Here is a 142269-nt window from a genome sequence, read left to right as displayed (position 1 = left end):
AGCGGGTTTAGCGGATCGGCCCGACGGGCTCGACCCGTTTTGCCACCCCTACTTGTATCTTCAGTCATGTCCTGTCACCTATTTTTATTTATCTCACTAATCATATATTCTTTTTGCTAATTAGATAGAATCAATTACATTTTTATTAAGGTTTTGTTCATCATCACGTACATATAGTCATGATTTAAGTTTAATCTTTTTTAATTAAACTTTTAAATGTATAAAAGATGGATAACTCATCTTGGAAGATATAATTAGTAGATTTATTTGTCCATGTATAAACAAGATGCAGTATAAGACACAGACAAATTGTACAATGTACATTGCTTTATGGTGTTGTAAAAGTTGTTGTATTATTTGTTATACATCACAGAAGTACAATAATGATAGAATAGTAGACAATATGTTATATAAAATGAAACAATAATAAATATATTCTAACTTTTTTTTTTACCAAAGATAAGAGATTCGAATTCGCAACCTCTTAATTGAGTATGGAAAAATTATGCCATTTGAGCTATAACTCATTGGCAATAGATTCTAACTTTTTAATTTAATGATAAATAAATTTTTAACTAATTGAAAATATAAAAATTTCTCTCACTTTTTATGACGAAAGACATCTAAATTCTTTTAAATAATCTATTTATTCTTATAAAGTGACGAATATTTTTATATTTTCAATTAATCAGATACTTATATATTTTTGAATTAAAAAGTTAAAAATTTATTTATTTATTTATTTTAAATGAAGTTAACGAGGGTGATAGAACTTCTCTTATACCACTGATTGACGATGATGTCGTTCACATACAACTTAATTAGTTTGTTTAATTAAGTGTAAAAAATTTTGGCCAGCAATTTTTTAAGTTCTGTATGATATGTAAGTTTTTTTTTTTCTTTTTATTCATTGGTAAGATTGCTTTATTAGCGATAGAGTAAACTACCATTTGTACCCACGAAAGTTGAAAACGCTGACATATCTACCCATAGAAAAAAGAAATTACCATTTGTACCCATAAAACATGAGTTTCGCACCAAACACTAAAAAATTATCTAAAAACCCCAAAATACCCTTATCATTACCACTGCTACCATCATCCCCCATCTCTCTCTTTGGTTACATGAACACTCTCTGATCTAACCTCCATTTCTCTGCCACAAACCACTTCATTGTCACTCCTTCATCACCATAACCTTCATCTTTGGAGGAATCAAAATCAACCCAGAGAAGAATTTGAAATGGATGACGATGGGTGAGAGTCAAAATTGGATCTTGGTTTCAGCTGAATCTGAAGCTGTTTGAGAGAACAAAACATTGAAAAGGGTGTCATGGAGAAAGCTAATAGAAATAGGACAAACAAGAACACAGATCCAAGGTGAGAAGAGAGTGAGGAGAGAGGATCAAATCTGAACAATCAAACACAGAAGTCTCATGTATTAATTTGGATTCACTTTTTCTGGGGGAAAAGAAAAATGGTGAAAGAGACAGAAAGAGAGAGAGAGAGAGCTCACCGCGATTTTGGTTCGCAAAGGGGACCGCGGTGGCGGCGGCTGGCGCAGTGGCCCATCAGGGGCACTGGTTCGGTGATGAGGAAAAGGTAGCCCCGGTAGGTGAGGGTGGTCGGCGGTGAAAAGAGGAGGAGGGGGCACTGCGGCTCTAGGGTTGCTAGCGACGGCGAAACAGGGGCGGAGTGGGAGCGAAGGTCCTCTGGTCGGCAAGACCGAGACAGGGAAAGAGAGAAGGAGGGGTGGTCACTGACAAGGGTCTCTGACGCGGTAGGCTCTGATTTGAGGCCGATGGTGATGGTGGCGAGGAGAAGCTGGCGCGGTGCTCTTGGGCTGGCGGAGGTCCGCGACGTTGCTAGCGGAGAAGGGTGAACGATGATGAGGATGGTGAGACGGTAGTTTGTGGTTGATGCTGGGATTGAGTGGCTGTGAACATTGAGAGAGAGAGAGAGAGAGGAGGGAGGTGGCTATGAACATTGAGAGAGAGAGAGGAGGGAGGAAGGAGATGATAGTGTGGAGAGGATGGTAATTTAGGGATTTTAGATAATTTTTTAGGGTTTGGATAATTTTGCCTGTAAAAATAATTTTTTATGGGCACACATGGTAATTTCTTTTTTCTATGGGTAGATATGTCAGCGTTTTCAACTTTCGTGGGTACAAATGGTAGTTTACTCTTAGCGATATTATAAAGAGAATAAGTATTACAAGCTAAGAGTGTAACCGTGTAAGAGTGTCTCGAAAGATTACAACCAAATTAATAGCGATGGAAATTTTCCGAGTTGATAAACAACTCTAAAAAAAGAAGTTAAAGCTAAAAGAATTAGATAAATATACATTATTGTTAATAATTAAGAATGTAAAATATTTTAATACGTTTTATTAGATTTTCATCTAATAATTTTTAATTATAAATTTTACATGAAGGCAATTATACACAAAGTTTTACCTATTATAATGGGTTAATAATATTTAATAGTTAAATTAGTTCTTCAAAAATAAGACATTTTTTAAATTCATCTCTAAAAATTTTTTTCAATCAAGTTGATCTATTAAAAATTAAAAATTAATCTTATTTGTCATTCAATAACTCAATTAACAATTTCTGTCGATGATTGATATTGTAAAACGTTAATTGACAACATACATGACACTTGATATATATGTTTCATTGAACTTTGACTAAATATATTTATGAAAATCTATTAATTTAGTTTTTGTTTTCAATTACATAAATTATATTCCCAATATAATCTAACAATTAAATTTGTTCCTGCGTGGATATGGATGCTCCGAGATATAGCTCGTCCTACTAGAATTCAGACCGGCTTCCCTTGGGCAGAAGGGTGGAACGTCGTCTACTTACTGGCGAGGCGGTGTTGGGCACCTGCAAAGGGACTCCAACGCTCAAGTGAGTAAGAGTGTAAAGTAATTCAGAGTGAAAACTGAATGTATTGCATACCTCTAGACTAGTAGATTACTAGTATATATATTGAGCTGTTGTCGTTTGGTTTGTTACTCGTATCAGGTTTATTGGTATCTTTGTTGCTGGTTTGACGGAGTCTATCCGAATTTGTTGGGATAGTGATGGTTTGAATGGAGAGGTTGTTGGAGAAGGTATCTCTGCCAGTTATACCAAGTTCCGAGATATGTGTGGTTGTGGGCCAGGGTTTGAGTAACGGATCATAGCCCTGAAGTAAGCTGCGCGATGCTCTTGACTTGGTCAATTCGTTGCAAGAGAGGTTGACGACTTATGAGAATGCTGAAAAGGAATTAAAAGAGAAAAATGTGTCCCTTGAAGCTAAACTGGTGGTGCTTGGTGTAGAAAAGAAACAGGCTGAGACTGAGAAGGAAGATCACGGTTTGGAGATGTTTTCGGCTCGGTTTGAAAGGGCTGTTGATCAAGCGAGGCTTCTGGCGCCTGCTGCTGACTTGTCAAAGATGGATCCTTGTAAAGTTGTTGTTGGTGATGAGTTGGTTGAGGACGAGGGTGGTGTTGAGGGTGAGGGTGAAAACCCTGATGTTTAAATTGTAATGAATTTGTTTGTATATGTGGGTTTGGAACTTGTTTGACTTATAGCCGTTTGGCTTTTTTATTTTGAACTGCTGGCTTTTAGCCAAACATATTTGGTAATATTAGGATTTGGTTTCATATTCCTATTGCATGTTTGATTTGTTTGAAGGATATGTTTGTATGTGTCGGATCTTTAGTATTGTTTGTTTGTGATAGTCGGATGAGTAGAATATGAAGTAGGATACAAATGATTGTTTAGTGTTTGTATATAATGAAAAAATGCGGGGTGCTGTGCGTTATTAAAACCTCTCCAGCAAAACCCTCCTTAGGGATAAAATCTGGTAGTAGGAAAAAGAGTACATCACCTTGCCCGACTTATAGACTAACTGAAATATAGTTTTAAAGAAGATGTATTCCAAGTATTTGGTAGGATAGTTCCATCAAGCTTTTGTATTTTGTATGCTCCTTTGCCGATAACTCTTTGGATTCGGAATAGTCCTTCCCAGTTGGCGCTTAGTTTGCCATGTCCTTGTATTTTTCGTATATCTTCAACCCTTCAGAGAACGAGGTCTCCCTCTGAAAATGTCCTTGGTCTGAGCCTCTTGTTGTATTTCCAAGCTATAGCTCGTTTAGCGGCTAGTTGATGCAGTGCTGATTTGTCTCGGTTTTCTTCGACGAGGTCAAGCTCGGTTCTTCTGTTTTCGATGTTGTCGCTTTCGCTGACGTTTGTAGTTCTGGTGTTTTGTAGGGATACCTCAATGGGTATCATGGCATCACATCCGTAGACCAACCTAAAGGGGGTTTCCCTTGTTGATGATTGTTCAGTTGTGTTATACCTCCATAGTACTTCAGGGATAAGCTCGGCTCATTCTCCTTTTGAGTCTTCGAGCTTCTTTTTAAGGCCCAGCAAAATGATCTTATTGGCAGTTTCGGCTAAACCGTTAGTTTGTGGATGTTCGACAGAAGAGAATTGTTGAACTATTTTAAAATTTTGTAAGAAATTTGTGAACTTTTGATCTATAAATTGTCTACCGTTATCAGTAATAATGAATTGAGGAATACTGAATCAGCATAGGATGTTTTTCCATATAAAAAAAATCATTTTTTTGGAAGTGATTTTTGCCAATGGTATTGCCTCTATCCATTTTGTAAAGTAATCAATGGCGACAATTAAAAATTTAACCTGGCCTGGGACGGGAGGAAAAGGCCCGAGGATGTCTAGCCCTCATTTGTTGAAAGGCCAGCATATCTCGAATCGGTGTAACTGCTCGGTCGGGTTGTGGATGATTGGTGCATGACGTTGGCAATGATTGCAATGCTTAACTTTGTTCATGTAGTCTTGTTGTAACGTCGGCCAGTAGTAACCTGCTCGGAGGATTTTGGCAGCTAGGCTTCGGCCGCCTATGTGTGTGCCATAGACGCCTTCATGAACTTCATCTATTGCCAGCTTGGCTTCTGTCGTGTTTAGACATCTTAGGAGAGGTCTTGTAAATCCTCTTTTGTATAGTTCGGTTACGATTATTGTGTAGAAACTTGCTCTTCTTTTGAACTTTTGTGGATTTTGGATGTTGTTGGAGATGTTACCTGTTTGTAAGTAAGTTATAAAGGGTGATCTCCAGTCATCTTCCTGCGAAATACTCGAAATTGTTGTCAGCATAACACTAGGTTCTTCGAGTGTTAGTTGAGATAATATAGGTCGTAGTTTGACTTCTTGTTGTTACTAATTTTGAAAAGATATCTGCTCTATCATTTTGTTCCTGAGGTATGTGGGATATATTGAATCTTTAAAAATTACAGACGAGGTTATTGATGATGGTATTGTATTTTTCTAATAATGGGTCTTTTACCTGGAAGTTACCTGTTACCTGCTGTACCACAAGGAGAGAGTCGCATTTGACGTTTAACTGTGTTATGCCCATTGTGTGAGCCAATCGTAGTCCTGTTATTAGAGCTTCATACTCTACTTGGTTATTGCTTGCGTGGAAAGTAAATTGCAGGGATTGTTCTAGTGCTATTCCTTGTTCATCCTCGAGTAGTATTCCTGCTCCGAAACCCTTACTGTTTGAGGCTCCGTCGACATATAGTATCCATATGTTATCTTTAGGATCTTTTTATTCTAAAGTGAGTTCTGTAATGAAGTTGGCCAGTGCTTGTGATTTGATAGCTCCTCTGGACTGGTATTGGATGTCATATTCTGACAACTCGATCGACCATTTGATTAATCTTCTTGCTAGTTCAGGCTTCGTCAGTATTTGTCTTAAGGGTTGCTCGGTTCTAACCACAATGGTATGGCTTTGGAAGTAGTGTTGCAGGCGTCTGGCTGTTGTTACAAGAGCCAGAACCAGTTTTTCTAGCTTCGGGTATCGGACCTCGGCGTTCTGAAGGAATTTGCTTACGAAGTATACTGGGTGTTGTTGCTTCCCTGTTTCTGTTACCAAGACAGAACTGATGGCATGGTTAGTAATAGATAAATAGAGATAAAGTGGTTTACCAGCCTCTGGGGTTTGGAGGATTGGAGGTGCTGAAATTATGGCTTTGAGCTCGGTGAAAGCTGTTTCGCATTCTTCAGTCCAATGGAACTGTTCTTGTTTCCTTAGGCTATTGAAGAAATGGTGTGATCGGTGGGCTATACGGGGCAGAAAGCTGGCCAACGCTGCAAGTCGGCCAGTCACTTGTTGGACTTCCGTGACTGTCTTTGGGCTTCTCATGTTAAGGATTGCCTAGCATTTTTCGGGATTTGCTTCAATACCTCGGCAAGTTAGCATGCAGCCGAGGAATTTTCCACTCTGCACTCCGAAGGCGCATTTTTCTGGGTTGAGTTTCATGTTGTATTTTCGAAGTTGTTGGAATATCTCTGTTAGATCGTTGACGTGGTTTGCCGTATGTGTTGATTTTGCCACCATGTCGTCGACATAGACTTCTATGTTCCGGCCAATTTGATTTATGAAAATTCTGTCCATGAGTCTTTGGTAAGTATCACCTGCATTTTTGAGTCCAAATGGCATAACCTTATAGCAAAAATTTCCATTGTCAGTAATAAAAGCAGTTTTATCTTGGTCAGCCTCATGCATTAGGATTTGGTTCTAGCCAGAATAGGCATCCATGAAACTTAAACATTGAAAACCAGAGGAACTATCAACAAGTTTATCAATGCATGAGAGGGGTAATGCATCCTTTGGACATGCCTTGTTGAGGTCTGTATAATCCACACACATCCTCCACTTACCGTTGTTCTTTTTTACCATTACCACGTTGGCTAACCAAGTGGAGTATCTGAGCTCTTTGATGAAGTCAACGTTGAGTAGTTTTTGGGTTTCTTCCAGGGAGGCTGCCCTCTTGTCTGTGCCGAGGTGTCTTTTTTTCTGAGCTATAGGTCAGACTGATAGGTTGATGGCTAACTTATGACAGATGACGTTGGGATCCATCCCTGGCATGTCTACTGGGGTCCATGCGAATAGGTCGACGTTTTGTCTTAATAGCTCGGTTAATTGATCTTGTTCATCATTTTTTAGTGTGCTGCCGAGGTATGTATATTTTCCTTCCTCGGTTGTTAACTGAATCTTAGTAAGGTCGTCTGTTGGCATCGGTCATCCTTGATAGTTGGTTCTGGGATCCAGGTCGGCCAGGGGAGGTAATCGATCTGAGTTATATACTGCTTGGACATACTGTTGGTCGGGTTGCCTTGATTGTTCATTTTTTTAGGCTGGCATTATAGCACTGCCTGGCCTCCTTCTGATCTCCGTGGATAGTTACAACTTTATTATCCTGCAAGAGAAACTTGACACACAAATGCATAGTAGAAACAATAGCATTGAATGCATTTAACGAAGGTCTACCTAGAATGATATTATAGGGACTTTTGCAATCCACGACGAGATATTGTATTTCTAAGGTTTTGCTGTTAGGATATTCTCCGAAAGTAGTTTGTAACCAGATGTAACCTCGGATGGACACTCGCTCACCTGGGAAACCTACCAGTTCTCTGGATGAGGGTTGGAGGATCTTGTCGATGAGTTTCATTTTTTGGAATGCTGAATAGAACAGCACGTCCGCGCTGCTCCCTGGATCCATCAGGATCTTCTTTACTAGTGGTTCACCGACCTGTGCTGTAATGACGACTGGGTCGTCCAAGTTTCGATCGGTCGCCTTATAGTCTTTAGGGACGAATGAAATTTTCGGTTTGTCCTTGTTGATGGGTTGGGATGAAGTTGACTTTGTCATAGACATCATAGCTCGGTATGATCTCTTTCTTGCCGAGTTTGTGCATCCGCCACCTGCAAAACCACCAGAAATGCTATTTATTATTCTGCGAGGTGGATTGATATCATTGTCTACCTTTTTCCCTTTATCTCGAGAATTGTCAGTTGTTTTGGATTGCTGGCGGAGGTCTTCTGTGTTTCGCTTTCACCCGCGGCTGTCGATGTACTTGTCCAATAGTCCTTGGCGGGGAAGCTTCTCAAGGACATCTTTTGCTATTACGCAGTCATCTGTGGTGTGGCCATACTTCTGGTGGAAAGCGCAGTACTTGGATTTGTCTACATGTCGCTGGTCCTGATATGTACCGGCCCTGTTTTGGGTTTGATGAGTTTTGAGTGCAGTATGTCTTTTATAATGTCCTCCCTCTTTGCATTAAGGGGGGTGTAGCTGTTGAACTTGGGTGTTAGTCTGAACAATCTTTGGTCTGTTCTGCTGCTTGAGTGCCTGTTTTGTCTTTCCTCTTCTCTGTTTGAGGTGGGTTTTTCCGCTCTTCGCAGTGCTCAAAATTCTTCGATTTCGATTTAAGTTGTTGCTTTTTCTCGGAACTCGGCCAGGATCTTCAGTTTTGCTATGACTATAGACTCTTGGAATTTTCCTAGGTGGAGACCGCTCTTTAGGGCGTGGAGATGGACTTCGGGGTTTAGGTTGGGTATCTCATTGGTTGCTTCAGCGAACCTGGTGATGTAGTCTTTCAGGCTTTCATTCGGCCCTTGTTTAATGGTGCTCAGGTAATCAGAATTGTGGACATATATTTTGGATGCGACAAAGTGATTGACGAACTGGTCGGCCAGCTCATCAAAGTTTGAGATGGAACCTTCAGGGAGGTTGGAGAACCAAATTAAGGCAGCTCCATCCAGAAAGGTTGGGAAAGTGCGGCATAGGATCGGGTCGGATTCTTTGTTCATAAACATCATGGCATGAAATTTGGTGACCTGGACATTTGGGTCTCTTATTCCTTGGTAGGGTTTTAGAGTTGAAGGCAAGGTGAAGTTTTTGGGCATTTCAAAGCTCATAACTTCCTTTGTGAAGGGGTTTGTCCTTTTGGTGGTTGTCTTTGGGGGATTAGGTATAGTTTGTTTGGTCTCTGATGTATGCTCATCGTTGTTGTCCTTGTTTTCTGTATTTTTGTGTTCTCCCCCTTTGCTGTGGTCGTGATGCCTCTGGCGTAAGAGTTCAGCCATTCTTTGATTCTCGGCCCTGAGGGCCTCATTAATTGCCAGGAGCTCGGCCTGGTTAGTATTCGAAGGAGTATGGCTGTGCTCGTCCGCCATGTGCTGTGTCCTGCAAAGAAAAATAAAAAATGCGCAGAATGAAGAGTTGTGGGGTTAGAGATATCTTTGCCCCACGGTGGGCGCCAAATGTTCCTGTATGGATCTGGATGCTCCGAGGTATAGCTCGTCCTACTAGAACTCAGACCAGCTTCCCTTGGGCAGAAGGGTGGAACGTCGTCTGCTTACTGGGGAGGCGGCGTTGGGCACTTGCAAAGGGACTCCAACGCTCAAGTGAGCAAGAGTGTAAAGTAATTTAGAGTGAAAACTGAATGTATTGCGTACCTCTAGACTAGTAGCTTACTAGTATATATATTGAGCTGTTGTCATTTGGTTTGTTACTCGTATCAGGTTTATTGGTATCTCTGTTGCTGGTTTGACGGAGTCTATCCGAGTTTGTTGGGATAGTGATGGTTTGAATGGAGAGGTTGTTGGAGAAGGTATCTTTGCCAGTTATACCAGGTTCTGAGATATGTGCGGTTGTGGGCTAGGATTTGAGTAACGGATCAAAATTCAAAGATTTTCATAAACATATTTGATCAACATCAAATTGGATATGTTAGGTATTATATATGCTATCAATTAACATTTTACATCATTAATTGTTGACAAAAATTATTAATAAAGTAACTGAAAGACAAATATGATTAATTTGTAATTTTTAAATGATCAATTTAATTAATAAATTTTTTTAAAGACAAATTTAAAAAATATCTTATCTTTCAGAGACTAATTTAACTATTATCTGGTATTATAAGTCATGAAGCTTAACCATAAGCAGCTTATCCCAAGAGTCATAAAACGTTAGTTTGCTAAGACGTTTAGGGCTAGAAAGCTACTAGGATTCCATGTATAAAGATCTAAAATGACATGTGATGAATGTAATAGGTCCACTTGTTCCTTCTTTTATTTGCTTTCATATGTCCTTTTCAGTTTTCACACTTTTCTCTTCTTCATTATTCATAATAGTCCTGCTCCATTATTGTAACTTATTGTAACGTACTACTCCTTGCATTTCACGTTCACACAATACATCCATATCCATATTGTTATATTAATAATGTTAAATTAACACCTCAACCAGATAACCATTGTACAAAATCACAAAAACCTGGTGTTGTCTTTACATGGATTTATTGTAGTTATATTAGTTTTTAGTGTAACTATAACTTGATTATTTATTACAAAAATATCATTTAAAATTAACTACTAAAATCAATTACTAATATATTTGTATATAAATGGTGGTAAAAGTATACTTTTACAATTATTACGACAACTCAAAATCATGCGAGTAATATTAAGGTACAAAAGCCTAGCTACTATAAATAAACTAGCTAGAAGTATAATATACTACAATTTTGCTAGAAAAAAAAATATTTAATTAACAATAATCATATAACAATATAATAAATGAAAAAAAAAGTTAAAATTTATTTTGACTAATTATTGATTGAAAAATACGATTTTAAGAATTGCATGGTATTGGTTAGTTCAATTAGATTAACCAAAAATTAATTATTTTATCAGTCAAATTTAGATAAAAATTTCGATTACCAAAATCATTTAAAAAAAACTAGTGAATTAGTTAAATAGTCAAATTTGTTGAGAAAATTATTACTTAAAGATTTTATTTTTAAATTTAACCGGTAAAACTTTTTTTATTATTATTAAAAGTTTAAAGATCTAAGTGAGATTATAATTTTTTATTATTAAAAGTTTAAAACTTTTTTTAATTAATATATATATATATATATATAACACTTTTAAATACCTAATTTTACCGGTTAATTTTCAAAATCTTGCTAAAAATCAGTCTCAATCTTTTCTTACGATAAATTTTTAGGGACTAATAATTTTTATTATTATTTAATCAACATAAATATTAAATTATTTTTAATAAATAAATTTTATTAATTTATATGTATAAATTTTAAAAAATATAGATATAAATTATATTAATTTATGTATACAAAATTTTAATAAATATAAATGTAAATTATATATTTTTTATATGTAAAATTTTTATAACTATATATATAAGTTATTATTAGTTAAATACTGTTAAAATAATAATAATATTTACTGACTAACATGGTTCGATATTAACTATATCCATGTCAAAAAATAATAATATTACTGTCAATGAGGCACATGTAATTCTGATATATATCTCAAAGAGTTAAAAAAATAAAAAAGATTTTGGAGCCGAGTACAAGTCATCACTTTGGTGAAACATTTTTGTGCAATTTGGAATTAAAAAAGGGGCAGGGATTAATGAAAACAAAAAGGGTGCTACTCAAATGAAGATGCAAAAAACATCTTTTTATGAAGATGCTTTGTATAAAAGTGTGATTTATTGATTTGGCCATACTTTAAATAAAAACAACACTTTTATAACATATCAAAATCTAACCCTACAATCCATCATCTAAGGGTCAAAAAGAAAAATCATCACATGAAGACAATTATAATATCTTCATGGGAGTACCCACCAAACAAAAAAGGGTAACACAAATGTCCACAAATTCGGCAACTTGGATTAAGAAGCAATCGCCGACTCAAAACACAGCACGCGGAAATGCTTAGGCACACGGCAAAATCCTCATTGCACACAAACTTTAATTAATTGAACCATTGAGTTTTCAATCCACGGATTCTTCGGATTTTTTATTTTAATAAATAAAATAAATATAATATTTATCGAAATAAATATTTTTATGAAAATTTATCGATTTAAATTTTTTTTTCATATCTCATTTACACTGTAAATAAGATGTACAAATAAGATATGACAAGTCAAATTAATACGTATAAACGAAATACGTGACAAATCATCTCGTTTACACGATAAACGAGATATGACAAGAAAATTTAAATCGATATATTTTCGTAAAAATATTTATTTTAATAAATATTATATTTATTTTATTTATTAAAATAAAAAATCTCAGATACTTTATTTTTTTATTTGTTAAATATATGTAAAATATAGTTATATATGTATTTTTTATTTATTAAATTAAGTTTATGACATAATATACGAAAAATTATTATTATAAAATTTAGAGTCTAATTTTTATTATTTTTAAAATATTTTTTTAGGCAAAAAAAATTGTACGAAATTTCAACCATCAATAAAGAAACTCCCACAAAACAATATATTAAATAGGATATATAGTGGTTTATGCACTTATCCATAATTTTTATAAGAGGGCACACTCATTCCACACGCACATAAATTGAAGTTATTGTATTTGTAGGACCCTTCACCCTCGGCCTTCAGTTTTGAGCACTTCAAAGTCCAAACCTAAGTGGGCACTGCCCATGTTAGCTTTTCATCAACGCTTGGACCACCATCTATTTTTTCTAGTTTCAGTTCAAGAGGAGTGTATGTGGTTGTGTATTTCAAATTGCGGCTCACTACAAGAAATTATTAAAATAAAAATTGGTTGTTAATAGTGATTGATTTAACAATTAATATAGAATTTATAAAATTAAAAAAATATTAGTTGCTAAATTACATTCAGCGGTCGATTTTAGCGACCAACAAAATCGGTCACTAATAATAGTCGAATTAGCGATCGATAAATTTTTTATACAACTAGAATAAAGTTGGTTGGTAAATCGGTCGCTATTTTTTAATTTAACGACCGAATTAGCAACCAAAACAAGAGAAGTAACGTTTTTGGAATTCTTAGTCACAAAATCGGTAGCTATTTGTAATTTAGCGACCGATTTTACAACGGATAGAGAAAGGGTGAAAAATTATTTGGTTGCTAATTTAGCCACTAAGACAGTGGTCGCTAAATTGGTCGCTAATAGCAACCGAATTAGCGACTGATGGTTACTTTTTTATACAACCAGAATAAAGTTGGTCGTTAAAATCGGTGGCTATTTTTTAATTTAGCGACCGAATTAGCAACCAAAATAAAGAAGTAACGCCTTTGGGACTCTTGGTCACAAAATCAGTCACTATTTTTTAATTTAGTGACTAATTTTGCAACCAATAAAGATATATAATGAAAAATTAGTTAGTCGCTAATTCGGTCGTTATAAACTCATCGGTCACTAAATCGGTCGCTAATTTAAATAAAATAATATAGTTATTGAATTACCCTCACTAATCCTAACTCACCCACACCATTCTCATCTTCTCACTTCAGTTACGGAGTTATTCGCCTGAAGCAGCACCGTCTTCTTCGTCTTCTTAGTTACCCACACCATTGTCATCTTCTTCGTTGCAGGGCCGTCTTCATCATCTTCTGATTGCAGCGCCGTCTCCTGAGGCCTCGTCACTGTCGTCTTCTGAGGTTTCGGTGTCGTCGCTAAATCGGTCGCTATTCTGATAATTTCTTATAGTAACTTTTTTGTGTGATTTTTAAATTTTTTATATTTATTATTTTTTTCCAAAGAAATTTTTTTATTAAAAGTAATTTTGAAATAATTCATTATTTTATTTTCCAAAGGTAAATTTTGTATGAGAAGTAAATTTGAACTAATATATAATAGAAGGATGCTATTATTAATTGAAAGATGATAATATCTACTACCTTAATTTAACTATAATTTGTTGATATGTGGTTCAAATATTTATGATTTAAAAAGTACAAATATTATTTAATAGTTATTAGTTTATATTTTTAAGTATTAGAATGTTTAAATTTTATGTATTTTAATTTTTTTTATTTAATTAATAATTTGTTCTTTATGTTAGTAGATTTAGAATTGTTTTATTTTTAATCTAATTTAAAATATGTATAAATATCTTTTAAAATATTGTAGTCATCAGTTAGATATAGACATTAGAGGATTGAAAAATCAATTTTTCTAATTTGGTAATGAAATCATAGTATGAATAAATAAAGTTGAATGAATTTATTTTTTGTTATATCAAAAAATTAGATAAAAATAGAATAATTTTTATTGTATTTAATTTCAGTCTATGTATTTTATTTTTTATTTATTTTTTGCATTTAATTTCAATCTTTATCCTGTTATTTATCCTTAGTTTTTGTATTTTTCCATCTATTTAATTTATACTTATGTATGGAGACTATTAAAGTGTTAAAATAAGTCTCTCTAATTTCTCACTCACGTACTTAGTTAAGATCATTAACTATCATTTTAAACATTTACAATAACATAATAATAAAAATATTAATCCACCAGTTTTATATAATAATTTAACACATTTTTTCTATTATTAATAAGACGTAAAATTATCATTTTATAAAGTTTACAATTTATTTAAAAAAAATGAATCAATTTAATATATAACAAAGAATAAGAAAATATAACATTTATTTTAAAATAATTAGCTCCATTTTGAGCATGCATACAGCGTGTGTTTGTTTCCATCCATTCCTTTATGCTATTTTGCTCATGCCTACAAATCTTTTTTAAAAAAAATTATTTTATATATAATGCCATGATTATAGTCTATAGCATCCATAATAACACTGTTTTGCATATGAACAAGTTGCATTTTATTTAGACTTGTGACGTAATTAAATTAAATTTGGGGCATTATGATGAGTTTGGAATAGAGACAAAAATTGAGATATTGAAACTAGGAGATAAAGACTGAGAGATAGAAATAGAAATTAAGAGGTAGAAATTAAATTAAATTATTGTATTGTGTTTGGTATAAAATATACTTGACTAAGTTATGTTTTAGTATTATGTTTAATTTAAGATAAATATAGAGATTGAATGATAAATTTAGAATTTAAAAAGTTAAATAAAGATATTTTTAAAAAAATATCATTAAAGATTTAATCTCTCTCCCTAAATTTTATCTGAGACTTCACTTTCTCAAAATATTAAAGGGACTGAAATTTTGAAGAACTGAAATTTTAGGTAGCGTTTGTTTGCGAGACAGAGACAGAGACAGAGAGACAGAGACTAAGAGACAGAGACAGAAATAAGTATAGTATTGTGTTTGGTGTGATGGTGTACAAGACTGAGTTATGTCTCAGTATCGTATTTGGTTTGAAGTAAAAGATGAAGACTAAATTTATGAACTTACTAAAATGCCCCTTTAATTTCAGCAAAGAACCCTAACCCCCCCCCCCCAAAACAATTTCATTTTCGATAGTGGCAAACCCTCACCCCCTTTCTCCTCTCAGCCACCGTTCCTGCTGTCCTCTTCCGGCAACGTAGGCTGGAGCCTGACCCGCGGCCGCTTGGACCTCAGGTTTTCAGCCTTTTTTGGTCAGATCGACGAAGGCCCCTCGGCAGTGATCCCTGGTTCGACTTGGTGGACCCGCTAGTGACCCTTGTTTTGTGACGCCGCTGCAGAATCGATCTTTGTGGGTGTGCGTCGCGACGGTGCCGGATCTGTGCCTCAGTTCGTCGCCGTTTGTGAGGTAGCGTTTGTTTGCATTGTCGTCTTTTTTGTTTTGCTCCTTTCTCAAAAACCTTAATTAGTTCATCTTTAATTTCGGCTTCTCTGTTCAGACCTCTCAACCGTTTGCCGAACATATTATTGAATTTAGAATTTAAAATATTGAGTGAAGGCATTTCTCAGGAATTGCTGTCAATACTTGCTCATATTTGTCTTCCAATGGTATTTCGTTTATGTATGTTCTACTGTGAAATTGTAATTCTGCTGGCGAATATTTGCTCTGCTGAAAAGAGAAGTGAGCTTAATTAAGCAGGTATCTGTTCCAGCAACTATCTAAAATTTAACCTTTTATCAATTAAATAACCTGTTCAATTTGAGTTATCCATTTATTTGTCCACTTAACCATCTTTCTTCTTTAATCACTCATAATAAAGTGTTTATATGTACTCAAATTTTGTTATTTGAACTTTGCCAAGTAAGAGGTGACACAGTTAACACTTGATATGCAAGTTATCATAGAATTTTCCTGGTAATTGTTTGCGAGATGTTTGTCACGAAACTAGCTGTAAGGCCGTTTTGCTGTAGTTGAAAGATCCTCCTAAGATGTATCCTATAGTTGGTTCTCTAGGTTCATTTTATTATCTTGCAATTTAATGCAATTCAGATTAGGAGCTGTTTTGTGACCATACTCTACTGCTAAGTGTAGTAGCAACTAATTTAGCTAGCAAATGCACTAAGCACACTTGTTCCTAGCAAATGCACTAAGCACACTTGATTATCTAGCAAATGCACTAAGCACACTTGATTTTCTCTCTGCATCAACTAATTTGTGGTTTCAATGAATTTGTCCCTTTTGCTTCCTAACAATGGTTTGTAGTGCAGTTGTTAGAAATAGGCTTTTTGTGTCTGCCTGTGTATTAATTTGTTATTGTATATGGTTGAGAGGGTTTATGCAAACTATTGTATATACAAAATGTATATACGTTGTAATTGCGCAAAGTGGAAATCTTTTGGGGAATAATGATATATCCTCCTACACAGAAATTGTTCATTTCTTCTTATCTGATATTCATCCTAACTAGTTGACCATTTATAATATTGTTATAATGTAACCTCCTGTTTGTGAATGGCGAATGAGTTAACAATTTCTGAATCAGTGTAACCTGCAATACAAGTCTACAGCAGTCTTGATGATATACTTTGTCTAGATGCTCAAACTATTCTAAGAAACTTTCCTTTTGTTTTAAAAAAAATGAGAAGAACTGGTACAGAGACATGATTGCAACCAAAAATTTTTTTTACATTTCTGCATTTGTTTCGGTTGAATCATCATTGGTTGTTTCATATATGAATCCTCTTCTTCTTTTATGTGTTGTGTGTACTACATTAAAATTGTTTGAGTTACTGTTAAATTTGTAGGGTGGTTAACAATGGCTTCCTCAAGTCGAAGATCAACAAGTGGTACGTACGGCAGCAGGAACATAACGGGAGACCTTTTTGTGAGTGTGGGTTAAGAGCACCGTTACAAGTTTCGAATAGCGTGGCCAACCCGTGTAGAAAGTATTACGCGTGTCCAACAAGGCGATGTGGATGGTTTAGATGGGCATGCCCAAATATCCAGCCTTCTGACTCCGGAGATGATCAATCTTCTCAGCTTAACTTTAATGTTAAGACGAGCGAACGAGTGGAAAAACTTCATGCTGATGTTGTGTATCTGAAGTTTCTAATGTGCGGTCAACTTGTTGTCTCCGTTTTTTGTATTGTGTTGATCATTGTTGTGTTGTGTAAGTTGTAGTATGGTCTTTGAACAAGATGTGAATAACAGTAGCACATATTTGGTATAAAAGATGGAAGGAATTCATATTTTGAACCAATATTGTCTCAAGGCCATTTTTGCCTGTGAGAGAAATTTCACCTTTGTTTGTATAAGTGGATATGTATGTTTACACTCATGATGTCGTTCTGATGAAGTCATTTGACTGCCAAATGTATCAACATGTTGCCTTTGTGTGTGTTACAAAACACTATTTTTGTTAAAAAGAATTGAAACAGAATTATTAGACTTACTAGGAAGAAATCTTTGTAAGTTAAATCCTAATACAAATTAATATAACCAGAAAATGGAGGAACTTGTTAAGCTTGATAATCAACCACCAAAGTATTCATCCAAAAAATATCAAAACAAAGGAAATTCCATAGTTAAGGAACCAAAACATAGCAACACACAGAGGGTACCAAAGTTTTACCGTGTTAAACATAACAATGTTCTTAAATCCTAAGACCCAACCTCCAAAAAGTTAACACCCTTAACCAAGCTTAATACCAGAACCCAATGTTAATAAATTTAACTAGTCTTGAACTTCATATAATGGAACGCACAAGCGCAATCATTTGTGAATCTGACAAGCCCCAGAAATGTGCATACACATTAGGACTCTGGGCAAACTTCAGAATCGCCCTCACCACATCGTCATCACCGAATCCAAGCTGTGTGAGCTTCTCGCCAACCTTCCACTTCTCGTTCACACCAACAATGGCATCAGCTATCAGCTGGGCATTCTTTCGCTGGTCAGCCGATGATTGCTGAATCTGATTGGCCATCCTCTCGAGTACGTCAACTTGTTTTCTCTTCCTCCCGCATAGCCTTGTGCTTCCCGCGGTCGCACCGGCCTCAGAATGTGATGCTTGTCCTTGCATTGCTACAACTCCCTCTTGGTCTGGAGGTGGAGACATCTCAGACTGATCAAAACCAGCAGCAGTGTCGTCTGTCTCCTCGTTAACCCGTTCCTCCGCATCGAAGCCACTAACGGCCCCGGCTCCCGTGGCTCTATCTCTGCCAAAGATACCTTCCAGCCGGTGAAATAAAGGAAATGGCTTGCCAGGAGTGTAGAACTTGGTCGGATGTGCCTGCGAAACATGTACAACGAAATCAGTAATGTTCAGAAAATAACACAATTCCAGATAATCAAACTCGTCAAACAATACATGCGTAGTAATAACGAATCTGAATTAGTGGTGATTTGGGGTTCAATACATGAGTAGTTAGAATAAAAAAATCTGTATTAGTGGTCATTAGTGGTCTTTGCTTCATAACATATTTAGAGTTTTACTAGAACACAAAAGTGAATGGAACTGCATGTGTTTGTATACAAACTTTCAAATAGTAGTACAAGGTGGGAATTAGAGGCATGAAGTTTTATAAAGCTATGGTTAGTGATTAACCAACCACAAATTAAATAGATCAAGCTTTTCCAATATTTATATTAGAAATATCTGAAATGTCTTTGGTTAAATTTGTGCAGAATACAATAGTTAGCAAATAATAAAAGTCTGCTTAAACTTTTTATAGTTGGCAATGATTAGAATGAATTCACATCATTGACGAAATTGAATTTTTTTATTATTAGCATAAATAATTTCATACTGCCTATATTCTATTCGGAATGTAAGAAATATTGCTATATGCATAGCTTAAATGTAAAAAGTGAAATAGTAATCTCTTATTGAATATAATACTTCCTTAATTAATTATTTTGTAGTCAATGCTATTGCTCAAGAAGCATTTTTTAAAACATATTTATCAAGTAGCACAAAATGGCAACCACCCAATGAAATTCCTCAAACACATGCACCTTCAACCAAGCATCAAGGACGTCTTTGCTGTCAACCTCTACACATTCTTTCTCGTTGTTCCATCCGAATCCGCTACAAGCAAGCATATCAGCGGCGTACTGGTACTTCTCCTTGAGCCGCTTGTGCTTATTCTTGCAATACTTCGCGGTCAGTGTACAACCGAGGAAAGCCTCCAACATCTTCAAAGCCAGTTTCTCGAATGTTCCCGGTTTAAACTGCCCACAGTCAGCCCTCTAACCGTCAACGACAAACTCCTCCATGAAGCCAACAAAGGCCAGTGTCTCTTCATCACTCTACATTCGCTTGTTCTCCATTTCTTGCTACCAACATTAAGATAATAAAAACCCTACATTAATAATGTAAGTTACAATAACATGAATTAGCCAAGGTAATAAAGTAGGTCATCAAAAATTACGAATGGAGTAGCAAAGAATTACACTACAAACAAAATTAGTAAAACTGGTCTTTACCATAAGAGATGAAATAAGGAAAAAATAGTCAAGTAGTTCAATTGTTAAAACACTGGTCGTTGCCACGGCAAATGCAAATAAAACAGCAAACAATATCACAAATACGCAGTAGCCGAAAATTAAATGATGTGCTGTTACAATGTCTCGACACTCTACTATTCATACAAATTAACTTGCCGCCATTACAACATCCCTAAACCACACAACACTACTCCGTACGACTTGCACGCCACTCTTCATACATCTCATTTGCTATGTTGTCACGCCAGTGACTTCACTCGTTCGTGTTTTCGACCACCTCGATCAATCCATGTTGTTCCTCGTCTCCATCGGGCGTAAATTCATCCAATATGCTACCTTCCTCCTCCGGATCCATCTCCATACTCTTTCTAATGAAATTTTGCAGCAAACAACAGGCAATAATTATCTGAAATTGTGTCTTTACGGGATAAAAGCTAGGGCTCCTTAAGATGGACCACCTCTTCTTCAGCAAACCAAAGCATCACTCAATGATATTCCTTGCAGAAGAGTGTACCCGGTTAAAATATTCTTGGTAGTTGCGCGGTGCACGTGCTTCCTGCGCCCACTCTCTTACATGATATCGAGTCCCTCTATACGGTGCAAGAAACCCCGGACCATTTGTGTAGCCAGCATCAACTAAATAGTAATTACCTATGCACAAATAACGCAAACAACGTAAGACGATGGCTATCATGAACTCAATCTAGTTGTATATACTTAACTCTAGAGATGGCAGAATTACCGTGGGGTATCTTAAGACTATTACGACGAGTTATTGCATCTCGAAGTACCCGTGAATCAGATGCCGAATCCTCCCATCCACTGAGTACGTAGACAAAACCCATCTCCCGATTACACACTCCTAAGACATTCGTGCAGATTTTACCCTTTCTTGTGCGGTACCTTGCCTTCTCAGACTCGGAGACTGTCACCTCTATATAAGTGCCATCTAATGCTCCCAAGCAACCCTACCATCCATAGAAAGCTTGATATTCAGATAGAGAATCCATCAGATAAACATGAATCATAGAGAACATCGAATAAGCTCTACCTTAAACCTTCGCCATGTGGGGTCAACACAGTCCTCGGCAACTGGTGTAGCCTTCGCGAACAACATCCCTTGAGTCCGTATTACAGCCTTCAAAACTTTATTAAAATACTTACTAACTGTCTCGCCGGACCTACAAAATCTAACCTGTAGACTACGTTTTTTCTTGTGATGCGCTAAGATAATTAAGAAGGTCACAACCTGCTCCGGCAGGCTTACATGACCATCCTCTGTAAGTCCGCCCTGAACTTGGAGCAACTCACACAAGTTAGCAAAGGCATTTGTGTTCATTCTCAACTCCCAGATACAATTCCTATCACCCTCACCAACAATATGCTCTAAAGCCTCACGTCTAATTCTACTATTCATTTTTCCGCCTAACGATAGTTGGCCACTAGTTCTACCCCTAAAGTAAACAAACAGCGTAAGCACAAAGAACAACATTCTTTCTTCATGGTTGGATCTCATCTCTTCATAAAAAGACACGCATCGCTTAATAATTTCCGACCGCTCCATTTCTTTCTAGCAAAATCGTTTCAAAAAAAAAAAAACATAAACTTTCCAAAGAACTCTTACACAACTTCAGAATTTTCATTACAATTTATTTATTAATAACGTTATTTCATCCAAACAAATGCTTACCATATATTTTTATTAACTTAAAAAATATGAAACACACAAAACTTTAAAGGGAGTATGGAGTTTGGACTTTGGCATTTTTATGAAAACCAAGGTTAACAACAAAGCAGTGTCAGTCTCTAAATTAGGTTAACTCCCTTCTCCCTTTACCTTATGCTTATCCTTATACTTAGCTGTGACAAAAGAAAATTTTAGTTTGACATTTTCAAAAGTAAGGTTATCATTTAACAATGAGTCAAAGAGTAATTAAAGATGTGGTTATTTGATTTCCGGTAGCAAAGTATAACAAGACAAGAATGTTAACAGAAATATGCAAGCGTGCAATCCCTTTGCGGATTCAGAAATAAGGGAATCATCTAAATCTGTATGTATCAGTTACAAAACCTAAGCTCAATCTTAGTAACATTGTCAATTCAACAATTAATTTCATTTCGTACCAAACTACAAACATAGTATCAGATTCAGAAAAAATAAACACATTATAAACATAGACACAACTACAAACATTGTATCAGATTCAGTTACATCAACTGTCACAAACTATGAATACCTTAATTACAACATAAAAAATGGATTCTGTTTGTCACATAGAACTGTAACAAATTCACAAAGTAGACTATCTTTCAGCTGCATTCATGAATTAAATAAATAATCAACAAATGAATAAATTCGAATAGACCATGCAATTTGTCGTGGTTAACCTTCTACACATCTTGTTTGAATGTATAATCTTCTATGTTCAATTCTTAATCTGCTTTTTTCAGTACCCCTTAACAGTAACTAAAGCATACATTCCACTTCAACTTTCTTCTCCCACTTTCCAAACCCAGTAAACCAGAAATAGAGCATAATCCACAAAATAAATTACACCCAAACCTCTTCATCCAAACTGCATCCCACACCATATGAAGTCACAAGAACCCATATAAAAAAAAAGGAGCTTTACTAACCTGGATAACGGAAACTGTGCTCGCAACAACTCTCAGATGGCCTCCACACCGACATGGCAGGTTCTCTCCTGTAGCTTCGTCGGACCACAAAATCTGTGAGCAAGCGAGAAGACGTCAGAAATGGAGGCCTCGGAAGAGGAGGTTGGAAGTGCCAATCGCTTACCTTCAACTGGTTAGGCCGGCGAGGTGGACGGACCTTTGGCTATGGACGCCGAGCAGGACCTCCTTCAAGCAAGAAGGAGAAGATGTATCGAGGGGCTGTTATAAACTCAAGCCCTAATTTCAGATTGGGAAAGGGTAATGTTGGAATTAGATAATTACATTAGGGGTATTTTAGTGATAAAATAATTAGTTGAAGTTCTGTCTCTGTCCCAGTCTCTAGTGTCCCCAATTTTTTGAAGCACTGAAATACTCAAATTATTAAGACAGATACACAATTTTCAGTGCTAGTCTCTGCAAACAAACACTACCTTAGTTCCAGTCTCATAGCCAGAAGCAACGTTGTCTTCGACACCATCGCAATGGAAAAGGCAGAGGATGCAAACCAAGAACTAGTAGAGAAGAAGGTGATGCGACCACCACCAAAGGCACCACATATGAACTCGCACGCAGTGGTCTTAGCTGAACAGAAGAGCAAGAGCCAAGAAAGAAGAAGCAACAGATCTGACCATATATGTAGCGGTCTTTGCAAAAAGAGAACAAATACTCGCATCGATGGCACTTTTGACGGTGGAACTCGTGACGACCAGCGTGCTTTATGTTCGGTGACCGTTGTGAGAGACACAAGGAAGAAGGAGGTGCATGTGGGTACGACTAGAAACCATGGAATTAGTAATGAAAGGAGAAGTAATAGGTATTGTCTGTTTTAGGGTTTATGAATGTGGAGATGGAAGAAAATGAGATTGTATTTTTGGTACAGATTGCCGAAAAAAAGGGGAGAGAAAATATCTGAAATAGAAGAAAAAAAAGAAAAATAATTTTTTTAAAATTTATTATGATTTTTTTTAATTCGTGTTCTATTAATATAAATTACATAGGATAATATTAAATCAATTTTTAAATATTATACATATAAATAAAATGATTTAAACGTTAAAAATAATTTTAAAATTTATTCTAAACATTGAGAACAAAAATAATACTTTATTCTAAAAAAAATTTATTTTGCTAGTTTAGGTTTTTATTTTATTAATATGTCAAAATAATAATAAACTTATAGTGACGTGAAAGACAATTAATTAATCATAACAAAATTACTGAATTGCGCTCAAATACCTAAAAAGTTTTTCTAATAAAAACAGTTTAATTTAAGCAGCAATGTTGAAAGCATGCAAAATCGAAATTAAACGTGGGAGGCAGATTTGATTGGTTCACAAGGTTTTGTCTACTCAATTGCCCTCAAAATCAAATGGGGATATTACACCATAACCACATGCCCAAATTAATTATTAATTATGGATTTTATAATATCATATAGTATTATTAATTAAATATCAAATTGCAGGATGATGTTATGGGTTTGTATCCTTGTATTGGTAAGTTCAATTTTTTTTTCTAATAAAAAAAAAAAAACACAATGTGTGCTTAGATGCATTTCTCACATCTGTCATTAACACTATTAAAGAAGAAAAGTTTTGAATCTTGATGACAGAGTAACCTATATTAGAAGAGATATATTTTTCTTTGTAATTATCTAAGTTTAACGATAAAAGATACTTTGAAAAGAGATAAATTCTTAAAAATATTAAATAAAAAATGAAGGTGGATACTTTAATAATAATGTTTCACATAAAAACCATATTATTAATTATTTAATAGTTAATTTAATCAAATATATTCAATCAAATATGTATCAATCTATATAATGATTTATAATATAATTTTTATATGAAAATTATTTACCATAAAAAATAATATATATATACCATACATTTATAAAAGTACACTCCATATGTCTGGAAACCTCTGTCAATGCATGTTCAGTGGAATGAGGACACAACCCTTCTTTACTTAAAAAAATTGTGTCGATAAAACATTTTACATAGATATTAAATTTAACATCATTATAAATAGGTTTAGGATTGTAACACACTAAAGAAAAAAGTATATTTTTTATTTTTAAAATTTATTTAAAATTTTAAAAATATCTCTTAAATTTTATTTTATTTTGATTTTGTCCTAAAATTTTTTTATTTACATTAAATATATTTTTATCAATTAATTTTTAAAAAATTTAAGACCAATTTATTAATATTTTTACAAAAATAACCTTTAACATAAACAAACTAGATATAATAATTATGTATTATTGTTAGATTGAATCTAAATTTTCTGAAAATTAAGTTAGTAGAGATATATCTGATACAAATTAAAATTTTAAAAATAAATTTAAAACAAAATAAAACTTAAAAAATATTTTTAAAAATTTTAACAAATTTTAAGAACAAAAAACATATTTTATTTTAAACTAAAATTTCATAACTAAATTGAGTTTTAGGACTTTTGTCTTAACAAAGCGGAACTAATTAATATTTGACATAAATAAGCTGGCAAATTAATGAAATTATAAATAGAAAAGTACAGGTAGATAATAAAAATACGGAAATGGATCCTCTCCATTTTTTTTATTAGAGAGAATAAAGTGTGATCTCTCATCTTTAATTTTATAAGTGGGACCAGAAATTAATAAGAGAGAAAGAACAATGAATGGTAAAATCAAACACTGGATACTATCCAATTTTTTTTTTTACCGGAGAGGATCCACTACCTAAAAATACTAAATAATGTGAACAATGAATATATCGAATGTTCATTTTACTAGGTGTGCGGATGGTTATTCTAATATTAAGATTTAAGTGCATAATTTGGAGGTGTATAACCGAAAGCATATTGTTTATAAGTTATAACAAATTGGAGACAGAAGAGTGAACCCAAAATCAAGACACAACAAAAATCTCTTAATTAATAACAACTTAACCAACAAAAATCTCTTAATTATCAAACCACAAATATTATGAAATTATATATGAACTGTAAAGTAAGCAACATTTTAGCTATTGCTTCAACCACAAAATCGATGTTTTTGGAATGCAATTCAAAAGTTTGAAAAAAGACATTGTATTTTGTTGTCGGCTTTTGCATGAGCACCGGCCATGTGATCTTAGTCGGCTCATCTTTTTCTTCCCATTTATATTTTAATTATTTATTTATTTTTTTCATTGAGTTGGGCAGATAAGGATAAATGATAAACAATGATATGGCTCACCAATTCTTGTTGGGGCATCATTTTTTTTTTTTTTTATTTTGGTGTGACAAGTACATTTACGTTAAATGTACTTCATTTAAGTATTTAATATCACACGTCTTTTTAACTAACAATGATTGATTTCACTAAAACGTATTAAGACTCTAACAACACTACTACAGCTCTGAATCATGCAATCATTCATTCTGTAAGTCACAACCATAAACAAAGAAAGAAAAAATTATACATATATACTAAAAAATTAACTATTAAATCAACTAAGTATATAGAATACGTATTAAAATATATAATATATAGTAACTATTTTTTTTATATTCACATGACAATTTTAAAATTATATATACATATGAGGGAAAAATAAACACCTAGTGTTCTATCTTAGTTTATATTTGAATCTCTTTTTATGTCAAACTAGAGAGAGTTCCTAGTTAAGGAGAATGGAGATTGTTAGATATAGCGGCATGATTGAAGGGATTACATTAACATTGTATTTGTCCAAAACTAATCTTGTTGCAAGTGTCATAAAGGTTTACAGCTAATCTTATTGTTAGAGTCTACTATGAATGGTTTTTTGGTTGTATAATTTCCTTTAATAGTTTCCTCATATTTAAGAATAGTTTCTCCAATTGATTTTAATGGTTAAGTAGAGTAAGCTGCACTTTCAAGTGAAATAAGTGGTTGGGCTTACTTTTGTAGCCCTACCTAATTATTTTTCCAACTTGATACATTAAGGTTTCATAAAAAAAAAATTAAATGCCAGTTTAATAGGGTCAAGTTGTTGGCTATTATTATTATCATATCATTGAGAAATGTCAGAGTTAAATGCTGGACTGTGAAATTGACGTTGTGCACAGATTTCAATGGCATCGATTATGTTCTTGAGATTGACAAAAGTACACCATATTAATTCCTAACCTATTTTTTATTAACGACGTGATGACATGACTTGATGACGTGGACTGTTAGTGACACGTGTCACTCTATAATTTAGCTACGTGTAATGGAATGATAATGTGGTGACCAGTAACACGTGGCATACTGATGTGGATGGTTATTTCATGTGTCACAATGCTATTTGGCCACATGTCTATTTGTGCCACATGTCGCAACAGTATTCGTTCACGTGTCGTCCATTGTGTTATCATTGTAGATGTACCAAATTAGTCACTCAATTTGCATTAAGTGACTCATTTTAGTCACTAAAATTGAAAGTCGAGTACCAAACTAGTCCTTCATAAGTTTTTTCTCCTTTTTTACTATAAATTCAAAATTCTCAATATTTTTCAATGTATTAATTTCGATTCTATTTTTTTACATGTTATTCAAATACAAGTGCTTTTATAAAATTTTTTTTTTCTTGTGGATACCCCTAACCGCTATCTTGGAGTTGACGTGAAGGTATTTCAAGCACTTTCACTATCATCTCCAACCTCTTTCAATGCTTTTATAAATATTTTTTCTTGCGGATATCCCTAACCGCCGTCTTGGAGTTGATGTGAAGGCATTTCAAGCGCCCTCACTACCATCTCCGACCTCTTTCGTCTAGACTGAAGAAGTCAGAAATAGTAGTGAGAGTGCTTGAAGTGGTCTAGCCCATTTACACACAACGGAAACGTGTATTTCATAAGAACAAAAAAAAATATTTATTTTAATTATTGATTTCTTGTTAAAAATACATTTTTTGATGAAAAAATGTGTCTAATTAATCATATAATTCGTTTTTTATATATTACAAAATTTACCAATGTTAAATTATTATAGAAAAAAATTATATAATTAAAACTAAAATCTTAAAATTTTTTATGAAAACACTTGTATTTAAACGATATATGAAAAAATAAAATTGAAATTAGAGCATTTAAGATATTAAAAATTTTAAATTTTAAAAAATGAGAAAAAATTGGTGAATGTACTAGTTTAGTGCATGACATTCAATTCCAGAGACTAAAATGAATGAATGACTAATTTGGTGCATCTACAATGATGACATAATGGACGAAACGTGGACGAATACGGTCGCGACACACGTGACCAAATAGTATTGTGACACGTGACACAACCATCTACATCAGCATGCCACGTGTCACTGTTAACCACATTATCATACCATTACATGTGGCTAAACCATGGAGTGACACGTGTCACTAACAGCCCACATCATGACGTCGTTAATAGAAAATGAGTTAAGGACTAATATGGTGCACTTTTGTCAATCTTAGCGACGTAATTAGTGCAATTGGAATTTCAAGAACGATTTTAGTGCAGGACACCTAGGAGTGTCAAAAATCCCCAGGAGGCGGGGATCTCCGTGGAGACAGCCCCGAATAGGGCCCAATAGTGGGAAATTTTTCCCGTGGGGATGGGGAGCGAAATTCTCCCGAGACAGGCGTGGGACCCAAACAGGGATCCCTGTCCCATCTTCAATAATTCTCCGAATTTTTTAACTTACTTAATAACCCTTACTTTATTTCTAATATAGGAGTTTTTTAGTAATTTCACTCATTGAAAAATCCTAATCCTATTGTTTAAGATTTTATTTTATAGATTATGATTTGCTATGTTATATTTCTGGACTTATAATCTTGGATAAGATATGTTTGTGTGTTTGTAATAACATTTTGTAGTTTGTTTTTTATTCTTTTGATATTTTTTATTATAATTTCCATATGAATGTTAAACATAGGGAGATAGGAAATGGAGCCCCGCAAGAAATGCGGGAAACGGGAATGAAAACAATTATTCCCCATGGCGAGAAACGGGGCGAGGACGGGGATTAATTCTGGAGGCGGGTCGAGGAGCATGGAGGCATCCCCCACCCCCACCCCGCCCAATTGACATCCCTGAGGACACCAATCACAGGTACCACTTTAGAGTTTATCCTACATTCAAATTAGAAAATAACCTTATTCATATGTAATACTAAACTAAAAACTGATTTAATTTCAAATTAATTCTTTTTACCTACATGAACCCCAACCTCCAAAATTCATCCTCAGAAGTAGGAAAAAGTTTTAGAATGTACAATATCTCTTTCTTTTCTTACTTACATATTTATGAGTAAAGCAAATTGAAAGCTATATTCCCTTCAAACTCAGAAACACAAATAAATAATGCAACCTAAGATTGGATTTCCTACTACTTACAAGGTGGAATAAATTAGACCCAAAAATATGAAAGACTAAGTGGAAAAGAATTGATCTCTAACTGTAAATAAAACTGTGATCCATGGAAACATATTTTTACGTCTAAGTTAGGGACCTAGCTGCCTAAGGATCATCATCTCCACTTTCAGAAGATGAGCTTGCAGCATCCATATCCTTTTCTGGAGACTCAATTTGGACACTCTCAGCAGCTTCATTGCTGTAATTTTCAAAATCATGACACCGATTTGAATGTGTTAACTCTTCTTTCTTGACAATATTGAACACAAACCCATTATGTATCCTTTCAGGCTGCAAAAGGTCACCTTCATTTACCACTATGCTAGAACCGTTAACAAACCTGTTACCGATTTGTTCCTTCTGATCGGATTCTGCGCTATCAAAGCTACAATCTGGCGGTGTGTTTCTAGGACTGTGATATTGGAAATCATGAGGGTTAGAATGAGCCATCAGGCCTTTATTTTGCTCCGAGTCGGCATCTAGGCTGCGGAGAAAGTCGACAAACTTATTCGCAGAAGTAGTTCTCATCAAAGGGCCTCCAGATCTGGTCCATGTATTCAAATCAACACTTTCAGAATCACTGTCATTTCCATCATGTGCGCCACGGTGGGTCTTCCAGTTTTTACCATGGCCTCCATTGGAACAACTAACACCTTGATGCATTGGGGAAGCAGCATCCGTAAGGTCTTCAAGGGAACCTGTTGAATTCTCTCGTGCAATGCAATTCCATGAAGGGATTCTTCTTGAAGCATTGAATCTGTTGTTGCTGGACAAACCATGAGAAGCAGAAGCAGAAGCAGCAGCTCTCTGTGCGCTTCTTTTGAGTCTTCTCATATGATTCAGAACTGCAACACATTCATCCAGAGCAAGCTCGATTCCACAGTTTGCTTTTATGGCTGAAAGCTTCTCCCAGGTGCATCTTCTCCCTTGGTTGGCTGCCTTCTGAAGCTCCGCATGTGAAGGGTTCTGTATGATTTTTGAATACTGGAGCGGGACACAGGTAAAATAATATAAGATAAATTTCAGGACACTTCTCAAAATATAAGAATGTATCTAAGTACAATAAAATTTCAACAAGTTTGGCAATAAAGACTTGATGTTAACCATTAGCTCTTTTTCTTTGAGTTAAAATATAACCGAAGTCACTTTGATCACTCAAATTAAATACATAGCTGATAATATGAACTATTAAGATTCCATAAACACATACCTGAGCAAGAGTTGCAGGCATAACAACAGTAACATCGCCTTCCCAGTCTTGAGCAAACAACTTGGCAAGTCCACCTAATGGAAAGCCAAGTTCGAGTATTTGATTGCACCTGTGTTTCACTTCCATCTCCGCGAGATGAGCAAGCTGAAAATTGAAAAAAATGTTAAAAATGCTAAAATCATTGTCTTAAGAATATATTATAGATGCAATAATTAATATGTATGACGACGCCTTAGAATTTAGAAATTATGAATGATAGAATTTAGAAATTATGAATGACAGCTGTCAAGGGATACAATTGTTTCATTAATCAGTCGGGGAAAGTAAACACAAATTTATTATAGTGTGAATTTAAGAATCCTCTGCTTAAGGGATGAAAATTTTGATACAGATGAGATACTATTGTGCAATGTGCATAATATTTCAGAAACAAGCGTATGCAATGACAATAAATATAAACATGCACATGAACAAATCATGAATTGTGCTTGTAGTATAATAGTCAATAGTAAGCTGTAAGTCCATGAATATGTACCTTAGCAGCGAAATTGCCTCCATAATTTCTCACAAATTCTTTCAATCTTAGCAAGGGTGCAATATGAGGATTAGCCTGACTGACTATAAAGTGATTGACATTGAACAGCTCTTTCAACTGAATCATTGGTAAATCAACCTCCAAGCTACCATCTCTCCATCGGCGCGCTGAAGTGGATCCCTCCTCAGGACCCAAATTGAAAGGAGGATGGTAAGGAACAATCTCACCACTTCTATCCTTTGCCATCAATTCCTGAGCCTCAAAAAGGCCAGGAAAAGCACAAGAAGCAGTGACTGCACTCCATATGACAACGTGCGGCGAAGTCAAGTAGTTAAGACATCTTGGTGGTTCATGCTTCCTCGGGGAGCAAACTGTAATCCCAAGAATTCTACCCGTCATGTCATAAGCCTCTTGAAATGTAAGATTGCTTGTCAGATGCCTCAACATTATTTGCAATTGTCTGATCTCATGAAGAGCGCCAAATGTTGTAACCCTCTTGACAACTGTGAAAATCCCACCCATTTGGTCGAAAAACTTCAATGCGTGCCACGAATCCTCAAAGAAGCTTTGAAGTTCAGGCCAAGACCTAGTGGCAACAACAGCACACATTATGGATCCCACACTAGAACCAGCAATTATCCTAGGCAATAGTTTATGTTCTACAAGTGTTTGTACAACACCCACATGGAATGCTCCAAGAGAAGCACCCCCACTTAACAACAAAGCCGTCCTCCCAAAAGCGTGTCTAGTTTCGTGCATGAACGCAAGCTTTTCTTCCAATGAGAGCTCCTCTGAATCAGAGTCACATACCATTCTGAGCTGAGTTGATACTTCATCAATGTACTCCTTGATTAAGGCAGGCACATGAAGCCTACCCTTGTGGAGCTCGGGGTTACACATGTTACCTAGATTCCTAATAAGATCAGCACGCATACAAAATATTATGTCTCTGAGAGACCCCTCTTGCCGGCGGTGGCGCAACTCTTGGAGCTTGTTCCTCACCAATTCCACATCATAAAGATCTGATTCATTCATCTTTTGAGTCGCTTTATCGAGCATCTTAGCTGCATGAGCCCACTCCTCATAAGTCAAGGCAGATCTCATCATATTCCTCCAGAACTTCCTCCTATACACTAGTTCAGCACTTGCCCTTACATTAGTATATCGTTTCAACAAGAAAGCAAGTATTGTCATCATTGTTAGTATCCCCTGAGGGTTTCTTGGATGAAACCATGACAAAATGGGTGCAAAAAATCCCTTAAACCTAAAAATTAGATGCAACAATACATGAACTATTCGGTGCCTCAATTCTGACATAGACTTGCAGAAAAGAACCCTATAAGCAACCGTTCTACCAAGTATGCCGGAAGGGCCAATTCGAAAACGGTCAACTCGAGCCTCATTACTAATATGATCCATTCAAATCGCAAACTATAAAATCCCTAGGGTTTAGATTAAATTAAACAAATGAATAATTAACAACAAGAGAATTTAACAAACGAAAGGTTGAAGTTCTAAGTTTAGCCACCTACAGAGCTCATAAAATTCCCAAATAAACCCTAAATTAGTAACAACCAAATTGACAGAACATTAAATACAACAAGATTACAGTATTGCAGCTGAAAATCTTTGTTGTTTCTTGTAACTACAAGGAGAAACCCAAGAAGTGTGGTATAGTATAGAAGCTGAAGAAAAGATGAAAGCTTTAATGAAGCTCAGAAACGAAACGGTGGATTTGAGAAGATATAAAGTTGGGGGAGTCAAAGAACGCAACTAGATGAGATAAAAAGATTCGGATATGGGTCAAGAAGCAGAATCAGACGCAGAGCCCCAATCACAAAAAGATGAATTGATGACTAGGACACAACACAACACATATACTTGCATGAACGCACCATATCCAATAATAGAAAAATGTTATTTGAACGTTCAAATCAACATTTATTTATTTTTCTATTTTTAGAGTTTGTGTTTGTTTAGATGCTATTAAATTAATAAAAAAATATTTTTTTATTTTTTAATATATGTAATAAATTTTTAAAAATAAAAATAAAAATACTAAAAAAATAAAAAATATATATTTTTTAAAAATTATAATTTATATATTTTTTAATTTTAAAAAAAAAATATATATTGTTTATATAATAATTAAATAAAAAAATATTTTTATTTTATTTTATTTAAATATAATTGATAAATAAAAAAATTTATATTAAATATTTAAATATAAAATTATTTTTATTTTTATAAAATATTTTTTAAAAAATATGATTTAAAAAAAATCTTTTTTAATAATGACGTCGAAACAGACTCTTTCTTAACGTGTGTCATAAAATTTGGTATTAAAAAAAGTAGTGGTACTAGAGATAACTGAAAACCTAACCATATCTTTGGGAATTGGGAACTGGGAATTGCAGCTTTGGAACTTTTCGTATCATGTACAAACCTATCCAATCGCACAAGCATTCGGTTCCATACCTCCCAGAGATAAGGGAAGGGGAACAGCCAAACGTGACCGAAAGGGACACCTCTCATGGGCCTAGAAAAAATTTTAGATGGGCTTCTTCAAAACACAATCCCATTGAGCCCAGATCCATATGATAGTCTTCTTCTCGGTCATGGGTGGCACCTATGACTCACAATACGCGTTATTCTTCAGAGCAGCACAACTCACACTTGTCAGTTGTCACACTCATTGTGCATGCATCAACACTCACTTTCTCACTCATTAAAGTGTTGTCGTTAGAATTTAAAATGAATTTATACATAAAATCTCGCTTTTCTTTCCGTAATTATTTGCTTTATATGGAACGATTTAACCTTTTCAATAATAGAGTGATAAGAACGTAAACCGATTTGAATTGGTCGATTGATTAGATCATTTATTCGTTTAAATATATATCAAAAGTTTAAATAAAAATTTTCCATATAATGGATGGCATTAACGCATGACTTTTTAATATAAACCATAATAAAAGTTGGTAGTTATCAAAGAAAGGAAGAAAGAATGATGAGTGTTTAGACTTTTTCTACATATAGACGTAATGAAATATTTTTCTACCAAACATTAAACGGTTCCGCTACGTTATCAACAGTTTGCCAACTTCTGTCAAATTGTGTTTTATAGAAGTGTCTTCGTGAATGTGTCTAATAAAAATATCTTTTTTATGGTTGTTGTTACGGTGGGTAACCGGAGATTAGTGGGCCGGATGACGTTGGTTGACCCAAACGTGTGAGGGAGGTGGCCAGCTGGTGCACCTGAAACTCGGTGTTCCTCCGTTCGACTTGTGCGTCTGGAAGAATGGGGGGTGGTACCTGCAATGACACTCCAATGCCTAAGTTAGCAAGAGTGTGAGCAAGTTGAGAATGTATTGGGACTTAGTGATACCTGAGGGATGTCAGGGTATTTATAGTGGTGAACCAATAACCACCGCTGAAGTAGTGCCACCTTTTTAGGTGGATAACCGTTCCCATATCTTAGGGAGGTTAAGATATGGCTCTATGAAGTGGTTAGAGAGTTTCTAGGGGCGGTTACTCATTCAAATGAGTGTTATCTGCCAGCTAACCCTCGTATCCGACTTCTTTGGAGTAGGTCGTGTTCAGTACCGACTTCTGGGGATGAAGGCCGGTACTGGGGGAGGGCCAACCCCTTTGGGTTGGGCTTCTTTGCTTGGATCCTGGGTCCTATTTATTGGGCCAGGGTATGAACAGTGCCCCTACTCGAGCCCAATTTATTTTTAAGAGTTGGGTTCGAGTATTCAACTCGGGGTCGTAGCCGATTTGTGAGAGGACCGACGTGATGGTTTGAGAACCGACGTGTTTTTTCGTGACCTTTTGGTTCTGACAGTTACGTCTAATCAAGCGTCGTGTCCGTTAGGGGTGTGCGTAGGGATTTAATAGCCTTGGTAACGGTGCATCCTCATTAATGATTGCCCCGATTTTACCGTTATGCCCCTAACGTTCTTATAAATATTTTCCCTCTCTTTCGTTGTTTCGTTTCTGCGATCTTTCAAATTTTCCTTGCCTTCGTTCGTGCTGCGTTCTTGCGTCTTCAAAGGCTTTTTGCTTCCAACCCTTATTTCCGGATAAAGGTTAGTTCTTTAATATGCCTTTGTAGATAAATTTGATTTGTAGACTTTAGTTTCGCATCCTCCTCCCTTTAGAGACCGTGTTGGTGACATTTCTTTTCCCCTTGTAGGTTTGTTACCCCCCTTTTTTATAAAAAGAAATGGCTTCTGTAGATGCTCTCTCTCACTGGGTTGATGTCACGGTCTTAGGGGAGGAGCCCTCAGTCGATTCTGAGTTCATTACCAACCTTCGCACTCATCACAGAATTTGTACTTCTGAGGATGACGAACCAAAATACGAATTGGTAGTCCCGGGTCCTGAAGACCGGGTTTGTTTTGGAAGAGTCGATGAGGCGGCCCCTCATTTTTTCTTTATGTATGAGTGCATGATCACCCGTTTGGGTGTTTTTCTTCCTTTTTCGAATTTTGAGATATCTGTTTTGCGTCACTGTCGAGTCGCTCCCACCCAGCTTCACCCCAACTCTTGGGGTTTTTTGAAAATTTATCAATTTGTCAGCCAGGCTTTAGAGTTCCCGACTTCTTTAAAGATTTTCTTCCATCTTTTCCATATGACAAAATCCTTCAGTGGGCTAAACAATAAACAACAGTGGGTGTCGTTCCGAGCCATACAAGGTCGGAGACTTTTTACCCTTTTTGACGAGTCCTTTCATGACTTCAAGAACTACTTTTTCAAAGTGCAAGCTGTAGAGGGTCACCACCCCTTTTTCCTGGATGATCATTCTTCTCCCCAATTTCCTTTATATTGGCTGGAGGCCTCCCCTTGCGAGAAATATGATCTGGATGATTTAACTGAGGTAGAAGCAGCCATTGTGGGGTTCCTCCGAAAAGCGTGGGGGAGGGCCCCATACTTGGATACTAAAAAATTTCTCCAGGGGTCGCCGTCCTTTGTCCAGTCACAATTAGGTAGCTTTTTGCGTTTCTTGCTTGTTTCCGACTTGCAATTTCTTTTACCGACTTTGTCTGATTTTGGCTACCAATTTGTTTTTTGTAGAGATGGCAAAGAAAAACGCTCAAGAGTCTTACCAGAGGGTTCAGGAAGCCAAGGCAAAGTCTCGAGCCAGGTCTGGAGGTGTTAGGATGGTTGTCTCTCCTCCTCCTCCTCCTCAGAACGTTGGGACTCCTTCTCAGCCTATTGTAATTTCTTCCTCTGCTTCCTCTCTGCCACCCCCTTCCGTCCGACCTACTCCCGAACCAGAGCCAAAGAAGCGCAAGACCTTAGAGTCTGGCGCTTCTGGTGAGGCGGACGCTCTTGCGTTCGTCCGAAAGAACATCTATCCTCATGCTCGTATGAGTATGGATGATGTTTCTGTTCGGCACTACCTCACTACTGTGGTTGAGGAGAGTCTCAAGACGGCGGGGGTTTGTGGCAAACTCTTGGATATATTTGAGAAGACTCCCATCATCTCTTTAGGGACGACCTCGAGGGTCGAGGAGCTGGAGGGTAGGCTCCGTATATATCAGGAGCATGAGAAGGAGTTGGAGGGGAAAGTCGCCAAACTGGAGGGGGAGAGGAACAGCCTCCGAGAGAAGGGGCAGAAGTTGCAAGCCCAATGCAACATGGAGGTGGAGTTGAGGAAGGCAGCGCAAGCCAGCTACAATAGTTTATTTGCTGATCTTGTGTCTGTAAAGAACGACTTACTGAACGCTCGGAAGGCCTACACCGAGTTGGAGGACTCTATTGCGGATGGTGCTGATGAAGCCTGGAGGATTTTCAAGGAACAGGTCGGGGTTATTGCTCCTGACTTGGACCTTTCTCCTTTGGACCCTGATAAGGTTGTTATTGATGGTGCCATCGTGGATCCTCCTGTCCCCATAGTGGAATCTGAGTCTGATTTAAAGACTCGGGGGCAGAGGATCGTAGAGTCCCCTCCTCGCTCTAAGGACGCTCCGAGTTCTTCTACTGTTCCTCCGACTTCCTCTTCAACTCCTACCCCTGGCGTTCCCCCTGATCCTGCTGGTGGTGATCTAAAAAAGTGATTTTTGGCTATTGGGGCCCGGCTTGTGGGCCCCTCTTTTTTGAACTCTTTATATTTATTTGTTGGTGTTTTGAACAATTTTGGCCTTTTAAGGCCGTAAACAAAACAGTGGTGCCCCTTTTTAATAGGGGTTTAATTTAGCGTTAAATAAATTCCCTTTCTGGATAAGGGTTTTGAGTTACCTTATGCGCACATGCTTTTCGTGGTTTATTTGACTCTTTGATCTTTTGTGGAGAAAACCTTTTCTTTGGGACTTGCTTGCTTTTCTGAATTTCCTTGATTCTCAAAGCAGCCTTTTTCTTAGTTTTTCCTTATCTCTTTTGGTATTCCTAGTACTCAATTTTGTTTTATTGAGTTTTTCGTGACTTAGGCTACTTTTGCGATTCATTTTAATTGTACTCGGTTTCGCATTCCGCCCTGTGAGTCGGACCGATCCCGAGTTTATCATGATCGACTTCTATAGCCTCTTTACACCGACTTGTACCTCGTCGTTTTATCCTGACGACCATCTAGGTCGGTTCATGGGATTTTTACGTTTTGTCGAGCTTAAATCGGCGCGTTTCGTAGAAAGAAAATTTAAAAGGGAATTTTGAAAGAGATATTTAAAATGAAAGAGTTCTTTATTAATTGAGGAGGTACCTTATTGCTACTAAGGGCTTTTGCTAATTTATTTCCCTTAGCCCCTACTGTGATGCCTCGTTAAAAACCCTTCTTCAGAAAAAACCCTTTGATTCTGGGAAAAAATCATGAAGCTGGGAAAAGAGTACATCAGGGAGTAGGGTTTGCTTTTAACTGTAGTACCTTTTCATATTACAAGCATGCCATGACCTTGGTAACTCGGTGCCGCCTAAGTCGGTCACCTTATAATAGCCTTTTCCTAAGACCTCCTTGATTTTGTATGGTCCTTTCCAATTGGCGGCGAGCTTTCCCTCCCCAGATTTGTTGACCCCAATGTCGTTTCTGATTAAGACTAAGTCATCTGGGGTGAAACTCCTTCGAATGACTTTTTTGTTGTACCTTGTAGTCATCCTTTGTTTCAATGCTGCTTCTCTTATCTGAGCTTCTTCTCGGACTTCAGGGAGCAAGTCGAGTTCTTCTTTATGTCCCTGTATATTCCTGATCTCATCGTGGAAAATCACTCTTGGGCTTTGCTCATTGACCTCTATTGGGATCATGGCTTCTACGCCATAGACTAGTCGGAAGGGTGTTTCTCCAGTGGCGGATTGGGGAGTTGTTCTGTAAGCCCATAGTACTTGTTGGAGCTCTTCAGCCCAAGCCCCTTTCGCGTCTTGTAACCTTTTCTTCAGCCCTGCCAGAATGACTTTGTTGGCTGCTTCGGCTTGCCCATTGGCTTGTGGGTGTTCCACCGAGGTGAACTGGTGTTTAATTTTCATACTGGCTACCAGGCTTCTAAAGGTGGAGTCGGTGAACTGGGTTCTGTTATCTGTGGTAATGGAATAAGGTATCCCATACCTTGTGATTATATTTTTGTAGAGGAACCTCCAACTCCTCTGTGCAGTGATGGTGGCCAGTGGTTCTGCTTCTATCCACTTTGTGAAGTAATCTATTCCCACTATTAGGTATTTAACTTGTCCTGGCGCTTGGGGAAAAGGACCTTGCAAAGGGCCATGGAGAAGTGATACTAATGAGCTCTTCTGGGAGGGCCACGTGGAAATTTGCATGCATTTGGCATGGCTGGCACTTTTTCACAAATTCTGTGGCATCTTTCTGTAAGGTTGACCAGTAAAATCCAGCTCGGATTACTTTCCTGGCCAATGACCTGGCTCCGAGATGGTTCCCGCAGATTCCGCTATGTACCTCCTCCAACACCTCGGTGGTTTTTAAGGTCGGTACACACTTTAACAATGGTGTTGATATTCCCCTTCTGTAGAGAACATTTTTCACCAAAGTATAATGTTGTGCTTCCCTTCGGATTTTCTGGGCTTCTTTTTCCTCCTTAGGGAGGATGTCGAATTTTAGGTATTCGACTAAGGGGTTCATCCATCCGAGGTTTAATCCGACCACTTCAAAGACTTCTAGTGTGTCTTCTGTTTTTACCACTGAGGGTTCCTGGAGGGTCTCTTGAATCAAGCTTCTGTTATTTCCTCCTGGCTTGGTACTTGCTAGCTTGGATAGGGCGTCTGCTCTGCTGTTTAGATCCCGAGTTATGTGCTTCACCTCGGTTTCTGCAAAGCGCCCCAAGAGCTCCGAGGCTTTCTCCAAGTACCTTTTCATAGTTGGGTCTTTTGCCTGGTACTCCCCACTTATTTGAGAGGTCACCACCTGGGAGTCGCTGTATACCATCACTTTCGTAGCACCGACTTCTTCAGCCAGCTTCAATCCTGCGATCAAGGCTTCGTATTCTGCCTGATTATTTGAAGCTAGGAATTCGAACTTGAGGGAAACTTCTATCTGGGTTCCCCTTTCATCTACCAATATTATGCCTGCGCCGCTTCCTGTTTTATTGGAGGATTCATCCACGTAGAGTTCCCAGGTAGTCGGTTTGTCCTCTTGATCCCCTGCATATTCAGCAACGAAGTCGGCGAGGCACTGGGCTTTAATCGCCGTCCGAGTTTCATACTTTAAGTCGAACTCGGAGAGCTCTATTGCCCATTGTACCATTCTTCCTGCAATATCCGTTTTTTGGAGGATCTGCTTCATGGGTTGGTTCGTGCGGACTCTTATTGTGTGAGCCTGAAAGTAAGGCCGTAGCCTTCGAGAGGCTATTACTAAGGAGTAGGCAAACTTTTCTAATTTATGGTACCTTAGCTCAGGGCCCTGTAGAACTTTACTGATGAAGTAGATTGGGTGTTGCCTGACCTCCTCTTCTCTTATCAAGGCTGCTGAGACAGCCCTGTCTGCCACGGAGAGGTATAGGATGAGGTCTTTTCCGGCTATAGGTCGGGTCAAGATAGGAGGCTGGCTCAAAAACTTTTTGAACTCCTGGAATGCCTCCTCGCATTCGGGGGTCCACTCAAACTGGTGCCCCTTTTTTAGTAGGGAGAATAGTGGAAGGGATCTTAATGCTGATCCTGCCAAAAATCTGGAGAGAGCTGCTAGTCGGCCATTCAGCTGTTGGACTTCTCTCAAACAAGTCGGGCTTTTCATCTCTAGGATAGCTCTACACTTGTCGGGATTGGTTTCGATCCCTCTTTGTGTTAGCATGAATCCTAGAAATTTTCCTGCCTCCACTGCGAAGGCGCACTTTGCAGGGTTTAGTCTCATCCCGTGCAACCTTATGGTATCAAAGACTTGTGAGAGGTCGGATAGGAGGTCCACTTCTTCCTTGGTTTTTACCAGCATATCGTCGACATAGGCTTCCATTAAGCTCCCTAAGTGGGGGGCAAACACCTTATTCATCAGCCTCTGGTATGTGGCCCCTGCATTTTTCAATCCAAATGGCATGACCACGTAGCAATAGTTGGCTCTGGGCGTGATGAATGATGTTTTTTCCTGGTCTGGTTCGTACATCGGGATTTGGTTATACCCTGAGTAGGCGTCCATGAATGACAGGTATTGATACCCCGAGCTAGAGTCCACTAGGGCGTCAATGCTTGGTAGTGGATAGGGGTCCTTGGGACATGCCTTATTTAAGTCGGTATAGTCGACGCACATTCTCCATTTACCATTTTGTTTTTTGACTAGCACTACATTGGCTAGCCATGTTGGGTATTTGACTTCTCTGATGAAGCCGGCTTCTAGGAGCGCCTGCACTTGTTCTTCTACTACTAGGGCTCGCTCTGGGCCGAGCTTGCGTCTTCTTTGTTGTACAGGTCGAGACCCTGAGTAGACCGAGAGCTTGTGAGACATGAGCTCGGGATCTATCCCAGGCATGTCGGAGGCCTTCCAGGCGAAGAGATCGGAGTTATCTCTTAGGAGCCTAGTCAACCCTTGTCTTAGGGTTTCCCCTAGGTTGGCTCCTATGTGAGTGTTTTTTCCTTCCTCTTCGCCGACCTGAATTTCCTTGCTCCCCCGAGTTCTATTGTGTGGACTTCTCTGCCTTTTCCTCTCAGGTTTAGGCTTTCATTGTAGCACTTCCTTGCCAGCTTCTGATCTCCCCTCACCGTCGCTATTCCCGACGAGGTCGGGAACTTCATGCATAGGTGGGGCGTCGATACCACCGCTCCAAGTCGATTAAGGGTAGCCCTGCCGATTAAAGCATTATAAGCCGACCCCACGTCGATGACTATGAAGTCTATACTCAGAGTCTTTGATTTTTCCCCCTTTCCAAAGGTGGTGTGGAGGGGTAAAAATCCTAGTGGCTTTATCGGCGTGTCACCTAATCCGTATAAGGTGTCGGGGTAGGCTCTTAACTCTTTCTCATCTAAACCTAGCTTGTCGAAAGCGGGCTTAAAGAGGATGTCTGCTGAGCTTCCTTGGTCTACTAGGGTTCTGTGTAGATGGGCATTTGCCAGGATCATAGTAATTACCACTGGGTCATCGTGCCCAGGGATTACTCCTCGCCCGTCTTCCTTTGTGAATGAAATGGTCGGAAGATCGGGGGACCCCTCTTCGACCTGGTAGACTCTCTTGAGGTGTCTTTTTCGGGAGGATTTTGTGAGTCCCCCTCCCGCAAATCCTCCTGAGATCATATGGATATGTCTCTCCGGAGTTTGTGGTGGTGGATCTCTTCTATCCGCATCTTCTCGCTTTCTTTTTCCATGACCGTCCGACCTTTCTATGAGATATCTGTCAAGCCGACCTTCTCTGGCTAGCTTTTCTATCACATTTTTAAGGTCGTAACAGTCGTTTGTGGAGTATCCATATATCTTATGGTACTCGCAGTAATCACTGCGGCTCCCCCCTTTTTTATTCTTGATGGGTCTGGGGGGAGGCAGCCTTTCAGTATTGCAAATTTCTCTGTATACGTCCACTACAGGAACTTTCAATGGAGTATAAGAGTGATATTTTCTTGGCCTATCAAGGCCGAGCTCTTCCTTCTTCTTCGCTTCCCTCTCCCTTTCTTTCGTTGAGGGAGGGGGCCCGATTCGCAAACTCGGGTCTCTTAGCCTAGCGTTTTCTTCCATATTGATGTACTTTTCAGCTCTTTCCTGTACATCATTTAAAGAGGCGGGGTGTCTTTTTGATATGGACTGTGAGAAGGGACCTTCTCTAAGACCATTGACTAGCCCCATGATGACCGCTTCGGTGGGCAGGTCTTGAATCTCCAAACATGCTTTGTTGAATCTTTCCATATAGGCCCGTAAGGACTCCCCGACCTCCTGTTTTATTCCCAGGAGGCTTGGTGCATGTTTTACTTTGTCCTTCTGGATGGAGAACCTCATCAAGAATTTTCTTGAGAGGTCTTCAAAACTGGTAATTGACCTCGGAGGGAGACTGTCGAACCACTTCATCGCTGCTTTGGACAAGGTTGTCGGGAAAGCTTTGCATCGCGTAGCGTCTGAAGCGTCGGTCAGATACATCCGACTTTTAAAGTTGCTCAGATGATGCTTTGGATCGGTGGTTCCATCGTAGAGGTCCATATCGGGGCTTCTAAAGTTTCTCGGAACTTTTGCCCTCATTATGTCCTCGCTAAACGGATCTTTCTCTCCTAAGGGAGAATCTTCTCTATCGCCTTGGGAATTCCGACCCTTGAGGGAGGATTCTAACTTTAAGAGTTTTCTTTCTAACTCTTTTCGTCGCTCCATCTCCTCTTTTAGGTTCTTTTCAGCTTCCCTTTGTCGTTCCCGCTCCTGCTCTAGCTGCTCGAGGCGGCTATGAATTAGCCCCATAAGCTCACTAGCGAGAGGGGGTCCTTCTTTTTCTGACTCGCGCCCCTCCGAGGAGTTTGCCTTCGGATTTTTGATTCCGGAAGTACCTTCCTTATTTTGATCATTAGCTTCCTGGTGGAGGTTCTGATCTGCTTCATTGTTTCCGGTGTTCAAATTCTCTTGATCAGAATCTGTCTCCACATGACCTTCTTCAGGGGATCTTTCCGCCATCACTGGTCAATCTCTCGGGTCCCCGGCAACGGCGCCAATGTTACGGTGGGTAACCGGAGATTAGTGGGCCGGATGACGTTGGTTGACCCAAACGTGTGAGGGAGGTGGCCAGCTGGTGCACCTGAAACTCGGTGTTCCTCCGTTCGACTTGTGCGTCTGGAAGAATGGGGGGTGGTACCTGCAATGACACTCCAATGCCTAAGTTAGCAAGAGTGTGAGCAAGTTGAGAATGTATTGGGACTTAGTGATACCTGAGGGATGTCAGGGTATTTATAGTGGTGAACCAATAACCACCGCTGAAGTAGTGCCACCTTTTTAGGTGGATAACCGTTCCCATATCTTAGGGAGGTTAAGATATGGCTCTATGAAGTGGTTAGAGAGTTTCTAGGGGCAGTTACTCATTCGAATGAGTGTTATCTGCCAGCTAACCCTCGTATCCGACTTCTTTGGAGTAGGTCGTGTTCAGTACCGACTTCTGGGGATGAAGGCCGGTACTGGGGGAGGGCCAACCCCTTTGGGTTGGGCTTTTTTGCTTGGATCCTGGGTCCTATTTATTGGGCCAGGGTATGAACAGTTGTGTTTAATAGAAATGTCTTTATAGACATATTTTTTGAATGTGTCTCTTTATATATGTATTTAAAATATAATAATTAATTATTATTGACAATAAATTGACAGATAATATGTTGGTACCCTATACTTTTTCAATATTAAAATATAGTTTGGAGATCACAATTCACAAACGAAACGTACAAGCCGTGAAATCATGATTGTCATCATGTTTCCAAAATAAAATAATAATAAATAAAATAAAATTGAGTTGTTATCACGTCGAATTCTATATTTCTATTGAGTATTGACCATAGGCCAGGTCAATTAAATGCAAGAGAATCTTCCTTTCTTGCCTACTAGTCAAGCACTCCAATGTCTCCATTTCACTTTTTTTTTTATAAATTAAAGAAAAAAAAAATCTCTTGACAATTTCAATTCCAATTCCTAGACGTAAATCTCAAGAGCCATAGCTTTTTTTTCTTTTTATTAATATATATAATTTTTTTAATTCCTCCATTAATTTTAATATCAAAGTGCAACTAAGAAAACTGGTACACAGCTATACAACAAAGAACAAAGTACACTACACACACTTCTCTGGAGCATTTTCACAAATAGGTGCCAGACCATTTAATTTTGTTAATTTGTTTTCATTACTCAATCTAGAATTTATTTGTTTTTCCACCAAATTTTATTTCAATGTGTTGAATGTGTTCTGCACTTCTGCAGAATGATCAATCTAGAGGTTGAATCTGAAAGTGTGCCTGAAACAGAGGACTCGCTTTCTTTTCAGCATGAAAGCATAGGAAGGTTGGGATCTGGGAAGAAACTGAAGAAAATGAGATCAATAAGGTTTCCCAGATTTTCAAGCATGAGATCAACCAATAGAAGAGGGAAATCCAAGCATGAGAATCTCTCCATTCTCTCATCTTTTGCAACAGAAAGTTCAGAAATGCCAACAACCCCAATTGAGATGTCAGATTCATCACCTCATTACATGAAGGGTACAAGTAGCTCTCATGCAAAGGAGAGCTTTCAGGTAAAAAGAAAGTTTACTGATTCTTGATAAATTTGTAAAAGCTTGATTTTGGGCAGCTTCAGTGTTTGTGAAAAGGATAAAATGAAAAATATGCATTCCTTCTTGAGTCTTGATTCTTGTGGAACTGTACCTTATAGAGCCATAGATGTGAAGTCTTTCTTGAATCTCTGACATGGATTCTTGATTCTTGTCTGCAGAATACACAAATGCTATTCACAACTGTGAAACTGAAGAGGAGTCTGAGCAGAAAGATATCCGGAAGGAATGATGTGAGGAGGAAACTCAAGTCATCAAGATCAATCAAGATTGGAACTCTGAATGGCCAAAAATCAACAAGAAAAGTATCTGAATCCATTTGTGACAGTGATGATACACAATCTTATGATGGTGGTAACAAACCCCAGAGAGTTCTTACAAGAAGATTGAGCTTGAAGCCTGTGAGGATCCTAGCAAAGATGCCTACTTCCAAATCAAGGAAAGCTTCCATGGACAAAGGCCATCATCACATCTCTCTGTCCACAGAATCATGCTTGCATAGAGCCACATGTTCTTCAACTCTCAAGGATTCCCATTTCTCTGATCACAATGAATTGCCACTTGACGAAAATGGTTCTCAAGAAGTATCAGCAGTGAAGGTTTGTCCATACAGTTACTGTTCCCTTCACGGTCATCGGCACAAGGATTTGCCTCCATTGAAACGCTTTATGTCTATGAGGAGGCGTCAGTTGAAGGCCCAAAGGAGCATGAAAATGGATGGTAGAGCTGCTACCAGGTCAAATAAGTCTGGTAATTCAAGGAAAGTTGCTCAGAAAACCGGAATTGTTAACACTGAAAGTGGCATATCTAACATTCAGAATGGGAAAAGGAAGGTAAAGGACTCAAGTATTAGGGCTGTTGACAATGAAGGATCCACATTTGGTGAAGGTGGCAGTTCTATGGGAGAGGATGAAGAAAATAACAACTTCAGGTATGATGCCTTTGAGAAATCAACATTAGTTGATGTGGTTAAGCCTTCTTCTTTTGATATTGAGATATTGGAGGGAGAAGTAGCCACCAGTGGTGAAGAAAAAGAAGGAGATAATGAAGTAATGCAGGTGTGTTCTTTGCAGAAAGAAGCTAAGCCTGCTTATAGAATACAGGAAGGGAATGATAGATATATGAAAATGTGGCACTTGGTGTATAAGCATGCCATGTTAGGTAACCCAGAGAGGGAAGAAAAGCATCCAAATGATGGGAATGATAAGAGAGGAGTAGGGAAAGGAGCTCACTCATTTGATGTAGTAAACAGCTCTTCCATTCAGGATCAGTGCGAAAGGGACCAGGCTGTGTATGATGAAAATAAGAGTGTGATTGACTTGGTCCAGAAAGCATTTGATGAAATTCTTCTTCCGGAAACAGAAGACCTTGCTTCTGATGATGGTTCTAAGTCTAGAGGCTCCGGTCCCGATGAGGAGCTCTTAGAAAAGAATGAAGATAAAACTGGGGAAGGGAGTGTCTCAATATCTGAAGAATCTCCTAAAGAAGATACATTGCTGAAAGACGAAAACTTGAGCAGTCAAGCAGAAGAGATAACAGGGCAAGGAATGGGATCCAAACCTGACCAGAAAACACCGAAGAGCTGGAGCAATCTGAAGAAGCTAATCCTGTTGAGAAGGTTTGTGAAGGCACTGGACAAGGTGAGAAAGTTGAATTTTAGGCAACCCAGACATTTGCCATTAGATTCTGAGTTTGAAGCAGAAAAAGTTTTTCTCAAGCGGCAAACAGCTGAAGAGAAACAAAGCGCTGATGAATGGATGCTTGATTATGCACTTCAGAAGGTCATTTCTAAACTAGAACCAGCTCAAAGGCAAAGAGTTTCACTTCTAGTAGAAGCTTTTGAAACAATTCTTCCATTTCAAGATGCTCAAAATGCCCCATTGTCTTCTGCAACAATTGAGAATCGAGCCAATCCAGTTCGGTCCCTTGATGACTCCTCGAATCACAGCAAGAAAGAAACAGAAAAAGGTACAGATTTATGGTTATTCTAATAAGATATGTTGCTTGGAAAAGCATCCATGTTCTCATAATATTATTATTGAATTTGCAGATAATGCTTGTTATAATACAATGCCTGAACTGCACAATTCTGTTGTGCTTAAAGAAAGATGTCTTGAAAGTCTTGGGACCAAGGCAGTTGAGAATATTTCTGCATCTGGAACCGTCAAAGAAAAATCAAATGCCACACACAGTATAGCCAGCAGTTATGATAATGGGGAGAAGGCATTAACTGGAAATGATAATATTCATCATGAGGAGACTCCATTCAGTGGGATACTCAGTGAAGTTCCAGAAGACTCAATACTGGATTCAAACAAAAGAAACCCAACAAGCCAATCTGGCTCACCCCAACGAGATTTTGAAACCAAGATTGATGCCAATACAGAACAATTTTCTAATTCGAAAAGTTTTATACTAAAAGGTCTTGTCAGGACACTTGGAACTAATTTGGTTGGTTCAGGAGAACCTTCAGACCAACTAGGGGAACCAAAAACAGACACAGAAGAAAGGACAGAGAAAGATAATATCCTTATGCATGAGCAATCTGAAGATCCTAATAATGCTAATGCAGAATCTGAGACTCAGCCAGAGAAGCAGAACTACACAGGACTATGGTACTTGGTGTATAAGCACATGGTATCCGGTTCAGGAGAAAATGATTCCAAGTTAGTAATTGATGGAGCAGATGGGAAAGAATCTGAGTATGAAGGTAGCAGATCAAGAGACACCTCAGTTTCATGTGAAAGTACACCAATGATGAATCAAGGTATGGACATGAAGGATCATGGTCTAGCTGACCAAGAAGTTGAACGCCAACAGCTTGAAGCCATCAAGATGGTAGAAGAAGCAATTGATTCAATCATCCCGGATGATCTTGAACATACACCAGACAGACAATTGATCACTGAAAACACAATTTCAGTCGACGGCTCCAAACAATCCAATGGTGCTGAAAGAGTGTTCAGCAAAGACAACCAAGAGGAACCAAGGATGGCATTTGGAAATGGAATAACCGAAAAATGCGAAAAGGAAGATCAAACAGAATCAAAGGAAGGAAACAACCCGGACAGGAAATTACCTAGAAGCTGGAGCAATCTTAGAAAGGTGATCCTGCTTAGGAGATTCATCAAGTCATTGGAAAAAGTGAGAAAATTCAACCCAAGAGGGCCTAGATATCTGCCAATAGAGCTTGATCCAGAAGCAGAAAAGGTTAACTTAAGGCATCTAGACATGGCAGGAAGGAAAGGCACAGAAGAATGGATGCTTGATTATGCGCTTCGACAGGTTGTTTCGCAACTAACCCCAGCTCGGAAAAGAAAGGTGGGGCTGCTAGTGGAAGCTTTTGAAACAGTCATGCCAACCATGAAAAACTGAAGCTGGTCAAATAGCATAATAGCTTTGTATGCAAAGTAGATTCAAGCTAATTAAACAAAGCTGAAAGGTAGGAAACCACCCTCCCCTGGCAGCAACTTCTAATTAGTTTAGTTTTTGGCTTTACTTTTTCTTGCTCTTTAAGTATTGCAAAGATTGCCAACTGTGTGAAAAAGGGAGTTTCTATGACATGAGAAAAAGAAATATCAAGCAGGCTCTTCTATATACTCCTATGCTTACCTTAATTACTATGTATGATCATGAATATCAACATTCGTGTAATAATTTATGAGTTTAATTTTGATGTACTAACATCGTAAAGCGTTTTACACAGTCGTGCAGTTACATCCGTTCTTTTGGATGACCATTCAAGTGGTCAATGTGAAAAGAAGTTATTTTTACTGATATGGCATTACGTAATTGGATACACGTGTAAAACTACTTTACATTGACAGTGCATCAAAATTAAATTCATAGTTTATAAGTTGTATATGTATATGCCACTGTATTATAGAGATGTCTAATTGCTGGTTTCCTCTATATTTGCAGGTCAAAAAGAAGATCTATTTGATCATAATCCTCTGGGATGAGTCTGCATATTGTTAGGTTTCCAGAACATTGTGTGAGTAGCACTGTTTGATTGATCCTTTAAATTTTACTTCTTTCCCTTGTTTTCCATCCACTGTTTTAGCAGTTAGCAGATGCATGTATCCTAAAGACCTTTGCATTACAAATACCATGGACGATTTCGAATGTATAATAATATATAGATATATACATTTTATTTTATTTGGAATGAATCAGATTAGCCTGATTTGTGTCATACACATTTATTTATCTATACCAATATATAATGGGGATATGGAAATTTGGTATCCAATTCCTTCTTCCCATTTTATCCTCTTTCTTTTTTTGTTCCAGAAAAGGATTTACCCACTTCACTCTTAATAAAAAAAAGTTACTATGTATTTAATTTTTTTTATTTTTTATTTTTAAATTAGCTTTACTCATGACAGAGTTTAAAACCGATTCATTTTATTTCAAGTAATAACATAATTTGTTGATATTCTATAACAAAATTAATTAAATTACAATACACTGTTTAAATATTTCTGATGTCTATTGTTTATTTTAAAAAAAATACATATAAACGTGTACTCCTTAATTAAATCTATACCAATTAATTAAATTACAATACACTGTTTATATATTTTTCTGATATCTATTGTTTATATTTAAAAAAAAATTACATATAGAAAAGTACTTCTTATTTCTTAATCAAATCTATACCAATATATAATAGATTATACCAATGTATAATGGAATAGGAAAGTTTGGTATCCAATTTCTTCTCCTTATTTTATCCCTATTTTTTTTATGTTGGTTAAACACTGAATTCAATATAATTGTTACTACGTCCTCCATTTTTTATCAAACTAATTCACTTTCAACCCGACGACATATTTTAAAACTAATTTTCTTCCAATTAAAAAATTGCTACCACATACTCAATTTAAAAACGGACCCACCTTCAATAAAAAACTGATCCACCTTCAGTCTTGTTAGAATATAATTAGGATCAATTAGTATTATTTAGTATTTCTGAATATTTATTATAGGAGATTACGTCTTTATTATTACGTCTTTATTATTACGATTTTCTTAGTACCTATAAATACCCTTTTATATTGCGTGTAAAATTGTCTGATTCATTGGAAAACCGAGAAGTGCGGATGGGCAGCAGGGGCACTGTGGTGGAGAAGTCAGAGGAGCAGCTCCGCAATGAGATCGATGAGCTTCTCCGCCAACAGCGCGCGATTACGGAGCGGCTTCGTGATCCTCGAGGCCTTCGAAGGGGTGCCTTCTCAGCTCCTCGCCGACAACCCTTTCCTCCCCATGGAGACAGGAATGAACCGGAAGGTCAACCTCCTGCTAAACGCCGGCTTTCTTCTGCTGTTGTCAGGGTAGAGGAGGAGGGAGAATTGATTCAGGATGATCCTGCTCATGCACCGAAGAGTGTTAACACTAATGAGGCCAGTGTTACTAATCAATCTATTTCTCAACACCAGACTGGGTGGTCTAGGAGAGACAGAAATTCCAACATGGACTCGGACCCTCCTGCTGCAGAACCCGTTCCAAGGGTATTGCCAAAGAATGATGATCCTCGCTTGGTTAACAGGAACAAGAGAATGATTGGTCAGCTTCTTGGAACTTTGGAGAAATTTAGAAAGGAAGACATGAAACTCTCAGGAACAGAGGCATACATGGGGAGATCTACTTCTTTGCAAAGGGCTGAGCAAAGAGCACGTGAAGAAAGCGAAAGGCTAAGGAAAGAAGAGCGTGAACAAATTGCTGAAAAACGCAGGAGAGACTTGACACTTCGGGCACGTGTGGCTGCTAAAACTGAAGAAAAGAAGCTGGAATTGTTGTTTCTTAAGTGGAGTGAACATCATAAAAAACTTGGAAATTTTATAAGGACTAAGACAGAGCCTCCCATATATTATTTACCTAAGAAGCCATTCCATGAAGATGCTGCGATATTTGAGAAGCAGAAAGAAGAGGCTTTTCTAGAATGGAAGAATGCAAGGAGAGAGGAAGTGTCTGAGTATCAGAAACAAATTGGGGAGCAGTACCTTGCAAACGTTGAGAAAGATATGGAAAGATGGCAGAATGCAAGAAAAGCTCGGAAAGTAAATAACGACCAAGATTTACAGGAAACTATGGACAAAGAATTGGATACACATAGGCTTGAGCATGGTCCAAAGAAAAGGAAAATACCTGGTGGAAGCAACAATGAAGATGATGAAGATGTGGAAGACATCAATATTGGAGAGGAAGACTTGATGGAGGATGTTTTAGAGGATGATGCTGGTAGAAGAGTTGATGAAACAACCACAACAGAAGCAAGTAACCCTAGTTATGAACCTGCAGTTGATTCTGATAATGTAGACCAGAAGTGATGCCAACCAGGTCATGTAGTTTTCAATGATTTTTAATGTTTTGTTGCCTATTCCATGCCTTTTCTAGGCTACCATAGATAATTCAGATATACTAAATAATACTAATTGATCCTAATTATATTCTAACAAGTCGTACTTAACCACCAAGAAAATTAAATTACTCCTTCACTTTTAATTTTGGTCTCGCAAACGTTTTTTTTCTCTGCATCTTGCTATCACGAAATCAACAATCACGTCAACGTCGACCACTTGAACAGAACAGAACATGACTGAAGAACAAAGATAGCAACACCTAACTAGAAGACGTGCAACTTATCGGGAGATGATTCGACAAGAAAACAAGTTGATATATCAACTGATACAACTTCAATTTCAACTCTAATGCCCAACACAAGTGGAGGTGCCACAAACACAGGAGTAACCCGATTGACTACAATTAGAATAGGCAAATAGAAATCTATAACAATATATAATGTCGATACGGAGTTATTTAAATAAAAGAACTTCCACCGTTAACAGTAACACATGTTCTTCTATCTCATTTTTATTCTTTATTTCACTAATAGTTGTAGGAACCATAACCTCTTCTTCAATTCTTTATTCCAATAATTTATCATTTTTATTAATTTTATCTGTTTTCAATTTTTTTTTATTTCTCTTTCCATTTCTGAATATGCTTCTCTGTATGTAACCAATTATTTGGATGAGTTTTTGTGATTTTCTGAACTAGATAATGACTATGCTAAATGTTGATTTTTGACGCCATATATGAAAGGAGGAAAAAAAATAATTATGGGTGATAAATAATTTTTTATCGATCTTATCGTTTTATTTTGGGTATATTCTTTATGTATTCAATTTTTAGTGCTTCTCCTCTCTCACAGTTAGGTGCACTTTTCTGTATTATTACTGTTGCTATCATTCTCCTTCCTTCAACATCGTGATTGTATCGCCTCCATCTTTTTCTCGCTTCCATTAACTACAATTGCAAATTTTATATCGTTTTACTGCGGTTATTAATTTCATGCATAACTTTCACCCTCATTTTTCTTTCTCTTCAGTGTACTTACTGTATTAATTCTTATATATTTTTAATCTATCTTTCACATCCAAAGTTTTCTCTCATCAATTTAATTTTAAAAAAAAAATTTATCTAATATTTGTTTTTGAATTTTTTTACATGTATATACCTATCAATAATGAACCGAAGAATTCTCATAAATTATTTTGTTAATTCTTTTTTATTTTTTAAACGATTTTGTACAAGATAAAATTATTTTTAAAATTTTTTAAATTATTGATTATGTAGAATATTTTTTTAAATTTTGAGTGCATCAATATTTACCTTTTAGTTAAATCTCATTTTTTTTAAACTGCTTTGTATTTAATGATATTTTTTTAATTTTCTAAATTATTGATTATGTAAAGTATTATAATTAAAATTTGAGTACATAATATTTATTTTTAAATTAAATTAAATAAATTATACAACAAAAAATTTAGTAATTTTGTATTCCACAATATTATTTGTTTGACATATAGCCCTTATGATTTGATGAGTTTAATTTTGATGGTGATTAGCACGTGTAAAACTATTTTTACACTAATAGGATATCAAAATTAAATTCTTATTTGATTGACATAAAAAAGACGCAAAAAAATTTTTGCAACTACCAATGATTTATTAAAATATTAATATATTTATTTCCTAAATTATTAACAATGTAGAGTTCTGACATTTAAGTACATGCAAATTTGTTTATAATTAAATTAAAATAAATAATTTATATTTCAAAAAAATTAATTAATTAAATATTATTTGTTTGGCATATAGTATTGATTATTTGATTGGCATATAAAAGATACAAAAAAAAATATGTATCTATCAATAATAAAGTGAAAAAACTCTCATGCATATTTTGTTAATTATCTTTTAAAATTTTAATCAGTTCTATGTTGGTTAATATTATTTTTTTATTAAATATTAGATTGACATATAACATTAAAGATATGGTAAGATAATAACATCTATGAATTAATTTTTTTAAATAACCTGATAATATAATAAATATCTAAATTTTCTGTTATATATTTTTTAACAGTTTCAACCTTCACAATATTATACCGGCTAATTTAGATTAGCCAAAATAAAGTAAAATAAGTAAAAACAAGAAGATATAAAATTTTATTTTTTGTTCTGTAGTACAAAGATAATATAATAATCTAATAAATTGTAATATTCTGGTTTAAAAGAACATAAAATTTAATCAAAAATACTATTTGTACACCAAAATCAGCCACCAATGTATTTGTGTATAATAAATACATGTGTAGTTTAATTTAGGATTAAGTTTGATTTTGGTTCCCAACGTAGAGGTCGAAAATCGGAATCGTCCCCAACTTTTTTTTTGCTACAAAATGGTCCCCAAGGTTTCAATTTGTTTTAAAATCGTTATTTTTACCAATTTTATTTTTTTATTACCAAATTATCCTTCATTAAAAAAATTATAAAATAAAATAAATATAAAATAAATATAAAATAAATAAAAAAAGGGAAAGAAAGGGTACAGAGAAGGGGAGGGGAGAGCAAGAAAGAAAGGGGGGAGGGGGGAGAGAAGGGCCACTGCCCGCCCGCCGCTGCCGCCTCTTCTTCTTCTTCTTCTTCTTCTTCTTCTTCTTCCGCTATACCGCCGCACCACCGCCCGCCGCCGCCGCCTCTTCTTCTTCCTCTTCTTCTTCTTCTTCTTCTTCTTCCCAAAGCTCACTGCCGGCGAGCCTCCCCTGCTTCACCACCGCCAGCGAGCCTCCCTGCTTCCCCTCCCTCAATCCCTGTCACAGAAGGAATCAGAGCTCACCACCGCCCGTTACCCTCCCTCCAGCCCCTTCCTGTCATGCCCAGACCACCGCGCTCAACCACTGCCTTTCCTGTCCCCTCTTTTCTGTTTTTTATTTTCATAATCCAGTTATCATTTTGCTTTCAATTTCTGTTTTTGGTTAGTGTTAGATGCTTGATTTGATTCTGGATTAGTTTAGCTGGATTTTAATTTTATGTTAGTTGATTTTAAGGTATTGAATTGTTGAAAATTGCTGCTGAATTATTGTTGTTGTTGTTGAGATTTTGTTATTGAATTGCTGAAAATTGCTTCTGCTATTCTTCCGCTTCTGCTTGATGTTCTATTTTTGGTTGATGGTTCTTCTGATTTTCAATTTTGTTGATGGTTCTGATGATGATGATGATGACCATGATGATAATGGTGGTGGTGGTGGTGGGTTCTGGTTTAACTTGGGTTTCTATTTAATTTTGTTGTTCTGATGATGATGATGATGACGATGACCATGATGATAATGGTGGTGGTGGTGGTGGTTCAGGTTGGGCGTAGACTTCTGTTCTGGTGGTGGTGGTTGATTTTGGGGTGATCGGAGAAGGGTATTTTCGTCCAAGGGACGATTTTAAAATAAATTATAACCTTGGGGACCATTTTGTAGCAAAAAAAAAGTTGGGGACCATTCCGATTTTCGACTTCTACGTTGGGGACCAAAATCAAACTTAACCCTTTAATTTATTTTCAATGTGTATTTATATTCTAGCATGTATTTTATACAGTTGGGGAACTTTGGTGGCTAATTTTGGCGTACACGTAGCATAACTTAAACTTAATATTATTCTTTTCAGTAGCTTTTTATCTTTTTATTTTAATTTTATTAAAAAATACTAATATAATTTATTTTTAATTTTTAACTTTTAAGATAAATATAAGGATGTGATATTTTATGTATTAGATATTGTAAAAAATTTATTACAGAAGAAGTTAAGAATATAAGAGAGAGAGAGAGAGAATTTTTTAACCTATTAAATATGAGTTATATCAAGTGATGATTAAGATTTAAGAAACATATTAGAACTCTGAATTCAAAAAAAATTTTTTTGACTCTCTTTATACCGTGTTTTACTTTAACTAACTATTTTTTTATGGATAGTATTTAAGTGACAAACAAAATAGTACGAAGGTTCATATTAGATTATGAAAATTAATATCATCATTATAGTAGGATCGCATTATTATTTCAAAACATGCAAAATAAAATAATAAAATATAGTTTAATTAATTTACACAATAAAATAAACGTACAACTTATATAAGTTGTCAAATGTAAGAAGTAACGACAGTCTTTTATTCTAAGGGCCTATATTAAATTGCAACTTAATTTTATAATTATTAGTTAAAAACTTACAATAATGTACTATTTTTATTATATTAGTTAAAATAATATATTTTAATATTATTTTTAAGGATTACTGACATCAAATTTTGATAATTTGAGCAAAAATTTTGAATGTTTTATGTCGTACATTTTTTTAATAGAATAATAAGACAACTTAAAATTCACATCAAGAAAAAACTATTATTTTTATACATTTAGATATTCAGAAGACACAAAAACCAATTCTTTTAACAACACTTTAACGACTCATAAAAGTTAACATAATAAATGATTATAGATCAAAGTGATAGATAAGATTGAAAGTTGCGATAATAGTACTTGTTGATAATTAATTACGATTGGGTGAAGAGAAGGTGTGAGGAGAAGAAGAAAATGAGAAAGGAGAATAAGGCAATAATAGTGTGCGATAGAAATAATAGTAAGAGAAAATAATAGTATGTGATACAATAAGAAGATATAATAAAAGTATACATTAATAATTTAAAAAAGTCTTAAAATTAAAGATAATTTAATAAATTGAATATAAAATTTAAAAAACAAAATATTTTTTATCTATTAGAATTATGAATATAAAATTAAAAAATAAAATATATTTTATTTATTAAAAATTATGAATAAAAATAAAAAATACTTTAAATATAATTTTTTATATTTACTTCAAATTAAATACTGTTAAAAAAATAAATAAATAAATTTTATAATATTTATAAATAATTATTTTATAAATATTTATCTTGATTTTATTACACATAATAACAATATAATAAATTTTTTAATATCTTATTTAATTTAAATTTATAATTTTTGAACGTCCTAAAAGTTAAATAACTTATAAAATTTTTATATTTATTTTTAAATATATTTTTTATTTTTAAATTATTTTATCAAATCTATAATTAATTGAATTAATTGAATTTGTCCCTACTATATTAAGGAATCAATTTAATTGAATAATCTTGAAGCGTTTATATAGTTATTTTTATAGTCAATAAATCTGACAGTTTTTCAAGACTCAAAAAGTTATTAATAAGGATATGTATGATGAATTACGAAAATTTTTTTTAGGTACACAATTTTTATATTCTCCTATTTTGTTTATTAATTATTCTTATAATTTGATATGTAAAAAAAAAAAATAAACATTCTCATTTCTTCTTCTTTTCATTACTTATAAGAAAATGAAGACCTCTTCAGATTCATATTTTGGCATACCACTTAAAAAATATAAAGACAAATATAAATATCTATGACATTTAAATAAAAATTATCTTTTGTAAATAACTAATATGTATTTTTTATTTATATATAATTTTTTTGAATCAGGATAATATTATTATCATTATTTTTTAGATTATATTATATATATATATATATATACACTTTTTTATTGTGTGTTTTTATAATTTAATATTTTAAAATTTTTTATAATAATTTTAATTTTAACAAAATATGATATAAATAAAATAATGTCAATATTAAAATAATAAAAAAATATGTATCTAATAAATTTAAAAAATAAATAATATATTAACAAAAAATAAAATTAATTAAAAAAAATAATAGAAAAACGGCTGAACAGGCACTCATATCGTGTCTGTTGAGCCGCTAGTGTTAATAATGATTATTGTTTTCAATTTTAATTCTCTGTTCACAGTTGGACATTTTATATAGTTATTTTTCGTATTTATATAATGATGTACTACTGAATTACAAAAAATAATGGTAATAATATTAAAGATGTCAAATGAATAATAAAACTTTACAGATGGCACCTAAAAAATAACTATATATTTGCAATTTTTTATTTTTTTTTTCTAAAACAAATGGATTCGCTTCGGCCATGACCTTTTACAATGCTCATCCTTGATTTATTCAATTGTAAAAGAAAAGAAGAATTTTTAAGTTGTTTCTCGAATTAATTTATAAAGTTTACAGATTTAATCTAAAACAAAAACTATATATTTGTTAATAATAGTTATGAACAGATAGACATCAAAGCAAATCCAAATGGATTATGAAACTATATATGTTGTGTATATATTTCCTGTGACTAATTTTAACATTGTTTCGTTAATTATTCTAACTTCCATAATTCACAGTTATTGCAACTAGATTATGCAAAATGCTTACATGAAATAACCGTTACATGCTATCAAATTCATATCTAAATTTCCTAAGCAGATTTAATGAAAAAGACTCCCACATATAAATGCATGACCATATTCATTGAAATCCAAACCAGATCTCTCTGTCTTTTTCTCCAGTCTCTCTCAGGTTTATATCTTTACTTTAAAAAAAGATGCTTTTTCAGTTAATGAATAACATGAGAGGTTGTTATTCAAGCAATAAGGATTGGCCTTCCCTGGTTCTCATATCAGAACTCATAGGGCTTCTAATCTTCATCATATCATTCACAACTTTGGTGTTTACTTGCAATCCAAGCATCCTCACAGAGCTATCAGGTACACCAAAACCCCCCACCATGGAAATCCTTGCACTTTCTGTATCCGGGCTCAATGTTTCATACACAAACAAAAATGTATCAGCCAAATGGGGTGTGGAATTGGTGGTGCAAAACCCAAACCTATTCTCAACATTGTATTTGGATCACATGGTTGGTATGGTGCTATATAAAGAAGAGGTTATTGGGGTGAGTTCCTTGGAGAAAAAGTTAATTGCTTTGGGACCAATGGAACATAAATTTGTTAGCTTTAAAGTGTGGAAGAAGGATTGGGATATAGATGATGAGGATCAACCAAAGGTGAAGGAGTGGGTTGTGGAAAATATCATGATGGACAAACATAAAGAGAAGATTAATTTCAGTGTGCAAATGGGTGTATGGGGTAAAATTAAATCTAGTTGGTGGTCTTCAAAGAGTGTTATCATGAATCCTAGGTGCATGGATTTGACTATTAACTTTGTCCCTATGAGGGGTTTTGGAATGTTGTTAGATGAAGAGCCAATAAGATGTTATGTTCCTATGTTGGATAATTAGAATCTTTCTTTTTTATTTAAAAAAAAAAAAAGAAAATTATTTCTTCCAATCGTCAATTTGTATTTGACATGAAGGAATATATGTCTATAATTTTTTAGCCTGCGTTAGTCATATACAAGAATTTGTAAATTCAACTGTCACCCTTTGTTGGTATCTTTTATTATTATTCTTCTTAGTTAATTATCATGATTTTCAACAATTATTACAACCAATTTTATCATCCTGCATCTCCTCCTACTTTATCTACAATTAGAAAGACTACTAGAGTGGAAATTCAGGTGCAGTCAACTTTACATGAAATTAATAGCTAATAATCGTTAAATAATTTGCAGCTCTCAGTTATCAACTTCACGTAAAATTAACTGCACTTGAATTTCAACCTATGTGTAATTACCAATAGTAATAAAACGGATAAAAATACATTTTTACACTACTTACTCTTTTGCCCTATTTTATTTTATGTAGATTTTATCCCATTACTATTTCTAATAGTAAAAGTTTTACCCTAACTCGTATTCCCATTTCTGTCTCTATAATTTTTTAAACTAATTTTTATTAACTTATATATAGAGAGAAAGAGGAATAATATTTAAATTATTTTTAAAAGATAATTTATTTTTTAAATTGACTTCTAAAAAATTTTGTTAGTTATTCGTATTAGTCAAAGATTGTTTATTAGATATATTAATATAATAAATTAATATTACGTATTCCAAATTAATTAATTAATATATTTACAATTATAATTAGTTGACCATCAGTCCATCAAACAATATTAGAACATTATTAGAATCAATAAAAAAAATTATTAGCATCAGACTTTAATAATGGTGATTTCTTTCAAATCCATGGTAATTTTGTGGGTAAGTTATCCTTGCATATGTGTCATCATCTCAGCCATTGATCAAAAAAATTTTCAACTTTTCAATTAATGTATTCATTGGTTATAGCAAAAGCCTTTAATGAACATATACCATAACATATACTACATTAATTATTGTATATACATACTATATAGCGTATTGGGAATCATTTGTAATTATAATTTATAATCTCTAACTTGTTTTTCATTTTAAAATATACCCTCCATCTCTTCCTGAAATTCAACATGCATGTCTCAGAATTTGGAAAACACATAGAACCCACTACCCACTGGTATTTTCGCCTGCGTTGTATACCCACTACCCAACCCTGAAATTTGTTATTCTAGAACCCTCTACCTAACCCTGTTTGGTTTTTTCGCCTTCGTTCTATACACAGCGTACATTTAGCAAGAATGATCTCCTTCGATTGAAAGGTTCCGGAACTGGTGCTCTGATTCCGTCGACTAGGCATCGACGTCAACTGAGGAGATGGCGAATGCTAAACTAATGTGGCTCCGGTAGAGAAATTTGTAGCTGAACTTCTGCTTGATCGAAAACTATGGCTGCTGGAAGCTGGTTTACCAACATTCATTTTTCGGCTGCCTTCGAATTAGGTGCGTACGAATTAGGTAAGGTCACCTCCCTCTGAGAGTGCATTTTTTATCCGTTCAAGCTCAACCTTTGGTTGTCATCAAGGTATGTCCAATTAAGTTTTTTTGTTAATCCATATTAGTTTAATTTGGATGATAGTCCATGCCTTTTCAACGGTTCTCTGTTTAGGGCGTTGTGTTGCTTTTAGCATAAACTTAGTGATCATACATGAAGAATTGGGTGCTTACCTTTAACAATGGGCATCCAAAAATTAGCCTATTCGGGTTGGTGTCTGTCTTTGACATGTAACAGATGGCATATTTTTCGCAGAAATATTTTGGGGCAACACCATCTGTTACATCCGCAGGTTGCAGTGAACTTGAACTTGCATATCCAGCTATCAGTTTCTATTGTCCGCCGGCTTCACCTCTGCCTCGTCTCGTGTTTGAGGAGCATGCATCACTGGCCATCAATCTGATTAATATTAAACATAGGGGTGGCAACACTACCCGAACCCGCGGGTACCCACCCCACTCCTACCCGCTCGGGGCGGGTAATTACCCGCTCCCGCACCGGGGCGGGTTTTAACGGGACGGGTTCTTTGGTGGGGCGGGGCGGGGTCGGGTTTAGGTTAAACCCGCCCCTACCCGCCCCGGTATATATAATATATATGTAAATATATATATTTTTAATATATAATATATGTAACATATATAAAATAATTAGTAAAATAATTAATAATATTATATCATATATAAATTTTTACTTTAATTTATATTATATATGTAAATGGTGGTTATATAATTTTTAAAATTTAATTTTATTTGTTAGATTTAATAATTATAGGGGCAGGTTAGGGTTTAATATTTTACAACCCGCGGGTAGGGCGGGGCGGGTTTGATGCGGGTTTTTTGTAGGTCGGGGCGGGGTCGGGTAGAGCAAAAATCCGCCCCTACCCGCCCCGTTGCCACCCCTAATTAAACACCACCATGAATAACTATTATCAATTATTGCATTCAAAATTGAAACAATCTGCTTCGATCAATGGTGATTAAAGAAAGTGAAGATTGGTTGTGATGATTAAATTGGTTGTGAAAATCGACAACAAAAAGAAACGAATCAGCTATAAGAAGAAGCAGTAGGCCTTATAATGGTTTTTCAAGAAGGTTTTCCACGTGGGTCGACGGTACCGTTCCCGGCAAGGGGATGAGTTACGTTCTTCGATGATTTCGGAAATACTTCACTCCGCCTGTGAGTCACAGAAAAGGACATACACCCGCATAACCCTAGACGAAGAAGCAGTAGGCAGGGTCTTCGACGGGGTTCGAAAAAATCTGTCACTAACGATGAGTCACCGAAGAAATCAGAGGAATGAAGTAGAAGAAGAGGCTGTTGACATTAAAGCGGTATTTAGGGGAAGGTTTTGTGAGTGGGTTGCCGGAAAAATCAAACGCTTCAACTACAGGAACGGTTGGAGGAGCAGCGAGGTAGAAGAGGAAGCTCTATACATTACACGGGTATTTGGAGAAGGTTTTGCGAGTGGGTCGCTGGAAAAAATCAAACCCGTCACCTATAGGAAGGGTAGAGGAAGCAGTGAGGTAGTAGAAGAAGAAGCAGTGGACATTACAAGGGTATTTAGGGAAGGTTTTGCGAGCGGGTCGCCGGAAAAATCACACCCATCAGTCCATCACCTACAGAAAGGGTAGAGAAGAAGGAGCAGTGGTCAGTAAGGGAGAAGAAGCAGCGAGGTTGAAGAAGAAGCAGTTCCTTCGAAGTGTATTTTGAGAGGTAGAAGAAGAAGAAGCTGTAGACAATCCAATAGTATTTGGGGAAGATTTTGATTTCTTTAGTATTTGGGGAGGGATTTGTAAAATCAATTATTTGTATATTGCACCCATTTATATTACAGTTCAAATACGTTATGTGGTATAATGTAAATAATATAAAATACAATGTAGTGTGAACACATTTATTTAAGGAATTAATGAGAGATTGAAAATTTTTTAGATCAATGGCTAAGATGATGACACATCTGCAAAGATAAATTACCCACAAAATTACCATGAGTTTGGAAGAAACCACCTTTAATAATACCAAATTTATTTTTGAGCAATTAACACTATAAATGTCAAATTTACATTTGGTACGCTCACTGTTATACAACCCAAATTTTATTTTTATCTTGTTTGATTTTTTTTTCTTTTTTTATTCTCTTTTATTATCTTTATCATAGTTGTCAAATCATCTTTTTCATATTTTTCCTTTTTTATATGTTCAAAAAATTAAAGTACAAAAATTTAATTTACAGTACAAAAATTTTGATGCACATAAAAAATTTTAAATGACTATATATAAAAAATATTGACACTTAACCAACAAAATACATACAATACAAAAATTTTAATACATAACACAAAATTTAGTACATAATATAAAAATTTGGTACATGGCACAAAAACTTTTCAAGAACTACATATCTAAAACATCGACTCCTAATCAATAATATACATACAATATATAAATTTTGGTGTACAATACAATTTTTTTACACACATATAAATCTTTTGATACACAATACAATTTTTTTAAAAACTGTATGTTCAAAATATTGACTCACTGAAAGTTTGTGTTATACATTAATAAAATTAGTGTTATTCACAAAAATTTTATATTATGGATACAAATTTTAGTATTATGTATAAAATTTTTTATCCTACATTAATAAAAATTATGTCAATAAATTTATATGCTCTCTAACAAATTAACAATTATGTGTTAAAAAATATGAAAAAAGAAAAGTAATAACGCATACATGTGCATTTTTTTTATTTGTGTCAATTTAATTGGAATTGACTACAAAAACTCTTTTACTTGTAGCATCACTCAAAATTAAATTAGAAGAACCCTGTAATATATAATATTTACATTTGCAGGAGTAAAACTTGAGTTTAGGGCATGTATCTACAGCAGCGTTTAAGTAATGTCTTTTGATTTCATCAAATTATTTAAAATAAGAAACGGTCTTTTTAACGTATAAATAGTTGAGAATTTACATCATTTTTGATAAAATTAAGTCTACGATAATGATATTTATAAATTGTTCTTCTTTTCAATGTATAAATGGTTGAGAATTCACATTATCATCATTTTTGATAAAATTAAGTCCACGGCAATGATATTCATAAATTGTTCTACTATAATTCTTCGTAGATAACTTTAATTTTGATTTAATAGTTGTTTATACCCTAACTCAAAACTTAAAGTCAGGCTCAAAGTACAGAAAATTCAAAAAGTAGTTACTAAATAGTCGATCTCCTAAGAGGTCGGACAAGAATACTACCAAGTGATAACTCTTTCTTGAAGGAGTTATCCTTATTATCTTTTACTTATTTCTAGAAGAGAGATCTCAACAACCCCTAAATAAAAGGAACAGTTATTCGCCAATAATGGTGAAACTATTCCAACAGTAGTTATTAACTCATCACCTATAAATACACTGATATTTCTCAGATATACTTAAGATCCAATCTCTTATAAATTTGGTGGTACCCTTATTGACTTAAGTATCGGAGCGGCAGCCATCTGACACAAACTAAGACGGACGCTGCCTCATTAAGAGTCTGAATCTCACATTCAGGTCTAAACATAATCTAGTTTTAGATAACTCTTAAAATAATAGTATATTTCAATAGAGGATGACCATACACTTTTTTAACTTAAATAGTAAATATCATGACACAGACTTTGAAAACTTTTAATGTAAGAGATAGAAATTTGTAAATCTTTCATAAGTAACCTCATATATACTATTTAAATTCTTTGCCACTAGAAATTACATCTCGTGCCTTATTTGATTTTGTCAAATTTGTTCAACAACGGAAGTGAATGAGGAAAATAACATAAAATTTATTTCATATCATTTTTTTTTGGCTTATGTCACATAAAATCTATAAATAATATTTTTTATTAAGATATTTTAATTTATTTTTTATTTTAATTTTTAAAATTTTACTTTTACTTCAAGAAAGTAAACTAAAATATATATCGTTTTCTCCTAACAACACCGCTCCTTTGACTACATTCAAAATGAAATAAACATTAAAAAAAAAAACATATAAACATCAAAATATATATTAATTTTGTAGTTAAAACAATAATAATTGGTTACATTTTAACCTGTGCATTAATAAAAATACAAAGGCCACAGACTTTTTTTGTTGTGTCTGTTATCTCTGTAATGACTTTTTCAACTGTAAAAATAATTATATGTTCAATATTCCTTAATGAGAACCCAGACCAGACAACATGCAAAAACTCCAAACAAATTCGGAAGAAATTAGATTTCAGTTAATATTTATCGTTTTGATGTAACTAAAACTTTATAAATAAAATAAAAAATTAAAAGTTTCATGTTAAATATACATTAAAACCAACCACTAAAATTAATTACATACAAAAACGTTTAGACATATAATATCATTTAAAATTAATTTAGAAGGATGCCATAATATATATTATTTACATTTACAGGAATAAAATTTGAATTTAGAACCTCATGTATATATATACTCAGGGGTGGAGCCTCTCATATAGCAAGGCATAATGGCCCCTAAACTTCAATTTTTTTTTATAAACTGTGTGTAAATTTTAATTTAATTCTCTTAAAATTTCATTCTAATTTTTTTATATTTAAAAATTAAATTTTGGTCCTTCTTCAAATTTTATGCTAGTTCCGCCGCCCTATACTATTTAAATTTTTTGCCACTAGGGATTAAATCTCATGCCTTATTTGATTTTGTCAAATTTGTTCAACAGCGGAATTGAATAAGAAAAATAACAAAAAATTTATTTCATATAATTTTTTTGGCTTATATCACATAAAATCTATAAATAATATTTTTTATTAAGATATTTTTATTTATTTTTAATTTTAAATTTTAAATTTTACTTTTACTTCATGAAAGTAACTAAAAAATATCTTTTTTTAACCGCCGTTTCTTTCTTTGATTATATTCAAAATGAAATAAACGTAAAAAAAACACATAAATATCAAAATATGTATTAATTTTGTAGTTAAACAATAATTGGTTACATTTTAACTGTGCATTAATAAAAATACAAAGTCCACAGATTGTTTCTGTTGTGTCTGTTATCTGTAATGATTTTTTCAACTGTAAAAATAGTTATATATGTATAAAATAAAAAATTAAAAGTTTCATATTAGGTGTATACTAAAATCAGTCACCAAAATTTGTTTAGGATAGAATACATATTAAAATATAAAATATACATTAAAAATAAATTAAATTATATATTTATTTGTATAAAAATATATGGTGATTGATTTTGATGATCAATTTTAATGTATAAATAGCATTTTTAAAAAGCTTTATATTTGCTAATATGGTTGTGAACAGATAGGCAATGAAGCAAAGTGGATCCACTTTTATAGTTTTATCAACTAACTATGTTCTATATAACTACTATATGATTATTACTGTCAACATTTCGTTACATATAATTAACCACATGCAACAATATGATACAAAATTGTTAGATGACAACCATTTCTGTTTGCAGAAAAAAAAAAAAAAAACCTACAAAATTCCCTTTATATAAATGCATGATCAATTGATCATCACATACATTCATCTAAATCCAATCAAAAATCTTCTTTCTTCTTCTAGCTATATCCAACTCAAAAGCTACTCGTCATATATAGTCACATATATATTATATTCTATCAAAAATGGAATATTCTCTATTATTGAGGAAGCATAATGTGAAAGATTATTACCATTCAACAAAAGAAAGCCCTTACATAGTTCTCATGGCAGAACTAGCAGGGCTTCTAATGTTCTTATTATTATGCACAATTCTGGTGTTTACTTGCACTCCAAGCATCCTCATAGAACTTTCAGGTAAACCAAAACCTCCCATGGTGGAAATTCTTGGACTTTCTGTCTCAGGCCTCAATAATGTTTCATACAAAAATGTATCATCCAAATGGGGTGTGGAATTAGCAGCAAAAAATCCAAACATCTTTTCAACATTGTATCTTGATCACATTGAAGGTATGGTACTATTCAAAGATGAAGTTCTTGGGGTGAGTTCAGTAAAGATTAATAAACCAATTGTTTTGGGACCAAGGGAACATAAATTTGTCAGCTTTAAAGTGTGGAGGAAGGATTGGAATATAGATGGTGATCAACCAAGTGTGAAGGATTGGGTTGTGGACAATCTTGTCATGGAACAAAGTAGGAATAACATAAACTTCAGTGTGCAAATGGGGGTTTGGGGTCAAATTAAATCTGGTTGGTGGTTGAGAAAGAGTGTGATCATGAACCCTAGGTGCATGGATTTGAGTATTAATCTTGTTAAGAATAGGGGTTTTGGTATGTTGTTAAATAAAAAACCCATAAGATGCTATGTTCCTATGTTGGATCGATAGTTAGCTATATACCTTAGTTTTTTTTTTTTTGTTCATACATATGGTCGATGTTAATTAATTAGCATGTAATTATGTAATCAAACATGAATGAATAGATGTACATCTATTAGATTAGACTTGTATTGCACAATAATGTAGAGTTTAAATGATTAATTTATAATTTGGATTGCACATAATAGATATTTCAATATCACATAATGGGACAATTATAGCCTCTTTGTTATAAATTGTTTTATTTCCTTCAATTCGTCCTTTTTGTTCAAAATTAACATTGGGCATAAGAACATCTCCGTAAACTTATCTTAACAAAGTTTTCAATGAAATAATATAACGGTATATAGTTGTACTACATGAAAAAGGTTTCAATTAACTAAATTTATCGATAATCATCCCAATATCTTCATCTTCAACTTCTTGTTTTATTTGATTTATAGACCACATCATGGGCATAACGTTATATATCTATTTTTCTTATTTCTATTGTGGGTATACGTTAATACTTATGGATCAAGATTTTTTAAAATAAAAAATTGCTAAAATAATAAAATAAAAAAATAATAATTCTTAAATTAAGATAGTAGGACGAATTGTTTGTAATTATAATAATAGCCCATAAGAAAAACATATCACACTAGAACAGCACATATATAATTAAGGTGGTCACTCATCACATACATGTATTTTTTATTTTTATATAAAGATGATTTAAGATATAACAGTTTTCAACTATCATCTCGGGTTCGACTAATCACGTAAACTGGAAACTCAAGTGCAGTCGACTTTACGGGAAGTTGATAGTTGAGAGTCATTAGATAAAAATTTAGTCAAATCAGCCAAATCATCTATCTGCTCTCAATTATCAAAATTCACGTGAAGTCGAGTGCACCTGAATTTCCACGTACAAGAAAAAGAGCAAGTGTAGAAGAATCATTCATGATTGGATGAGATTCCACAATAGGCTTGAATCCGAGTATCAAGATCTTTGATCTTGCTTTCATCAAAGAAGCGAAGATAATCATAATGGTGGAACGTTGTTTTGTAACGCAAGGGATGTTGTTGATTGACCAACTCCTGAGGAATCTCGAATGTGTTGGAGCAGAAAGAAAAGAGTCCCGTAGAGTATCTTAGATTCTTGACATGACTACTCATTGTAACTCTGTGTTCGCATGGCCTTATCCTACCATTGCTCCAAATCTTGAATGCATCACCAGCCATGACAACAAAGGAAGAAGGAGAAGCATCAACACCTCTCCAGACTCCATCGTTGGATTTGATTTCTAAGCCATTGAGATTGTTGAGTTGGTGAACTATTGATGTGATGGTTAAGTCTGTGTGAGGCTGCAATCCTGTTTCATTCTCATCGTTCTTGGGTGGCCTATATTCTTGGCATCGAAGCAGATAGTCGCTTGATTCTATCATCAATTTGCATCTTTCCATGTCCACTCCGTAGCTCTCAAACACCATCCTCTTTGCTATATGGTCTATTTCCCCCATTAGCTTTGCATACTCATTAATCCTTTCACTATATACATGCATTGGTTATGTCACGGATATTAATAGTTTTACTATTATAATCTTTAGCTGTTAGGACAAAGCGGTTTGAATAATTATATTTCTAACGCATCCGTTCTCTTTTTCACTTTTTTTTTATCCTTAAATTAGGGTGAGACTCGAATCTGAGACCTCTAAATAAAGATAAAAAATTATGTCATTTAAGTTATAACTCGTTGGCTAACGCACTCATCCTCTTATATTAATCCTTTATATCACACATCCTCTTATATTAATCTTTTATATCATATAAATTTTTATATATATTATAATATAATAATTTCTTTTAAAAGTTAAATTGATAGAAGAAAACATATAAATAATTAGAGTTTAATTTTGATTGACTGATAGTGTAATTATACTTGTTCTTTTGATGACTATTCATGTGATCAATATGAAAAGTAGTTATTTTTACTAATATGGTATTATGAAATTAGAGATATACGTGTAAAACTATTTTACATTGACATTGCATCAAAATTAAATTTAAATAATTATATGTCTAATAAAAAGAAGAATGATAGAGGGCTATCAAAATTTATTGTTTTTGACCATTAGTTAGTTATCAATATTTTAAAAGTGTGAAATAAAGTAAGGTGTTAGATTACTAAACTAAAAAAATCGAATTGATGACTAAAAGTAATAGTCAAAATCAATAAATTCTAATGATTCTCTAGTATTTTTCTATTAAACATATTAGAGATATAATTATTTATGTAATTTTTTTTTATCGACTAAAGTTTGTTTAGATAAACAATATCATAGACATGATATCAAATAAAGAAGACCTATGCAAAATTTATACAAATCCAAAAGAGATTTTAAAGTGATCTAAAATTTAAGTGAGTGATAATATTAAATATATTAAAATTTAAAGATATAGTCATTTACGTACCTTTTCTTATATGTTTATTAAGTTTTTCAAGCCATTTAAATAAAAATGTCAAAAATGTCTTTTTTAAAGATGTTTTTTAAAAATTAAAATTTAACACATATAATCAATTAAATTATATTATTTTTATTAAAATTAGACTGAACAAATTAGTTTAGTAAAAAAAATAATAAATTAAATTTTAAATCGGTATAAATTAATATTTTTTATAAAAAAATTACTACAATATTCCTATTATAAAACACAACTAAAATATCCTATTTTATATATATATATATATATATTAAAAACTTTAAATTCTAACACTATAATGATAGAAAAGAAAATGGCTAGAATTTAGAATTCTCAAAATTAATATATATAATAAGAGTATTTTAGTCATTTTATATAATAGGGATATTGTAGTCATTTTTTATAAAAATAATATTAATTTAGACAAATTTAAAATTTGATTCACTATTTTTCGGTCAAATTAATTTGTTTGACCTAATTTTGACAAAAATAATATAATTTAAGTGATTATATATGTTATATTTTAATTATTAAAAAATATCTTTAAAAAAAAGACGTTTTTTACATCTTTATGGTAGCATCCCTTTCAAATAAACATTACTATGACATAATATCAGATAAAGAAGACCTATACAAATTTAAACAAATTCAAAACAATTCAATTATCTCTTTTTATGGACTTAAATTTTTGAGATAAATAATATCGTAATTTTTGAGATAAATGAGATGAAAATGGTACATACCAGAAACGGTTATTGCCTTGAGGCCACATTATGTTTGCAAAGTGTTGGCAAGCAGGCATAGAGAAAGGGTCATCAATGCCCAAAGATTCATACAAGGGAATCCAGGAGACTTGTCCCAAGTAACCATGAAAAAGCTTGTCACTCGTCTTCTGTGCTTTTGTTTCCACTGGCAGACCGAATAGTTCCTCCATTGCTGACACAAGACACTTGCATAGCGACTCCCCAACCTTATCGAACCGCACCACAAAACAACCGTGCTCCTCCATCCCCCTCCTTGCCACACGGCACGCCGATACCCATGCCTCCGTGCCTGCCTTCATCTTTTCATCGCTCAAATCAATTACAGGAAATGGACACACTCTTATTTGTGATCCCATTATTGTTTGGTCCTTAATTGGATCAATAATGTTGTAATTTCTCTTAATTATATATAATACCATCTTTAATTTATATCATAATATTTTGGTCACTATCGATGTTGACTTGGAGCAACATGATTATTATTAAATGTTATCTGTTCAATAATTTGTTAACACTCATCTTGTATGATCATATGCTTCTGAACAATTTAGCTGAATAATGTAGCATCACTTCACCAATAATTGAAATTAACATATACTTAATTACTCGTACTTGGTGCATTGATTTGATTGATTAACGGTGTGATCCATTTTATTATTATTGATGAGGACCACAGTACTATGTTATGTCACAAATATACTGATTTAATTTGTGGAAGAATAAATACAACTATATATTGATATCAGATCATACGTGTTATGAAAATGAAACCATATGTTAATTAAGAGATTAAACTAAGCAACATGGTTATTATTAGCCTTTCTAGCTATGGATAATAATAATACTGAAAAAAAAATTGAATTTCATCCAGCACCGCACCTAAAATATATATATATTTTTTAATTTCTATCTCCCATTTCTTATGATAGGGGAAATATTTTTTATTATCCTCATTTTTTGTGAGAAAATATTATCTCATGGGATCCCACTGAAATTATTCAATTTAATAAAAATTAGATTAAGTTTAGTAATTATGATAAAATAAATTTAATGTTTTTAAGTATATGAATAATAAACATCAAATTCTCAAATATTAAATAAAGTATGCAATACATATATAATTTTAAAAATAAAATACTAGCATTGTAGACGTTCAATAATTCATATTTAAAATGCTTTAATTTCCGAGTCAAATATATATTAGTGTAGGAAAAGTATAGGTAAACAATGAAAATATTAAATAATGTAAATAATAGATATATCGGATGTTTATTTTACTAGTGTACATATGGTTATTTTAATATTAAAATTTAGAGGGTTAAATTGGAGGTGTAGTGTATTTTTATTTAATTAGTGGTTGTTCATATTGTTCAACAAAGTCATTGTCCCTAGCATTCCCGTTAGTGTATTACAACTCTAAATTAAACCACACTTAGACACAATATATAAGAGCAAGTTGGCTAATCATCATGATCTAACACTCCTGTTATTATATTCCACAATAGGCATCCATTCGAGTTTGAGGTTGTCTGATTCTGTGCTGGTCAAAGAATCGAAGGTAATCATAATGGTGGAATGCTGGTTTATAACGCAAGGGGTGTTCTTCATCAACCATTATTTCCTCTGGTATCTCCAATATGTTGCCACAAAATGAGAATATTCCTGTTGCGTATCTTGCTTTCTTCTCCTTCATTTCAACTCTGTGTAAACATGATTTTATCCTTCCATTACTCCACACCTACAACATCAACTTCTTAATTTCAATATTTTCTTTTTCTTAAAATATTATTTGTACATTAAAATTAGTCATTAAAATTAATCATCATGTATTTATATATAAATATACGTATAATTTAACTTATTTTTAATATATATTTTATATTTTAATGTGTGTTTCATACTCATAATTAATTTTAGTGACTGATTTAGTATTGTTATAAAATAATAGCAGTAAAATAACAGATTAACTGATTTGTGCCAGCTCACTCTAACTACTTATTGCCATGTCAGGTGCAGCAGAATAACAGAATAACCGCCTAACAGAATATGTAGGTAAGATACCTGGAGTGCGTCACCAGCCATGACGACAAAGGAGTTGGGGGAGGCTTCAATGGGTGTCCATTGTTCTTGATCATCAGAAACATGGCTGGTCTTAACTTGCAAGCCATTGAGATTGTTAATGGGATGAAGCACTGATATGATTGACAAGTCAGTGTGAGGCTCCAACCCTAACACATTCTCATCTACGCCCTCGCTTCGTGGCTTGTACTCCAAGCAACGAAACACATACTCGCTTGTTTCTTCTATCAATGATTCGTATCGTTCCATCTTCATACCATAGCTCTCAAACACCATTCTCCTTGCCACTACCTCTAATTCTGCCATCACTTTCGCATACTCATTGATGCTTTCACTGTATCAACCAACATACGCATGAAGTAGTATGGATGAGCATGTGTCACCTAGAACAATTTCATTGTTTTCTCAAACTTGATTCACTTATTTCAGATTTAAAAAATAATTGAAACTAAATTTGGCACAATACTAATTAAACTCAGAATTTTACTATTCGGTCAAACTTGATTTACTCTTTTTTTTTTGTAACAAAAATAAAATTAAATTTGACCAAACACTAAAATCTTTTTACACCTCACATTTTATATCAATAAATTCTGAGTAAATTGGCTTTCTGTGAAATCAATAATAATTGACTATTAAATAATTTAGTCAAACATGTTCAAATTATCTATTAATTTACAATTAATAATTTTGTATAAAAGACAATTGTATTTAAGTTTTTAGTTTTTATTTTTTATAGTACTCATAATATTCATCAAAAAGTATTTTTATTGCACTGGAGAAATTAAACTAGAGAAATATTAAAGAATTGTCAAAATTTATTATTTTTTATTATAAATTAGTCATTAATATTTAAAAATATATGAAATAAAATATGTTATTAAATTATTAAATTAAAAAAATTAGATTAATGGTTAAATAATATCCAAAAACAATAAATTTTAATGATCTCTAACATTTCTGGTTAAATTATTCTATTATTCATAACTCTTTTATTTGGATCAAGACATTAACTTACTCCTTTTATTCTAAAATAACTAAATAGCTGTACATTTACAATTAGATATACATACAAAGGATTAATTAAATAAAAGATTGAACGCATTTTAATTCAAGATCGCTAAAATTAATTGCACAAAACCATGAGCTTTATTGTTATGAGTTTCTTTTTTCTAGATTTACGATTTCCACTCACACCATCTCCCTCTCATTCATTTAAATACACTTATTTAAGATTAAGTTAAAAATTTAAGATAGACACACACTTATTTGAAACAAAGAAAAGTATAACGATATATTTGACAATGCAAGGAATGAAGGGAAAAAAAGCGACATACCAAAAAGTACGGTTTCCATGGGGCCACATAAAGTGGGCGAAATTTTGCACTGCATCCATGGACAAAGGATTATCAATGCCGATAGATTCATACAATGGAAGCCATGGCACACTTCCTATGTAGCCATGTAATGGCTTCTCATTTGTCTTTTGTTTCTTGGTCTCCAATGGCAGGCTAAACAGTTCCTTCAAACACGTCACAACGGAGTTGCAAAGCTCCTGGCTAACCTTGTCGAACCGCGCCACGAAGCAGCCGTGCTCCTCCAGCGCAGTCCTCACCACACGGCACGCCGACCGCCATGCCTCGCTGCCCGCCTTCATGTTTTCATCTCTCAAGTCAACCACATAAAATGGAGACCCTCTTTCGGATCCCATCTTGCTCCTCTCAAATCTCAATGCAATCAAGAAAGACGTAGCTGCTCATTTTTTCAAGGACAAACTATTTATTATGTCTATGGTAAATTCAAACTCTCGATTTCATAAACAATTTTATATGTCTAAGGTGGATTAGTTCTCAATCAAGACACCAGATAATGCGCCACCGAATCATATATTGATTTTTATCTTTTTGTGTATAAATATACTCTTAATATTCTTAATGTATAGTTTGTATTTCAATATATATTCTAAGAAATTAATTTACTTGCTGATTTTGTTTTGCGTTTATAACATGATCGTCTAGTTTTATTTTTTTTTTTCATAATATCCCTCAGGAGATCAAGAATAAATTTATCGCAAATTGCAATTCCATTTAAAAATTTAAATCATTGGCCAATATTCAAATTTCCAACACCTTCTCTCTCAAAGGAAGAGGTAGCTAACACTCAACAAATTCGGTGAATATATAATTCCTTAGTATCTCATTCGTTTGTATCAATGTTTGTGCATAAACAAATTGATAATTGGATGAAAGAAATATAGATCCAACAACTCTTATTTATCTAATGTAGTTGTGTGATTCATAAATATGGTTGATTATCCATTATATTTTAAGAGTTTAATTTTAAAACGTTTTATACAGTCGTTCATTTTTTTTGTTTTTTTGAATGATGATTCACGTAGCTAATATAAAAAATTGTTATTTTTGTTTATGTGCTATTAGTATTACATAATTGAATATCAATCCCGTTACGTTACCAACAGCATTTCTGCCAATTTCTGCCAACTCTTATTTATAACTGTGTTTAATAGAAGTGTCTTTGTGGATGTGTCTAATAAAAATGTGTTTTTTATGGCTATGTTTAATAGAAGTGTTTTTATAGATATATTTTTTAGATGTGTCTCTTTATATATATGTTTAAAATATAATAATTAACTATTATTGGTAATAAATTGACAGATAATATGTTGGTACCTATACTTTTTCATTGAATATACATGTAAAAAATCAAAATTAAATTCATATTTTAAACACAAGCAGTTTTTAGATATGTATATAAATCTGACATTAGAAGAATATATAAACACTTCTCTGAATTAATATATATGAACAACCAAAATACAGACCTGATATTTTAACCTCTTTTAAATAACAGAGTATTGTAAAAAAATGTATAGAATAAGAATAAATTACAACTGCCAAAATAAGACAGGGTTAACGGTTTAGTTTATTTATGGAAAAAATGTAAACTAAAGTCTAAAGTTGATATTGCACAGGCATATATACAATGGAAACATCCTAGTTGGCTTTAAAAACATTAAGACACCAAAGAACCATTCACCAACAATTTTTTTTGCTTATTTTATTGAAAGACTCCAAAGCATTGGGAAAGGTCCCTGAACTCCAAATGATATTGAAACTGGGCTTAAACTGGCAAAACCATGAAATCAAAACCGCGGCCCAAGGCCCATTAAGGCCCAACAAAAACCATAAACCCTCACTTCTCTCGCTACCACAACGACGATGGCCGCCAAGGAGATCCTAACCCGTCGCCCCGTGGCGGCGACCATCAAGCTCACCGTTCCAGCCGCCGCAGCGCGCCCAGCCCCACCGGTGGGTCCCGCATTAGGTCAGTACCGTCTTAATCTAATGGCGTTCTGCAAGGACTTCAACGCTCGCACACAGAAGTACAAGCCCGATACCCCAATGGCTGTTACGATAACAGCGTTCAAAGACAACACCTTCGAGTTCACCGTTAAGTCGCCGTCGATCACGTGGTACCTGAAGAAAGCTGCCGGCATAGAATCCGGAAGCGGGCGCCCCGGTCACGTGACGGCGTCGACGCTGTCGCTGAAGCACGTGTATGAGATCGCGAAGGTGAAGCAGAACGATCACTATCTTCAGAATATGTCGCTCGAGGCAATCACCAAGTCAATCATTGGAACCGCGAATAGCATGGGGATTCAGATTGTGAGGGACCTCGATTGATTCAAAGAAAATTCTAGGTTTTGCAAATTTTCCCCCTTTTTCTATATTTTGGAAAGTTTGGATTTTGTGCGTGTATTGGGTGAAATGGTTGAATGTAGGGTTTGTGTGAACGTGAATTTTTTGGACATGATGAATGAGCCTCAGTTTTTTGTTCTTCATTAGATCACTTATATAGTGCTTTATTGCAAATCTTTGCATAGAATGTTGTATTAGGCAGTTAATAACTGCAATAAAAATTTATTGAAATTTTAAGAAATATGAATTGATAAGGTCAATCTGGTGTGTGTGTGTGTGATTCATGAATTGGTCATGTTTATAGGTTTTGGGTTGGATTATTAATTCCTTGTGTAGTCTCAACTCTTAGTGTGAGAATTATATTCTTTGTATCTATAATATGATTATCATGTCTTGTTGATGGTGATGATTGTATAGTTCTCCATATTGGTCTAGGATTTACAATCCATTGGTTCAAGTTTATATATCATGGATTTGAATTTGACAATTCATGATTATCCTTTGTACTATATGTTGATTATATGGAGTAATGGGTAAAATTTTTGTATGCAACAAAAAAAATCAGATCAGTAGTCTTATTTCGGAATGAGATGCCAAAACAAGAATTAGATGTGTACTACAGAAGCAAAGCATATACATTTGTTTGTAACTTTTAATTTTTGGGAGAATTAGATTGAAGTTCAACTTATATATTCAATATCCAATGAACAAACAAGAATTTGGTAATCATATTATCATTACAAAATTTGCTAGTGCTAATGTTAATTTCATTAGAACTTGTATAAATTGCAGAGAGCATAAATCCCCCAATTCCCCCTTCACTCACATATAGATTTCTTACTTGACAATTTGATTTTGCGAGTAGTGACCCATGACTGATGACATAGCAAGGCATGCTTCAGCTAGGGGTATGCTTCAGCTAGGGGTGGCAAATGGGCCTAATTCTGCCGGTCCGGCCCGCGTAACCCGCCAAAAAAGGTGGGACAGGCTGAAAAATTGGGACCGCCAAATAGCAAGATCCCACCTAACCCGCACCGCTTAAACCGCGGGCTTTGGGGGGCTTTCCTGCCGGGTTTAGTGTTTTTTGGCAAGGGAGTATTTTTACAATTTTTTTTGCCAAAATCCAACTTCTCCCAACCCAACTTACAAGGTAATGAAGATGAAAATTGAATGTCTTGGATTATGTTTATTTTGCTTTGGAAACAATATTTATAATTATATTTATTTTGCTTTAAAGTCAATATTTATAATTATGTTTATTAGATATTTATAATTACAAAAACTTTAATGTTTTTGAATATAAAAATTATAATTTTCTATGGTTTTAGAACGTATAAATTTATTAAAATGATTGTAAAATTATATATATTGTTTAATTATTTTATAGTTAATAGTAAAAAAAAAAAAGAGATTTGGCGGGCTGTCCGTAGTTAGACGGGATGAGGTGGGATTTTAGGACTGCCTCACTATGCGAGAAGGGGTGGACCAGCCCGCCAAAAAACGGGTTTTCGGCGCAGCGGATTTTCCCACTTGCCACCCCCTTTGGGGGAGTTGGCTGTTAGTGACTCGTTCAAATGCTGCAACTAAAAACAAGTAATTTAAATGAATGGTTAACTTCATAATACATTTGTTTTTGGTTTTTGATTTCATTAGAAGTAAATTTTTTTTTTTTACTAAAACTGTATATGTTAGTTTTTTTTATGTCTTTGTAAATAATAAATTTGAAATGCAGTTATTTTTATTGATGGGGTAACATATAATTTAATGTTTGAGTAAATTATTTTTGTATTGATAGGAGATACAAATTAAATCTAAAAGCAAATACATAGCAATACAAATAAAGGTATTTGTAGGATGTATATAACTATGGATTTAAATAGGAGAAACCATCAAATTAGTGAGTGGCAGTGGAATAATTTTGTATGGGTACAAATTATAAGAGATTATTATTTAGGTACGCTCAAAGAATTATAAAAATTCATAAATAAGTGAATATATGCTAAATAAATTTACGACTTTTTTTTTGTCAACGGTGATGAACCAAGTTTATGTTGCTATACAGTATACACTTATATTTGAGGAGTTCTTCATTTTTTGGTCAACGGAAGGGGTATGTGTCCCACGAAAATTGGAAGAATAGTGTGCTTAATGGGCCATTAACCGACTTGGTGGGCCAAGCGATGTGACTTGTGGCCCATATTCTGAACAATTGGCAACTCCTATTCCACATATTAATGAAATATCTTCGTCCAAAAAAAAGAACAATTAATGCAACTCGAAGTGGGTATCATATCATCAAATGGTGACTCCATTTTAAATTTTAAAATATTTACAATTCTAGGGCACTCTCGAATCTGGTATCTTTCTTTGGTATGCTTAAAATTTTTATAATTTTTTTAAGACCAAGAAAAATTTATGATAATTTGACCCAAAATAAAAATATGATAAGAACTAATATAATAAATCAGCATTTGACCAAATTGTTCAATACATTTAGCTTAGTTAATTACTTTTCATATATTTAAGTAATGTATTTAAAGTACTACTAGTTAAATAAAATTTAAAAAGCTGTAAGCAGAGATCATTAACAAAAAATAGCACAAAGCAGGATCAAAGAATATTTGGAAAAAGGGTAGAAGCAATGCAAGTGAAATGATTGATGTGTGACATTGTAGCATTTTGTTTTGCAAATTAAAAATTGCAGTAATCTAACAATAAAGAAACAGTGAGAAAAAAACGAACAAACACACGCCTTAAAATTGTAAACATCGACGAAGCAGCACAGAACAATACTAACGTGTGACGAAATAAAAAAAAAAAAAAAAACACATTGATACTTGATTTTTGGGTCTGTAAAAATATATTTAATTTTTTAAATTTTTAAAAATTTAGATATACCGATTCTTCGGTTTAATTTGTCATATTTTTAAACAAATTTCGCATATGTATCCGTATTAATAAAATTAGTACAATAAAAATTGTGTTTGATTTTTCTGTTAAATTTAACAAACCCAATAAACTAAGAACCTATTTATTCTCCTCTCTAAATTTTATTATAATAATATATTCATAGCTGCCCCTTCTCCAAGGCAAATGCTCCCTTGGTTCTCAAGCCACCACAACCCCGTAAGTGCAAAACGTAATTTAAAATAATAAAAAAAAGGGTTACATTTTAATATTAAAATTATTTACTCTTGCATTCAACATCGAGTTGATCCACTTTTATTTATTATTGAATGATCTAACTTAATTTATTTTGACATGATGTATCAACTATCTTATATGTATATAAAAAAAATCATTAAATTAGTTATTTATATAAAATATATAATAATTAATTTGTTGATTAGTATTTTATGTATATGTAGTATTTTTGTAATTTTTATAGATATAATAGGATATGATATAGGTGTCAAACGATTTAAATTTAATAAAAAGAAAAAAAATAAATAGGTACTTAATTTTTTAATTTAAAAACACATAAATTTTTGACTAATTAAAAATACAAAAATATATCTAACTTTTTAAAATACGAGACACTTAAGTCCTTCCGTTTAGAATGATAAAGACAAATCGATTTTTTGAAAAGACTTAGATATCTTGTGTTTTAGAAAGTGAAGGCCGTTTTGTATTTTTAATTAGTCGAAAAATTTATTTGTTTTCGAAATAAAAAATTAGAGATTTATTTGTTATTTACTCTAATAAAAATAACTAATTATTATTAAACTTGACTGGAGGACAATTAAATCTATTTTTTAAAATAATAATTTGACTAAAAATATTTCTATGAAAAAGTTAGGCTAAAGAGAATCAAAAGGGGTGTGTTGAAGTGTGGCTATAAATACAAGTGGCAACATAAGCACTTAGTTGTAAAGAAAGTTAGATACTCTCAAAATTAAACAACACTTTATTTTCTCTGTTTCTATGGCTGGCCTTCAACAATATAACTTCTTCCCAACCGATCTCTTCTACCCAAAGCCTTCATCTCCGGCTGTCGCCAAGCCCACCGTTCTTCCCCTCCAAACCCCGACCGGAGGCGACATCACCGCCAACGCTGAGGATCACCACAACCAACAACAACAACCTAGGAGCTTGGTCAAGGCTACCCCTTCTACTACTACTCTCCTTCTTCATCATAACAACAACAACAAACAACAACAACAACAACAACAACCAATTCTTGTCGACAACAAATTCAAGAACACCCCACTTTCTTGGATGGATTGGATCGATCAAGAAGAGGGATCAGAAGGTTTTTGAATTTTTTTTTTCTTCCTAAGGAATTATATATTATTGACCTTTTCATGTTAATTTCCATAATCTTGTAAACTTGTTAATTTAAGGGACTTAGCTTGTCACCCTTTTCTTTTCTTTTCTTTTTTTTTTTTTTGTTTTCATAGCTTTAAGTTGTTGTCTTCTTCCAAGTTCCAAACCAACCCTTTTTTGGTATTGGGTTTTAATTCATATTTGAGGAGCTTCTACCACGTGAAAGGTCATATAAATATAAGAATGGAAAACATCAATAAAATTGAAGCTTGTTATGTTATTCTTTCTTCTATATACAATTCCAGCATGCCAATCAAGAATTATGAAATTGTTGAGTTATATGGTTCATTCCTTCATTTTAATAACTACTTTATATCAAATTAAAGTAATAAGTAGCGAAGTCTAGGATCGGATACACATTATTTAGACTTAGTACAGGAAGAGTTTTAAGTGTACGAAAAACACCAGTATTTCAATTATTTTAATTGTTGATTTGAATTATAAAAAAATATATAATATATATTAATTGAAATCAACAGTTAAGAACACATGTTTTTCGATACACTTGATTTTTCCAAGAGATATATGTTTGCGTTGAAATCAAATTGATGAATATGTAACACTATTGATATTGAATAGTGTCTAAGCTATAAGGTCAACGATGTTGTATACAATAACTTATTATATATATAAGTCAAGATTGGCTTGCTACGGACACCACACTTCTTCAGGGAATGTCCATTTTCTTAAATCAAAATCAAATTCAACATAAAATAAATATTATTACTATTATTATTATTTTGATCAACTTGTGAATCAATTGAATTGAATAGTCACCTTATTATGACTTCAACACATGAACATGCCGAGTCTCATGGCGTGCATGTTACGCAGAAGCCACTTTTTTGGAGCCTAATCAGAATATGCCACGAATATTCTTTTATTTGTCTTCTTAGTTAATTTGATGATGTCATTAATTACATCAATATTACTGTACTTTGCAGCTCATGCTTCACATGGTGATAATTTTCAACCATCAAATTAATTACCTTATTTTATTTTCCCGGTGTGAAAACTAATTTGTTAATTAGTGTCTTATATATTGAGTGAGATTCTTTTCTAGAAAAGACATTATTATTAGCATCTAATATAGTGTAATGTAATATACCGCAACAATAATAATATAAAGATAGAATATGCTTTACCTAAGAGAAATCGATAATCTTATGCGCTTATCAAAACATTAATTACAAAATTTTGTTTATTATTGTTTATATAGATTGAAATGACATAAGAATTATAAAAATCAATATATTAGTACATAAAGTTGAAAAGTAGTATTATTGCATAAATTTTCTGTCTATTTGAATATATGGGCTACCAATTCCCTTACTAAATTGCTAATTCAAAGTTCAAACCAACCATAATTGATTATGGAACAGATCAAAAGAAGTGTAAAAAAAAAAAAAAAAAAAAATCTAGCACAGTTTATTTTATTTTATTTTTGAGGCATGATGGGTGGTTGGTGGTTAATGGTTATTAGTAACGGTCTATAATGTGCCACCTAACATAACATAACATAACAATCTTATGGAAATTAAATAACGAGTGAAAGGAGAATCTAGCTACCCTTCCAATTATCACGGTATCTGTCTTTGCTTATCAATTATAATGCATAAAAATAATCGAATAATTTTGCTGGGACCTCACCCAACATGTGTGTTGTCCTAGATTATTCAAATAAATAAACTATTTCTTTTATTTCCTTATAATTTTAATTTTTATTCCATAACTTCAACATCAAACTAATAATAATAATAGATAAAAATTTACGTATAATTATTTTTATATAAAATTAATAATTATAAATTATTAAATAATAATTTAATTAAATATATTAAATTATTTAATAATTTTTTATTATTAATTTTATGTGAATATAACTATATATGAATTTCTATATTATTATTATTATTATTATTATTATTATTATTATTATTATTTAGTTAGTAAATATTTCCTTCTTATTTATTCTAATTATTGGCGTATGGATGCATGTGGTGGGGATTGGAATTCTCAATGAGAAACTTGAGGAATTGGTTGATTTATGTGTGAGACATATCACATTCCAAAACCAAAAGTCTTACTCTTAGACAAGAAAAAGGAATCACTACTTTTGGTGGTTGTTTAGAAGTTTATTTTTCATTGGAAACTTGAAAGCATACTTTTCATGGAAAAACTGAAAAACTATATCATGTGATCGCAAAATAACAGTTACTAAGACTTAAAAGACATTAAATTTTTTTTTTGTCACTTTTACACTCACTCACAAGCATTTCCAAGTTTCAATTTCTTAGGCTGTGTGTTTGAAAAAGATGGAGAGATTAAAATTTAGAGATTCACACTAAATTAAGTTTTTATATTATGTTTAGTGTAAAGTATACATAATTAAATTATATTTTAATATTTTTTTGTTTTAAGATAAATATGAAGATAAAACAAAAATATTTGCTTATTAAAATATTTTTAGTTATTAAAAAATAGAAATATTTAGTAATAAAAAGAAATTAGCCAAAAACAGATAAAATTTGTTTTATTTAGTATTTATTAATTGTTATAACAATTAATAAAAAAAATATTATTAATGTTTTAGTCTCTGTCTCTATAAAATTTAGTCATCAATATCTTCATTCTTTAAAGGTATTGAAAGGATTGAAATTTTGTATTTTGAATCTAAAACTTTAGTTTTAGTCTCTAATCACCAAATACAATACTGAATCTTAGTTTTTCAATCCCAATTTTAATTTCTAAAAACAAACGCTTCCTTAAATTGTCAACCATGTTACTAAATTTTGATGGTGTCATAGACTTATGTATGTAGTGAAACAGACCAAATTAAATTAGAATTAAACAGACAAAATAAAATTATAGTTGTTTTTTGTCACAGATCCTAAAGTTACAAATTTAGTGAAACTATGAACTAAAGAAGTTCACAAGTCAATAGGAGATTAGGACTTAGGAGTAGTTATGACTCATTAAAATTTAAATCAACATACATTATTTGTATTTAACCTTATCATTTATTTATTTCTGGGAAGTGTTTTGACTTTTGACCTTTATAATTAATATCGCTCTTCATAGTTCATATTTTGTATTTCATTTTAATTAATACAAAGGATTGATTTCTTAGTTTAATTTATTGTCATTCTTCCCTATAAAGGTGAGAACCCAAATTAAAGAAAATTGTGATCACTCTTCATGAAGACTTCATCAAATATAACAAAGACAAAAACCAAATTTTAATTCAACTATAAAAGTAAAAAATAGATGAAAATTCGGGCTTTATAATTATTATTCTTATACCTTAAAAAGGTTGGGCATAGGTAAGATATTTCTAAGTGAGTCCAAAAAAAAAAAAAAAGAAATATTGTTTTCTTCGTCGTGTGGAAGAGTTTATACTTTGTACCCAAGTGATTTACTTTGCTTCTATAACTTAATTTTTTATTTTTTTTTATTTAATTAATCACATTACAAAAAATTCACTTATTTAACTTGATGTAGTCCCTTCCAAAGAAACAGAGGCCTCCTATTGAAGTTTTCCCTTTTTATTTTTAATATTCGAATCCAAGACTCTTGATTAATAAATTGAATTACTTAATATTGAGACAGAAATTTCACATGAAATTGTTTCTGGATGGCTGACATGTATTATTATTTGGTTTGAAAAAAAATAATTTATTTTATACAAATGATTTAATTAAAAAATTAATTTAAATTGGACCAAGTAGTTACTTTTACTCTCTTCTTTTTCGTTACGCTCTTAAAATTTGTCTTTTTTTTCCAATTTTTTAGAATTAATATCAAACTTTCAATTGAATATGTTCTTTTTATTTGTATTTCTTAATCAAATTTATTATTTCCAATATATTTTTTAATTTATGTTTTTATTCACTTCTCTATGAATGATAAAAATCATTTAATAAATACGTAACTATTCATATCATCACACCATTTGATGTTCAAGATAAAATTAATTGGATGTTGGACAATAATTTTAGAAGTTTTATTATTCACATCTTTGTGTAGAGTCAACACAGAAATTAATTAAGTTATTGTTACTTCCCATATTCAAGTCATTATAGGTAAAATTAATAAGGATGAAGAAGAAAAACGTATCAAATTCATCATTTAGGAATTTAGAGATAACACATGTCAGCTATCCAATGATATTTGGTTTCTCACCAAATACACTACAAATTGATTACTATACAAAATTTCCAATGATTTAAATTCCTTTGTTACTATTGTTATTATGAATAGTCATGTTGATGTTAAATGCTATTTGTAACAAAATATTGGAAAAAGAAAAACAATTATAAAAATCCCTTCCCATCTATTTCGAAAAAATATAATACTCAATGAAAAATATAATAAGCATAGTAATAAAATTGTGAAAGAAAAAGATGAAGAAATTTTATTGATTGTTGATTGAATGAATTGTAAACTATGAAAGTAAAATTAAATATATATAGAGTATTGGCCTATGAAAGATAAAAGTAAATAAAGATAAGATATAGAGATAAAGATAAAGATAACTATAAGATAAGATAAAGACTAAATTATCATTTAATTTGTGTATTCTGTTGGGCTAAATTTGTGGGCCGTGAGACGTCTTTATTGTTGTCATGGGCTAAGGTGGAAGAGTGGTTTAATACGCCCCCGCAAGCTGGAGGATGAAAGATGTCAAGAACACTAAGCTTATTCAGATTAAGATGGAAGGGTTGAGGAGACAAAGGCTTGGTGAAGATGTCAGCTAGTTGCCCAGAAGAGGGAATTGGGAGAAGTTTCATCACTCCAGCTTGAGCTTTTTGTCGAACCAAGTGACAATCAACCTCTAAATGTTTGGTCCGTTCATGAAAAATCGGGTTAGCAGCAATATGAAGAGCACTCTGATTATCACAATATAAAACTGGTGGGCGGATAGGAGAGATGCGTAAAAATTGTAACACATTTAGTATCCATTGAAGTTCACAAGTTGTGTTGGCAAGTGCACGATATTCTGCTTCCGTGGAAGAGCGGGCAACGGTGGTTTGTTTCTTGGTCTTCCAAGAGAGTAAAGAACTGCCTAAGAAGAAACAATAACCTGTTAAAGATTGCCGAGTGTCAGGACATCCGGCCCAATCAGAGTCACTAAAGTCGAGAAGCTGAATTTCTGATTCCCTTGGAAAGAAAAGTCCTTTGCTGGGACTAGTTTTCAGATATTGTAACACATGCTTGGCAGCTTGAAGATGAGATTCAGTAGGAGATGCCATGAATTGACTTAATTGTTGAGTGGCATACATGATGTCCGGTCGAGTAGTGGTGAGATAGATAAGACGGCCAACCAAACGACGATATACAAAAGGGTCGGATAGCAAGGGACTTTTGTCTTGATATAGTCTTGTGGTACTATCCATTGGAACAGAGGCAGGTTTAGCACCTAATAAACCAGAATCATCCAAAAGATCAAGACAATATTTTCTCTGAGATAAGCAAATTTCCTTCTCCGATTGAGCAACTTCAATACCCAAAAAATATTTTAATGGGCCCAAGTCTTTAATTCGGAAGTGTTGATGTAAAATAGACTTAATGGCAGCAAGTTCAGAAATGGAATTACCAGTGAGAACAATGTCGTCAACATAGACTAAAAGGATAGAAATTTTATCACCAATGAATTTGACAAATAAACTATAATCAGATGAGGTCTGCTGATATCCATGAGATAGCAAAAGATGAGAAAGTTTGTCATACCACATACGACTAGATTTTCGTAAACCATACAGTGACTTTAGTAGCTTACAGCATTGATTCGGTTGAGGAGATATAAATCCGGGTGGCAGAGTCATATAAACATCCTCAGAAAGATCCCCATGTAAGAAAGCATTATTGACATCCAACTGATGTATAGGCCAATGCCAAAACTAATCTGATAGTGGTAGGCTTGACAACAGGGGAGAATGTTTCCAAGAAATCAACACCTTCAGTTTGAGTGAACCCTTTAGCCACAAGGCGTGCTTTATATCGATCAACTGAACCATCAGGCTTGCGTTTGATGCGATAGACCCATTTACAGCCAACCGGCTTAACCCCTGCAGGGCAATCAACAAGACGCCAAGTTTTGTTCAGCTCAAGAGCATCCAACTCATCTTTCATAGCACTACGCCAATTAGAGTGTTGATTGGCGTCCTTAAAAGACTTTGGCTCAACGTCAGAATGTAGAGATAAAAGAAACTTTTTATGTGAAGATGAAAGAGGAGAAAAAGACATGACTGAAGATAAAGGATACTTGCACTTTGAGGGAGATTGATTTGTAGAGATGAGAGAGGAATTACACAAGTAATCAGAGAGATATGCTGGAGGTCGGTGAGGCCGGTCGGAATGACGAGGATGGGGTTGCTCAGGTGGTGAAGAAGGTGACGGGGGATGAGAAGGTGATGGTGGACTGATGTCTAGTGTTGAAAGTGATTCGGTGGTCATGGGTTCAACTTGGTTAGGAAACGATAATGAGGAAGAAGAAGAGGTTGTTGGAGAAAATAAAGAACTAGGTGGAGTTGGGTCAATGGGTATAGGTGAGGGTTCAACTGGAAGGCTAACTGAATCTTGTTTTTGAGAAGGTGTGTTTGGCAATGTTGGGCTGAGTGTCTGGAATTGGACATTTTTTGTGACTAAGGGCAAGATCTTTTAAAACATAAACATAAACAATATACCCTTTAAAACCAGATTGAAAGCCAATAAATACAGCCTTTTTGGCTCTTGGATCAAATTTTGATCTATTTGCCATTTGGGTAGAAACAAAACATAAGCATCCAAAAACTTTAATGTCATGATAATTTAGTAGATGATTGAATAAAATCTCAAATGGTGTTTTAAAATTAATTGCGGATGATGGAACTCTATTAAGTAAATAAACAGCATGTCTAACAGCATAAGACCAAAAAGATGATGGTAAATTAGATTGAAACATAAGAGCACGAGCTATGTTCAAAATATGTTGATGCTTGCGTTCTACCCTTCCATTTTGTTGAGGAGTTTTAACACAACTACGTTGATGACTAATGCCCTTTGAAGCATAAAAATCAGGTAAAATAAATTCTGGTCCATTATCGGAACGAATAGTTTTGACTTTGGAGTTGAATTGTGTTTCAATTAAAGTAATAAAATTTTTTATTTGATTCTGTACTTCTCCTTTTGATTTTAATAAAGTAACCCATGTAAAGCGGCTAAAATCATCAACAATAGTAAAAAATATTTATGATTATGAATAGAATTTTGTCGAAACGGACCCCAAATATCAAAGTGTAATAAATCAAAACTTGCATTGGCTTTGTTAAAACTTTGAGAAAATGAAAGTTTCTTTTGTTTAGAAAGATGACAAATGTCACAAGCCTCATCATGATGCATAGAGATAAAAGGAAATTGTTTATGTAAATGATTAAGTCTTTGCCCAGAAAGGTGTCCTAAACGAAAATGCCATATATTGGAAGGTGTAATGGGTGGAGATTGGATGGAATTTATGGAGTGTGTAGTGGATAAATTTTTACCGAAATTGGGTTCAAAGACATATAATCCCTCTCTCATTCTGGCCAAATCAATTGTCCCCAAATTGTTGCTCTGTAGAGTGCAAGAAGAAGATGAAAAAGTGAGTTCACATATGAGTGCTGAAGTAATTTTTGAAACAGAGATAATATTAAAGTTAAAATGAGGTAAATAAAGAACATCATGAAGAACCAAGGATGGTGAAAATTGAACGATGCCTTTATAAGAAACAGTAGTTCGAGAACCATTTGGTAAATGAACAATAATAGGAGAAATTTGTGTGTAAGAAATAAACCAAGATAAATTTGATGCAATGTGATCTGTGGCACCAGAATCAATGATCCAAGTATTCAAGAATGAATCTCGATTTGAAGAATTGTTAACAGTAGAAAAGGTATTGAAGGAACAAAGATAATGAGTAGTTGGACTTGGCAGAAGCTCAAGTTGGTTTGAAGGACGAGCTTTTTCATTGAAAGGAAGTGCCATGAAAGAAAAGTGTTGGGCTGACGAAAGGTCCAAAAGAGACTCCGGATGAAGTTGCTGGTGTGCCATTTCTCCTTGATCTATGGATGTCAGCAGAGCTCAAGAGGAGCTCTGATACCATAATAAAATTGTGAAAGAATAGGAAAATAAAAGAATTGTGAAAGAAAAAGATGAAGAAATTTTATTGATTGTTGATTGAATGAATTGTAAACTATGAAAGTAAAATTAAGTATATATAGAGTATTGGCCTATGAAAGATAAAAGTAAATAAAGATAAGATATAGAGATAAAGATAAGATATAGAGATAAAGATAAAGATAACTATAAGATAAGATAAAGACTAAATTATCATTTAATTTGTGTATTCTGTTGGGCTGAATTTGTGGGCCGTGAGACGTCTTTATTGTTGTCATGGGCTAAGGTGAAAAAGTGGTTTAATACATAGTTCAGGAACTTATTTGTGAAGCAATGAAGAGGTGGTTGAGATAGTATCCATAATCCATGGCACCAACTCCAGTATCAGCAACAAAGGTTCAAAGGACGAACCAACTTTGCTCTTGAGGCTCACAACAAAGATTTTTAAAACACTTTAAAATTTCAATTTTAACTAATTCATAATTCAAATTTAGTTATTTCATAGTCAATTTTTAATTTTAATGTTTGCTACGAATATTAGTCTATTATGATGCTGGTGGTATCCTAGTGCCTTGTACATTTATCTGTTTCTACTAAGAAATTTGACTACAAGTTCAATGCTTATTACTTGAGGCATAATTTTAAGGCAGAAAAGGACAAACATAATGAAATTTGGGTCATTTCATTGTAGCAGTTACATTACAATTACATATGATGCTTAGCTTATACTGAATTATACATGGAATAATGATAGTAACAATTAATTAACAATAATATTAAGCAACTAATTAAATAACTAAGACATGATTATGATGAAGATAGGGAATTAGAGAAAGTAAATTGAAATATGAGGTTTGTAATTAAGGGCATTTTGGTCCACCCCTTTTGGTCTTCCAATTGTTGTAGCAAGGGCAAACTTGCTTGTTGCCATAAGTACCAGGAGGCACACATAAGCACTTTGCACAACACTTTTGGCAGAAGAACAAACATGGCTTCTTGTATTGTGTCTTTGAACACCTTGTTGTGCAACGTGGTCCACATTCTGCATCCACCAAAATCTTACTAAGTTTAATTATTCCATCATAGTCATCATCATCAAAATTTCGAGTAAACGACAAAAATGTCTCCGATTTTTTATCTCGAAAACAAATAAATTTTCGACTAATTATTAAAAATATAAAAGCGTTTCTCATTTTTTAAAACGTGATACATTTAAATCTCTCTGATGGATCGATTTGTTCATGTATATTAGATGAAGAGACTTAAGTATCCCGTATTTTAAAAGGTCAGAAACGTTTTTATATTTTCAATTAGTTAAAGATTTATATGTCTTAGAATTAAAAAGTTAGAAACTTATTTAACTTTTTTTTAATTCTAATTTAAATAAAATAAACTTTAATTATTGAAAAATTTTTAGGACTACGTACTACTCTGATTAATTACTTATCATTAATAAATTCTTAATTTGAAAAGATATTATTATGTCCTTAACTATTACCTGTTGGTTTAAGACTGCCTTCAGTTATGCCATGCTGAAACTCAAGAAAATAACACATCAAATTAACATATATAATGAAAGAAAGAATTGACATGCATGGTTAAAAATTGAAATAATGGAAAAAAAATATATGCAGAATTTTTCCAAAACAAAAAGCAAAAATATTTGGAAACTCTCACATTAATGGGGAAGTGGTTAGAAGTGGTTATGTTAGTGTTAGGCTGCGGAGCTGGAGCCTCTGTGGTAGCAGCATCAATAATCTCAGCCTGAAATCATAACCACAATTATTGTGACTAACATAATTAATAAACCATGATTAAAGAGACAAAAAATCATGTTGAGACTAATTAAACATAGGAATGAGTATAAATGAAAAGTTATATATGTTGGCTTACATGGTTTTTTAATGGAAGAAGCAGCATTGCAACTAGGAAGAGCATAACTATGGTTAGTGTTGTAGCCATTGCTAACACTGAGAGGAGAGTAGCACACAACAGAGAAACTAAGAGAGAGAAAAGAGTGATGAAAAGTTATCTCAAAAGTGTATATGGTGTGGTCTTCAAGAGCTTGTGAGTATGTGTAATTATAGGCAGATGAGGTTTCTGTCGTCTTCTTTTTTTCTTTTTTCTTTTTTGTTTTTGTTATGCATGAAAGGTGGATCAATGTTGGTTACTGTTTAATAAATGATTGCTATATTCACGTAAAGTTGATAGCTGAGAGTTGTTGGATGAAAATTTAGTCAAATCAATCAAATCATCTAACGGCTCTCAGTTACAATTTCACGTGAAGTCGACTGCACCTGAGTTTCGACCGTGTCTCTTCATATTCATTTAATGATACTTTGTTAGTTATAATAATATGGATTAGTAGTTCATGTGAGCGGTTAGGATGAAAAGGACAGGTGGCAGTATGACATGTGAAGTCACATGTGGGTTTTCCGAATGGCGCAATCAGAGTAACGAACTGATAGAAGAAGTGGCAAAGCATTCACCATAGGCATATCTCGGATGGGTCTTTGTTTGAAGCTTTGTCCTTTTACACAAAACAAGGCGCCATGGGGAATCCTTCTCGATACTCAATAATGCTCAATAACGCACTCTACCATTCCCGTGAACTTGTTTCTTTCTTTCTTTATTTATTTATATTTGTATTCTTCTCCACAAACCACAATGTGTGTGAAAAGTTACTAACAACCGTCACAACTCTCAAACTGAAATTAACCGCTCCTTACTCTTCCGTCCTTTGCTCTAGATTCTACTACTTCACTCCTTCAATCTTTTCCCATTCTATCATGCACAAAGCTTTATAGAATTCTTTTTCGGATGCTAGACTCTCAAAACTCATAATATAAAAGCGTTCACCAAAATTTACAATTTCCTTCTCTATTAGGCTATTACAATAGTATAATTCCTTATTTAATATTATTCCTATCATCACTTATACTTACTAAGATTTAATAGTCAATTATTTTCTAAATTCCGTGTATCAAGCTGGGTAACAACTAACAAGAATTATTTCTCGATATTAACTTATTACTGCCTCCTAATTGTGTTCATACATTAAAATATAAATAGCCAATGAATCTTAAAAGCATAGGATAATAGCTCACTCGTCTCGCTTTGTGCTTGCAGCGACCCATTGGCCAGCGATAAACCCTTAAATGAAGTTCAAATTTTTTTTCTGTCATTAATTAATTTGGAGGAGTTAGCCGTCCATGTCAACCAGTGATAAAGAATGTGCGTTAGGTATCAGTTTGTTGTGTTGGATTGCTCTCGTGAGTTTTGCATTTGTCTATATTTGGCAGAGTTTGTGCGGTTAACTCAAAAAGCCACAATGTCCCTGTGGTTACCATATAACCAAATCAAAATGTGTCAGACTTCTCTACCCAAAGAGATGACATGCAAGTTAACAACTTCACTAATATACTATCGTTAATTGTTGATTACGAGATTAAAGTTACAAAAACTAATGCAGTGCCCATCCTCAAATCCACATTGAATTCTAAAATCCACAAATGCAGTGCCCATCTTCATGTGTTGATGCTGATTGCGTAAACCAACAATAGAGTAATACTCTACTCCTCTTCAAGTTACTTGCTAACATTTTCGTCCCACTAACTTTTTACTAAGAGTCCGAATTCTTCATATTTCTCACATGGTTAAGTAACTTGTTTATTCACGTGGTGTTTACGATGCCGAAAATTAATTGCCTAACATATACTAATGGACCTCACATTAACAATTTTTCCAAAAATCATATATCAAAACCAATTTCGACAAAATCGACATGATATTAAAAGACACCAGAGAATTACCTCGCAAAAAAATCCTTCGGAAGAAATTGTAAATACAGTACTCAAAACGGAGTTTATGGGCAGCTTTTTACTGCTTCGCTCTGACATAAGTACACCAGGAACAGAAAACAGATCCCTTCACAAAATTTGTACCAATAATTGCTTCGGATATTTTCATTATCACATTATAGCAGAGTATAGCATAGCCTTTAAACTAGGTACCTCGTCCCCAACTATAACAGGACCACTTAAAATGCAGAGGTTAGAGAGCAATGAATTTGGATCAATTCAAAAGGAGTAGCAGTGAGCGGTTCCCTTTCCGTTCCATGATACTAATAGTGAAACACACATGCTAAGGCATTAGAAATAAGCAAAAAACCATTGAAAATTTTCCAAATGCTATTTTCTAAATCACACACCAGCCTGTCAGTATCATGAAAGCAAAAGAAAATTGCGGAGCTTGCAAGAGTTGGGACACATGGAATGCTGAGTGAGAGTTAGGCTGAGGTATCATGGGAGAAAAGTTAGTTGAATTAAACCACTGAGCTAGTTGCACCCTAAAATTATATAACTCAATCAAAAGAATTTCCCCATCAAAGGACATCATCTGAAGCATGCGATAAGCGAGTCATGACAGAGGCACCAATACTCTTTGTAAGGCAGGGACATCCACGGCATTGGCGAAGGAAGAAGGGTTCCCCGTAAAGATTGCATTCTGGCAAATGAGAGTAAAAAAGAGGAATAAACGGAGGAAATAGAAAAAAGGGTGTTGTTAAACAAAGAATTGGATAAAACAGGAAGAGAGCAACGAATCATGAAAATGGTAAAGCAAGTTAGCACCATTATCTCTCTCACCTTTTCCCAATGACGATTCCATATGCTACTTTGTAGATGGATGACCCAGAGACCCCTAACAAAACACTTCTGTAATGTGGCAAACTTACTTTTCCTGAAACACAATCAATTGAAGTCAGCAAATAATGTTTTATGGTATATAGGAAAAAAGTCACATAATGCAAAGTGTTACTGCTCCTAGGTCACAGCTATCAGAGCCACTAACAGATAAAAATCCTATACAATTGAAATTTCAATTGAGCCTTAAGATTTGGTTTTTTTCAAGAGATAGTTGATGAAGTCTGTGTCCAACTTATATTGGGCAAGCTTTCACCAAGGTATGCAAGTATTGAAGAGAGGAACTTGCTTCAAAACTAAAGGAAGATGACAACTGCCTAATTACCCCAATACATATCATCATACGTAAATAAAGCAAGTCTTAACATTTTGATGCAACATTTTGATGCAACATTTTACACATTAACCACCTATTGCCACACATAAAATTTCACAAAAGAAGCATTGCTCGGATCCCGCAAGTGCAAGCTTCAGACCTCACCTATGCTCAAATAGTTGCTGTGAAGGAAAGAAACCAGGATACTTGATTTTTTTCTATTGAAATCCTTCAGATGCACTGATTCCTTGGATGAGTTCATTTCATCAGTAACACCATCCTCTGGAGAAACATTACTTCGAGAACCACAAATTTCAAACCATATTCCAGAAGGGAATCTCTGTGGTCTCACCAACCAAAGAAGTATCTTGACATAAGGTGTAGCATGAATTACCGAAATAATGACTTCAATCAATACACAGATGAGGTTAATGGTTGTCTCTGTGATACTAAAGAATATATAGAAAACCGAAGTAGTTGGTAAAAGAAGTATAAGTGGTGTAAATAAAAGAGATCCAACAATATGTTGCTTCACAGTGTAGTCAAAGCTATCCAACCTCTGACGAAGAGGATTCCACTTTCGGCCACTGCAAAATAATCAGCAATGCTGTCAGAAAAGTTGAGCAAGTATGCTTGCAAGCAAAACAACTATTCTTCCAAACAATGATGGACAGAAATAGAGATATACGGAAAATATGATGGCACTCAGACATAATACAAAGGGATCTAGTGATATTCACTAGAATTTACAAAATGCATCAACTTCCTTACAGCTAGCAACAATTGATTCTCTCACTAACTCACCGGATAGCTATTATATATTAAGGATAATGTACGTATCAAAGTATGATGCTCCAGAGGAAAAAATTAAAAATGAAGCTTGAGACAACCTCAATAACTTTTATTTGTTTAGTGTATGTATGTGCACCTTGCAATTGATTGAAAAGAGAACTACTACAAGACAGAATGATTTACCATAATACATAGAAGTGGTCAGATTAGACAGTGGTAGAACTCACTTCCTCATCTAAAGGTTTTTAATAATGCCAAATAAATGTAAAAGATAAATTCTGACAAAAACTCTGGCTGTCTATTTTTTTTTCCTTTTCCCTAAAAAAAAAATGAACTTCCTCCTAAGTGAACAAATTATATTGTCAAATACAAATTTCAGAAAGTTCCATCCATAAACCATAGGCAATACAATGCTCAACAATTAAATTCAAATCACATCCATATAGTTAGCTAATAATCTTAAAATGAACAACATTTGGTACCTGAAAATCCGCCACAAGGCTGCTAGTGCCTGTATCTGTGATGAATACACAAGCGAAATCAACCGATGAAGAATTGAAACATGTAAAGTTGCCAACACAATCATGTCTATAATCATGGCAGCAAAAGCAGTGAAACCACATATAATTCCCAAAATTGCAAGCCCTTGAATGATATAATTAGTGATGAACCCCACAAATATCCAAAGTGTTGACCATATTTGGATGGCATTCAAAGAAAAAATTCCCAGCACATTAGCCAACTCAGCATTCAACTTGAAGCCTGCAGGGTCCCCCATTAACCAAACACACCCGGATCGCAAAAATGTAGAAAATCCATGGATGAAGTTCACAATTGACAAACAAATGGATTCTGAATTATGTAACAGTGGCCATCCAACCAAGTTCCCCAGGAGTATATCCACAAATAAAGTTGACCACATAGAATGCCTATGCATTGCAGCTTTCTCTGCATATTCAACACATGATCGTGACCTTGCATGCAAAATAATGGTGTTAAACATGGAGAAAACAAAATTATTAATAAAAAGTAATAGCTGGTAAAGAACAAAAAAGTTTAATAGAAAAATAAATATATTTCAGATGGTACACTTTAAGTTACAATTGTCAAAAGAATGTGTTTAATGGGCAAAGTAAGCTCAAAGAACACAGAAACGAGGTAAATCAACATCCTAAAACGAACTAAAAAATATAGCATACCAAATACCAAAGTAATTCTTAGTCAAGTTCAGTTTGGGAATTTGGGATGAGGCTCAATTGCAAAATAACCATACTTCCCAACTGACAAATATAATAACAACCAACTCATGAATTTTCAAACAGTGTTTTTAGGCTTGGTTCATTCTGAGAATGGAAACATGGTTGATTCGTGTTTCAAGCCCTAATAATACCTTATCAGATCTTAATAAACTAAAGAGCCACTGTCCAAGGACAAGAATAATTTAAAACAACAGAAAACCAAAATGCAATAGTGCACTATAAATAAACAATATAAGATAATAATGGCAGTTTTATATGTCACGTACAAAAAAATCTGTTTGTAGTATATTGATGTGGAACATAATACGGAAGAACAAAGTCAGGAACAGCCTGAGACGCAATAGAATAGTGTTGCTCAATTCGATCTCAACTTCAATTCAATAAATCTACGGGAAAACTCAACTTGGTAAACAATTAACCAAGTAACGCTAAATTGCTAGAAGCTCAAAAATTATAAAATAAAAATTGAAAAATTCTAAGTATAGGATCCCATACACCTACTATCAATATTCTATATCCTATTATTCCAATTACACATCAGATCAGGGTTATATACAATATAACTGAGTTAATATGGTTAGACCAAATCTCCCATATTTATGTAAAATGCACAGAAAAGAAACTCAATGTCTGAAACAAATCATAGTTTAATTCACTTCAACCAGTTTAATCTATTTTGATTTCTTGAATGCCCCTAGCAAAGTTTTCCTGAACAAGTAACTAAGTTACATGGACTTCATCAAAAGACTAAAACCTGATATTTCAAAAATGGAAACCTGCCACAAATTATACAAGCCACAAAAAAGTGCCTAAAACTTCACACTACCTGAGATCTTTGTCCTGAAGAAAGATTGGCCAATATAATATCTGACAACATTTTATTTGGATATTTATCCATGCAGTCCTGAATATGTTTGCTAAAGTCATATGCATCCATGATTCTGATTTGTACTTTACATGTGCTTGGCAAAACTGAAGAGAAATATAGACCACAGTGGAAAATGAAGCAATAAACTTGGAAAACAGATGCCCTATGATAATTAAAAACCTGAAAAATCAGAAGATACGTCATCAGAGTTTGAGTCAAGATCAGAAGATAGCACATAAATAGTGCAGTGTGTACATGGAAAATATGGAGAGCTGCCTCAAGGATCTCCTTGGGACTGCAAGAGTTTCAAAAATTCTTTTGGCAGCGGTGGTGCAATTAATTGCCATAATAACTGTCTCCTGTGGAGAAATTTTGGAAGGCACATTAGCAAGTAGCAACTAGAGCATAAAATCGTCATAATAAAAAATGAAACAGCTAAATTTCATTACCAATTCAACGAATTGCTGCTTTTTATGAAGCTCATTCACCCACTTGGGATTCTTAATGGAAGGTTTTGCCTCCTCATTTGAACCTAAATTGCCCAATGAGAAATGATGATCACCATAAGAGGGTGTTTCATAAACGATGACCTACAAATTGTCAAAATACCATATATAATTGTTTGTCATAGGAGAAAAAGGTCTTCGCAAATGACAACTACTTGCAGAAAGGCAACAAGTAGAAGGGAATAATGACTTACATACGTGAACATCATAGTCCGACATAGTTACTCCATTCCAATGAATGTGGTGCAATCTTGGAACCCCACGACTTCTTGCATCATTTTGTTCAGTAGAGTCAAACATTAGCAGGACCCAATTACTTTTTCCAAAAAAAGATTGGCTACTTTTCCTCAATGATTCATGCTGGAGGGAACTGCAGCTCCTACACTCATTCTTTTTTTTATATAAACTTGTACATCCCTCTGCCAAATTGTTGCCAGAATCAGAGAATTTTCTTTTGTCATATTCTGCTTCAGCAATCAAGCCATTACTAGTAGGGTCCACAATGCAGAGACCAAGTACAGAGAAGACAGATTTATCCTCCAGCATTGTAGGCATGCTCCCATGTGTATCATGAATGATATCCTGATAGAGAGTAGCAGTTCATGCTGTTAATTATTTTCATTACCTGAGACATTTTCCATAAACAACAAAAAGACAACTAGTATGAATTATGAAACAATTGTGGATATACCAATTGGACTTCACCATCACAGTCTACTGTAATGGATGATGGAACAATACTTTCATGATAAACACAAACTAAAATGCTATATATTATTTCACAAACAAATTGGTGTCCATCTACATAGTTTTATTTTCCCATTTGACTATATATACATCTTTCCAATGATTTAACAAATATGTTGGCATAAAATTTACTATAATTCCAAGAGGGAAATTTCATTTCTATTTAAGCGCTATACTTAATGTATGATCATGACTATAGCTTAATATTTAATAATATCACAAAAAAGGAAACTTTCGGTTTCCTCCACAGTTAATAATTGTAACACAAAAAGCATCAATCATGTCATAGCTGCAACAATTGAATTCACTTTCTTCATTCTAAACTGCATAAAAGAGGATTCTGAACCCAACCCTCCAATTATCAATTACCATACCTCAAGACTAGGATTAGAACTTGAAAGCAAGACTTCACTGCAAGTAAAGGCCACAACAATGTCAAAAGTCAAAGGAGAACAGGTGACAAACCAACCCAACAAAACTCTGCAGGGTGAAGGCAACTCTTGATCTGTTAAGAGCTGCTTCGGCCACCAAAGCCTACAATGTCTTCTCATTTTCTGTCCAATTGGATATTCATGCACACAGTTTCAGCGCTCATGAATTCCCTGCAATGTAATGTAAAATAAGCAACCCTGTCATCTTTACTCTCTCAAACAAATTAAACTTCTCAAAACCTTCGTGGACGAGAGGTATTCTTTAACCATTCATAAAATAAATCCGAAAACAAATCTCAAGTACTAAATTCAAAAACAAATAGAAACCTAATATTAAGTTTTATTATGAATGACCATCAATAAGATTGAACATAACAGCCTTGCATAAAAATTAATAAGCTAACCTAATTTGATCAACAATGGGGTCATCAATTTTATCTAGCTATTTAATCAAATTGATCAACAATAAGTAATAACAACAGCATCAACAACACCGCATTGATAGCAGAATTTCACTTAACAGCAGCCATTAACTCTTAATTAATCAATAATAACAAACTGTTCAACAAAAAGAGTAAAGTAACCAAAAAAATAAATAAAAAATAAAAAAAGCAGGAAGGAGGCGCACCAGAAGCAGAAGCGAAAGAGAGACGAAGCGAATGCAAAGAGTGGGAGAGGCACTAGCACTCAAGCAGAGAGAGTCGGAGGCGAAGGCGGCGGAGCAGCAGCACAAGCTCACAGCCGACAGAGCAGAGTTGGGGAGATGCGACGGCGACCGACGGAGATGGCGCCGCCGCAGAGAAGAGAAGCACGCGAAAATTGAAAGAGAGGAGAAATGATTTAAAGTAGGAGGTGAAAATTTAATTGCATACTTTCATTGAATGATGATGTTGTGGTAGAAATAATTGACACCCTCGATATGATTGTTTTTCTAATAGGAAATTATTTTGTCTCTCAACTAATTTTTAAAAAAGGAATGATATTTTCAAAATGATTTTAGTTTCACAAAATATATTAAATATTTGGAGATGTATTCAAAAAAATTATAAATATAAATACATTTGTTTTGGTAAGTCTGCTTAAGAAATTAAGAGAAAAATTAATTTGGTCATTTATTTTAATTGATTTTTTTAGATATCTTTTATATGATTGACAAAATATTAAAAATACATTAAAAAATAGTATAAAAATAAATTTTTATTTGTACTTTCTAAATTACCTTTGAGGATCCTTGGCTGCCTCCTCCGTATCCTTTAATGATTTCTGACATGCCAAATAGACAGGTTATTTCTGAGTTGGTTCCAAGAGTTAAAGATCTACTTACTAAAGATAGAAATTGGAATCAGAATCTCATTCAAGAATTATTTCCCCAAGACGTTGCAAACAGGATTTTGTCAGTTAAAATTCAGCAGAGTAGGGACAAATTACAATGGGATTTGAACAAATCCAAGCAATATGATACAGCTTCAGGTTACAGAATTGGCTATTTATTTTACCATCCGCCTCTGGAGCTTTGCCCTAATTATATGCAGCAGAAAAAGCCGTGGATTGATCTATGGAAGTTGAACTTGCCTCACAAAATTAAGCTATTTATCTGGAAAGCTCTCCATGGCCGACTTCCGGTGCTTGCTCAGATTCATCACCGCATCCCATCTATATCACCAATATGCCCTTACTGTCATGAAGCAACGGAAACAGTCACTCATTGTTTGATCGATTGCTCTAGAATTAAAGACGTGTGGTCTCAGAGTTATCTTCGTGATTGTCTTCCCCCTCAGAGTTCTAATGACTTTTGGACATGGTGGACTGCATCAATAGAGATACTTAACCCGTTGAAGAATGCTGACCGTAATCCTCAATTGCTTGCCATCATTTGCTGGAACTGCTGGAAAGCTCGCAACCAGTTTATTTTTGAAGGTTCTACTTCTATGCCGTCAGTCATTCTAGCAAGCTCTGTCAAGTTGCTCCGTGAAATCCAAAGAACTCCCAGTTTAGGTTGTCATCTCCATGAGACAAGCTCTTAGTTGCATTCAATTTGATTTATCATTATTTCTTCTTTAAGATTTTTCTTCGTTTTTCGACCACGCACCGTTGGATGAATACCTACAATGTAGTGTCTTTGAGAAATCCCCACCTTTTATTATGTTGTTCTGCTTTTGGACATCTTTGTATTTTATTTTTTAATAATTAATGAAATATAACCTATTATCTTTGGAAAAAACACAAGGTTGGATTAAATGCATATGTTATTTGTCACTTATAAAAAAAATATGTATTTTGTCAAACTAAAATTATTTTTGAAAAATTAAAACATTATTTCTTTTTTTAAGGTTAAAATAGTGATTTTATTTTAACATTTTAAATTATATTATTATTCATACCCTGACCCAATATATAAACTAAGCTCAATAAAGTTAAGAAGCCCAATAAAAAAAAGAAGAGTAAAATTCCTCCCCGGTCCCTGACCATTTACGAAATTGACCTGGCGTTCCCTCACCATTAGAAATTAACAACGCGGTCCTTAACCATTCTCTCCGTATGACCAAAAAGACCCTCTTACTGGTACTTCCGGTTAAGAGGGTCCTTTCGGTCACACGGAGAGAACGGATAAGGACCGTGTTGTTATTTTTTAATGATGAGGAGACCGGGGAAGGATTTTACTTAAAATTGGAAAAAAAAAAAAACATTGTTTTAAGTTTTGCATCTAATGCATTCTGCCATATTTTACACGTGGACGGAGAACAAACAACGTTAAACTTAATAGATAGCATGAAATCATTAACAACGAGACTTAACACAAAAGTGATCATTATTTGGGTTGATTAAGCATTATTATGTCTTGGATTTAGGGTTTTAAGAACGACATGTATGTTCTATATTGTTGAACCTAAAAAAAAAGTTAGTTCAAGATTATATTCCATACAACTTTTTCTAGAAAAATTAAACTGTTTTTCTTATTAGTGGAATTAAATTCATCAACCATAATTTTAATAGTAAGGTTACACGTAGAGACTAAATATTCTTTTTAGATTTTTAGAAGTGATATTTGTTTCATCCAAATGTTCGTGATATGACGAATTTTTAATTTAATTTTACGTATTTTAATTTTGTTTATTTGGTTACTAATTTGAATTTTATGTCAGAGGATTTAGTGTTTTCTTTATTTAACCTAAAGTTGAGTGAGTTTCTTCGATTTAATTTCCAAACTAGTGAACAAATTAGATTGAGGTATTTCTTTCTTGTTGCATCAAGAAATTGAATACAAAGAGAATCAGTTGATCGGGTAAAAAGTAACCGGAAGTATCGGAGTGTCTTGCAGGTACCACCCCCACCTATTCAAACGCATATGTACAATTCGGACAGCGGCTCTCGGATGTGAACAAGTCGAAGACCACCATCCTTCAACGTTTGGACCTTCCATTCGAGTCCAGTCACCCAATTTCAAGTAAACCCCGGAACAATTATCACTAATTTAGTATGTTTAAATTAAAGTGAAAATTTATATGTAATTGTTTTTAATTGAAGTTAACAGTTAAAAATTATTAGATAATTATATATATTTAATTAAATTATTATTTAACAATTATCAACTTTGATGACTTCATATGAATTTTTATTTTAAATTAATTTTTATTTTTATCCAAAAACAATCTAATGCAAACTTTTTGGTGATGAATGCTATTCTAAAACTATTAGACTAATTGGGCTTCAATAAATAGGCTATTATAAGGCCCAGTAGTTTCGAAAGAGAAAAGAACGCAAGTAGCCATCAGGTGTAAAGGGATGGTTATCCCTAACCAACGTTCAAGTTAAAAAAAAAAAAAAACAAATCTCTTACAAAATAAAACTAAAAAAAAAATAATTATGAATTTATGATCTGATGACCCAATAAGTTGAGAATGAATCAACTTAATTTTTTCTATAATTAAAAAATAAAATATAATTTCTCACTATTTATTTTATAAATAAAATAAAAAATATAAAAAACATTAAAAAATTAAAAATTATACTTTATTCATTTACTTGTTAAAAAAATTGAGAAATTTATTTCCTAATAAGTTAATCCATTTGATTACCGATTTGAATATGAAAACTATTATTCTAGTCCTAAGAGAAGATCTATCAGCCAAGAAATATAACGAAGTAGAATTAGGTAGTGAATGAAAAATATAAAACTAAAAGATTTAAAAAAAAGACGACTATTTTTAGTTAGATGACTTAGATCATATATATGCGCTTTTATATCCGGGAGTCCATGACGATTGATGCATTTCAAACCCAACGAATCTATTTCCTCAATTATTTCTCATTAACTGCATGGAAATCAACAGCCATGTCTACTTTCCTCAATTATTAGCATGGAACATTAATTTGGTTGCACAAATGAGCATAACAACAGCCATGTCTACTTCCACCAAAATTCTATTTAGGACTACAAACAAAACCAAACTCAAAAGAAAAATCAAACCACACACATTTTAATGGATATACCATAATCAAATATCTTGTTAAACAAAATTTTTAGCTTTCAATGATTTTTGAAGATCTGAAAAGTGTTGTTGATTTAGTGAATAGAGAATGATCTGCCTGTGATTGAGTATAACCGAATTGGATCAATACTGAGCACAATTTTAAATTCTATTGGCGACTTGCTTGTTTGAGGCCGTATAAGAATTTTTGAAACTTGCAAACTGTCCCTGGTGGAGCGTTCAGCCCCGGAGGCACCTTCATGTAGACATCTTCAAGTAGGTCGTCATGTAAGAATGCCGTATTGATATCGAGTTGGTGAAGGTACCAGTTCTTACTTGTAGCAATGACTAAAAGCACTCGAAGAGTTGTCATCTTAATTACTGGACTAAAAGTATCAAAGTAATCATAATCCTGAGTTTGTGTGAACCCCTTTGTGACTAATCTGGCTTTATGCCTTTCAATGCTCCCATCAGACTTGTATTTTGTTTTAAAAATTCATTTGCACCCAATTGCCTTTTTTCCTTGTGGTAGAGAGGTGAGCTTCCAAGTGTTGGTGTTCTTCAAAGCACGCAACTCAGATTTAATAGCTTGTCTCCAGCAATCATGAATGATTGCTTCTTCATAGGATGTTGGTTCGGAATTTGTTGTAATTGTGATTGAAAGAGATTTGTGTGACCGAGATAAAGAATTATAGGATATATAATTTGACATAGGATACCTTTAAGGAGTGGATGATTGGTCATGACTTAGAGAGGTGAATGTAGGCATACAATGATAATCTTCCAAATAACTTGATCTATGCCTTTTTCTTGTAGACCTTCTCAAAATAGCACTTTCACCAGTTGTGTATTGTGTGGGATGTGGTATATCACTTGTGATGGCATTATTATAATTTTGTGATGAATGAAATGTATCATGCTGTGTGTTTATGGGAGGGGTACTAGATGTAATGTCAGGAATGATGAAATTATCTAGACTATGAAAATATGTTCTATCATTAGAAGAAGCGGTATTTTGAGGATGCATAAATAAAGTATGGCTGGAATGAGATGAAGATGCAGTGTTTTGTGAGTCAACATAAGAAAAAATATGCTGATAAAAAATGACATTTCGACTTGCAAAAAACTGCTTGTTATGAACGTCCATTAAAAGAAAACCTTTAGTGCCGGATTGTATATCCAAATAAATGCATTTTCGTGATCGTTTGTCAAGTTTTTGTTTGTGAGCAACCAAAGTTAATGCAAAAGCAAGACATCCAAACACTTTAAGATGTTGGATGTTTGGCATTTCATTAAAAAAAAGTTGATAAGGGAAAAAGTTCTTATGAAGAGAACTAGGCACTCTATTAAGAATGTGAACAGCATGAGCAGCGGCATGCTTCCAAAAGATTTTTGGTAAGTTTGCTTTGAATAAGAGTGCTCTATCTATGTTTAAGACCTCTTGATGTTTTCTCTCCACCACCCCATTTTGTTGAGGAGTTTCAACACAAGAAGTTTGGTGGAGGATACCCTTTGATGCAGTGACGGACCCAGAAAATTTTAAGAGTGGGGGCAAAAATATATATCTTAAAATAAATTTTGTTGAACATTGTTAATTATATTAAAAATATAATAGAGATATAAAATTTAAAGAATTAGTGAACACTTTCATTCTTAAAATACTATTTATTATATATAATTTATTAAAAAATATGTTTTTATTTCTAAAATTTAAACTTAAAACATTTTTATTAAATTATAAATAATTTGTCATCATAACTAATTTTTTATGTATTTTAATATACATTTAATAATAAAAGACTGAATCAATTGGCACGTTAGTGCCTATTAATACACTAGCATTTATAATTTAAAACTATAATTATATATAAATACCATAAAAAAATAAACCTATATATGAAAAATATGTTTATATCAATTAATAAAAATTTAATTTACAATTATTTTTCTCTCTTTCTTTTGAAATAATTAATTTTTTATATATTTTTTAATTTAATTTTGATATACTATTAGATTAAAAAATTTATACATCTATTTAATTATGTATTGTATTTCAAAAATATCTTTTACATTCATCATGTAAATAATTATCTAAAAGAATAAATATAATCAAATAACTATGTAAAAAAATATATATATTTTAATATATCAAAATTAACTTTCATACTTTTAAACAATTGTTTTACTACTCATTATAACTTTCAAATATTAATTACCATTAGAAAATTTATTTTTTATAATATTTATGACATAAGATACTTTTTAATCTAAAATAGTTATTACAAGCAAGATTATTTAAAAGATAAAATTAAAAAATATTATATTATTTTAAAATAAAAGATATTAATTAATAGATAAATACTATTTTTTCTTATCTCAACTAATTTTTTAAGACAAAAAAATACTGATAATTTTATTTATATTTAAAAAGCAGAAATTTAGTTTGGTAATTAACGAGTTGACTGGATTTAAAAAATTATATTATCACTGTTATTAATTTTTTTATTGAGTTAATTTATTTACTTATTTTTAATTTTAATATTAAATCAAATTTAACAAAATAAATATTGTTATACGTTAAATTTAATAAAAAAAAATTACTTTTTAACATGAATCTCAAAATAAAATTTTATAAATTTTTGTGGGACAAAAATAAATTATATTAAAATAAATATATTAATTTATATAATTTTTTTTTTCTTAAACCTAGTGGGGGCAAGTGCCCCCCTCCTTCCATGCCTAGGTCCGTCCCTGCTTTGATGCATAGAACGTTGCCATTTTAAATTCAGCACCACTATCAGTTCGGAAGCACTTGACATTCATACCATCTTGGAGTTTAATAAAATGAACAAAATGCTCAATAAAAGATGAAATTTCACTTTTATTTTTCATAAAGAAGACCCATGTGAATCTGCTTTTGTCTTCAACAATAGTCAAGAAATACTTGTGTCCAGCGAATGATGGGGTGGAAACAGGTCCCCAAATGTTCATATGGACTAAATCAAACAATTTTTCTGATTTTGTTTGGCTTAAGCTAAAGGATATGCGCTTTTTGTTTAGCATAATGACATGGTTCACAAGAGGTATTATTTAAGGGACAAACAATAAAAGGATAATATTGTTGCATTTTTAATAGCCTATTAGTAGAAATATGGCCTAGTCTACAGTGCCAAGTATCTTGATCAATGGAGTTATTAGTAATATTAGCAGTGATGGTTGGTGAAGTGCTGTCTGAGTTTACTGTATGTGCAGTTTCTGGTTGGGAGTTGGTGGAAGATGCCTCTTTATCCAAAATGTATAGCCCATCTCTTTGTTTAGCATGACCAATCATCCTCAAAGAAAGGTTGTCCTGTACATCGCAATGTGTATTTTTAAACAAAAATTCACAAGATAAGAGATCAATGGCCTTTGAAACAGAGATTAAATTAAATTTAAAGGATGGAACATAAAGAACATTAGTTAAAATAAAATCCTGTGATAGCACAACTGTTCCACAAATATTGGTAATTGTTTCAGTGCCATTGGGGCATTTGATTAAAACAGGGTCAACAACATTGTAAATTTAAAAATTTTTTAGGGAGAATGTGACATATACAGTATCACCAGTGTCTATTATCCAACTATTTGGGTGTAAGGATATATGAGATGTGGAAAAGATGTAGGAGACACCTGCTGATGGTGCTATGACAATGTTAATGGCTTGAGATTGAAGCGGTGAGTGAGGGTGATCACTTCCTTATTGAAAAATAGCAATTAAAGCTTTCTTTTAGTCTTCAGAGAATAGGGAATCAAGGCTTTGTTTGTCTTCAATTGGGGCTGAGTTGTTGTCGAGATTGTTGCTTGTATTAGGGGTATTCTCAGTAACAATAAGATTGTTGACAGTGGCAGTACCAAATCTTCTTTGTAGATTGGGGGAGGGGGGGGGACCATGCTTATAGTAGCAAGTTTCAATTGTGTGACCAGTTTTTCCACAGTGAGAGCGGCTCCTCAATGATCCTCTACCAGCTTCGCTTCTTCCTCTATTCGATATGTTGTTACCGCTTCTTCCTCCACGCATAGGTGGGTTGAAATTTGAAGTAAAATCGTTAGGTTTTTGCTGTTAGCATTAATATTTACAACATTTACCACTATCTTTTCATCATTGTGGTCATATCCTATGAGTTATCTTTCTTGTTGCAAGAGCAGGGAGTAGATGTTTTGACTAAGTCGCTACCACACCATGATAAAACAGATTTTATATCAATCTTGATCTATGTAGATAATCTAGTAATAGCAGGGGATAACATCAATGAAATTCAACATATCAAGAAGAAGCTTGATGATCAATTCAAAATCAAGGACTTGGGAGAACTCAAATTCTTTTTAAGCATGGAGGTTGCACGAAGTAAGAAGGGTATAGCCCTATATCAACGCAAATATACCTTAGACTTGTTAAAAGAGTATGGATTGTTGCACTTTAAACCAACCATCACTCCAATGAACTACTCTACACAACTCTCTAAGTTTACTGGTACACCTTTTGAGGATGTTAAGCCATATAGAAGACTTATTGAAAAACTTATCTACTTTACAAACACAAGACCTGACATATGCTATATATGCTGTTAGCAAGCTAAGTCACTTCTTGGATTGTGCTACTGTTGAGCACTTTAAAGCTATCCTGCACATCTTAAGATATCTAAAGCAAGCTCCATCCAAAGGGTTACTGTTTAACTGCAGTTGTGATTTGTCTTTAAGAGGCTTTACCAATTCTGATTGGGAAACTTGTCCTGACACTCGAAGATCCGTGTCTGGGTATTATTTTTTCTTAGAAAATTCATTAGTCTCATGGAAAAGTAAAAAACAACAAACTGTAGCTCGTTCTTCTTCTGAAGCGGAATATCGAGCCATGGCATTGGCTACTTGTGAAGGAATTTAGCTCACCTATATTCTGAACATCTTTAGAATTACGTTGGTCAAACCCATGACACTGTTCTATGATAGTGAGTCAGCAAGACGTATCGCATCCAATCCCGTATTTCATAAAAGAACGAAACATATAGAGATCGATTGCCACAAGGTCAGAGAGAAAGTACAAAATGAAAGCCTAAAGTTAATGCCAATTCCTTCCAAAGAACAGATAGCAGATGTTTTGATTAAGTCACTACCTTCAGAACCATTCGAAACCTTGTATAGTAAGCTAGGCATGTATAACATATACAGTCCTAGCTTAAGGGGGATGTTGGTGTGTGAAATATATATAATATGTTATTAGTTACTAAGAGTTTGACCAGTAGAAATAAAGTCTATTAATTTAATTTGATAGCAGACTAATTACTATTGGCTAGATAGTGCTGTTAGTTTTTGTTTTGTTATAATCATGCAATTCAGTTGAAGCTATAAAATAGGGGTTTTAGAATCCTGACTCTCTTATTCTTGCTTTTTCCTTCTCTTGCTTCATAATACGTGGCTTCGAACAGATTTTATCAAGTCTATCCAAATTACGCTAATAATAATTAATTAACTTTTTCAGTAAATTTATATTACCTTTTAGTTGAAAATATCTAATAAAATTATTATTTATTCAATAATATTTAAAAAATAATAAAAATTAATTTAAATAATATATAATTATTTTATTTAATATTTATTAATTATCGTTATATTAATTGTATCATTTTAGATATAATAAATATATAACTATAAATATTATATTATATAAGATAACTTTAAATATTGTGTATCTAGCATTACCATTACATATTACTCTGTGAGCTCTATAGTTAATGCATGACTATAATTAATTGTGGTATATGATGATGAATTCTTTAATCTTTAGTGATGCAATTGTTGATAGAGACCACTTTGATAAAGACACTAAAAATGTCTTTTTTAAAGACATTTACATATGTCATAATATTATTGGACATCTTTATTAAACTGGTTAATAATTTATTTTTTAATAAATTAGAATAAAATCGGTTTATTATAGCAACAATAATAAACCCAATTGTCCGCGCTATAATTATTAGACTCGATTTGATCCGACTGATTTACACAATCTAAACAAATTATGTTTAAATTTTTTTGATAAAAAGACAAATATATATATCCTTGACTTTTGTTTAAAAATAAAAACAAAAAAAAAATCCATAATTCAGTGGTTTATGTAAATTGGTCGGTTTGACCAGATCTGATAATAATTGAATTTATTGTTATTGTTATAAAAAAATCGATTTTATTCTAATTTATTAAGAAATTCAAAAATAACTAGTTCATTAATACGTCCAATAATAATATGACACATAAATATTTTTACAAAAAAATATTTTATGCATCTTTATGTAAGCATCCTCCTTTGTTGATTTAACGACGAGAATAACACACCATGTGCAACAAAAACTAATTATTAGGAGATTTGGCATAAAAGCCTCCACGCTGCTCCCACATCACAAGACATTGAATTAAATATGCGTAGCATCAAAAATAGATCAGAATTCCTTGAACATGAACATACTAAAATGTGACAACTATCAACAATTATTATCAAGCATATCTTCCTAGCTTTTTCATTTCATCGTCATTCTTCTATGCCTTCGAATTGACAAACAATAAAACTCAATCATGCATGATTCTAAATGTTGATGAAAAATTAATTATTAATAATATATGATCAAAATAGCTCTACTTCCAACTACAAATTAACTCCTTAATTAAAAAAAATCTATGAAACCGTTCTACTCATAAGTCATATAATTAAGCATTGTGTTAGCATAATATCTGGACACATTGCAGCTTGAAAGGATAGCCACAATTTTATTGATATTTTTTTCTTCTTTATTTTTTCTAGAGAAAAATGTGAGAGCCAGTATCTAACCACATCATGAGAAACGATCGTGACAAGAAAACTATTGCATGCAGGATGATAGAGGGGGTTTTGAATTGCTTATTAGAATTATTCAGTGTATCAGTGCAATAAGTTATTATTTTATTTACTAAATTATGTAAAAATAATAAAGTAGAACGTCTTAGATGATAACTTAATTAAAAGATTCTGAATTGAAGTGAAGCCTTGAAAATAGTTAAAAGTTTTTCTTCATGGATATAATAAAACAGTATTTTTAAAGAATAAATTGTATACCAACCTTTTTCATACTCCTATTATATTCAGTATAAATAAAAGTATAAATCTACATTAAAATTAATTATTTAATTAACCACGTAGATTTTAGTTTTGACTTTGACTAAGGATCGATATCGACTAAATTTATATCACAATCTCAATTCAAATAGTAGATATGACTCTTATTAAATGATTAATTTATAGACTTTATAATAGATGTGTCTAATACAAATTGACTTATTTTTATTAATACGACAAAATAATAACAGTAAATTTCAATGAAAACTCAAGAAAAACTGAATCGGAAAAAGTTTAACATGAAACAAGAAATGAAATTAAAGAAATTGGAATGAAATTAAAGTAAAATTTTGAATTAGAACATGAACTAATAAAAAGGACAATGAAAATATAAACAAAAATAAAAAAAGTATGTCACTGACGAGGCAAATATGGAAGAAATGTTTTAATATATTATGAAACTAGATTATAAATGTCATTAATTGAGTTATATATTAAGTTCGAACAATTTGAGGCTGATTGAAATATTAAATGAAGAGATTACAACTGTGATAACGAAAAAAATTTAAAAACAACTATAAAATTGTTAATTCAAATAAAGACGAGGATCAAGCGGATGATATTACGAAGATAGATGTGGTAGAAGTGACAAATACATTAACAAATTAACATCTGTTCGAGGAGCCATATTTTATACACGCATTGAATCTAAAGGTGATGGATGCACCAGAATTTTATAAATATTTGAATGCATGCATGTAACTTGAATAATTATATTGTAGCTTTTTATTATAGAAATAGTTAAGTTTGAGGTATCTAACATAATGTGATTATTATTAACTTATTTATGCAAGTAGTTGATGACTTTGTAGTTTAAAATAAAATTGGTATTATTATTAGATATTGTATTTCGTATATTAGTTATATAATTTTTTATTCTATTTCCATTATGACATAACTAATATATCTTTAATTTTTATTAACATACTAATTTTTATTAGAGATCTCATATACATACAAGTTTTTTTGGTATATAAGTTCATATAAGTTAGTTTAAACTAACAAAAACAATCTTCAGTTTAGATTGCATGTAAACACGTATTTCCGTCCTTAACTCTTGAATAACACAAATGGTTCTTTTCCCTCAATCAAAACTGCGACGCTCAAAATTTAAACAAAAATCAAAATCTCTCAAAAATCTCTGAAAATCGTCGCGAAAAGTGAAGGAAGTTGCGAAGCTAAATTCGAAAAGAATTATGAGAAAACAAAATAAGAAGATAAAGAAGAAGAGCAGAAGATGAGGAGGAGAATGATGAAGAGTTTTGAATTATGCAGAACTTATCAGCACACATACACCGAAAATTCTTAAACAATACACTCAAATATCTTCATGTTACACCCAAATTTGTTGCATATACAGAAAAACATTTCTTCTTTCTTCTTTTTTTCCTTATTTCTTTCTTTCTTTTAGTTAAATGAATATAAGTTCATCATCTTCCAAGTAATTTTACAACATTATGTGTTTTTTCTTCTTCTGTGTTTGATTTTTTTTGTTTTTATTCTTGTTAAGAGAGTAAAACAAAAAGAAACCTGAGAAGGTAAAACAAAAAGAAAAAGATGAATAAGAAAAAAGAAAAAGATGGTGATGATGATGATGAAAAAAAAGAAGCAACAACAGAAGATGAGGAGGAGGAAGAGGAATAGTTTTGAATTATGCACAACTTATCAGCACACATACATCGAAAATTCTTAAACAATACACTCAAATATCTTCGTGTTACACCTAAATATCTTCGTGTTACACTCAAATTTACTGCAAATACAGAAAAATGTTTCCTCTAATGCTGCATTTTTTTTCTTCTTCTTCTTTTTTCCTTATTTCTTTCTTCCTTTTAGTTGAATGAATGTAAGTTCATTCTCTTCCAAGTAATTTTGTACCGTTATGTGTTTCTTCTTCTTCTTTGTTTGATTTGTTTTATTTTTATTTTTGTTAAGAGAGTAAAACAAGAAGAAACTTTAGAAGATAGAACAAGAAAAAAAGATGAATAAGAAAAAAAAATAAAAGAAGAACAAGAAGCAGCAGAAGATGAGGAGGAAGGAGAAGAAGAGTTTTGAATTATGCAGAACTTATCAGCACACATACACCAAAAATTCTTAAGCAATACACTCAAATATCTTTGTGTTACACCGAAATTTGCTGCAAATATAGAAAAATATTTTCTTTAATGCAGAACTTTTACATTACATTCAATTCAAACTATCAACGATGAACAACAATTTTCACAAACAAAAACAACATTATTCACCTACAGAATCATAAACTACTAACGAAAACATTAACTAGAATCGAGCCACACCTCAGCCACTTGATTGGATTCAAAACAATAGTCAACTTCGTTCTGGTTCAATTGACAATCTGAACTTGAATTATTCATCATCTTCAACAACGAGATAACTGTTCAAAACTGATTTTAGAGCTTGATTTCAAAAACGTAGAGAACGAACGAAGAGAAACGAAGAGAACACATAGATGGAAGAGAACGTATATCGAAAACGTTGAAAAAATTCGAAAACGAAAATGAAATCCTTTCGAAAAAGACAATTATATATCCGTGCATTGATTGAAAAGCTAGTTAGATTAAGTGGTGCGTGAGGTGAATCAGGGTAAAATGACTTGTATGGACTTGTATAAAAAAATGACTTATATGTGAAAAATAATTGTTGTCATTAACATAAACTAGCTATATACATAACTAATAATTATTTACACACAATATATATTTCTAATACTACTGTTTAATTATTATAAATAACATTAAATACAATAATATTATTATTTTTATATTCGCACAGGAAAAAATTACAATAAATTTACTTATATAATTAGGTTTATTAAAATAATTAATAATGTAAAGTTCAGGACGATCAACTTCTTTAATTTTTTTTCCTCTTAAGCATTTTTATGGCTAAAGCTAGGAGTTTCGTCTCCGATTGTGAGTATCATTAGTTTTGGCTTGTTGAGGATGAAGAGAGTGAGAGTGAGAGGGATGAGTCCAACGAAGGAGAAAAGAAATGAAGGAGCCTCACACCCCACGATGGGTGACACCTGTCATCAAAGGTGACAAATCTAAGACTCAGATTTGCGGAATGTTTCTACCATTTGATTTCGTTAGATTCAACCCTGTTCGTGCGGTTAATCAAACAACAAATCCGAAGTTTAGATTTATAAACTTGAATTTGCTCGTCTGATCTCGATGAATTCAAATCTGATTGTTCGATTTTCGCGTGCGTGTCCCGGTTGCAAGCAAATCTAAGGGTTCAAATTTAAGCGGAAACTGGCCATTCGATTTTGTGGTTTTTTAAATTTGACCCTCCAATTTATTTACCGTTATCTTTCACATCCAGAAATAACACATTCAACTCCAATATCTATAAAAAAAATAATTATTATTAATCCAATATAAAAATTAAAAAACATAAATTTAAGTCACCATTCATCAATGCAGCTCAAACAAAATTTTATATTCAATCTCTATATATCTTTAATTATTCAAAAATCAAAAGTATTAGTGTATTACCATATGACATCATATGAAAATACCATTTCACCCACCTTGAGTTGTCACCCTCGTTTTGTGCTAATAATTAACCCCTTAAGCGGTTATTTATTGCTCTAATTTAGCCAATGTTATGTGTATTATACTATTATTATAGATAGAGAACAATATTTTTTTTCTAGAATACTACTACTTAGTAGATTTCCCATAATTTATTCCCTTAACAAAACCCAAAATTTTCTATGGCTGAGGCAAAAAAAAAAACTGTATTATCCACAATTAAATAACAAGAACCATAGAAAAAAAAAACAACAAAAACGAGGAAAATAGTTAGGATAACGAAAACAAGCATTATATAAGAGATCAAGGGGTCAACAATAGCCAACACCATTACGCGGCACCGTTGACCGTTGACCACCCCCTCTATCTGTCTCTCTCTCACCGTTGCGTCCGAACCAAGACGCAACACTAATACGGTGCTTTCGCCGAACCTAAACGGTGGGACCCACTCCGTACCCGAACCAAGACAGGCTCGGATTTCTCTCTTTATAAATACTGCGGATTTGCGATTTTCTTGACGCGTCAACTTGTCTGTCAATCGTCGTCGTCGGTAACCAATTTCTCGTAGCTGGAGAGGTAATTGCTCGTTCCTAATTTTCTCTCTCCGATCTGTATGCCGTTCGAAGGAATTGTTATCGTGAATTGAGAATTTCGTTTTTCCTTTTTGGCTTGTATGTTTGCTTTTGGTGTTTGGTTGTGAGGAAATTGAAGGAAAATAATGGAAATTTTTGAGTGATCGGGTTGAGATTGACGATTTTGTGGGACCATTTCGTCGATTCGTGCTTGGAAACTAAAGGATTTTGGTCCATCCGTCTTTGAATTCAAAGGATCCACAATTTTCACGAGTCAGCGCTTTTTCATTTGGATATAGAAAATTTTTCGATGGAGCGATTTGACCGATTTTTACTTTAAAGGAGTCAAAGGAGATGGTTTTGAATTTTGATCTGAGATCTGAAGTTTTTTTTTTTTTTTTTAAATTTATTTTTTTAGTCTTATTCATAGTGGACTAAATTAAAATTACCATACGATGACATAACAAATTTAAAAATAGACACGAATTTTTCACGTAAATGATGAATCATGACTTATATGCTTACTGTATTATGATATCTGGCGAGCAATTACTTGTAGCTATGGGCTTTAGAAGATGAAACCTTCATGTTTATTCTTGGTACTTGGAAGTTTGTGTTTGAAATTTCTGATTGTGATATATCATTGTTGATTCACTTTTAACACGGCTGATGATTTGTACTGCAGATAATTCTAACTAGAATCGGACTGAAAAATAAAAAAGGAACAAAAATCAGATCAAGATGGCATTAGTCTCTGGAGGAAGATCAACACTGAACCCGAATGCCCCTCTTTACATTCCAGCTGCCTTCCGGCAGGTGGAGGATTTCTCGCCGGAGTGGTGGCAGCTGGTGACAACACTGACGTGGTACCATGAGTACTGGCTAAGCCAGCAACAGGTTGAAGGGGGCTTCTATGCTGCTGAGGATGATGGATTTGATCAAGATGGCAATGATGTTGTTGATTTGCTGCCTGATATATTTGATCTTGATGCCGGTGAAGATCTTTCCGTGATGGAAGCTCAGCTTGAAGAGTTCATTCGATTATCTGAAGGTAAAGAATACATTAGGATTATCTCAATCAAACAATTTAAAATAGCTGAAAAAGAGCCCTGTATTATTTGGATCAATATGTTTGGTTACAATTTTTATATTTAGATATATATATTGATATAAAGAAGTACCAAACAGATTGGTATTAGGATTGAGGTCTCTTATCAAAATTTGTTGGGATCTAATTTTATTATGTGGGTATATTTAAATTGTTGTCTTCATTTCATGTATGAATTTTCATTTACTTAACAGAGTTGTTGATGATTGCAGAAGAAACTGGACACAAGACATTTGTGGAACAGAAGAGTAAAGCATAAATTGCAAGAGCTATGAAGCTTGTAAACGTAACTAAGCAAACAGGCTGAATGCCATGGCCTTAATTAGCTTGCGGTCATTTAGCTAGTGTACCCCATAATGTTTATCTCTAGCTTTTAACTTTCCAGTAACTCTTGTATAGCCAAGGTTCCGACTTTTTCTCCTCTCTCTTGTAAACAGGGAAGGAAGAAAGGTAACAAAAAAAAAGTGAAAATATGTTGTAAGAGATGTTACAAGTGTTAAAATTACAAAAATGACAAAAAGATTTTTTTCTTCTGTCAGGGTTTGTCTTCTCAAGATTTATGTACTCTTACTCGCTCTATTAATCTGTCACTTTGATTCTTTGAGATATTCTTAGAACTCTAGACTCAGTGACTCACAACTATACAGCGAAAATATATATTGATTCAAAAATATATTAATAGGTGATAGTGATGTGATGCAAGTTGTTGAATGCTCAACTCAACCAAATTTGTATATAAGAATAACTTATCATAATATTTTTTCAATTCAGTTTACATCAATAGGCCAAGAGCCCAAGAATAAATATAATCACTAAGCTCATTCTCTGTTCTCTATTGCACAATTTGAAGTAATACCTCACAAAAATGCAGATATCATCACTAGACATGTACAACGACTCATCTAACAAAACTACATAATCCACGAATGTGACACTTAAACAAGAAGCGTTGCATTTATCTCTATTTTCTGTTTATAAGTTAGAAGTGGCAGAGGGGGAGGGGGGTTCTCACACCAACTAGCTAAGAGGACAGGCACAAAAAGCTTCTAGCTGAAAACACACTATTGCCTCTGCAACACGTCAAATTCAGTCACACTTCTATTTTCACCTGAAAGCACTCTTGCAAAACAATTAAAATGTTCTGCTCAAGCTGATAGCTCTGCACCTGCCCCCACAAAATCTGTATCTTGGTCGTCAAGTTTTTCTCTTTTTTTAGCTTGAAGTCTGGTTTGGTTGCCAATAGCATCAGAGATGGCTCTTGGTAACCAAAAACCAGGTTTCTCAAGGGACCGGGCCCGGTCAAGGACCAATGGCTCTCTCAAGGTTACTTCAACACCATCAAAGGTCCACAGTTTCATGGTTGCTTCACCTTTGAGACAGAGAGAGTACCAACCTAAGCCAGCTATGGCTACGTCAACGTTGTTGACCTCCCAACTAGTTCCAGACACCTTAATTTCCCTTTCTTGCCACGTGCCTAATTCAGCAGCGTGTTCACTGCCAATGGGAGGCTGAAATAAAATGCAAAAAGAAATGAAGTTAGAGGAAACTTAGACATCATGTATCTCAAGGGAAGGAAGAATAGATTATATTGAGTAATACCCCAAATAAGTTTAATTCTTAGTCGGACACTTTAGCCCCAATAAATTTTAATTACCAAATCAATCTCCACTATGTTGTTAGTCAAATTAGTCACCTGTCAAGTTTTGCTAAAAAATTTAGACAAATAAGCTATCATTATTTAATAAGCACATAAAAGTTATTCAAAATTTTTAAAATTTTCAGATCAGTCCCTTTAAGTGAGACTCTTCTTCATCTCTAACACTCTTTTCTAACTAATCCTCTTCCAACTAATTGATTATTGTTTCCACCTATCAAGTTCCATTACCCAGGCCCGGTTCCACACTACAAAGAATATGGTAGCTTTTCATCCCGTTCCAACCAAAGGAATGTTTCCGCATTATAGAGTACATTTCTTTGACAACCGAAATCAAAATGCGCCTTTCCCTTATAATTTAAAAAGGTAAACTGAAAGTTGACATGAAAGAGCAATTAATGAAATGAAAAACATATTTGAAGCTCAGGTAAACTGCAGTTTTAGACCTTAACACTAAAATTAGTTATATAGGCATGCTTAGATTTGTGAAAAGAAAAAAAAAAAAAAAGAAAGAAAGGGCTTACCTGCAACCTGACACCAACATGATTACTCCAAACCTCTTCAGCATTTTCTACTTTTCCCATGTGAAGAGAAACATTTGGTGATGCCCAAACGGTCACATATATTGTTTCAACAGAGGCTTCAATAAGGTCAATTCTTGTCAAGCCACCAATGTGCACTGCCTGCCCTACCTATAAGTTAAAACCAGTATGTAAGATTCTAAACCACATCTGCATTTTCCAAATTTACATATTGATACCAAAGAAATTGCTATCTCGATTTATTAACTGGAGTTTCCATGGAGCAGGGGGAAAAAATCAAACCATTGTCCATTTCTGATAGCCTTTAACGGATAAACAACGTGCATAAAGCATACATATAATCTATGCAACAAAAAGAAGTTGAAGATAACTTAGAGAGCGGCAATAGCAATAAGCCATTAATAACTTGCCTTGATTCTATATGATCGAGGTCGAAGTTCCTTCCGTATCTCAACCATCTTTTGCTCTTCTCTGTTCAGTCTCATCGACATTAAATAGGGATGCAGGAGCCCTGGAGTGTCAAACATCTTAGTCTTAGCTGACAAAATTCCTCCAATTCTCAAGATCCCTAGTGTTGTCCCAGGAATCGGAGCTTCTGTGAGCTTTGTAGCTTTAGCTCCGTGTTTCTTTGAAAATGCATTGATTAGAGTAGACTTCCCCGCATTCTGAGACCCAATCACCCACACATTCCCACGAGGACCTGCCAAGTCCTTTATGAAGGACAACAGATTCCTTACACCTAAATCCTTTCGAGAACTTACAAGATAAACTGCACTTAGTTTAGGTGCTCCCGCAGCACTTGCTCGGTGTCTAACCCATCTATCTAACCTTGCAGGGGAAACCTCTGATGGAAGGAGATCAACCTTTGTAGCCACAAGAACTAGCTTTGGCAGTTTCTTACCCTTCTTCGAGTCATCTTGGATTCTTTCCAATGCCTTAAACAACGATTTTGCTGCCGTCCTAGGGAAAGAACCATCAAAATCAACACAATCCACAACCATAACAACAACAGTAGCACTGCCATTGCCAGAAGGGTTCATCAACCTAGTGGAAATCAACCTATCGAAATCAAAATCGGGTATCAAATTCTCAGCAGTCTGGTTTTTCACCTGGCCATAATTCCTCAAGGAATGACACCTAGCGCACACGGTAACCTCTTCCTTCACCTTTCGGGCCTCCCTAGCCAACTTCTTCTTCTCAGCTTTCGATACCTTCTTCTTCCTCTTCCTCTCCAGGACCTCCTCAGTGATGTTACCATACCCAACCCCCGCAGGCGCAAAGCCATTTAAATCAGCCTCATCATCCTCTTCGCCCAACAACTTAGCTTCCCACTCATCAGAATCCCAATCGAAATCATCCGGTAATACCTCAATACCTCCTCCAAGTTCATTTTCAATGCCATCCAGAGACCCCACATCATCATCATCATCATTTTCTTCTTCTTCTTCTACTCTATTAATATCATCAAACACATCATCATCCTCATCTAATAGTTCATCTTCCATTTTCACCCTCCTTTGTTGATAGTACCCAGGAAGGTTAGGGTCCTCATCTTGCATGAAGACCCCACAACCAGGGCAAATTGGTCCACGACTCTCATCCTCATCTCTCCCCTCACTCAAAAACGGGTTCCTACCCTTTTTCCTTGGCGTGTTTCTTTTTTCTGTTTGAACAGCGGAGCTTCCGTTTACCGCAAAAGCAATAAAGCAAGGAACTTTTCTAGTCCGAACACAATTATCTACACTCCAGTAAAGTATAACTACGCTTCAGCCAAATGGGCATCAAAAAGCGAAGAGCGAGAAACTAAAGCAACATGAAGTGGGATTCTAGGTTCTTACCTGTGAAATGACGCAAACTCTTGATTGGTTGATCAGGTACTCTGTTAAAGAAGGAAAACTTGCACGCACGAAAATTAGAAGGAGCTACAATTGTAGAGAAAAATATTGCCATGGCTTCCAATGCATGAAGCGAAGCAGAGAGGAACACTGGTTCGAGTTCTGCAGCAGAGGGACCGAAGAAGGAGGAAAGGATTATAACGATATGAAGAAGAGCAAAAATGTTGGGCCCAATTTGGGCTTTGGCCCATTAATGAAAAAAAGCAAAAACGTGGCTTAAGCTTCTCCGGCAACTGCAGGGGTAATATGCAAGGTTGCGAGAACCGGACCGGTCAATAAACCGGTGAAGTCACTGGTTTAATGGTTCACTGGTTCGACCGGGGTTTAACCGGTTTAATTAAATATTAAATAAAATTATTAAAAAATTTAAAATAATCTTAAGTATATAAATTTAATAATTTCTAACTTAATAAAATTTAATATTTCACATAATAAATTATCCATTACTTAATATTAGAGGTTCAAACATCAAACATCAAAGCTTATAACTAAACAAAAAATAAAACGTAAAAAAGAAATCAATTTCATGCAGCTTGACAATCACAGAAATCAACTGAGAATATTCATGAACCACCAAACAGAAGCAAAAAGTAACAATATTCTCAAAGCCACATTCTCAAAGCCACAGAAATTTTGAGATACCATTCAGTACATTATTACAAAGATTGTCAAGCTAATAGATAACAATCTAACAACTATTGGCTATTGATTACAAACACACACAGTAACAAGAAACAACTCTATAAATATTAATAAGCACACATAAACACACAGAGAAAAGAAGGATGACAAATTCCCCAGCTGCCTTCAACGCCCCAGCCTCAATTTGCTTGCAATGATCATCATTCAATCCCAAGTCACCAATAAACGCATCATAATGGAAAGCCAAAAACAGATTGAAGATTCATCAAACAGAAACCAAAATCATGTAATCCAGATAAACATGAAACAGCAACTCAAAATCATGTAATCCAAATAAACATCAAGCAGCAACCAAAATCATGTAATCCAGCATGAACAAATAGGAACAGAAACATGAACAGAAAAATCAAATTATAAACATGTTCTGAACTTCTGATGAACACAGCTAACAAAACATGAACAGATGAACACAGACTTAACAAATCATGAACAGAAAAATCAAAAAATTATAAAATCAAGCACAGAGTAGGCGACGATTAAATAGGAGCCAAGGTGGAAGGCAGAGTATTACCGGCGGCGATGGTAGAGGTGGAGAGCTCGGCGACGACAGTGGAGGTGGAGAGCTCGGCGAAGACGGTGGAGGTGGCGAGCTCCGCGACGGCGATGGAGGAGAGGAGCTCCGCGACGGCGAAGAGGGGCTGTGGGATGCGGTGGCGATGGCGGTGGGATGCGGTGGCGATGGTGGTGGCTATTAGGGTTCGTGAGAGGGTGAGAGGGTGAGAGTTGAGACTGAGATACTGAGATAGTGAGATGAGGATTGGGAATTAGCCATTAGGGATCGTGGCTTCGTGCATAGCCCTTTTCTTTTTTTTTTTTTTTTTTTTTTTTTCCTTCAAAACGACGCCGTTTTGAAGTTTAATATGCAAACCAATAAACCGTAAAAAAACCGAACGGTTCTCCCGATTTACCGGTTAACCGCCGGTTCGACCGGTTTTTTCACCGGTTTTCTACCAAACGATTTCTGACCTTACTCGGATCGGTTAAGTGACCGGTTCCCGGTTTTTCCGGTTGAACCGGCCGGTCCGATTCGGTTTTCAGAACCATGGTAATATGCAAGTACAAGGTGAGGTATTTTTTTTTTTTTTATTTTTTATTTTTTTTTGGTCAAGCGGATTGGACAGCCCCCAATCCTAGGCATTACACCCATGTTTCACACACCCATCATTGAAGACCATGGTAATATGCAAGTACAAGGTGAGGTATGAAACCATCATTGAAGACCATGGAGCTGGGAAGATGGAGTGAAAGTGAAACTGCTCACCATTGTTTGCAGATGTATCTCTTTTTGGACTAGGTTATCCGGCCCAGACAATGACAAAAAAAAAAAACATGTGATGACCAAAATGCCACCACGATTTGATTATATATAGAGGGTTTGGTCAAAACCTTGAAACCAAAACGAAGACTTAAAATAAAAAATGGCGCGAAAACAAAAACCTGGTGCTCGGGAACCAAAACCAAAACCAAAACCTTTGTCTCCAATTTCCATCGGTGAAGAACCACAACCTCTATGATTCTCATTTTGGATGCTCCATCTATAACCACGATTGTTACATTCTCATTTTTTTCACAGGTAACTGCGAGGTCACTGTTGAGGCCAAAAACTTCACATGCAAATCCGAATCAAACAGCACCGTAATCTCTCTCCCGAGAAACGGAAAGATAATAGTATCAGGTGTTTATTCATTTATTTTTCGGTTTGATTCGATTTTGCTATTGATTCATTATTTATTTAATTTTGCCATTTTTCTGCCCCTATAAACAGTGGCACAAGAAGAGTATGCGAACAATGGAAATGCTACTGGGGATTTAAATTCCGATGATAGAGGTAAGTGGTTTATGTTTCCATGTGATTGTGATGTTAATTTTTTGCATGTGGATACAATACGAATTTGTGGAAATGATTATGGGAAAATGCACAACTGCAATTACTGTAATAGTATGACGCGAATTTAAGTCATTTGAGCATTCTTTTTTGTTTTTGTCCTGGCGGAAACGAGAAGAGCTTGTTAGTGTGTCTTATTTGGTTTTTTACTGTATAGAACATGAGTTCATGCTTGTTAGTCCTAAAGATGATGCTGGGATAAGCAAATCCTACCTTCAGGTAACACCCTTGTTGCTCTGTGTGTACTCCTCACTCTGCTATAATGACTCTATATATCTCTATAAATGGGTTTGCAGGAAGTTCTAGAGATGTATAAGGCAGAGCTACCAGGAATGAATTATGCTGCTAATACTGGAAAGCAATCAAAATTTCTTGAAAGATGTGTGACCAATGGGTAATGGGTTCTTACTTCTATGATGTGCTTTCCATGGTAGTTATTGCTTTTGTTTCGGTCATGTATTTGAAATAATGGGAGCTTTTGGTTTTGGGAACAATTTTTACCATGTAAAAGTGTAGCTTAGTGTTCATGTGTACTGTGCCTAGTTGAGAGGTATGTACAGTATGATAGGGTTTTTTATTCTTGCTTGCTTGTTCATGCAGGAAATATCGAACACTACTTCTTAATTCCAGTTCTGTTGAAGATTCCGGAAAGGTAAGTTTGGTACATGGCTGTAAGTAGAGAATCATCATGAGTAACAATACTATCATTTCAATATATGAAACTACTTTAAACTGAAATAAGTAAATTATGTTCCACTATCCTAAAGGTTGAAGGACAATGCTTCTGGTCATATTTTGCATTATTATAAGTTATGCAAAGCCTGAGTCTGTTTCCTAAGGTGAAAAACTGTTGTTTTTATCCAAGACTGTTTGGCATATAATTGTATTAAAATACAAGACTAAAGAATGTATTCAGTAACCATTTCTGGAATGTTTTGGTTCTTTTAGTAGATTGAGCTTTCTAATGAAAAAGACCTAGCAATCATCAGGACATAGAAAGAACAAAAAATAAAATTCTTACCATCTAAAAAGCTGTGCTGATTGATGGAAATTAGTTGAATGTAATCTGAAAAAAAAAATATTTGTATGGCAATAGTGTAGCATATTATTGATATATTTTATGTCATTTACAGGTTATAGCTGCAATTACATATCAAATCATCCCTGCAGATACAGAATATGCAGAGATCCCACTTACAGCTGTGAGGGAAATCTACCAACGGAAGGTCTGTTCTAATATCTAGATTTCATTCTTAATTCCAGCTTTTTGCTTTTTAAGCAACATGTGATTTCTTTTGTCAGTTTTAAGAACTTTTTGTGTGTGTGCATCGAAAATATTCTGGGCATTTCTTTGATTGCAAACTTCCAATTGTGATTTTTCCATCTTTTCTGTCTTTTAATTAAGTTAAATTGATGGTGGATGCCTTTGTGAATTCATTCTCCGTAAATGTGAGTAGTACAACTTTAGAATGTACATAATCAAAACCAATATGATAATCTTTTTCACATTGATTCCTCAGAATGCCTCTTGGTAAAGTCTTATGGCATATTGTAGTTGGCTGTTTTTACATTTATGTGTGTCTTGACCACAATCATATTCTCTGTTAATTACTAGTTTATATCCTGTAGGGTTTTGGCCGTCTGTTGTTTCTGGAGCTACAGAAGAGACTTCAAAATATTGGTGTTCGTTCCATTTTCTGTTGGGGAGACAAAGAATCAGAAGGATTTTGGCTTAAACAGGTAATTTATAGATGAAATTTGTCTTGAGCAGATTGTGTAGCCTCTTTTGGTTATTTTTTCTTTCTTGTATGAATGCATCTTGTTTCATTCCTTGTCTAGAATATTTGATACATACAAACACAACTATCATTGCAAGAATTATGTTTTCATTTTTCTTTTAGCTACATACTAATGCGTTTTAGTGAAAAGAATTCATACTTGTGATGAGGTATGTCATGTTATAAGATTACTGCTCAATAATATCAAGAACATTTGTCTTCATATTTCATTAGAACTACAATTTTTCTTTCCTACTGCAAAAGATACTTCTATGGTTCTAAGTTATCTCTTTCTGACTGCAAATTCAGGGTTTTATATCAATAGCACAGGTTGATGCCAAAGGTAAAGCCCGCAGGTTTCCTGTAAAAGCTAGTATTCGCAAAGCATTATGCTTTCCTGGTGGTTCAACTCTCATGGCATGCCATCTAAGGACAGAATTCTCAGCCGATGCAGCTGACTCTATGCACTGTCTTCCTTCACCTCTCTGTCATCATTCCTTGACACCTGCCATTGCTGAAAATGAGCAGCTGAAATGTTCAGGATTGCTGCACATTGATTTGAACCTGTCTAATCATTCAACCCATATTATAGAAAGTAAAGATAAAATTCAAGCTGAAGGTTTGATGAAAGCTGGATCGTCAAGAGAATATGGCAAACTGTGTGGTAATACATTGATCTGTCTATCTCTCACACATTAGTTTTGGAAATCAAAATGAAACTAAAGAATCTTTTTATTATAATGTCTAATTCATTTCTTGCTCATTTATATCTTTCACAATATGAACAGGGTTTGACAGTCACAATCTCCAACATGGCTGCAGTGACATTTTTCCTTTTGTCAGAGCATATGAGGACAGAAATGCTACTGCTGCAGAAAATTCACAGGATGAAATTGATGATAACATGAAGCTTTGTCATCTTTTTCCAAAAGCTGCAAAAAGGGGCTGGGAATCCTCTATATCCTCATTGAAATCTAAAAGGGTGAAGGGAAGCCAGTTGGCTGACTGTCGATCAGATTCTAGCAACGGTTTTACATCAGAGGCTAATAGGCCCAATCCTTGTTTTCAAGAAGTCCCTCGCGTTGATCCTCTGAGTGCAGAAGTTTCTGAGAAATATATGGAGGATCATGTACAATTAGAAGCACCCAACGACAAGGAACTGCCGTTGGCTAAACAATCCTTTAGAATTATGTTAATGAATATTGCAGATGATACTAAGAGAACACAGCTTTCAAAGGTATGTTTATTTCACCACTTCACCAGAGCAATTTATAATTACATACTAGTGAGGAATGTGTTCATTTATACAGAGACTTAATTTGATCCTTTTGAATATATAATTGAGAAATGTTAGGGGCCCATTAAAATTTATTGTTTTTGGCCATCACTTAGTCATCAACTCAATTTTTTTAGTCTAGTTCCTTTAGTCTAGTACCTTTAGTCTAGTAATCCAACAACATATTTTATCCCATACTTTTAAACATTGATGGTTAACTGATGGTCAAAAAAATTCTGATGACACTCTAGCATTCCTCTATATAATATTATTGATTTTAAGTATTGAGACGTCTGGCAATTTAAAGAGCATTGTAATTTTTTACCCTATTAACGGGTATCAAATGCTGCAGTCATGTTTCTTTTCGGAACATAACAGCCATTAAAGATTTGTTTCACATATAGGTTATTGAAGACCTTGGTGGAACTGTTGCGTATGATGGAAGCATAATAACACATGTTGTCACAGGAAAAGTGAGGAAAACTATGAATTTCTGCACTGCTCTCTGTTCTGGGTAGGTTCAAATTTGTAATCCTAAAAAATATGCCTAGCTTCACACTGAAATTTTATGTAGTTGGAACTTGAAATACTAGTTCTTGGAATATATGTTCGGGTTTTTAAATGAATCTAGAATAATATTCCTCTCATATCGTGCAGTTGAATATCCGAATATCTGTGGCCACCAAATCTCAGTTTTATACATCTCCAAACGATCTAGTGTGCTCGTTACCAAAGTAGGATTGTGGATATTTGAAGAAAGCTCATTTTTTTTTTTCTGAAAATAATAGTTGCTTTCAAAAACAAATCCTTTTTCTTTTGGGGTTCTGTTATAGGTTCAACTTTGCTAACCAAGAGATTATCCAACAATTAACATTATAACTTTGGAGAAATGCTAAAAAGCAAAAAGCCTCCTTCGGTTCATGATATCATTGGGAAGAGAAACTAAATTCATTTATACATGTTTTTGCATTTCTTTTATCTGGCATTTCATATTGTAGATTCTCAATGTAGGGAACACTGAGTTACAGGATCTTCATTCTGTCATTCACTGTCATAGCCAAATTGTGAAAAACTCAGTGCTAGAATTGTGATCTTTTGTATTTGGGGCTTTGGACCTTGCCAGGGGAGAAGAAAATAACATTTTGAAGTTTGATTCCTATGAGTTCTGCATTTGTTAAGATGCCCTACTCTGCATTGATTATGTTGATTATTTATATTTTATAATTCGTAACAGAATATTGATAAACTATACAGGGCTTGGGTGCTCTCATCTAGTTGGTTAAAGCAAAGCTTTCGTGAAGGCAGATTCGTCGGTAAGCTGGGCAATTTTATCTTTTCTGAGTATACTTAGTAATTATTCATGACAGCTTACACACTCATTTGAGTCATTTCACCAAACAATGAAACGCAGATGAGTTGCCTCACATACTGAATGATGAGGAGTACATGCTGAAGCACAAATCTGATTTAAAAAGTGCAATCTTCCGAGCAAAAGCTAGCCCCCATTCTTTGTTTAAGGGCTATAATGTATGCATTGCAGCTCATGTTCGAACTCCTGCCGACACTCTATCTGCTATTGTCAGGTCTGCTGGTGGTAATGTAAGTATTTATATTTCGGAACGCTTAAACAGTGCTTCATTTCCCATCAATTATACACGCTGAAAGTGCTAAAATCCTAAAGCCTTTTTTTTAATAATGAAACATTTGAATACAAATATTATGCCTATCATATTTCTTACCTTTGGAGGTACTCTTATGAGTTATGACAATAAAACAAACCCCCCCCCCCCCCCCCCCCACACACACACACACACACAAACAACAAAAGACATAGTATTTGTGAATAATTTAGTCAACCTAGTTTTTGAAAACAGGAAAGCCTTTTGGACAAGTTTACTAATCTGGTTTGATCTAAAATCATTCTTTATATTAATTTTATAAAGCATGTTGCAATCTGTTTTCCTGCAACCTTATCCTCACTTGTGAAGTTGTGATCAATTTCCACTCATTTTGTTCATTAGGTTATCAATGGGCTGGAAAAAGTAAACGAGACATCAACAACAATCTTTGTGACATGCGAAGAAGATACAGAAGAAGCAATGATGGCTGCAAAGAAAGGAATCCGGACTTTCAGCAGTGAGTGGTTTATGAACTGTGTTATGAGACAGGAGCTTGACTTGCAGGCCTCCCAATTCGCGCAGTCCTTATGAGGAAGTATGTCAGCATGCCCAGTGATTATTTATCTGGTGCAGTACATATGAATTTCTCTGATAATTTAGTAATTTTGCCCCCTTCTATTCCACCATTAAAATAAGAATGTGTATCTTTTAGGGACATTGCTATGAAGCACCAAACAGGTTGAACTTGGTGCATCATGCATTCAGTTAATTTTATCAGGATAGATTCGAATCATGATAAATGTTACTCTCTCATAGTTTCAAATTTATAGCAGTGCATTATTGCATGGATCACCGGGTTAAGCTTAGGATTTTTGTGTCTTATCTATTTATGTTTGAGATTTCGACTTTTTCATGTCTATATAATATTTCTGAATATTATATTATAGGTATTGCAATAACATATGAATGATTGAGTAATATTATGCATAATAGCAGTGCACTTCTGGTTTGGTATTCCGTTTGATAAGATATATATAATCATTATTCATTAGTAGTTACTTCAGATCATCAAGGTGATGCAATAATGTAAATTTGTGTGGGGTATGAAATCAACTACGGGTTGGTGGTCAAATTAGTTCCTAAAAAATAGGTAATTTTTTAATTTTGTCATTAAAAAATTTTATTAATTAAATTAGTCTTTTAAATATTATAAATTAATTATTTTTGTTCTTCTGTCATTCAATTAATAGTTTTCGTCAACCATTAATGATATAAAACGTCAATTGACCATATATATGATACCTAACTTATTCTATTGGATTCTGAATAAATATATTTATGAAAAATTATCAATTTAGTCTATTTTTTAAATTATATAAACTTTAATCTTAATATAATCTAACACTAAATTAATAAATTTTTATAAATATATTTTTTTAATATCTAATTAAATATATTAGGTGTCATGTATGATGTGAGTTAATCATTAATTATTGATTTAAACTACTAATTAAGTGACTAAAGAACAAAAATAATTAATTTATAATTTTTAAAAGATTAATTTAATTGATCAAATCTTTTGGGGGGAGAGAGGAGGGAAGGAGTTGATGTCTATGGAAATTGGTCAATTAGAGGGCGGCTAATAGAACATGAGAATATTTTTAGAAAGGATAATATTAGGTAGATAAAAAAAAAAAAAGCTAAAACTTGTCTTATTTAGTATTAATTAATTATCACAATAATTAATGAATACTAAATAAAGTAAATTATGACTGTTTTTGACTGATTTTTTTTTGTTACCAGATATTTCCGTTTCAGAAGAGAGAAGGTTATTTCTCATTAGTCACCAACTCACCATTTGATCCATTAAATTTATAGTCTTAATGACTGGCTTTTCTAAATAGTAAATATGGTACACAAAAAAGTTTTCAAAATAGGCATGTGAAAGTTTCCAATAATACGCGTGTGGTCCATTTAGTGGGACACCATACACGAGTTGGAATTTAGTGCCCTTTAGAGGAGGCCACCTACCAAAGTACCAATTATTCCTAAAACCAACAATGAGGCCAAGGCCATGTAATAATGAAATTGTTTTCAACATTCAATTAATATATTATATTAATTAATAATTAATGATCTCTTTTATTTTCAACTTATTGATGCATTTTTTTCCAATCAAAAGCGGCAGAGAGAGGGATGAGAATCAAACATATAACTTAGGATCAAATAAGATTTATCTGACTATTAAATTGTAGATTAATATTATATATGATAAATATTTTAAAATAATATTAAATACATTTAGAATATTATCATAAATTTAGAATATTTTATTCCAGTAATAGTAATTCATATAAAGCACTTAGATTCATTTTCTTCTTATTTGAAAACATGGTGGTTAGGAAGCTTCATACAGATAGACATAATGTTAGGTTGGATGGTCAAATGGTCATAGATATAGTCTCTGCGCAAAGTTCACACGAAACCGATTGTTTCTAAAAGTAGAAGGTGGCGTATTGTCATTTTATCTTCTGCTATCTACTACTAGCAGTAAAAAAAGGAATATAATATTGTCATCGGAATATTCTCAATAATTATTAAACTAGGATTGTGGTAAAATAAACGAAATGCAGTACAGGTAAAATGCAACAGTGGCAGTTACAAGTGACAAGATTGGATTTGGATTAGCCGCAAATTTTGCTACCTTAATCATTCTCTTCACATTAAACAATTAACAATACAAATTCTATTCGCATGGCTTTATCTTCTTCACCTCTCTCACTCACTCTAACACAGTAAAGTCAAAGACATATTTTATTCATCAAAATGCTTTTTCATTAAGCCCTGCTTAGCCTCAATGGATAATCTCTTCTGTACACAGGTTTCCAACTCCAATAACGAATATTTTATAGCATAATTTTATACAGCAACTAATACTACTACTACTAATAATAATAACCCATGCATACCATTCAGTGACTTACGTCACTTCCAGCTAGCTATGTTCATGATTGCAATGAGAAAACTTTCACTTGGTTCCTGGGCCTGCCCTGGCCTTATAATCAATTCAATTCTGTGCTGTGCTATGCATGTTCCCTGTTGGCATTATGCATATTCTTGGAAAATATGGAAGATATAGTTCCAAGAATCCATCAAAATCGCCATGATACTCGAGTTATTTTCAATCTGTGCTTACCAACTCCTCATAAGCTTTAACAGATTCGTCGGTAAATCTTTCCATGGCTTCAAAAATGCGCTGCAGGCTAGCCTGTAGACTGCTGCTTTTATCGCTCTGGTATAGGATATTTTCGGAAACCGAGAGACCCTTGCCTTCCCCTGATGGCAGCGCGATTTTCCGCTCTAGTGCCTGGATTTGCTTCTGTATCTTCTGGTCATCTTTATCTATATTTCTAACTTTTCTCTCCAGATCCTTGTTCTCTGCCATCTGCCGATGCATTTCTAACTTGTCTTGTTCCCATATCTGAAGCACACTCATGGTAAATACATGCATGGAATCAACAACTTCCTTTTCGGATATTCGATCCATAGCTTGGGACCACCGGTTGCATATAACAAAAATTGGGGGGGCACCAATTCTACCGGGGGAAAAGGGAACTATGCCATCAGGTGTTTCTTCTGGTTCGTATAGTAGACATTTCATCAGCCAATTATTCAATGCTCGCACATAACCTTTCTGGGCACTTATCCAGCTAGAGAATTGGAAAGTCCAATTGATAAGCTCTTGCTCAAGCTGCTTGGTTGCTAGAAGATGACTGTCACCACTCTTCTTCCTAGATCCAACCGAACCCAGTATTCTCGCTTCTCGAATTGCTTCACACTGACTATGATGACATTCAAGCATGGATTTCCACATTCTCATCATCCTGAAAACAAGCATGTTATAAATATCACAAATTCACTAAAGGTTGCAAACAAAAATCAAAGGTTTTAAAACTGTTGGATATTTTGTACACATTCATTCTGGGTACTAAGGAAGTCACGAACAGAATTTCAGAATCAATTTAAGAGATAAACTTTTGAAGAATAAACAAAGGCACGAGTCACAGCATCATGTCCGATAAGTCATATAAGTTACAAGATAATTGCATCAGTTCAATCAGGAGTAGAAAAGAACAAATATGGAGAAAAATAAATCATGGAATGTGTATTTTACCATTTACGTTATGCTTGGTGGCTAGGGAGCAACAAACAAATTTGATGGCAAAGCTCTTATAAGAGCTGCACCAATTTGTTAAACCATCCTATGATGTTTTATTAGATCAAGCACATAATTCAGTTTCCAGAAGCATATCCAAACAGTTGCAAGCAAAAAGTGCCAGAAAATGGTTCATGCATTTGAAATCATTTAGCTCTATTAATGGATCATCGTCATAGACATAGAGCATTTCAGATATAGGGTGAGTGAGGCAGGAATTGAGAGACATATTTCACATACCCATGGATTAATTCCTTCAATTGGGGCCACAGCTCTTCATCCCTTATCTTATTTATTGTCATGGAGATCTTATCAACAACTTGAATCGCCATTCTTATTTTTGTGGACAGACTCCTAATCATAGCTCGAGTGGCATCAACTTTATTAAAATCAGCACCCCTTTCATCCAAACGCTTCAGCTTGCGGCACTTCTTATCGTGCACGACCCGCATCTTTTCCTCTGCCTGCAAACATGGAAACACAAACATTGAATAACACACTATGGAAACTGGAAACATATAAAAAAATACTGGATGACAAGATAACATTCAAAGCATAAAAAAATATCAGCTCCCAAATTCTCAGTACTAGTGACTCAGATGAGACTCGCAACAAATCAATCAGAGTGTGAAACTTAGAATAGAATTATATTGCCTACACAGAGAACAAAACATGGCAGATATTTGAGATAACCAGAGTGCAACCAACATACCTTAACTTCAGCATAGAGTTTCTTCTCCCAGAGGTAAAGCTTCTGCAAGGTAGAGGAAAGATTGCGGGATCTGGTTACTAGATCAACATCAATATCCAAGCTATCGGTGGCGGCGGATGCAGATGTAGAAGGTTGCGAAGACACCATTGACAAAGAGGGAGTAACAACTTGTAACATCTTGGAGGAAGCTGCATATGAATTTCAATTATACTACTTAGATTAAAGCAGGAAACACTTGTTACTTGTATGAAAATTCAGAAGAAATAAACAATTTTGAGGATGAAAAATGAAACCTTGATAAGCAGCTCCATGCTTTCGGTTATAGGGAAGCTTGCCAACTTCAAGAATCTTGGCAATTTCGGCACCGGAGTCAGAAGCCCTTTGGAAGAGAACCTCAATCTCTTTGGCAACCTCAAAGGCGCTGCGGGAACCCGGTCGGCCTCGGAAAGCAGCAGCACCGGCGCCGCCGCCGCCGCGGTCCTTCGGCCTGTCATCCTCGTCAACCACTTTCTTATCAACGACGTGGACGTCATACTCCAATCCTCCGTCGCTTTCGCTGTCGGTGGCGTCAGCCTTGGCGGGTTGGTGGTGATCATGGTGGTTGGCGGCGGCGGAAGCAGATGCAGAAGCAGGAGTGTCGACGAGCTTGTGATCGCCGTGGACTTCCTTGACGACCTCGTGCTGGTAATCTTCATCTTCCAAATCGGGGATTCCCTCCTCTTCTCGAACCTCCCTGGAGTCGCGGCTAGGAGTGTACTGTGTCTGAGGATAGTACTTTTCATCGCCGTCGCCGTCGAAGAAGTTGAGAAACTCCCACGGGGAAGCTCTTGGAGGGGAAGGTGGTGGCGGCGGCGGCTTGGCGGCAGAAGGCGGTGGGCGGTGTTGTGGCGGATAAGATCCATCATAGGCAGAGGGTGGAGGAGCACCATACGGATCGTAGGGCTGAGGATAGGGTTGATACGAAGAAGAAGAAGAAGAATACGGATACGGATACGGATATGGATACGAAGAAGAGGATTCACCTACATATACGGTTTCGTGATTGATTGGCCTCTGTTGGTACACAATTGAAGGCGTTGGTTGCTTCTTCATGAAATTCATCTGCATCCTTCCCATCCCCATCCTCATCCATGGAGGCTCATGATCTCCCTCCTCGAATGGCGGGAGATCCACGTGGAGAGGGGAAGAGTGACCGGACGAATCGTGGTCGTGGAGAGCGTGATGGTTTTCGTCGTCGTCGTCTTCTTCGTCGGAGTGGAAGTGGAGGTGGGAGCCGGAATCGGAGTGAGGCGGAGAAGACGGAGGAGAAGCATGCTTGGCTAGGTGAGCCTTCGCCGGAGGGGAAGGCGGAGGAGAGGCGGCGCCACCTCCTGCCGCTAATTCCCTGTCTTGCTGAATAAAGAGGTGGAGAGAGTGACCGATTCCCTTGAGGGAGTTGATGTACGCCATGTGCGCCGCCGCGAGAGCATACCTCTGGTGTATAGCTTCGTCGAGGAAGGTGCATCGATCCCGGCACAAGGCGACCGCCGGCAGATCCTCCACCTTGGAACTCGCACAGCCCATACCATATAATATAATTGTGAGCAGAAGAAGAAGAAGAGGAAGAAGAAAGGGTAAAGAAAAGAAAGAAAAGAAGGGAGGGATGAGGAAGTGAATGAATAATGAGTTAGTGATTAGTGAATGAATAGTAGTGAAGGAGGAGGGAATCTTTTGCCAGCAGGGACTTGCTTGTCGGTTTCTAATTTGGTGTGGCTCTCTCTATTTCCTAAACTCAATCTATACAAATATATATATAAATATTATTCTTACCATCTCCAAATTCTGTGCTTATCGATGTAAATATTTAAGCAATAATTAAAAAAAAAAAGAGCAGTCTTTGTAGCAGAATATGCAGGGATCCCACTTGCAGCTGATAGGGAAAGGAAATGAAATCTACCAGAAGGAGGTGTCTTATAATAACTAGATTTTATTCTTCATTCCAGCTTTTAGCTTTTTAACAAACATGTCATTTCTTTTTCTCAGTTTTTATCAAAATTTTTATGTGTGGCCAGGCTCCAAACTTCCAAGTAGATGAGTTGGTAGATTTCTTTGTGCATTCATTCTTAGTAAATGCTAACAGTACAACTCTAAAATCTACGTTAACAAACACTTGTATTGTATCATCCTCTTTGATTGGCACTTAAATTTTTCACATTGGCCAAATCCTGTGGCATTGATTGTGTATTTGGTGGTTGTTTCTTTGCACTTAAAGAGGTCATTTATAGATGAAATTTGTCTGCATACTTGAGTCGATTGTAGTCTCTTTTGATTCTTTGTTCTTTAATTTGTTGTATGAATGCATGTTGTTTTCTATCTTGTCTAAAATATTTGATACAAATATATGCATTCTATACACGTGTGAAGTTTTTGAGCCCTCATTTAACTCTATGCAATGTCTTTCCTCAAACTTTCTAAAATATTTGAAGAACATTGTAACTTCTGTGTGAGCGAAGAATTTGTTTATTTTTGTTCTGATTCTTCTTCAATCCTCGAAGAGTATTGGGTCAAAGCAGAGACAATACTGAAAAGGTGGAAAAAGAAACGTATCTCTTTAATACATTTATAACGACAAGAACTACCTTACTCTTACATATATACTCTTCGTTTGACTCTTGTTGAGTCAATGCATCTAAATAGAATATATAATATAATACTATAAAATTAGTTACAAACAATCAATATGTATCGTGCCATATAACATTCTCGAACTAACACAGATCCTTTCCTTTTCGGCTTTCTCGGTTAAACCAAGAATATGAATAGAGGTATAAAGGAATGGATCCTCTAGTTAATTACTTAATCAGTTCAACTACATACCTTTTAAAAAATATTCTTTTATTTAATTTTTTATTATATTAATTTAAAAAAAATTAAAATAAATACATTTAATTAAATTTAATAATTTTTAAAATTAAATATACATCCAAAAAATAAACTAAATAAAATTAAAATTTAAAATTTTGTTGAGTTTAAAAAACTAAACTATGTTTAAGATAATAAATACACATTATTGGGTCATTAGCCAATTATTTGTGTGATTTATTTTATTTAGTGTGCAGAAATTAAATTGAATTGAAACTGGCCCAAGAAGTAAATGTTCAATCCCATACACATACATGGGAGTGGATCCTCTCTAGTGAAGAAAAAATTGAATGGTGTCAATTGTGATCTCTCACTCTTCAATGCTCTCTTTCTCATATTTAATTCTGACCACACTTATAAAATTAATGGTGAGAGATCACACTGCATTTCCTCAAGTGTTAAAAAAACTGGAGAGGATCTATTTCCCGCATACACAATCATGGTCCAAAGATACATATAATTGTTACCATCTAAAATCTTTCTATCAGAAACAAAATAAGTCTTCGAGCCAAGTTAAGGGAAGGAGGCAATTGGCCCAAGATTCTTACAAGACATACAACATCTGATCCACTCACACAAACAAATTCATAAAACTCAAGTATTGGTTCACCTTGAACAAAAGTCATCACAAAAATTTTCATCAGAAATAAAATGAATATTTCAGAGAACAAAAAAAGAAAATAAGCCGAAGAACATAAACAAGCTCATATGCATAACCTAAATCTAAACGGTGGTCCACACTTAAATCCATTCATTCACCATAATTGCTAATTAGGTAGCTCAATTTCAATTTCATTTGAACCTCTTACATCCACCGAACCAAAAATTCTCTCTTCTCTCTCTTCTTTTTCTTTCATATCACATCACTCTGTAACAAAAAAAAAGAATGGGAAAATTCTGAAGCTAGGGCAAAGGGTAGAACAAAAAGTTTATTTCCAAATTCAAGCAAGAAGAGAACGAAAAGGAGCTACAACAAGAGGAAAGATTTCTTCAGAAAAGAGAATCACAAAAAGATGATTTTCTCATTTGTGCTTCATCAAGAAACCATGAAAAAATCAACTCTGTACAAGCACCGTTTCTGAAAACTATGGAGAAGGTGAAGTCATGATGCTCTGCTTGAAATCTACGGTCAAGAAACAAACTTGGGGCCAAAGCAAGAATGCACGGCTCAGATTCAAGATGCATGAAGAAAAAAGTTGAAAGAAAAGACTGAAGGTAAGATTGCATGTCATTGCTTCTACTCTCTCTCTCTCTCTCTTCTGTGAACGCCACTGCTGCATCTGTGTATTGGGAGAAGAAAAACCAATATGTGCTGAAGCAAGGTTTCAAGTCTTGAAAGCTTCACTCCTCTATAATAGGGGTGAACGGCCAATGATTGGAGAAAGGAGTGAGAGCACAACGTTTGGGTTCCCATAGTTCACTGAGCTTTATATTCTTCTCTTTCATGGTTTTCATTTTGTAAATCTTTTTCTCAATTTAGTATGTCTGAGTTTCGTTGGAAAAAAGGCAAATATGGTGAAGTTTGTAAGAAAAATCCAATGAGAGGTAAAAGACAGAGAGTTAAATTTAGAGAAAAAGTCTAAGTTATCTTAGAAATCCTTTGTTAGTATTTTTGTTTTATGTCATGATCTTGAGATGATTCCCTTGCAAGTTGGATTAGCACTTTACTGTTGAAAGGTAGGGTGAGTCTTAGTTAAGTTCATGTTGAGTTAGAATCTGGACTTGTCCCAGATAAGATTGGGATAGATTCTAGGGAGAATTGGTGATTGTAATCTATTGAAAAGATAGTGAAATTTCATCATTATTGTGATGGAGACTGGATGTAGACTGCATTGCACTGGGTAGTCAAACTAAGGTACATCTGGATGTGTTTCTCTACTCTCTTTTCTATTCTAGCTCGTACCGTGTCACGACACAAAACTAAAATATCTCCTGTATTTTTTCAACAGAAAATAAAGTTACAAGTAAAATAAAAAGAATGCCAAGATTCTGTTAGTGTTGCAAGTGTGAGGAGTGTTGAAGTTAGTCCCACATCAAAGAAAGCATGGAAGAGTGAGGAGTTTATAAGATGAGAGACCCATTTACTTGACACCTTAAGGTTTTGAGTTGGATGTGGTGTCTTCTCATCTTATATTCTCTTGCTTGATTCCTCCCCGAAATCTCCCCGGTGGTCGAGAGCTCCCCACGGTTGACCCAACAAGTGGTATCAGAGCCGATGGTTTAATCGGTCTGGTTTAAGGTGGTTTAAGGAATATTCAAGGTGAAGCATCGAAAGTCTTCCCGGCAAAGGTGGTCCGGGCGGCGTGTCCCGCGGTGTTTTGCGGCGGTGTGATGGACGAATACTCATATGTGGTGGAGGAGTTAGAGGGAGTTGATGCTTGATGTGGAGACTCACACTTGAGGGGGAGATTGTTAGTGTTGCAAGTGTGAGGAGTGTTGAAGTTAGTCCCACATCAAAGAAAGCATGGAAGAGTGAGGAGTTTATAAGATGAGAGACCCATTTACTTGACACCTTAAGGTTTTGAGTTGGATGTGGTGTCTTCTCATCTTATATTCTCTTGCTTGATTTCTCCCCGAAATCTCCCCGGTGGTCGAGAGCTCCCCACGGTTGGCCCAACAAGCATTGATAGGAATAAAACACACAATTCCCTACTTGCAAGAATCAAAGGAGCAACAATATCCACTCACAACAAGTATTAACACCAGCACAATAATACCCAATAGCAGCAAAAAAATCACATAAACCAGAAATTATAAATAAGCTAACACACCAAGATTTTTAACGTGGAAAACCTCCTCAATGAGAGAAGTAAAAACCACGAGTCACCAAGGCCAGGATATAGCTTCACTATGATGAAAAATAGGGTACAAGAGAGTCACAAATTACTGCACAAAATGTGCATACAACAAGCCAAACAATCCAAGCTTCAAAGCTTTCAAAACAAGAACAAGAAGATGAAAATACCACAAAAACAGAGCTACTGTGCGTGGCCAATATCTCTAGCTACAGATGTCGAATTGAAGATCCGAACGGTAAAATCAAAGAACCAGATGTATAGAACACACTGTCCAAATTTGAGCTCGATCCAACGGTTAACGAATCTGCAGTGACTAATTTACAGAGACAGCTTTGTGTATGTGCGAAAATAACTTTCTCTCTTCTCTTCTCTCTAGTGTTTGGTGTTCTCTTGCAAATGACCTCTCTCTCACTCAACCCTAACTCACCTCAGCCACTTCAACTATTCATGGGCTTGGATACTAGCATTTGGGCTTTTTCTCCACATAGGAAGGGAGCCCAAAAACCCAACAGATCTCCCCCTCACGACTATGTGGAGGTAACCGCCAATCCGGCGATTAAGCAACAAACTTCAAACTTCCATCTTGGTAATGCCTTGGTCATCATATCAGAACCATTCTCATCAGTATGAACCTTTTCAAGTTCCAACAACTCAGCATCCAAAACATCACGTACCCAATGATACCTCACATCAATATGTTTGGATCGAGAATGAAAAGTAGAATTTTTACCCAGATGTATAGCACTTTGACTATCACAAAACAACACATACCTCTCTTGAGTAGACCCGAGTTCCTTCAAGAATTTCTTCATCCAAAGCATCTCCTTGTACGCTTCGGTAATGGCAATAAACTCGGCCTCAGTAGTAGACAAAGCAACACATTTTTGTAATCTTGATTGCCAAGACACAGCTCCACCCGCAAAGTTGATCAAGAAGCCTGAAATGGACCTTCTAGAGTCAATATCTCCTGCCATGTCTGAGTCAGTGTAACCAACTAGAATAGGCTTATCACTTCCATAACACAACTTCATGTTAGAAGTACCACGAAGATATCTCATTATCCATTTTAAAGCATTCCAATGCTCTCTTCCTGGGTTTGAAACAAAACGGCTAACACAACCAACAGCATGAGCTATATCCGGTCTTGTGCACACCATAGCATACATTAAACTACCCACGGATGATGCATATGGAACCTTTTCCATGTCTTTCTTCTCTTCATCACTTGATGGACTTTGCTTGCAACTCAATTTGAAGTGTGTAGCAAGAGGAGTACTAACGGCCTTTGCTTTCTCCATTTGAAATCTGTGCAACATTGTCTCTATGTATTTCTCCTGTGACAACCAAAGTTTCTTCTCCTTTCTATCACGCTCGATTCTTATGCCAAGAATCTCCTTTGCTGGCCCAAGGTCCTTCATTGCAAATGACATTGCAAGTTGCTTCTTCAACATATCAATCCTAGAAGCATTCTGACCAATAATAAGCATGTCATCAACATATATCAAAAGGATAATAAAATCATTACTAGCAAACTGTTTAACAAATACACAATGATCAGAAGTAGTCTTCTTGTAGCCTTGTTCTGCCATAACAGACTCGAACTTCTTGTACCATTGTCTTGGAGCTTGCTTCAAACCATACAAGCTCTTCTTCAATTTGCAAACATGATCCTCTTTGCCTTTTACCATGAAACCTTCAGGTTGTTCCATGTAAATTTCATCCTTAAGATCACCATGAAGGAAAGCAGTTTTCACATCCATCTGCTTTATCTCTAAATCAAGACTTGCAGCCAAACTCAAAACAGTCCTAATAGAAGATCTTCTCACAACCGGTGAAAAAATTTCATTATAGTCAACTCCCTTTTTCTGCCTGTAGCCCTTGACCACCAATCTAGCCTTGTACCTTGGACACTGAGAATTTTCTTCATGCTTCAACCTATAAACCCACCTGTTCTGCAAAGCTTTCTTCCCTTTTGGCAACTTCACAAGCTCAAATGTTTGATTATCATGCAAGGATTTCATTTCATCTTGCATTGCATCAAACCATTTCTTATTGTCGTCACCTTCCATAGCTTCCGCATAACATTCAGGTTCTCCCCCATCAGTCAAGGTCACATATCCATCAGTAAATGTTACATACTCACTAGAAGGATACCTCGTTGAAGGTCGTCGCTCTCTAGTAGACCTCCTAGGATGAAAACCTGGTGGATCTTCAGGTAACTCAGGTTGATTATCAGCATCATCATCAACTGGAGCATCAATCGGATCTCCCATCTCCTGGTCATTAGGAACCAAAGGCTCATTTTGCTGCATATGCTCCTGATCTTGATTCTCTGCTAGTTCTGACGAAGGAGGCGGCTGAACTGGATCTACATCAGTCAAGTCACTACTCTCTTGTGATTGACTCTTCTCTGCCTTATCAATGTCTTCAATGGTCTGGTCTTCAACAAACTCTACATCACGGCTTCTTACAAGCTTCTTTTCAACTGGATCATAAAGCCTGTAACCAAACTCATCTTGACCATACCCAATAAAAATGCACTGCCTTGTCTTCACATCCAACTTGGACCTCTCATCCTTTGGAACATGAACAAATGCTTTGCATCCAAAGACTCTCAAGTGACCATACGAGACATCTTTGCCCGACCAAACATGATCCGGAACATCATTATCCAAAGCAATTGTAGGACTTAGATTAATCACATGAGCCGCTGTAAGTAGCGCTTCACCCCAAAAGACTTTAGGTAGCTTAGCTTCAGTAAGCATACACCTAACTCTTTCAATCAGTGTTCTATTCATCCTTTCTGCCAAACCATTCAACTGAGGTGTTTTAGGAGGTGTCTTTTCATGCCTAATGCCTTGCTGCTTGCAATACACATCAAATGGTCCACAATACTCACCACCATTATCAGTGCGAATACATTTAAGCTTTTTACCTGTTTGCCTCTCAACCAAAGCTTGGAATTGTTTGAACTTTTCCAAAGCTTGGTTCTTTGTTTTCAAAGCATAAGTCCAAAGCTTTCTTGAATGATCATCAATAAAATTAATAAAGTAAATAGCTCCGCTAAAGGACCGTACCTTCAAAGGACCACAAATATCGGAGTGCACCAATTCCAAGAAGTCTGATTTTCTTGAAGGTTGATGCTTCTTGAAGGATAATCTTCTTTGTTTGCCAGCCATGCAATGAGAATATTTCTCCAACTCTGCATTCTTCAAACCTGAAAGAACATCCTTTCGAGCTAAATAGCTAAGTCCTTTTTCACTAATATGACCAAGTCTTCTGTGCCACAAGCTACAAACTTCCTTACTTTCAATCGCATTCACACTACCTTTTGCAATCATGGCATGCATCACATACAAACTTGAAGTACCTTTTTCTCGAGCCACCACTAAGTTGCCTTTAGTAAGCTTCCATTGTCCAAAGCCGAAAGTGTTTACAAAGCCTTCATTATCAAGCCTTTTAACTGAAACCAAATTCAAGCGAATATCTGGAGCGTGTCTAACATCTTTGAGTAGCAGCTTCATTCCCATATTAGTCTCAAGACAAACATCTCCTACACCAATAACCTTGGCCAAGCCATCATTACCCATCTTAAGTACTCCAAAATTACCTGGAGTATAAGAAGTGAAGAACTCCTTTTTCAGTGTAACATGTATTGAGGCGCCACTATCAATTACCCAGCTGAAATCATCATCAGAAACAAGATTGACCTTGTACTCATAATCAGCAATATCAACAGTAAGAAGATCATCTGAAATAGAAGATACACGATCATTACCACTATCATCCTTCTTTTCTTGCTTACCTTTGTTTTCCTTTTTCCAAAGATAGCAATATTTTTTAACGTGACCCATTTTGTGACAGTAGTGACACTCAACATTCTTGTATCTTCCCTTGGATTTGCTCTTGCTTTTACCTCTACCCTTTTGAACTCTATTCTGATTTCTCCCCCTGGTTTCAGTGAATAACATTTCAGAGTGTGACGAAGAATTCTGCGTCTTCCTTCTCATCTCTTCATTTAAAATACCACCTTTAACAAGTTGCATGCTCACTTTACCATTCGGAGCAGAATTAGTAAGAGAGATACGAAAAGTCTCCCAAGAATCTGGTAGAGTATTTAGCAACCACAATCCTTGAACCTCATCTTCAAATTTGATTCCCATGCTTGACAACTGATCCAGAACTCCTTGAAATTCATTCAAGTGATCCAATACTTGTGACCCTTCCTTGTATCTCAAATTCATCAACATATTCAACAAGTACAATTTATTATTGCCAGACTTGGAAGCATACAAGGATTCAATTTGATTCCACAAAGCCCTAGCATGAGTCTCATTAGCAATGTGATTATAAACATTATCATCCACCCATTGCCTAATAAAACCACAAACTTGTTGGTGTTCAAACTCCCATTCTTCATCTGTTTTAGATTCTGGTTTTTGTGTAGAAAATACGGGTAAATGTAGATTTTTAACAAACAACAAATCTTTCATTTTGCTCTTCCATAGATGGTAATTAGTGCCATTCAAACTTATCATCCTAGTAGAATTATTTGCCTCCATCTTTCAAGCAAGTTATAACCAAATACCCAAAACTGAGCTCTGATGCCAATTGATAGGAATAAAACACACAATTCCCTACTTGCAAGAATCAGAGGAGCAACAATATCCACTCACAACAAGTATTAACACCAGCACAATAATACCCAATAGCAGCGAAAAAATCACATAAACTAGAAATTATAAATAAGCTAACACACCAAGATTTTTAACGTGGAAAACCTCCTCAATGAGAGAAGTAAAAACCACGAGTCACCAAGACCAGGATATAGCTTCACTATGATGAAAAATAGGGTACAAGAGAGTCACAAATTACTGCACAAAATGTGCATACAACAAGCCAAACAATCCAAGCTTCAAAGCTTTCAAAACAAGAACAAGAAGATGAAAATACCACAAAAACAGAGCTACTGTGCGTGGCCAATATCTCTAGCTACAGATGTCGAATTGAAGATCCGAACGGTGAAATCAAAGAACCAGATGTGTAGAACACACTGTCCAAATTTGAGCTCGATCCAACAGTTAACGAATCTGCAGTGACCAATTTACAGAGACAGCTTTGTGTATGTGCGAAAATAACTTTCTCTCTTCTCTTCTCTCTAGTGTTTGGTGTTCTCTTGCAAATGACCTCTCTCTCACTCAACCCTAACTCACCTCAGCCACTTCAACTATTCATGGGCTTGGATACTAGCATTTGGGCTTTTTCTCCACATAGGAAGGGAGCCCAAAAACCCAACAGATTCAACCCCCATTCTCTTAGCCATTGATTACCATCAAATTTTAATTTCAAAATTCCCATTTCAGTTGTAACACATCTCAATTTAAATATACATAAAAAACAAATTAAATAAAATTCAAATTCAAATTTTAATTTTACAATTCCCTAATAAATCTTATACCTTTTAATTATTAACACATTTTAAACAAAGCTGCACATCACTCCAGTCGTCTTCTCCCGTGCGCGCAGCTCCCTCGGCGACGAGCTCCTTCCACTGCAAAGAACTTCTCGACGCACAGCTCCTTCTCGACCCGCAGTTGTTCCATCGACAATGCGCAACAGGAATATGTATATCTTCTTCGATAAATTCCATCCAACACAAGCGGTTAACACCTTAATTGCATTCCAAACATATAATGCTGCAACTCCAGGATTCACGGATCTAGTGAATATCCAAACCCTCGTTCAATCTTGAATGATTCATCATCATACTTTATTGCCGAGCAGTGTTCCTTAATTACTTTAGATAAAAAAAAGTTTGGCCTGTTATAAGCGGAGAGATTGAAGAAAAAGTGTGTCATATATGATTAAGGTTTTTTTAATGTCATTATTAATTTGGATGTGGTAATTCTTAATTTTGTATGTATTTATGTTGTCTAATCAATTGTAGATGTGAAATTTTAGTGGGATTTGAATGTGTTCTGATTTAATTTTGGATGTGTTCGTGTTAAAATTAGATGTGTTTGTTGTAACACGAGTTAATAATTAAATTGGCTCCTAAAATTTGATCTCTGACTCAATTTAACCTTCTAGGTATCAATTGACTTTAACTGTACCCTAAAATTTTGGCTCGTACCTCAATTTGGCCCTTCCGTCATTATCCGTCACCGAAAAGCTGACCTGACAATTTTCGTTGACACCTGACACCCTAACAGTTAGATGACGTGATGAAATATTTGAAGGCATCAATTTAACCCCTAAAAATTTCAAATAAAACCTAGAAGTCCCAATTTTCCCAAATCACAAGAGTGTCTCCAAGAGTTGAGAAGAATGTTGGGGAGCAGCAGTCAAGGCTCAGGTAGCTCTAGTAGAGCTCATTCGCATGGTAGCTAGGTGAAGAACGCACACTGTGACAGAGGTGGAAGGTTCCGCATTGGTGCGGTTGTGGGTTGCGTCCTATTCTTCAGTGGTCTGGGACGGATTCCAATTCAAAAAGACCATTCTATGGATGCTCTAACTATAATGTGAGTTGGTTGAATTGTTGCAAGTTGGTTGTGTGTCTTATTCCTCAAATTCTTGTTGGTTTTGTAGTTGTTCTTCCTCTCAATTTTTTTTTGGATTTTTGGTGTTGTAGACTACCAGTAAGAGATGGTGCGGCTTTTTTAAATGGGCAGATGTTGAAGAAGAAGAAGCCATAGTTGGCAGAAATGAAAGTTCAGTTAGTGAAGACCATTGAAAAATATCTCTGGGATGGAAAATTAGTGCAGTTAAAGTTGAAATTAGAATATTAAAAATGTGAAATATTATGTTGTCTGTATTTGTTATTATTTTTGGAATTGTGATTGTAGCTTATGGAGTAGGTGGGATGAAATATATGTAACTGTGATATCAGTTA

The 142269-nt window shown here is 34.4% G+C and overlaps 17 protein-coding genes across 21 annotated transcripts; 8 read left to right on the top strand and 9 right to left on the bottom strand.

Annotated features, from left to right (window-relative positions):
• Window positions 1-4745: 4745 nt before the first annotated feature.
• LOC148554470 (uncharacterized) lies at window positions 4746-5439 on the bottom strand. The gene is made up of 2 exons (XM_088490335.1): window positions 5368-5439; window positions 4746-5147 (listed from the first exon to the last, which is right to left on the bottom strand). Exons 1-2 carry the CDS (start codon window positions 5437-5439, stop codon window positions 4746-4748), a joined length of 474 nt encoding a protein of 157 aa, XP_088346461.1.
• Window positions 5440-17755: 12316 nt separating this feature from the next.
• Window positions 17756-19113, bottom strand: LOC110263886 (uncharacterized). Its single transcript, XM_021105762.2, has 2 exons — window positions 19027-19113; window positions 17756-18301 (listed from the first exon to the last, which is right to left on the bottom strand). Exons 1-2 carry the CDS (start codon window positions 19111-19113, stop codon window positions 17756-17758), a joined length of 633 nt encoding a protein of 210 aa, XP_020961421.2.
• Window positions 19114-28478: 9365 nt separating this feature from the next.
• LOC107645532 (triacylglycerol lipase SDP1) lies at window positions 28479-32219 on the bottom strand. The gene is made up of 3 exons (XM_016349583.2): window positions 30327-32219; window positions 29792-29935; window positions 28479-29565 (listed from the first exon to the last, which is right to left on the bottom strand). Exons 1-3 carry the CDS (start codon window positions 31743-31745, stop codon window positions 28687-28689), a joined length of 2442 nt encoding a protein of 813 aa, XP_016205069.1. The 5' UTR covers window positions 31746-32219; the 3' UTR covers window positions 28479-28686.
• A 3188-nt stretch (window positions 32220-35407) lies between these two features.
• LOC148554469 (uncharacterized) lies at window positions 35408-36391 on the top strand. Its single transcript, XM_088492112.1, has one exon. It carries the CDS (start codon window positions 35408-35410, stop codon window positions 36389-36391), a length of 984 nt encoding a protein of 327 aa, XP_088348238.1.
• A 6792-nt stretch (window positions 36392-43183) lies between these two features.
• LOC107645531 (uncharacterized) lies at window positions 43184-48127 on the top strand. Its single transcript, XM_021103805.2, has 5 exons — window positions 43184-43502; window positions 43614-43923; window positions 44121-45927; window positions 46010-47401; window positions 47881-48127. The coding sequence occupies exons 2-4, from the start codon at window positions 43615-43617 to the stop codon at window positions 47332-47334; spliced, it is 3441 nt and encodes a 1146-aa protein (XP_020959464.1). The 5' UTR covers window positions 43184-43502; window position 43614; the 3' UTR covers window positions 47335-47401; window positions 47881-48127.
• Window positions 48128-48707: 580 nt separating this feature from the next.
• Window positions 48708-50400, top strand: LOC107645530 (uncharacterized). Its single transcript, XM_016349581.3, has one exon. It carries the CDS (start codon window positions 49065-49067, stop codon window positions 50289-50291), a length of 1227 nt encoding a protein of 408 aa, XP_016205067.1. The 5' UTR covers window positions 48708-49064; the 3' UTR covers window positions 50292-50400.
• Window positions 50401-56997: 6597 nt separating this feature from the next.
• On the top strand, window positions 56998-57510 carry LOC107646300 (uncharacterized). Its single transcript, XM_016350492.1, has one exon. The coding sequence runs from the start codon at window positions 56998-57000 to the stop codon at window positions 57508-57510; it is 513 nt and encodes a 170-aa protein (XP_016205978.1).
• A 7203-nt stretch (window positions 57511-64713) lies between these two features.
• LOC148554468 (uncharacterized) lies at window positions 64714-65564 on the top strand. Its single transcript, XM_088490334.1, has 2 exons — window positions 64714-65359; window positions 65554-65564. The coding sequence occupies exons 1-2, from the start codon at window positions 64714-64716 to the stop codon at window positions 65562-65564; spliced, it is 657 nt and encodes a 218-aa protein (XP_088346460.1).
• Window positions 65565-66209: 645 nt separating this feature from the next.
• LOC107645529 (putative 2-oxoglutarate-dependent dioxygenase AOP1) lies at window positions 66210-69012 on the bottom strand. Its single transcript, XM_016349580.3, has 2 exons — window positions 68614-69012; window positions 66210-66937 (listed from the first exon to the last, which is right to left on the bottom strand). The coding sequence occupies exons 1-2, from the start codon at window positions 68988-68990 to the stop codon at window positions 66343-66345; spliced, it is 972 nt and encodes a 323-aa protein (XP_016205066.2). The 5' UTR covers window positions 68991-69012; the 3' UTR covers window positions 66210-66342.
• Window positions 69013-70066: 1054 nt separating this feature from the next.
• On the bottom strand, window positions 70067-72425 carry LOC107647932 (putative 2-oxoglutarate-dependent dioxygenase AOP1). Its single transcript, XM_016351982.3, has 3 exons — window positions 72051-72425; window positions 70696-71047; window positions 70067-70372 (listed from the first exon to the last, which is right to left on the bottom strand). The coding sequence occupies exons 1-3, from the start codon at window positions 72422-72424 to the stop codon at window positions 70124-70126; spliced, it is 975 nt and encodes a 324-aa protein (XP_016207468.1). The 5' UTR covers window position 72425; the 3' UTR covers window positions 70067-70123.
• A 1311-nt stretch (window positions 72426-73736) lies between these two features.
• MRPL11 (mitochondrial ribosomal protein L11) lies at window positions 73737-74673 on the top strand. The gene has a single exon (XM_016351981.3). The coding sequence runs from the start codon at window positions 73953-73955 to the stop codon at window positions 74415-74417; it is 465 nt and encodes a 154-aa protein (XP_016207467.1). The 5' UTR covers window positions 73737-73952; the 3' UTR covers window positions 74418-74673.
• Window positions 74674-87554: 12881 nt separating this feature from the next.
• On the bottom strand, window positions 87555-88946 carry LOC107647930 (gibberellin-regulated protein 6). Its single transcript, XM_016351980.3, has 4 exons — window positions 88785-88946; window positions 88569-88655; window positions 88390-88423; window positions 87555-87933 (listed from the first exon to the last, which is right to left on the bottom strand). Exons 1-4 carry the CDS (start codon window positions 88851-88853, stop codon window positions 87752-87754), a joined length of 372 nt encoding a protein of 123 aa, XP_016207466.1. The 5' UTR covers window positions 88854-88946; the 3' UTR covers window positions 87555-87751.
• A 1849-nt stretch (window positions 88947-90795) lies between these two features.
• LOC107645527 (N-acetylglucosaminyl transferase component family protein / Gpi1 family protein) lies at window positions 90796-97429 on the bottom strand. 3 transcript variants are annotated; one of them, XM_016349575.3, is made up of 10 exons: window positions 97142-97429; window positions 96457-96684; window positions 95534-95917; window positions 95279-95419; window positions 95085-95188; window positions 94788-95009; window positions 93185-93676; window positions 92076-92497; window positions 91538-91631; window positions 90796-91397 (listed from the first exon to the last, which is right to left on the bottom strand). In XM_016349575.3, the coding sequence occupies exons 2-10, from the start codon at window positions 96631-96633 to the stop codon at window positions 91286-91288; spliced, it is 2148 nt and encodes a 715-aa protein (XP_016205061.1). In that variant the 5' UTR covers window positions 96634-96684; window positions 97142-97429; the 3' UTR covers window positions 90796-91285. The 3 variants fall into 3 exon arrangements, with proteins under 3 accessions (XP_016205061.1, XP_016205063.1, XP_016205064.1); XM_016349577.3 differs by having other exon boundaries at window positions 95279-95361; window positions 95530-95917; window positions 97142-97383; XM_016349578.3 differs by lacking the exon at window positions 97142-97429 and having other exon boundaries at window positions 96552-96679.
• Window positions 97430-112042: 14613 nt separating this feature from the next.
• Window positions 112043-113937, top strand: ERD15 (dehydration-induced protein (ERD15)). Of its 2 annotated transcripts, none has more exons than XM_016349574.3 (3): window positions 112043-112295; window positions 112977-113342; window positions 113612-113937. In XM_016349574.3, exons 2-3 carry the CDS (start codon window positions 113033-113035, stop codon window positions 113656-113658), a joined length of 357 nt encoding a protein of 118 aa, XP_016205060.1. In that variant the 5' UTR covers window positions 112043-112295; window positions 112977-113032; the 3' UTR covers window positions 113659-113937. The 2 variants fall into 2 exon arrangements, with proteins under 2 accessions (XP_016205060.1, XP_016205059.1); XM_016349573.3 differs by having other exon boundaries at window positions 112156-112295; window positions 113594-113937.
• A 190-nt stretch (window positions 113938-114127) lies between these two features.
• Window positions 114128-118943, bottom strand: BPG2 (P-loop containing nucleoside triphosphate hydrolases superfamily protein). Of its 2 annotated transcripts, none has more exons than XM_088492243.1 (5): window positions 118704-118943; window positions 117434-117592; window positions 116002-117333; window positions 115578-115741; window positions 114128-114907 (listed from the first exon to the last, which is right to left on the bottom strand). In XM_088492243.1, the coding sequence occupies exons 2-5, from the start codon at window positions 117543-117545 to the stop codon at window positions 114545-114547; spliced, it is 1971 nt and encodes a 656-aa protein (XP_088348369.1). In that variant the 5' UTR covers window positions 117546-117592; window positions 118704-118943; the 3' UTR covers window positions 114128-114544. The 2 variants fall into 2 exon arrangements, with proteins under 2 accessions (XP_088348369.1, XP_088348368.1); XM_088492242.1 differs by having other exon boundaries at window positions 115578-115745; window positions 116006-117333; window positions 118704-118836.
• Window positions 118944-119597: 654 nt separating this feature from the next.
• Window positions 119598-125625, top strand: LOC107645523 (N-acetyltransferase). The gene is made up of 14 exons (XM_016349570.3): window positions 119598-119683; window positions 119766-119867; window positions 119958-120020; window positions 120235-120296; window positions 120374-120471; window positions 120678-120729; window positions 121211-121303; window positions 121707-121817; window positions 122165-122519; window positions 122644-123092; window positions 123536-123645; window positions 124386-124444; window positions 124543-124730; window positions 125153-125625. The coding sequence occupies exons 1-14, from the start codon at window positions 119611-119613 to the stop codon at window positions 125339-125341; spliced, it is 2004 nt and encodes a 667-aa protein (XP_016205056.1). The 5' UTR covers window positions 119598-119610; the 3' UTR covers window positions 125342-125625.
• A 1937-nt stretch (window positions 125626-127562) lies between these two features.
• Window positions 127563-131455, bottom strand: LOC107645522 (DNA-directed RNA polymerase subunit beta, putative (DUF630 and DUF632)). Its single transcript, XM_016349569.3, has 4 exons — window positions 129972-131455; window positions 129679-129866; window positions 129207-129430; window positions 127563-128634 (listed from the first exon to the last, which is right to left on the bottom strand). The coding sequence occupies exons 1-4, from the start codon at window positions 131239-131241 to the stop codon at window positions 127932-127934; spliced, it is 2385 nt and encodes a 794-aa protein (XP_016205055.2). The 5' UTR covers window positions 131242-131455; the 3' UTR covers window positions 127563-127931.
• Between the last annotated feature and the right edge of the window lie 10814 nt (window positions 131456-142269).

Source organism: Arachis ipaensis, chromosome B6, assembly GCF_059453495.1.
Source record: "Arachis ipaensis isolate K30076 ecotype BB chromosome B6, ASM5945349v1, whole genome shotgun sequence".
Taxonomy (NCBI): Eukaryota; Viridiplantae; Streptophyta; class Magnoliopsida; order Fabales; family Fabaceae; genus Arachis; species Arachis ipaensis.
Note: the sequence above shows the minus strand (reverse complement) of the source record. Positions and strands in the feature narration are given on the sequence as shown.

Coding starts and splice junctions, on each gene's coding strand:
- LOC107645522 (XM_016349569.3), bottom strand. CDS start 131,241: ATGGGCTGTGCGAGTTCCAAGGTGGAGGATCTGCCGGCGGTCGCCTTG. Junction 129,867..129,971: donor GCATGGAGCTGCTTATCAAG/GTTTCATTTTTC, acceptor ATTCATATGCAG/CTTCCTCCAAGATGTTACAA. Junction 128,635..129,206: donor TTGAAGGAATTAATCCATGG/GTATGTGAAATA, acceptor GCTTGTTTTCAG/GATGATGAGAATGTGGAAAT.
- ERD15 (XM_016349573.3), top strand. CDS start 113,033: ATGGCATTAGTCTCTGGAGGAAGATCAACACTGAACCCGAATGCCCCT. Junction 113,343..113,593: donor GTTCATTCGATTATCTGAAG/GTAAAGAATACA, acceptor TTTACTTAACAG/AGTTGTTGATGATTGCAGAA.
- BPG2 (XM_088492243.1), bottom strand. CDS start 117,545: ATGGCAATATTTTTCTCTACAATTGTAGCTCCTTCTAATTTTCGTGCG. Junction 115,742..116,001: donor ATCATATAGAATCAAGGCAA/GTTATTAATGGC, acceptor ACTTATAGGTAG/GGCAGGCAGTGCACATTGGT. Junction 114,908..115,577: donor ATGTTGGTGTCAGGTTGCAG/GTAAGCCCTTTC, acceptor ATTTTATTTCAG/CCTCCCATTGGCAGTGAACA.
- LOC107645527 (XM_016349575.3), bottom strand. CDS start 96,633: ATGAGAAGACATTGTAGGCTTTGGTGGCCGAAGCAGCTCTTAACAGAT. Junction 95,010..95,084: donor CAGCTCTCCATATTTTCCAT/GTACACACTGCA, acceptor CTGATTTTTCAG/GTTTTTAATTATCATAGGGC. Junction 93,677..94,787: donor CTTCAGGACAAAGATCTCAG/GTAGTGTGAAGT, acceptor TTTGCATGCAAG/GTCACGATCATGTGTTGAAT.
- LOC107645532 (XM_016349583.2), bottom strand. CDS start 31,745: ATGGATCATATTAGTAATGAGGCTCGAGTTGACCGTTTTCGAATTGGC. Junction 29,936..30,326: donor GAGGCAATTTCGCTGCTAAG/GTACATATTCAT, acceptor TTCAATTTTCAG/CTTGCTCATCTCGCGGAGAT. Junction 29,566..29,791: donor TGCCTGCAACTCTTGCTCAG/GTATGTGTTTAT, acceptor GTCCCGCTCCAG/TATTCAAAAATCATACAGAA.
- LOC107645529 (XM_016349580.3), bottom strand. CDS start 68,990: ATGGGATCACAAATAAGAGTGTGTCCATTTCCTGTAATTGATTTGAGC. Junction 66,938..68,613: donor CAAGGCAATAACCGTTTCTG/GTATGTACCATT, acceptor GCATGTATATAG/TGAAAGGATTAATGAGTATG.
- LOC107647932 (XM_016351982.3), bottom strand. CDS start 72,424: ATGGGATCCGAAAGAGGGTCTCCATTTTATGTGGTTGACTTGAGAGAT. Junction 71,048..72,050: donor CATGGAAACCGTACTTTTTG/GTATGTCGCTTT, acceptor TGGTTGATACAG/TGAAAGCATCAATGAGTATG. Junction 70,373..70,695: donor TGGCTGGTGACGCACTCCAG/GTATCTTACCTA, acceptor TTGATGTTGTAG/GTGTGGAGTAATGGAAGGAT.
- LOC148554468 (XM_088490334.1), top strand. CDS start 64,714: ATGGAATATTCTCTATTATTGAGGAAGCATAATGTGAAAGATTATTAC.
- LOC107647930 (XM_016351980.3), bottom strand. CDS start 88,853: ATGGCTACAACACTAACCATAGTTATGCTCTTCCTAGTTGCAATGCTG. Junction 88,656..88,784: donor TTCTTCCATTAAAAAACCAT/GTAAGCCAACAT, acceptor TTATGATTTCAG/GCTGAGATTATTGATGCTGC. Junction 88,424..88,568: donor CTAACCACTTCCCCATTAAT/GTGAGAGTTTCC, acceptor CTTGAGTTTCAG/CATGGCATAACTGAAGGCAG.
- LOC107645523 (XM_016349570.3), top strand. CDS start 119,611: ATGGCGCGAAAACAAAAACCTGGTGCTCGGGAACCAAAACCAAAACCA. Junction 119,868..119,957: donor CGGAAAGATAATAGTATCAG/GTGTTTATTCAT, acceptor CCCTATAAACAG/TGGCACAAGAAGAGTATGCG. Junction 121,818..122,164: donor AAGGATTTTGGCTTAAACAG/GTAATTTATAGA, acceptor CTGCAAATTCAG/GGTTTTATATCAATAGCACA.
- LOC148554469 (XM_088492112.1), top strand. CDS start 35,408: ATGGCAAAGAAAAACGCTCAAGAGTCTTACCAGAGGGTTCAGGAAGCC.
- LOC107646300 (XM_016350492.1), top strand. CDS start 56,998: ATGGAAATCCTTGCACTTTCTGTATCCGGGCTCAATGTTTCATACACA.
- LOC107645531 (XM_021103805.2), top strand. CDS start 43,615: ATGATCAATCTAGAGGTTGAATCTGAAAGTGTGCCTGAAACAGAGGAC. Junction 43,924..44,120: donor ATGCAAAGGAGAGCTTTCAG/GTAAAAAGAAAG, acceptor TCTTGTCTGCAG/AATACACAAATGCTATTCAC. Junction 45,928..46,009: donor CAAGAAAGAAACAGAAAAAG/GTACAGATTTAT, acceptor TTGAATTTGCAG/ATAATGCTTGTTATAATACA.
- MRPL11 (XM_016351981.3), top strand. CDS start 73,953: ATGGCCGCCAAGGAGATCCTAACCCGTCGCCCCGTGGCGGCGACCATC.
- LOC148554470 (XM_088490335.1), bottom strand. CDS start 5,439: ATGGGCATAACACAGTTAAACGTCAAATGCGACTCTCTCCTTGTGGTA. Junction 5,148..5,367: donor AGGTAACAGGTAACTTCCAG/GTAAAAGACCCA, acceptor AGTATTTCGCAG/GAAGATGACTGGAGATCACC.
- LOC107645530 (XM_016349581.3), top strand. CDS start 49,065: ATGGGCAGCAGGGGCACTGTGGTGGAGAAGTCAGAGGAGCAGCTCCGC.
- LOC110263886 (XM_021105762.2), bottom strand. CDS start 19,113: ATGCTTGCTTGTAGCGGATTCGGATGGAACAACGAGAAAGAATGTGTA. Junction 18,302..19,026: donor TCCTTGATGCTTGGTTGAAG/GTGCATGTGTTT, acceptor CATGTTTCGCAG/GCACATCCGACCAAGTTCTA.